Source organism: Callospermophilus lateralis, chromosome 3 (genome assembly GCF_048772815.1).
Source record: "Callospermophilus lateralis isolate mCalLat2 chromosome 3, mCalLat2.hap1, whole genome shotgun sequence".
Classification (NCBI taxonomy): Eukaryota; Metazoa; Chordata; class Mammalia; order Rodentia; family Sciuridae; genus Callospermophilus; species Callospermophilus lateralis.
The window spans coordinates 190801403-190942385 of record NC_135307.1 but is presented as its reverse complement, the minus strand read 5'-3'; the positions used below and the strand labels follow the sequence as shown (position 1 = coordinate 190942385).

Genomic DNA, 140983 nt, shown 5'->3' with positions numbered 1-140983 from the left:
GCCCGCGCTTCCCTCTGCCTTTGAGTCTGAGGGAGACTCGCTGGGTCCAGTGGCCTGGCACGTGGCACCGAGGCCCAGGAAGGGGCCCGTCCCCACTGCACAGTGGACATGCTCTCCTGGTCAGCAGCCCGCGTCCTCCTGCTGCCCCACGTCAAGGTCCAGTTTTCAGTGATGCGTCCACACGGCCCCTCAGTGTGCGAGCCTCCAGCCAGGACCGACCTCCCTGTCCACCCCGGCCTCCATCTATGAGATCTGTGAGATCTCCGGTCTCCGCCAGCGTTATCTCCTGGGCCTGAGGGCTTAGCTGTCAGCCTGTCAACTTGGAGGACAGCGTGTCTGGGGGGGAGAATGCAGACGCTACCGAATCCTAAGAACCCCCGGTGGCCAGCTGCTCCCGCGGGGCCCTGGCCTGCTGGTTGAGAGGTCGCAGAGCCCTGGGGAGGGGCCATGGAGGCCAGGAGCTGGATGAGGAGGACACGCTGTCTGGGGCCAGGAGAGGGGTGCTCCTGGCAGAGGGACCTGCAGGCACAGGGGCTCTGGGGCCACGGGGCTTGGCACTTGTGCAGTAGCAGGAAGTCCCCGCAGGCTGGCCGGGGGGCAGCGGGTCAGGGAGGTGGCAGGCGCCAGATCCCACAGGTCTAAGGCCACAGAGAGGAGTTCAGCACTGTCCGGAGGGGCCTGGGATGGTGTGTAGCAGGGTGACTCGGTCGGCTCAGCTTGCTGAGCCAAGGTGGCAGCGGACGTCACTGTCCTGTGAGCCTCGGATGTGGGAGCTGAATGGCGCCGGCCGAGCCATGGGGTGCTGTCCTGGGGAGTTTCCTCAGCCTGAAGGGTCCCCCCTGGGCCTTGAGCTCCGTGAGAGCCTCACCCCAGGGCGTCCGGGACCTCTTCCCGCCAGTGTCCCAGGCGCTGTCCCGAGGGAAGCTGCGGCCTGGCCCCACACACCAAGCCCCCATCTGGAGGTGGCTCCAGACCTGCGCAGAGGGGAGCACGGGCGACTCTGAACCTAAGGGAAACCTCAGCAGATGCCCTAGGCCTGCCCCAGCCAGGGGCCCAGCCCTCCCTTGCACACACGCCCAGAGGTGCAGGGCCACCTGGCTAATCTGCCGTGAAGTACCGTTGGTTTTCTGCGGGCCAAGTGTCCACGAGGCGTCATGGGATGGAGTTTTCCGATGGAGAGGAATGCGGTGCTTTCCAGGGAGGCTCTTGGGCTGATAGCGGAACCAAGTGAGGCCGCGTCCCTCCATCTTGCTGGGCAGAGCCAGGGCCAGGCTGCCTGGTGGATGGCATCCTGGCCTCCATGCCTGGCCCACCTGCTCACCCCGCCCCCAGCAGGGCCAGCAGGGGCCCCGGGAGGCCGGGGAGGCTCAGACCTGGCCAGGACAGGTGTTCAGAGGAGCTGGAGGGAGAAGGAGCTGGGCCCACAGGCAGGGCAGGGAGGAACCGCAGGAGATTTACCCACAGGTGCCCAGCAGGAGGGAGTACTGGGGCCGTGGCAGATTGCGCCCTTCATCTAAGGGGTACAAATTGCTTGGCACCAGCCTTGTGTAATTGGGGACCAAAGGTGGCCAGATTTTCCTATTTGGGGGAGAAAGCTGGGCATTTGGGGTTGATATGACTCTTCCAATGTCGTAAAGTCAGCCACCAATTTTTCTAAATGCTAAACATCATGGGGAAAATCTGTCGTAGACATGGTCTTACTCAGCACCCTCCCCAGCTTTGCATTTTAGCTGGGCAACCTCTCCCCCTCAGGCCCCACCCATTTGGAGGCCTCTGAGACCAGGGAGGCTTGGGAGGGCTCTGCGCCAGCTGCAGCGGGGCCCTGCGGCCTTTAGCAGGAGCCAAACTAAGAGCCACCTGGCAGCCAGCAGTTTCACTGAGCATCTGCTACACAAGGAGGGCTTCCGTGCCTGGTCTCAGTGTCCTATGATAACCCCAGAAGTGGACATCGTGTTCTAGTTCATAAGAAAGGGACCTGAGCATCAGAGAGTGTTGTCCACTTGCCCAGGGCCACACAGTGCAGGTTACAGAGCCTGGATCTGACCCAGCCTTGAGCTTGTTCTCTGTCTCTCCCAACCTGCCCTCTTCCCCTGGGCGGGCCGTAGCCCCGAGGCCTGGGGTTGCAAACTAGAGATTCTCAGGCCAAATCGGCTCCAGCCACACCTGCTCTTGGCCTGCTTGATATATGGATGTCTTTAATTTTAATTAACTGCCAGTACTTTTTCTTTGTTTATTGGGACTGGGGATTGAGCCCAGAGGTGCTTTACCGCTGAGCCACATCCCAGCCCTTTTTACATTCCTTGGAGACAGGGTCTTGCTAAGTTACTGAGGCTGGCCTAGAGCTTAGGATCCTCCTGCTCCGGCCTCCCTGGTAGCTGGGATGAGGCAGGTGCGCTGGGTCTGCTCATTCCCTCGCCAGCATTTAGCCCGGCAGGTGCTCGGTGAGGGCATTCAGTGGCTGTCCTCTGGCTTCAGACTTCTCCGGGGACGTCTCCAGGCAGTAGAGAGCCAGCAGCCTCATCATGGGCTGGGACGGAGGCCCAGGTGGTCTGGGCAGAGGTGCCTAGGAGTTGTTGGTGGGTACCAAGTCTGGTGTCCCTCCCCTCCCACCCCTGTGGCCCCCAGCTCCGTCCCCTCTCTGCCCCATCCAGCCTGGAGCAAGGGGGCTTTGCCTCCAGGGTCACCTCCCCTCTGCAGGATGCCCAGGAGGAGCCTGGCGGGTTGGCTGGTGGTGGGAGGGAGCATCCCTGGCCCCGCCCGGCCCCACCGCCACAGACCCAGGGTCTCCAGGCGCCTTCTCCCTGCGCACTGTGCAACTTGAGCAGGTGGCAGAAATTAACAGGACCGTGGGGGGCAGAGCGCCCCACCTGTCACCCCCTGCCAGGCGGCTCTGCAGCACAGCCCTGTGCGATGGCCTCGCCCCAACACAGATATCTGGGGTGTGTGCTGGGGTCGGGGAGCGTGTGCTGGGGGTCGGGGAGTGTGCTGGGGGTCGGGGTGCCTGGCTGGCTCTGTGGTTCCGAACCTCTCTGCCGTTTCTTCCCTGTCTTCCCGTGTCACACACACGCCACACACAGGCGCTCTTTGTCCCCACCCCCATCTCAGCTCCTCCCGGCCCTCGCCAAGACCCCTGGGAGGAAGGAGACAGGGTGGCCCAGTGGCCTCCATCATGGCAGCAGGAGCAGTGTGGGCTGAGGCGGTTCTGCCGCCGGCCCCTGGGCAGTGCTGGGTACCCGCTGCCCTCTGAGCCCCGTGTCCTCATCAGAACCAAGTGCACCACAGAGGGCCCCTGGGGACACACGGGTGTGTGGTGAGCTCCTGGACCTGGGAGTGTCGTAGTCATGCTCTGAGTTTGCACCTAAGAAGAGATGACGGGCCGGTCCCTGCCAGGCTCAAGGCCCACCCTGAAGACAAGACTTCTGGGCTTTACAGGACTGTCCCCTTCTGCTGTCACCCCACGGTGTAGTACCACACCAGGGCTCCTGCCCCCATCTCCAGGGCACTTAGTGCCCACGGACCGGCCCCTCCCTGAGGTGACTGCTGTTCTGCCTCCAGGAGTTGAGCCGGCTGACGCCCAGTGTGTCCACACTTCAGGACACCACGGGACCCCATTTTTATCTATGAGTTTAAAGAAAGGGGGCTGGGCTACAACTCCGTGGTAGCGCTCTTGCCTGCAGGAGACACTGGGCTCCACCCCCGGGACCCAAAATATACCAACAACAAACACAGGCAGGACTCGGGGACAGTGACGAAGTGGGCGGCCTCCTGTGCCTGACCGAGCAGTGAGGTGGGGAGGCCCAGGGATAGGTGAGGGAAAGACCCCCCTGGGAGTGAGTGGCCGGGATGTGGGGGGGGTCAGGCTGGGCAGCGGCTGGGCCGGGGCTGGGCCATGTGGACAGCAGCAGCAGGTCCTGGGTTCCGGGCTCAGAGGGGCAGATGCCCACGACGCTCAGCTGGAACAGCCCCTCTGGTGCCCAAGAAGCACTTGACCTTGGCCCTGCTCACAGTCCAGGCTCCGGGGAAAGGAACCACATCTCCTTAGCGGTGAACACTTCCAGGTGCCTGTTCTGGCAGATACTGTCACACCTTGTCACATTGCCAGGCCCACAGAGTCAAGGTCAAAGTTCCTGCTACTTGGGGAGCCCTAATGATTAACCTGAGAGCCTCAGGCAGAGGGGGAGCCGCTGGTTTTAAATGGAGTGAGATTGGGAGCAGGGAGTGCAGGCTCAGGCCTGGCATCACAGAGCCCCAGCTGCGAGAGCTCCTTGGCCCAGAGTGGGGGTCTCGGCCCCTGGCCTCCTTGCCCCTTCTGTCTGGGGTGGAGCTGGTCCCAGAGCCCCCAGGCAGTGCCCCTTGCAGTTCATGTGGAGGCAGGCAGGAGGGGTTCAGATGACAGTAGGTGAGTGTTTAGTACTTCAAGAGAGATGGAAGCCGGGCGCTGTGGCGCACACCTGTAATCCCAGCAGCTCGGGAGGCTGAGGCAGGAGGATTGCAAGTCAGAGGCCAGCCTCAGCAACTTAGCAAGGACCTGAGCAACTTAGCGAGACCCTGTCTCTAAATAAAAAAATAGAAAGGGCTGGGGATGTGGCTTAGTTGTTAAGCATCCTGGGTTCAATCCTCAGTACCAAAAAAAAAAAAAAAAATGAGGTGGGGGAGAGAAATGCAAGCCTGCAGCCGGGACCCTGCTTGTAGGGCTGGCGGTATCCATGTTTGTGCCTCCTGTGCCTCTGGAGCACCCACCCAGGCCTTCTGATTGACAGGTGAGCCACGCCTCTTAGTGGCTAAGTAATCCTGGAGCTTCTAATTGTTGAGGGTCCAAGTTAGAATTGCAGCGGTGCTTGAGCTGACTCCTGTGGTGACCGTGGAGTTCGGGTGACCCATGTGAGAGCTGAGTGCATTTTACACCCAAAGTACAGTTTTACACCAGTGCTCGGCCGCTCATGGGCTAATGACGACAGTCAAGGGAACGTGGACTCAGGAGCTGTGATAATGACACCAGCCAGTCTTCACTGAGCACTCTATCCGCCAAGCGCCTTGCAGCTCTGTGACATCACGCCGACCGGGCAGGAGCTCTCCCACCCTGAATTCCAGATGGGAAAACAGGCACAGAGAGGTTGGTAACCTGGCCAAAGTCACACAGCTAGAAAGGGAGACTTTGCCATCTGAGGGTCTGGGACACGGTTCCTTGCACTGGAGGAAGGGACTCTGCTTCATGTTGGCAGCTCTGCGTGGGGCTTTTGAGGGAATGTCCAAGTGCAAATCCTAGATCCCACTTCTGCTCCCACCCTCATCTGTCAGGGGATGGGCAGATGGGAGGGGAGTGTCCCCGAGGCTCGGCCCCCAAACCTCACTTCTGGCTCTAGGAGAGCATCTGGGCGCTCAGAGCAGGGTTCCTCCCTCTGCCCCTGGCCCACCCCTCCCCCACATGCTTCTCCAGGCCCCTGGGCTGCTCCCTGGGCTGCTCCCCTGGCCCTCCCCGGGGCCTCCCAGCCCTGGGGCAGCTGAACTCCTCCCTCCACGGCCTTTCATCTCTGCTCCACCTGCAGGAGCCAGGCTGCTTCAGGCCCCTGGGACAGGGACGCACTGCGGGAGAGGAGGAGGAGAGGGTTGTGGGCAGCCGGGAGATGGGGGGAGGAACCTCCCCGGGAGGCTGGTGGCCGAGGCCTGAAGTGGGCCACAGGGGCCTGGGCACCGGCTCTGGCAGCCAAAGGAGCGGAGTCCGGGTCAGTGTGAGGACTCGGCCCTGGAGGCTCTGGAGCCACAGTCTGCCCTCAGTCTCACCAGATGGCTCTGGCTGGGTCCGCGTGGTGGGGGTCGGGGTCGGGGCTGGAGCTGCCCAGACACCGGATGCTGGGATGCTGCCCGTGGGCCGGATGGGAGGAGGTGACGGAGGTGCTGGTCCGTGTGGCTGGGGTGGAGCATCTGCTCAGCAGCGCCAGGCCCTGGGCTCCACCCCAGCACGCAGAGAAAGGAGTCCTCAGAGCAGAGCCGTGTGGTGCGCTCGGCCTGTCCCCAGTGGTAATGGGCGTGAGCCCTGCAGGATGGCCAGCCAGGACACTGACCTCACCCCACCTGTCCGTCTTCCCTGGGCCTGCCCAGATTGATGTGGGGGGTCCCTCCCCTGCCTTCGCCCAGCTCCCTGTGCTTTGCCTCCTGCTCTTCCTCACGGGGTTCAGGTCTCTGCCACCCCAGTCACGTGGCTGGGCAGCCCCAGCTCTGTGGGCTTCCCCTGCTGCCCTTTCATAGCAGGGCTCCCCTGTCCCTTCCCCTCCCTGCGCAGCCCCTGGAAACCACAAACCTGCCCTCCGTTTCTCAAATTTTGCCATTTCAAAAATGTTCTATAAATAGAATCATAAGAGCCCGTAACCTTTTGGGATTGGATTTTTTCACTCCGTGTAACTCCCTGGAGATTGATCCAAGCTGCTGCGTGAACAGGAGTCTGGATGCTTCTGCAGGTGGAGCCAACAGGGCCTGGGGGAGGAGCAGGTAGTAGGTGGAGATCAGAGGGTGGAATGCAGGGCGGGAGGCATCCAGCCACCAGGCACCAGGGGTGGAGCGAGGGAAGGGGCGGGGCTAGAAGCCTGAGGACTGACCAGGCACTTGGTGATCAGGCCTGCACCTGCAGTGGGTGGCCCTCTAAGCAGGGCTTGCGGCAGTGGGGGCTATGCGGGCAGGGTCCCTGTGGTGGCCAGGGGCTGTGTGCTCATTCCCACCTCTCCTCACTGTGACCACCTCTCCACTTTTTCCTTCTGGACCCCTCCTCCTGCTTTGGGCTCTCCCTCCCTCTCCTCTCTCTCTGTCCCTCTCCCCCCCCCTCTCCCCCTCCCTCTTCCTCCCTCCTTTCCCCCTCCTTTTCTCTCCCTCCCACTCTCTCCTCCTCTTTCCTCCTGATTCTCTTCAGATCTCCGCCCCTTGCTCCCTCTTTTCATGTTAACCCCCCTCAAATGTTAACCCCCAACCTTGAAAACTGTCCCTTTGCAGTCTTGGTGGCCCAGACTGGGGCAGCCTAGGACCTCAAGATCTTGTGACAGGGCCCTAGAGGCCAGAGCCTGGTGTCTCTGGTGAAGGGTGAGGCCGCAGAGCCAAAGGCCCGGGGCCCAGGTGGGAGCAGGACAGGCCTGGGGCCAGAGGCTGACCAGCCCGCAGGGCACAGGCTTCTGGGGAAAGAGGGGGGTGGAGCAGAGGCCCCAGGGGCCTGGAGTGGGGAGAGGGGGTCCTGCTGCTGCGCTGGGCAGGCTGGGGGCGGGGGCGTCTCGGGACGGGGCAGGGCGGGGGCTGGTGGGCCCCTCTGGCTTTGCTGGAACAAAATGGCCAACAACTGCCCACCTAGGGCACTGGTGGCTCCTCTGAGTGGCCTTGGGGCACCTAATGGCCTCCTATTGCCCCTTGCTTCCGGAGCACTGCGTCCTGACGCTTCCCAGGCCACCAGCCAGGCCAGCAAGGACCCCGTGGATAACTCAGCATGGAAGTGCCAACCGAAGGGCTCTGAGGGGATAGTAGCCAGTTGCCAGGCCTCAGGCAACGGTGGCTGCGGACTCAGGACAGTGATGTGGGGGCTGGGCACTGGCTGCACCTGGGTGTAAGGCTGTCCTCTGGTGGCAGACCTCACTTTGCCAGTGAGGCCACTGAAAGAGTGAGGCCCCTGGGCGTGGCCACCCTGTCACCTGAGCTAGGAAGGACCTCCAGCCAGCTGTGGTGGTGCACGCCGAGATCCTGGCCACTCGGGAGGCTGAGGAAGGAGGATGGCAAGTCTGAGGTCAGCCTGGGCCACTTAGCGAGACTCTCTCAGAATAAAAAGGGCTGGGGACGTGGCTCAGTGGTAGAGCGCCCAGCCTCAATCCCCAGTGCCAGAGAGACACGAGGACTCTTCTCCACGTGTGGAGGGTGGTGGGTCACCCCGGCTCCGGCCAGATCCCCTACAATGTGCCCCCAAATCCCACCACCATTCTGGCCTCACCCTTTGGCCCAGGGACTTTTCTCAGCCAGAAGCGCTGGTCCCCTGATGGCGCTTGCTCCAGGCCACGTGTTGTCCACTGAGCCCTCCAGGGGAGGCCTCTGGAGTGATGGTGCAAGATGAAGACCCCAAGGACACAGATCCTGGTTTACAGTTCAGTTCTGTCACCAAGACTGGCTAAGGAATTTCTGGGGCCCAGTGCAAATGACAGTGCATGGTCCCTTGGTCACAGAATGTCAAGACAGTGCCGGCACTGCCCCAGACCAGGGACCAGGCCCCTGTGACTGTACAGCCCGAAGTCCTGGGGCCCGCCCTGCGACCCACCCTGGAGACTAGGAACCTGCTGAGGAACGCCCTGCACCCGCCTGAGTTCCCACACCGGCAAATGCGATCAGCCGCGGCAGCAGTGACTATGGGCACGGTGTGGCTGCTATCAATAGCGCATGTGACCACTGTTTCCTTGGCACGTTGCATAGGCCACCGGGGTGTGCACGTCATTTGTCTTAAAATGACGTTTTTACTTGCATAACTTCAGATTTACAGAGACTCGCAGAGACACCACGGAGAGTTCCATGTGTGGTCCCCCAGGTCCACTTTCCCTGTTGTCGTCATCTTAGATTCTGGGACAGCTGTCAAAGCCAAACCCTGGGTCAGGACTGCATTCTAGACTGTACTTGGATTGCACCAGATTTTCCCGTCTCAGATCCGGCCACGGCAGGGACCCCAGCTCTAACCACCCAGCAGCATGGGTCGGGCCCCGGCGGGTGTCCTCGTGTGGAGATGACGATCGCCCTGGTCACTGCTGGGCCTCTGAGCCCTGATGTGGCAGGGCCAGCCCCCAGCCCTCCACCCTGCCCCGGGGGCCCATCGGCTTCTGGGTCTGTTCATGCCACCCACTGCCCCGGGGTCCCCTGGGTGCAGAGTCTGGTGGGAGGTGGGGCAGGCACAACCGAGGGGAGGGAATGCCGTGGCACAGGAGGGCAGCCCCCTGAGGTCAGGAAGGTCCAGGCAACAGCGGGCACAGGGACCTGAGTCAGGACAGACCCCAGACCCTGGCGGGGCCCAGGGCAGAGGCAGCGCAGGGAAGGCAGCCTCGGGCCAGGGAACAGGAGACAGACCAGCTTGTGTGGTCTGGGGGCAGCAACCCCGGCTCTGAGGCACCAGGTGGATGGCAGAAGCGAGTGAGGTGGGCCGGGAGACCGCTGCAGAGGAAGGCACGCGTCCCCTGCAGAGCAGTGGTGGCACATCAGCACTGTTCACAGCACCAGATCTTTCCATTGTTTTTAGAGAAGTTTGGAATCCATTTTAAAAAGGGACATGGAGCACCGTGGCATGGTAGCACACACCTGAAAGCCCCATAGCTCGGGAGGCTGAGGCAGGAGGATCAAAAGTTCAAGGCAGCCTCAGCAACTTAGCAAGGCCCTAAGCAACTCAGTGAGACCCTGTCTCAAAAGATAAAAAGGGCAGGTGGAGTCAAATATATGGGGTGTGAAGGGTGAGGGGAGTTGAGGCTGGCCTCAGAGGCTGGTTGGGACCATCTGGGTACACAGAGGTTCTGCTCAGGAAGTAAAATGTGACAGTGGCCGGGTCTGCAGAGGCTTCGCTTCCTCATTTGTAAAAGCCTCTGTGACACCTGCAGATCTGGGTCTTTGGAACAGGATGCTCCACAAAAAATCTAGGCATCTAATGACACGGGATCACACAGTTACAGTCTGGGCCCGACGGTGAGAGGTGACATCCAGGCACCTTGAGGCCCCACGGTGACACAAACCATCAGCTGCGGGAGTGGTGAGAATCCAGGAGCGGGTGCAGGGTGGGGATCAAGCACAGACAGCACCGTCCCTCAACCTAGGTCAGGCTTTGGGTCAGAGCGGGTACCCCAGGGAGCCCTGGTCCTGGGTGCTGGGGGCCTGTGACCCCGCCTCCCTACAGGCTGTCTCTGTGGGAGCTGGATTGGCCGCCAGCGTCCTGGCAGAATTTCCTCCGATCCTCCTCTGCTGGTTTCCATGTTGACACTCCTTCCCTCCAGCTGAAAGCAGGGTCCGTGGGGATCCAGGAACCTTCCAGATCTGTTGCCAAGGGCTGGCATTGCCTTCGCAAGGCTGCCCAGCTCATCCTGGCTGCGGGGCCACCTGCCACCCGCTGCCACTCTGGGAGCCCCCAGCCCCGTGCTTCCGTCACTAGGGCCTCTGTGGCTCCACTTCCACTTGCTGCTGTGGTCACTGGGTCAGGCCAGGTTGGGCAAGAGGGCTCGGGCGGAAGGGGGCTGGCTCTGGGAAGCTGGCCAGCCCAGCCCGGGGGCAGGATTGGATGTGCTGGGGCCGCTTAGGGAGAAAGGGGAGGGCTCTGCTCACAGCTGTCGGCGAGCTGGAGGACGTGGGCCCTGGTGGGGACACTGCAGGCAGGTCAGGCGGGCACCGCCCGAGGTACAGAGAGCCCTGAGCCAAGATGGAGAAGTGAGGCCAGCCCTGGGGAAAGCCCTGTGCACTGGCCAGGGCAGTGGCTGCAGCCAAGCCTCAGAGGAGCTGGTTTGAGTCCCAGCCCAGCCATTACCAGCTGAGTGATCCTGGCCCCTCCATGCCTGCTCTCTATGAAGGGGCCGTTGACACAGCCCGGGGCTCCCGGGCTCCTTTGAGCACCAGAGGAGACAGTGGGGTAAAGGGCAGCAGTCACTTGGTGTGGTGGTTGGTGGTGGCCCCCAGCTGCACCGCCCACGCTCACAGGACCCAGGGTTCAGCCTTGGAAGCAAAGGCCTTGCATGTCCTGCATCCTCTAGGCCTGAGGGAGCATCATGGGCCTGCAGCCACCCCCAGCCCAGTGCTCAGGGTCAGCAGGGCCTGTGGGTGAGAGAGCCAGGCCAGGCGGGGACCGTGGCCCACTGGATGGTGCATGTTCTATCCAGGGGCCAACTCTCTCCACCCTGCAGGAATGTGGGCCTACCGTAGCTGAACAGCTCATTTTTTTTTTTTCTTTAAGAGAAATGGGCACTTTATATCTATCTGAAACACCCCAGTTCTTAGTGTTGGCAATGAACTCAGTTTTAAATGTGTGTGCAGTCAGCTGCTGACCAGGGACACCAGGCTGAAGGGACATCGGGCCCTGCAGAGGGTTCACCCAGTCCCGCGCAGCGCTAGGCTCGGTGCTGGGCCGCACAGATGCTGGAGCTGGGTGGGCCTGGGATTCAAATCCCAGCTCTGCCAATTCTAAGGGGGGCGGTTTGTGACCAAGTGACTCTCTGTCTTAGTTTCCTCTTTTGCAAGATGGGATTAAGGACTTCTGCCTCTCGGGGCTGGGAGGCTGTGGGTGGTCAGGGATGACCTGGGACCCTCAGGAGCAGGCCTTTGGGCTGCAGTGAAGTCTGCTTCCTTTGGGGCAGAGGGTGCTGGGGCCAGTGGCCTGCAGTGTCACCTCCTGTCTGCTCGGAGTGAGCCCTGACAGGCTGGGCTCACAATGGTGACCCAAGAGCCACCAGCCAAATGAAATTCAGGCCCAAGGACACTCAGCAAGGCAGACCTGGCCTCACCCCTGGCAGCCTAGGGCTGGTGGCCAGCTATGCAGTGTCCTCTGTATGGGAAATGTGGGCAAGAGTTTGTCACTTCTGTTTGGGAGGACAGATTTAGTTCAGAAGTTTGGGGTCAGATCTGGCTGCCGTTGTTTTTGTGGATAATTTTATCTGAATGGCACGTGTCCTCGGTCCATCTGTTGTTCAGGCTACTCTTGTGCCACCTAGCAGAGCGGGACAGTCACAGCAGTCCGTGGGGTCCACAGCCTAGAATATGGACAGTCTGGTTCTTTACAGAGAAGTTACTGACCCTGGCCTGCACCAATCCAGGGCTGGGATGCTCACGCGGGCTTCGCTGCAGGTAGATCCAGGGAAGGGACAGGACTTGTGAAGGGCCATGAAGGGCTTCGCTCTTGAAGCAGGTGTGGGCGTGGCACAGGGCAATCCAGGCCCCTTCAGGCCAGATGGTGGTCTAACAGGGGCTTCAGAAGAGGGGCTCTAGCCCAGCTGGGGCGTGAGGTTTCACCTTGTGACGTGCTGTGACAGCCATTAGGGGTCTTTGTCAGAAAGAAGCTGCTTGGTGGTGCAGACTGCCAGGGGAGAGGGAGGAGGGGCTCGGACATCTGCCAGAAGCAGCAGGTCACAGACATGGGGAAGGTCTCAGGGCAGCTGTTCCTCAGCGACCTTGGGCCACCAGGGACTATGGGTCCCAAGCTGCCAGATGATTTTCCAGGAGAAATCTGCAGTCTGGTTTTCATAGAAAATCTGATTTTTTTACAGTTGGCAACTGGTTTGACTAGATCACCAAGCAGAGTAAGCATGCGTGCCCCTGGCTTGCGGCTGCAGATTGGGAGCTGGGGTGTCCAGGGCAGAGGGGGAAGTGACATGGGAATGGCAGAGGGTCCAGCGAGCCTCTTGCAGAAGACTGCAGGCCGCTAACAGAGGACAGGAGGAGCTCTAGGCCTGGTGCAGGCTGGGGAGGAGGTCAGGGAGCAGGGCTCAGGCTTCCTGTCTTGATCTCCATCCCTGAGCAGTGGAGCTTCCCTGCCTGCAGGCTGGGAGGTGGGGGTGGGGAGCCAGATCGTGGGATACCTCTGCTTACCTGGCTGACCTCAGGGGGCCTAGTGACCCCTTGGAGGACTCTGAGGGTTCCTCTGAGGTTCTCAGGGTTGCAAAGTGCAGGCAAGACTGTGTGGGGCTGAGTGTGCTGCTCTGTCCTCAAGGAGCCTGTGGGTTGATGGGCAGAGGCTTGGCCTGGAGCTGGGCCCCAGCTGCCTAGTCCCCCTTGCTCCTGGGACCTCTGAGACACGGAGAGACCTTGTCTTGCAGGTTGCCATGGCATCCAAGAGCATATGGGCGTGGTTTCCGGTGGCATCTGGTGTGCGAGTGACTGGGGTCTTGCTCCCCACCCGGGGAAGCTGTGTGCACCTCCGCAGCTTCAGAGGGGTCTGCCTGACTTTCAACCGCACAGCCCTGCCCCACCTGCAGACTCGGGAGGCTGTCCCCATGCCCGGCTGGCCTCGTGAGGGATGGCTATTGTTGTGGCAGGACTGGAGGTTTCAGTGACGGCAACCTGGTCAACAGGGCCGAAGCGAGGAAGAAGATGCCCTGGCTCCTGAGCAGAAGCCCCGGGTTATTTCAGCCTCAGGCAGCACGGGTGCCCCATCGCCCCGGTGTTGGCTTCGCGCACAGCCGGGGCCCAGGGCGGGGGCAGGAACAGGCCTCGGGGCAGGTTCGCGGCCCTTCGCAGGAACCGGGCGGAGAGTGACTTCCACCGTCGCAAAAACTCCCAGGGGCGGTTCTCATTGGCTGCTTGGGTCACGTGCGTCGGCCTGGCCCAATCGTTGTGGGCGGGGGGCGGGCCTTGGCTGGGTGGGTCCTGCTGCTGGCCCGGTAGCGGGGCACCTGGCCTCCCTCAGGAAAATGGGGATGCCAACACCGGAAGCGGGAGTGGACAGGCCGAAATGGCCCCCACCCAGGCGGACCCCCGCGCTGGGCCGGCCATCCCTCCCGACACCGCGCGGCCGAGGCCGCCGCCTCTGTACGGCTGCCCCTCCCAGAGCCTCCCCTAGATGTCAGGGCTTGGTCCTGGGTTGAAGGGAGCGGTGCCGGCCTCCGGGGCCTTTCTTGAATGTTCCAGGCTGCCACCCATTCGAAAAAGGAGACCCAGCTTGTCTGGAGTGGCTTCTCTCCTGGAGGCCCTGTGGATGCCTCAGGGTCACACCAGAGAAGCGGCTCTGTCATGACCTGTCTGACTGGTGCTGGCACCGCGCTCACCTCCCCAGCGTCCCCCTTTCCTGGCTCCCCTCCTTCTCCAGCAGAGGTGCCCGGGGACTCTCCTGCACCAGGTCTCAGGGCCTAGGATTGCATCCTAAGCTACCAGGGCTTCCCCCTTCCCCTTGGCTCCTTCATAATCATATTGATTTTCCTCCTGTTTTGAAAGCCGTCTCCTTTAGTAGATCCATTTCCAAAGGAACAGGGGGTTCCTTGAGAGGCCACTTGGTAGGGCTGAGACATTGGCTCAGGCCTGGCCTGGACACTGACCCTTTATGGACTCTTTGCCATGCCTGGGTCCTAGAGGTCAGGAGGAGATAGGCCATGTCTTTTCAGGATTGCAGAATGCTGTTGGCTCAAGTTCTACACCTGGATGAAGACTGACATACCAGTCACATTTCCCAGAACCACCACGGCCAGGGCCAGGGCCAGGGCCAGGAGGAAGAGGTGCAGACACCCTCAAACTCGGGTCCCCACCACTGCCCCACTTGGGCTGCACATGGTCCTTGAGGACTCACTCCGGGGGGCTGCAGGGATACCTGTGTCCACTGATCCACCAGGGCAGGAAGTAGCCAGGGAAGTTTCTGGGAGAAGAGGGGCAGGTGGAGATGGGCCCTGCCCTCCTACCCACTAGCAGCCCACGAATGGCTGAGTGAGGATTGGCTGGACGGAGTGTTCTTTTTGCCTCCTGTGAGGCTGACCCTTGGCCAAGGTGGATGGCTTGTCCTGGTGTTTCAGAGGTGAAGGTGTTGACACGGGCGGATGTGAGGTCCCTAGACACCAGGGTATGTTCTCCCTTCTTTAGAATCCTTGGATGGGTCATGTGCGTGGGCCTGGCCCAATCATGTGGGCGGGGAGCGGGCCTTGACTGGGGTGGGTTAGAGGCAGAACTTGGTCACACTCACCTTTTGGGATACCTTTGACAGCCTCCTCTCTCCCCTGCTGCCTGTTCTCATTCTGCTCTTTGTAAAACATACCTAAGTGTACACACAGACACACACCCACACAGAGACAGACAGACAGACACACACACACACCATCTTGCTTGGTAGCTTCCACCGCTGAGTTATATCCCAGCCCTTGTGTAGTCCTTGCGAAGTCTCCCTGGGGCTTGTGGGTCAAGTTCTCTGCATGGCCACCAGGAGCCCGTGTGATCTGCCTTCACTCCCACGGCCCACTCTAGCCAGAGGGGCCGCCTCCCCAGCCCCCTCCATGCCCCCCTTGGTGCGCTGTTCCCCAGCCTGGAGTGGACCACCCACCACTCCTGCTCCCTTCCTCTAATTCCTGGTGCATTTCTGCTGCTGTCATCCTAGATGACTCAGCCTCCGGGACCCCCAGCCCCTCCAGGGAGAACTGGCTCCTTTCCTGGTCCCCAGGCCTTTGTGCCTTGTCACGTACTCGTGAGATGGGGGAGGGGATGGGCCTGGATGAGAGGAGACTTGGGTCATCCTGAGTCTGGGTTTGCCTGCTGTCCGTGTGGGGCACAGTGAGGGCACAGTCATTGGTCACTGTGGGCCGGCTGCGTCTTTGCCCTGGCATCTCTGGCTGCAGCTGCAGGCTGGAGGGTGCAGAGGTGACCCGGAGCTGGAATGGCCCTGGGAGCTTTGGGGAAGGGAGAGGGTGGCGAAGGGGTCTGCTACCTCTGTCCCCCTTGACCTTACATGCCTACCCATCTGCTGGGGCCCCAGGGAGCAGAGCCTGGTCCCACGAAGATGCTCCTTTCCTTCCTGGCAAGCCTCAGTCATCGGGGTCAGCCTCATTCTTCGTGAGAATCACAGGAGCCTTGGACACCCCAAGCCCAGGCCTCACCCAGATCAGTGATCCCGGCGCGGGTGTGGAGCCCAGGCCCCAGGACTTCATAAAACTCCAGGAGAGTCTAGTGTCTGGCCAAGTCTGACCCCTGTTGGGGGTGGTCCTGCCCGATCCTGGCTTTCCCTGGGTCCCTCCAGCAGGCTGGGGCAAGTTGCTCAATGGGACAGCCTTGGCTCCACGAGAGTGCCCCCCAGGAACCAGGCCATGAGATTGTGAGAGGTGCTGGCGTGTTGGCACAAGGTCCAGGTGGCGTGGATGGGCACGGGGCTGGCAAGCAGCCCGTCTCCACTGGGTCATGCTGTGTGGGCTCTGGGCAGGCCCCGTGGAGCTGTGGTCCTGTGGTCACCACGCAGCACTGGCCCACGGCCGCCAGCTTGCTCTCGAGGGTCTTCCCTGCAGGGTCTCCTGAGCCTGATCTCAGGACCACAGCGGCCTCTGCTGTGGAGACGGCGCTCCCCTGGCGGACTGGGTCCCCTTCAGGTGGTGGCTTTGGCTGTCACAGGCAGTGCTGCCAGAGGGCAGGGACACCTGGCCATGGGAGGCTCCCCTGGGGGGTGACTGGAGTTCCCGGGTCTCCAGGGATGGCTGCCTGGCGCGACAGAGCTCTGCGTTTTGTCATTGCAGGCACCACTGGCGCCAAGGCCCCCTGCGTCCCAGCTGCCTGTGCTCTACAGGACTGAGGACTATGTTCCCCTGGACACCTGGGAGGCGGAGCGCCAATCCCGCTGAGCCTGTCACAGTCCCCCCAGGGGGTGAGGCTGGGTCCCAGCACTTGGGTTTCTTCTGCTTTTGTTATTATTGATTTTTTGCATTTCTCCCTGAGGGGCCTGGGGCAGCCAAGTCTCAGGATCCGGTGGCAAGGGTGTCGCCTGCTGCCTGCTATTTTAAGGGATGAGGTGCTGGGTGGGGCAGGCTGTGCCGGGAACCTTGGGCTGCAGTGCGGGCAAGTGGCCTGCAGACCCCATGTCCCCGGCCCTGCCGGGCATCCCAGAAAGGTGTGGGCGCTCACTTGTGGTCAGCTGGGAGGACAGTGGGGGTGTCAGTTTCTTTTTCCCCCGTGTGAATTTTCTTGGAAGCTGCCCCTGCACCTCGCTCCTGTGCCTCCCCTCGCTCCTGGCTGAGGGGAGGCTACAGAACCAGAGGCCAGGGGACGGCCAGGCCCCTGAAGGTGCCTTTCTTTTCCTTTCTTCAAAAGACAGCTTCCTGCTGTTGTCTGAATTCTCCAGGTTCTGAAATCCTCAGGGCCCAGCAGACACCGCACCCTTCACACTGCAGTGCAGGGTCAGAATGTCAAGGAAGCGTGAATCTGACAAGATGGCCCTGGACAAGCAGGAACGAGTTGGGTGGTGCTAATGTTTGGGAAATCTCTGGAATTAAAAGATAGAGGTGGGTCCTGTGTTTCAGGAAGAGTCAACATTTTTCTCTTGGGGCCACCTTTATGGAAGTATAACACACATTATAGAAAGGGGCCCCTGTGCCAGGCACTGTGGTGCAGGCCTGTACTCTCAGCGACTTGGGAGGCTGAGGCAGGAGGATCACAAGTTCAAGGCCAGCCTCAGCAAATTATCAAGACCCAGTCTCTAAATAAAAAATAAAAAGGGCTGGGGATGTGGCTCAGTGGTTAAGCATCTCTGGGTTACACACACACACACGAGAAAAAAGAACAAGGCACCTGAGTGTGGAGCACTAGCTGCCCACATGTGGAACACCTTTGTGCAGCCCAACCAACGCTGCCAGCACCCAGAGCCCCTGGGGCCCCTTCCTGACAGTGCTCCCCGCAGGCTGGGTCCTCCTGTGCTGGCCTGGAGGCTGGAGGGCACATGCACCCAGCATATTGGCTTTGTCACTGGACCTGGATCTGCAGGACTGTCCCTGCTGCCCCGGGTGGCTGCAGTGGCCATGTTGTATGGATCGAGGTTGCTTTTAACGAAGAAAGTCTCGCACTCTCCGTACCGCCATCTGCCCAGGGACAGTGGAGTGGATGGGAAGCTAATGCTTCAGACAAGCAGTTGGGACACCACTCTCGAAGGCTAAGTACAGACACTAGCCTTCTTTCCCCTTCCAGGGCCTGACCCAGGGACCAGGGAGGGTTGGAAGGGATCCTGCGGCAGGAGGGGATCCTGTGGGAGGCGCCTTGCTCTGTGCACAGCTCAGCCGTTGGGCCGAGTCTCGCTGCTTCCTTTCTGGCCACAGCCTCCTCTTCAGGAAGACCTATGCTAATGGCTCCTGCCCGCTGGCTGTGGTGTGTGCTGTTGTGGTCAGTGGGCTCGACAGGGAGGACTGTGTGCTGTTTCTCAGGTGAGCAGTGGCACCCAAGGGTCTCAACAGCGAGTGGCTTAGGGACTGCCCTTAAAGGTCACAGAACAAGTCGTGGAAGGGTGAGGTGCTAAGATGCACCAGTTTTCCCGGAGTCTCCGAGGGCTTTCCACAGTCAGGGAGGAGGGTGAGGTCACATGAGAACGTCTGTGTGGAAGAGGCCACCAAGGACCTGCAGTTTCCTGGTGTTGAATGGCAAAAGGACACCTGGGGAGAGGGAAGCCAGGACATGGAGCCCGCCAGGAATCCCAGCCCAGTCCCTCCAGCTCCAGGGGCCCTGGCTTGGTGCAGGTCCCTGGTGTGTCCACTGTCAAGTGAGTGGAGTCCTTGACTGCCCACTTCCACAGGCCCCCTCCCAGAGCAAGGGCCACTGCAGCCCGGGACAGTGACTTTGTTTGTGGCTCCTCCTGTACAAGATCACCAGTAGAAAGGTCACTGCAGATTTTCACAAGAGCAAGGCTCCTGGGTCAGCCACCTTTCCACTTTCCTAGGGCGTGGACTTCATGTCCATCCAAGCAAGAGGTGTCCAGAAGGCCACTCACAGGGTCGGATCTGGTGGACAGAAATGTCTGGTTGGCTCTGAACTGTTTTAGGGTGTTTTTCTGTTGGGACAACTGGATAACCATCTGGAAAAAATCAAGGGAGCTCCACACCTTACTCAGCACGGCTGGCACAGTTCCCGAATCCCAAACGGATCCAGGAGCTGAATGTATAAAAGGCATCTAATTAGGAAGTAGGCAGATACACTGGAGAGGGGACAAAACACAGAAGCCATAAAGGAGAAAATTTTGATTATATATATAAAATCAAAACTTTTGCCTAGCAATACAAAAAGAAAACAACCAAATAAATCCACCCAGAAAACAACAAAAATACCCAGTAAATTTAAGACAAATGACAAATTGGGAAAAATGTTTGCAACTCAATTGTAAAGGAATGATCTCCCTAATATGTAAATAGCACTTAGAGATAAATAAGAAAAAATGGGCAAAGGGTATGAACAGGCATTTCATAGAAAAGAAAATGCAGGTGTTTAAACATGAAAAGACACTCAACCTCAATGTATTCCAATAAGTAGGAGAGAATATTGGAACTACTCTGAGGGGGTGTGGGTGCAGCTCAGTGGTACAGTGCTTGCCTAGCACGTGCAAGGCCCCCCATGGGTTCGTTTCCCAGTCCTGCCAAAAAGGAAAAAGAATAATTATTTCTGGAAATTTCTTCACATATCAGGTTGCATTAGAATCTTTAATGACACTGCTGGTAAACTTTTAGACAAACATGCTTTCTTAGGCCTCAATGCTGGGACACCATTCTCCTATCAAAATAAGATGTGTACTCGGACCCAGTACCTGCAGCTCTCAGAACCCAGCTTCTATACGAGAAAGACAAGATAAAGCACGACGATGGCCCCTGCATTGTAATAGCACATGACTGGGCAGAACTCGAGCATTCCTCCCTCAGGTGTTGGCTTTGCATGTCCCCACTGTGGAATAGACAGGAGCAGGTTGTAAAGATGGATCGATTGGGAGTTCTTGTGAGTTGGCATGGAGACGTCACCAAGATATGAAAGCCAAATGCAGAGAAATGTCCATAATATGCTACCATCTGTGCAAAAATGAGAGGCATGAAAATTCTCAGGATAAATAAAAACTGGAGAACAGGGCGTGTGGGTCGAGAGCGTCCTTTCCACTGTACTTCTTTTTCCTTTTTGGTGTTTTGGTGTTTACCTATTGAGAAAATCCCCTTAAGACCCATCGCCAGCCGCTGGAAATCAGGACAGCCATGGAAACAAGCGGCTCCTCCTCTTCTGACACCTGAGGCATCTGGCAGCCCTGGGCTCATGTGGCAGCAAGGAACTGGAGCCTCTGAGGGGCTGAGACCCTGAGAGCCAGAGACCCCGGGCTTGGGGACTTCCAAGGATATGGGTGGTGAGGAGATGCCTGCGGGTGGCATGTCCATGGCGGGGGATGGCAGCTGCACTGCAGCTCCGGCCATTGGCAGTCTAGGCCACCTCTGTGCCCAGCTCCCAAATCCCCAGGATAGGTGGGTCCCATCATAGAGGTGCCTGCTGTCAAGGCTCTTGCTCTGGGGGATGGGAACCAAACCAGACCTACAGGAGGGCTCCACAGCAACAGCCCTCAAGACACGGAGGCAAAGCACACAGCCGCAACCCAGAAAAGGACCACACACCTGACCAAGCAGATTTCTCCCAGGAATGCAAGGTTGGCTGGTTTAACATTTGAAAAGTTAGTATAACAGACAATATTAATAAAGGACAGAGCACTTGATCATCTCAGTGGATGTGCATAAAAGCTGAGAAAGCTCTCCTGCTTGGGGTGAAACGGGCTCAGGGAAAGGGGTTACGGTCTGGGCAGACACCTTTCCCCATTCTGTTACAGGGTTCCGCAGGCCCCTGGACATGTTTCGTGGGCCCACGCAGCTCCAGGCCTCTCCCTACCCATCTGCAGCAGCATCCCCTTGGCCTGGTCAGGCACGCAGGCAGCCTGGGCTGGGGGACCTCAGGGAGTTCTGATTGCAGGCAGCTGTCACAGAACCTCCCTGGGAAAGCACTGAGAGTCGGACGGGCAATTGCCAACTGATGGGTGGAGGCAGTGGGTCTGTGGGTCTCCTAGGTTTGCTGGGATTTCTGGTGCAGGGTGAGTCTGGTGGCTCCCTGTTGGGGAGGAGTTAGGGAAAACGTAGGGGCCATGTATTTGTCAGGATGAACACATGGTTCCTCTGAAGAACCGAACCAGCAAAGCCTGTCTCACCTTGCCCACCGGGAGGATCTTGCCAATTCTTCTAGAAGACTCTCTGCTATGGATTTTACAGGAAGTCATCTTCCTGGAGCCAGGTCAGGGGCCCAAGAGCAGAGGTGGAAGAGTGGCCCAGGAGCATGGTGGTGTCCCCAGGAGCCCACGGCTGCTGTAGCAGTGACCTCCAGGGGCAGGAGTTCTTGGGGTATGCCAGAGCATCGAGGACACGTTGGGATGCTACTTTGCACAGCCAACAATGTGTTCTACACAGAAGCACCAGGGCCAGTGCCGTCACGTGGCCCTGTGGTGTGGAATCAGCTGGGCAGCACCCCAGACCAATTATGTCAGACCTCTGGAGGGACCCTGAGCAGCTCTACAGCCCCCTAGGTGACTTCAAGCTGCAGCTGGGGCTGGGTCCATTTTCAGGGATACCAGTGGAGAGATTTCCCAGGACCAGCCCCCCTTCCCCTCTGGTTCACCTGGGACACAGGTTCCCTTTAAGAAGTGTCCTGTCCGCACCATCTCTCCCATGCCTTCTTGAGTGCAGCAGGAAGTTGGATTTGAACTGGTTTCTGGTTTGGGTTGAGGGGATCCATCTCAGTTGCTGAGTGTCAGAGCAGCCTTGTGCCTGGCCAAGGAGCTGGTGAAGTGAGCAGGTAACCTCTGCTAAAGAAAGCAGATGTCCCTGGAAAAGCACCTGGCGCTGAGCCCAGGCTGGGTTAGGAACTGTCTCTCAACCCTCAGGTCAGTGCCCCCAGCATGTGGGAGGTGACAAGAGTCACACCAAGACCAAGCTGCTGATTCAGCTGATGAGTCTCACGTGGCGCTGTGCCCAGGACCCCGCTCTGAGTTTCCCTCAACAAACAGCAAGTCTCAGCCTACAGCTGAGACGGTCCTTAGTTTTATCTTCATTAATGGCAAACTGTGCTGGCTCTCCTCTTCTGTAGTGTGTTTCCGTCATATAAAAAGCGGGGATGAAGCCCACCAGGAACCCAGAGCAGCTGCTGAACTGATGTGTCAGAAATGACAATGTGGCTGTGGCCTTGGGGATCCTGATCCCAGATGGCACCAGGTGGCACCTTCCCCAAGCCTTCAGGTCAGCACCTGAACCCTGAGGGGTTAATTCCTCTGCAGGGTCGTGTCTTCTGTGAGGGCGGGGCAAGGCAGGCTGTTCCAGTGCCCAGCGAGTCCCAGGCATGGCTGCTGCGAGGTTCTGAAGACGTGTTCAGTACACATGGATTCTGGTGGGTCCAGGAGCCACCTGCCCTGGCAGGAGGTGGTCCAGCCCTTGCTCAGAGGCCCTCCCCAGCAACAGGTGCTCTCCTCCTGGAGACGCCAACACAGCTTCGCCTGCTAACGGAGCGTCGCCAGGCAGGTCCGCAGCTGTCCTCTTCTTGCTCCCAGACGCTGCCTGGCGCACACAGCGGTCCCAGCCTGCACACTGGGAAAGTCGTTTGTTTCAGGTGCTGTATCAGTCTCTTTTAAAAGGGCTCCAGTCTGCCGTCAGGAGGTCCATTTCACTTATAGTAACAAGAGTAAAGGTACAGCAAGACTTTTATTGCAAAAAACATTTGAGGGGGCTGGGGATGTGGCTCAAGCGGTAGTGCGCTCGCCTGGCATGCGTGCGGCCCAGGTTCGATCCTCAGCACCACATACCAACAAAGATGTTGTGTCCGCCGAAAACTGAAAAATAAATATTAAAAAACAAACAAACAAACAAAAAAAACATTTGAGGTTTACATGGCCTTAGGCCTTAAGGCCAGATGGTGGCCTGGAGTGGGGAAGGACATTGTATTCTGAACACAACACAAACACACGAGGAAACTACAACAGTGGGGAATTCTGCGCGATCCATTCAGCGCCTCTGTTCTGGCACGGACCATGGACCTTCCTGCTGGGTCCTCGTCTTGGACAGGGCATTTGAAAGCAGGACTAGAGGATTTTCAGGTGGTAATTTTGACTACATGCAACTTTCACCTCAGACATTGACTTCTGAGCACAAGCCCACCTAAGTCGTGGGATTTCAAGCACATTCAAGTCCCACTGGGTGCTCAGTATTCAGGCTGGAGCACGCTGATGGTGCAGTAGCAGCATACAGACAATCACCACAGAGCGGCTGTCCTGTGCCACAGGTTTGGATGTGATTTTGAGCCAACCTCCCAGCAGACTGCTTGATGCGCCCAGGGTATCGGCTGCAGTGGTCTTTTCTCTGGACTCTCCTGGAACCAGTTGGTGATCGTCATATTGGAAATATCACCTCAGGATAATGAAAGCAGACTTTTCCTTCCTGTGGTCTTTTTTGAGATTTGTCTGGGTGAGATGTCCATGTCAACATTTAGGTGAGCCAATCTTGCAACCAACCCTTACCATCTTGGTGAGCCGCGGGGTGGTTAAGAAATGCGGGGCACAGCAGGTAGAAAACCCAGTGCCTCACTTTGCTTTATAAAGCTGACACAGTGCACTCTATTTAATTTCATTAGGTACAGATTCTCCATCATGCAGGCTAAGAGGCACAGTCACATGGAAATGACCTTGGGCCCTATCTTGGGGTCAGAGCTGGCAGTTTGAGATATAAGTATAGGAAGACTCCTCAGCACCGCAGCCATCACCTGGCCAGCAGCAGTTGGTGACAACTAGTCAAGTGTTTTAGATGAGGGATTTCAGTCTTTAACAAAGGGGTTTTGAAAAGCAGACCCTTATTTGGTCCATTTCTGAAATGGGCACCTTAGTAAATGGGCAGGCATTTGGTTCACATAGACACAACCACAGGCAGTAAGAGGGACAAGTCCATTTCTACTCAGATCTTAAGAGGGGACCCAAAGCTGTTGGATACACTCCTCCCCATACCGGCCCAATGACAAAGAACCAAAGATGGGATTTTAAATAAACTGGTTTGTGCTGAAGAGGGAGGGAAACCATAGTCCTGAGTCTGACTCTGGGACTCATTGCTACAAGAAAATTTGAAGTGCAAAAAAGCAAAGCTCTCTGGGATGAGTAATTAGGTTTCTTTATTAGAAATCTGCAGAATTGTTCTGCCTACAGTTCTAGGCATTCTAATTGCAAGGTGGTTTTAAAGTTAAATATCACCAGGTTATTCCAAAAGCAAACAGCCGCAACAAACATTCTTTTAAATGGCTTTTATTGAGACAACTTTTAGGGCTTCTGCAACAATTCCAGTTGGGAGTCTTTTTATTTTCAACTTTGTAAGTGGCTGAAACCATTCTCTCAATGGCAGAAGCCCCTTCCACCACACCAAAGTAAAGAGGCAGCCTCATCTGCTCAATGTCCAACCAGCAGAGACCCTGGGCCACTCACATCCATGCTATTGAGCAAGTGTCTAGTTCTGCATGCAGGACACCCACCCAGGCTCAGTTCTTCCCACGTTTAAATCAGGCAGAGTTAATTCCCACAAACATGAGATGGCTTCAATTCAGCTGCTATTTCTGACTTGGTAATCTAAAGCACCTTAAATTTGGGCCTATCCTGCCCTCAATGTTGGCTGCATATAATTTTGTATCATAGGCGGTAAAAAAGACCTAGGAATTCCGTGCTGGCCCCACAAACCCTACATGTTTTACTTCACTCTTAAACTTCTGCCCGCATTGTTTTTGAGAAGTGTTAATAATTATCTTTTAGGGAGCATCTCAGGCAACAAGAATACTTCTTGGGAGAGAGTGTTAGAAAGTTATGGAAGTCAGCCACTTTAGACCTCTTTAAGTCAATGTCCCCAGGGGTGACCGACTTGCCACAATATGGACTGGAGCATCCCACTGTTTTTGCAAGGATGGAAATGCTGAACTAGTCCTGCTCTTAGCAAGTTGCTCTGGGGAATCTGCACAGCAAACATACCAGCTCTCTGCACCTCAAGGCCCTGAATGTGGCTCTCCAAAGCCTATTAAGAGTCAAAGGCCTGTTTAGCACAACTATTCCCATGACGAGGTGAAAAGTAACACTTCATTCGTTTAGAAGAAAAAACTAATTGGGCATTAAGATTCTGCTTGCAGATTAACGCCAATTTTGCTTACATCCTTTTGTGACATTCATATATATATATATATGTGTGTATGTGTGTGTGTGTGTATATATATGTGAGCACAGGCTTTGTCCCTTAACAAAAGGGGAACTGAAGAACTAACGGGTGTTTATACTTTTACAGCTAAAAACACAAAACCAAAATAATCTGTAACAAGTGCCTTGAGAGAAAGCATTCTCTATGTAAATGGCAGATCTCAGTTTTCCACAAGTTTCCCTAGTGATGTGGCTTCTGTCTCTGATGAAAGAGTGCCATAGCATCAAATGGCACAATATATAATGGACACATAGGTCTGTCGTGGTAATAAAGCAAATATTTACATTAAGCACAATACAGCAATTTATTTAGATGCTTAAAATGAATACAAAGGGAAAAAAAGATCACAAAATTATACATACTACAACAGTGTGTCATATATTAGATGGTATAAATGAACGCACCAGGGTGGTGCTTAACTAAAGATAAACTAAATATCCAAAAGGCAGCACTCATTGGTCTGCTGCTGTAACACAACACACTTTTATACAGATCTAAAAGGTGTCAAAATTAGTAGCTGCAAAGTCAATTCTTGATGTGATTTTTAGCTTAAAAGGTTTCAGAAACAGATCTGAAATACCAGTTTTTGTTTTTGACAGCTGTAATGTCAAGGATATTCAGAACAAGAAAAATTCTATAATACAAGAGAGTCCAGATATATATCTTACGTGGCTGGCCTCTGTTGCAAGATTGTACAAGGTTATGTGCAAAAACTAAGTCTGTCCAAAGGTCCATACTAGCGCAGGTTCAAGCTTTTGCTAGGTAAACTAGATATAGCATTTATTACACAGCAAGGGCAACACTAAAAAAAAAGAAACAAATCTATGATGGGGCACACAATAACAATATCATAAGCATCACTTGAATAGGTCTAAAAGACTGTACAAATATACATTTCAACTATTCAGAATGAATACATGAAAAAAAAAAAAAAATCCAATTTCCCCAAGTCTACTGTACACATGAGACTGGTAGCTTGTATGTTGGCCCTACAAGACCATGTGAATCAGGTAACGCTTCTCAAGGACATCCAACCAAACATTGTACAGAGGGAAAGGAATATTGAAAGGCAGATAAAAGAAACCTCTGCTTTTCCTCGTGTGCGTTCGTGAGCCACCAGCTTAGGGTTTTTCACATTTAGTTACCGTGTCTGTCAGAGAAGGTTCTGAAGCCGAGATCAGCCAAACGTGCCATAGACTTAGAAATGACCAGCGGGACTGCAGTGGCCATGTGTCCCCACAGCCTGCTGACCAGTCCTCCCAAGGCAGTACCAGTTAAAGAGCTTTGCAGTCAGACTGAAAGAGAGTTCCTGCCGCTGCAGCGTGTCCCCAATGTGGCCTCCCAGGCGCTCATGCCTGCTGGCTGCTCAGTTTAACTCCGGTTAAGCTGCCGTGCATCGGCTCAGCTACTCCATCAGTCATATTGTCAAACTGCTCCCCGTCCTCACTGTCAATTGTGCTATTCTGCCACTCAATTTGGGGGTTAGGTAAGCGCTCACTGTTCTCTGGTGTGTTCTTCCACTGTGACTGGTCCTTGGACCAAAACCCTTCCACTTTTCCATAGGAACTATTCTTCCACTTCAACTGCTCTCTGTCACCTTGCACTGGAGCCTTTTTTTTGGCAGCTGGCTTACTGCTCCTGGCATCTTCACTCTGGGAAGATTCATCAGACCAGGTTCCTGGTTTTACCTCACAAGTGTTATCCTCGAAGTCCGACAACTGCTGGGAGCCAGGCCCACTCTCAGAGGGCGAGGCCCCGTCCTTCCACTCAACCACATCGTCTTGGTCGACCTCACTGTCAGAGGCGTCCCGCATGAGTTTGGCTGGCTCCTCAGTCAAATGAACAGTTTCATATTTTGAACCATCCTCCTCTTTTTGGTCTAGCTTCTCATCAGATTCTAAAGCATCCTCAGGAATTATCTTCGGTACATGCTCCTCTGGGTTATCATTAGGGATTTTAGGCTCAACTTCAAAAACAGGATCAAAAGGGCTACCACTTCTATTGGAGTCTTCTTCTAAATTTTCAAAACTATCTGAGGAACTGTCATCCTCCTTCCCAAGGTTAAGCTTTTTGTCAACAGTCTTACTAGCATTGACTCTGGAATCCTTCTCATCATGATTTTCAAACAGCCACTCCGCGTCAAAATCCATCTCATGTTTGACTTTATTTAATTCTTTCATGTTAAATCCAAGCAACACCCCAGGCTTGTACTTTTCACAATCACGAACACACTTCTTCCGTTTGTTACTAAAATGGGATGCAATGTCGCTCTTCCACAACCACAAGCTGGCTGCCAACTTCTCAATTTCTCTCCTGGTGGGATAGGGCTGTTTGTTGAAATACTTTGTTAGAAAGCTTTTTCTGGCTTCATAGGAATCATCTTCGTGACCCTTGGGGTCTAAAGCTAAAACGACAGGCTCTTCAGGCTTCTCTTCAAAGCAGCCGGGTGAATCACTGTCTTCATCCAACTTTCGTTTCTTCAGCAAGGGAAACTCCATTTGCTCATAGGTGCGCTTCACAGGTGCCAGGCCTGGAGACTGATTAAGCCGAGAGGGTGCGTTCGTCTTATCCTGGCCGTTCTGGGTCTTTCCGACACCCCTGCAGTGCACCAGATGTAGAGTGATAGTTGAGGCGGTCATGTTGCTGGTATACACACCCAGGCAGTGGATGCATTTGTAGGTGAGCTTTTTCTCCACTGGATGAACCGTCTGAATAACCTGGTGCCTCTCTCGTAAATGATGTGCAAGTGCATCAGATATGGGTCCTTTCAGGATTGAAAAGCAAAGAGGGCAAAGGGTTTTTCCAACATCTTTCTTATAGGGCACTGCAGCTTGAGGTGAACTTTTGACAGGGATATCTGCCTTTTCCTGAACTTTTGGTTGTGGCTTTGGAGGAACTGGAGGGTTATTCTGGGCATGGTAAGCAACAGACTCAGCGGGGGCATCCCTCAGGTTATAGGTGGTTACCAGGAGATGGATGTTAGTGTGACTTCCTTGCTGCAATGTCAAATCAAAACTCAAAGTAGAATCCGTTTTAGGTCCCATCTCTTCGTCTATGTGAACCATTCGCATGTGTGCAGCCATCTTTTCCACGTCATTGAAAGTTGACCGGCAGTATGGACAAGACAGACCATGAATTAACATATGGTTGAGCAAGGTGTCTGTGGGCAAATAGCGATTACAGTAGAGGCATTTGCTAGTAAAATTGTGTATCTTCATAATGTAGTTGGCCACTGCTGGGACTTTCTCAGCTTTATGTTCTTTTTCGAAGTGCACACTATAGACATTTTCAGGAAAAAGCTCATTACAGATTGTACAAATTTTCCACTTTTGAGTTGCAGAAGTATTGGCTGGAGGGGGACCTGTGGCAGCTGCAGGAGGTTTGGAACTGGACTGACCTAATACTCTGGAGGCCTGTGACTGGGAGAGGGAAGGAGACTTTAACTGGCCTGATGAGAGAGAAGAGGCATTAGCGGCCTGTAGGGAGTATCTTGCTGGTGCCTGGGACCTCTGCTCTGTCCCAAGGCCATAAGATCTTCCATTTCCACTTGGGAGTAACTGTTTCACAGACTGAGACTGCTGAGGGATGGAAACTGGTGCATTGCCACCTAGACCCAGTCTCATTGATTGACCAACGCCATAGCCCTGGCCTACAGACTTGACTCCATAGTTATTCTGCTGCAGGTGAACATTGGACATCATGTTGACTCCTGTGGAATTTAAGTTAGGCTTTGGTATTGACAGTCGATTCACCATCTGCTGTGATGGTAAAGACCGGACATTTCCAGAAGCAAGGGCACCAATTCTTGGTGGGAGTCCCATGCCCTTTTTCTCTTGAGGTTTGGGAGCAATTAGCATCAAGGGTTTGGATCGGGGAACCACCACATTTGTGTGTCCGATCATGGCAGTGACCTGATAGCCTATGCGTTCGTGGTCTTCGATGACATGTTGTACCAAAGCTTCATAGGACTTTGGCATAAAAAGGCATCGCTTGCAGTGAATACTACACTCTTCCCGGGCACTTGAGCCTAAGGGGACTGCACCATTGAGAGATTTTTCTCCTGCCTTTGCTATGTACGGTGCTGCCACATGCTGAAAATGTTCCCTGTAAATGTGCTTCCTAACTATTTCATAAAGAGGATCTCGGTAAGTGCACTTCTTACAGTAATAAACAGCTTGCTCTACACTGTCAGCCTGCTTAGGTTTAAGGCCATCGTTTTTGTTTTTATCTTTGAAAGTGCTGAGGCTGCTACTTGGTGCGCTGGCGTTTGGAGCATGAAAAATTTTAATGTGTGTTTCCAAAGTCTTTTTGTCTGCATTGAAGGTACAGTAGGGGCAATTAAGGAGAATTCTATTTTCAAAGTCTTCACTATGAACATTCCGGAAATGACTTTTGTAGGCAGAAAAGAATTTTGAGGAAAAGGGACAAGCACTGCAGCAAAAAGGTTTTGTCCGATAGTCCTAAAGAAAACAGAAACTGGAATCAGAATGCCAGTTCAGGTAGGCAAAAAACAAGACTTTTAGAATAACAACTCTTAATGCACCGATTTCAGCATGGTTGATTTCCTCTTGCAGAATAAATTTATGAAAGAGATACTCTTTAAAAAAGCTATTTTAAACCAGATATTTTAATTTGTGAACCTACGTGTAAATTAAAAAACTCAACACCAAGTTCTTCCTCACTGTTTAGAAAAGACCAGAGTCATATTTATTGGTTTCTGACAAAACAAAGACAAATGGCTTCAATATAAACATTTTACAGTTAGAAATAATCATGAGTTGAGTGCAGTGGTACATGTAATCCCAGAGGTTACAGACCCAGAGGCTCAGGAGGCTGAGGTTGGAGGACTTCCAAGTTCAAGGCCAGCCTCAGCAATTTAGTGAGGTCTTAACCAATTCAGTGAGATCCTACCTTAACATAATAAAAAATAAAAAGGACTAGGGATGTAGCTCAGTGATAAAGTACTCCAGGGTTCAATTCTTAATATCAAAATAAACAAACAAATAAACAAAACAAACCATGAAATCATCCTCAGTTTGTAAATCAGGAACTTTTAAGGACTTCAGATTTATGATATAGTAAAATTCAGGGCTCAGAATATTTAATGCAATTAAGACAATTTACAAAAAAACATTTTTAGTTGTAGGTGAACACAATATCTTTATTTATTTATTTTTTTAAAGGTGGTGCTGAGGATCATCGAACCCAGTGCCTCACACATGTAGGCAAGCTCCCTACCACTGAGCCACAACCCTGCCCTGCAATCAGACTTTTTTAAGAGATAAAGATATATCATTTTTAAAGTATACTATAGTATTCACACTTCACTGCTAATTAAAAAACCTACTGATTTGTAAAGTCAGCTTTTTTCTATAAGTTTTGCTATTCTTTTTCAAGTAGGAGTAGCTTTAAAAGGGTTAACGAAGTGACAGCTGCTTTAATCAAATTAATATGTCAAATAAAAATGTCCTAGAGACTCTGAAGGCTGCCTGATGTTATGCATTAATGCACATGGATCACACTGATATCAAATGATGATATGACTATATCATATAATTATATAATTCTGATATCATATGACTGTTTCAGAATTACGACAGTTAACACTTATGGAGACAGGGAAACATGCTCAAGGAGAGGTTGTTTCTCCCTAGAAATCTGCTTTTTTTCAGAGGCCACCTTGAACCAAAATGAGATTCTCTGGTTTTCCTCAAGACTCAACTCTTCTCTAGAATTAGGCTGTGAAACTCTGATTCATAAAGCTCTCCACGAGAAGACTACCGGTTAATACCTTTCCCTAGAATATGAGTAAGAAAGAACCACCTAAACACCTGTGTTAGAGTCTGAAAGGATGAACTCCCTGTTGAGTATGTTCCAACAGATGAACAATCACTAGTGCAGGGTTAGAACTTTTAATTTGAATTGACAATCATTTTTTCCTATGGATAAACAAACACCGTCTATAACTCCCTCTTTCTTATTTCTTTCATTTATCTGTGATTGTTGGCACCACAATTATTGTTTTTAATGCCAATTTACAAAAAGTTATATATCTGTCACTGCCATACTACAGTCACCTACCCCACTCTCTCAGAAACTGGGTGCCACCAACAAATAAGAAAACCTTAATAGAAGAGTATGACCTTCCTTCTCTAGAAAACATAAAGATGGCAACACAGACAAGATAAAGACTGATGGAGAAAACATTTCAGAAACAAAAGTATCAAGGCACTTGTAAAAGGGCAGTATGCTAGATCCCAGGCCTTCAAACTTTTTAAAAACAAAATCTTCTTTCGTTCTTTCACTTGGAAGTTCAGTCCAGTGACAAAAAGACAAACAGTTCTCACTTTTCCCTACCACTTAGGAAAATACAGTTTTGCTATCTTCCATGTTAGGTTATTATCCATCAACACTGCATGACCGTGAAAGGCCTAGAGCCGAAATTGGGGTGCACCAAGGATTACTGCCATTTGGGGAAGTCTTTTGTGCCACTTACCTGGTTTTTTGTAAGTGAAGGGTCCCACAGTCCTACATCTTCCCATGTAGTGTTTTTCAAATAAAAGTCATTAGGTTCAAACTGCTTAAAATCCTAGAAAACAGTGAAAGAAGTTTACAAAAACATAGTGGCATCAACTTTACATTTACATGTAAATCCTACCTCTTAGCCAGGGTTGGGGAGAAGCACAGGAAAACCAACCCCAAGACCTAAACTAGGAATGGTAAAGCTCTTATGATTTACAGAAAAGCGTATGGCATTAAACATTTTATAGCTACATTCCCCTAGTGGTCAGCCAGGCTTCCAGTGAAACTGATGGAAGTTCTATTTAAGTAAAAAATCCAGTCACATGTCAATACCAGTAGAGCACCATGGCTCATCAAGGGTAGTATGGAGGGGGTCTCTGATGGGTCAAAAGGGCCAACGAATGTTCACTAATAGCTCTGCAGGTGCGATATTCTGGTTCTGTGGTGGTGGTGGTGGGAAGATATTTTGGGGGATGGAGTGGGAGATCAATCAGGAAGAAAACTCAGGACTTTTAAACCCAAAAAGGAGGAAAGAAAGCTATTCAAAGATAGTAAGCAATGTGATGTTACGTTTGTAGTCTTCTGTAAAAAAACTAAATCCCCCCAACCCCCACCCCCACAAGATAAAAAAATCTTAGGATAAAAATCCCCTTGCTTCTAAATGGTTCACAGTTTGGGGTGGAAAAATCAAGTACATGCAAATTCCAGAGTATATAATGTAACAGGAGGAACAAATCAAACATAGGATAGAAAAGGTACCTTAATATTTGCATTATTTATTTCTGTGAAGATGACCCCACGGAGTGCAGAGTTGAATGGACTGTTTTATCTGGGCCGATCTACCTGAACTTGAGCGGTTGAAGAGGGGCTACTTCCACACTGGGGACCACACAACTAGAGAAGCCCACTTTTGAGAAGCTTCAGTCTCCACAATATGCCCCTGGAGTATTATTAGTGGGATTCAGGAAAAGAAAACTTGTTCTGTGAATGAATTGCTTTTATACTCCCAATTTTATTCAAACATGTTCCAAGCACCTCATGTATGCCAAGCACTGTGTAGGTGCTGGGGATAAACCGACAAACAAGGTGGTTATGGCCCCTGGCCAGGTGAAACTTACAGGTTAGTGGGGAAAACAGCTTGAAACATTTCTTTTCAATCAGAGCTTCTGACCAATTAACCATAAGATTTGGAGCAATGAGAACTGGAAAAGGAGGAGACATTGTACTGGTATCCCACTGGGCTGTATAAAGCTCACAGAATAAAAAGGCTAGAAAAACAGTTTGTAAAGGCCAAACTGTTAACAAGGGGAAGAAAATAGTCTCTGATGGGTCAAAAGGGCCAACAAATGCTCAAATCCTAAGGAAAGAGACGACAAGCACCCAAACAACCATGCCTCAACAATCAGAAGGTCACCAGAACATTCAGGCCTATCAGAATGAGAACAGGCTCGAGTCTACAGCCCCCTTCCTCAGCTGCTCCCCTCCTCCGACTGCAAACTGTAGATAAGAATTCCTATGCTCCCCCCAACCAAAGGTGGTGTTTGTTTTGAGGACTAAATTCATAGACAATCTTAAAGTACGTAGTGCAACTGTCTGACATGCTCCAGCCCTCCATGACAGCTGTGTCTGCTTCAGGATGCAAAGATCAAAGAGCCCATTTTAGGGACAAAGGAACAAGTTATGCTTAGAGTTTTGGCGAAGCTAATGCTATGGTTAGAGTTCAGAATCACACCTAACATTTAGCGATCCTGACCATTGACACAAAGTAATGGATCAGAAGTGGAGTCACGTTAAAATTAAAAAAACGGCATGCTACTTACTTCTATATGTTCTTTACAGTATTCCAACCCAATGTCACTAAGTATTTTTTTCACAGTTTTCCGGGCTTTTCTTAAACTGCCAAGATTGTTGACAGGAAGTTGGAACATAGTTTCTATTGGAAAAAAAAATTTAAGTCAAAGTCAAAACATGTACAACTTGTAATATTTACTAATCCACTGATGATAGACTCCCAAACCCTGGCTCCATCTCACAAAAAAGGTGAGTAGATATCCTTATCTGGTATTGTTTGAATACTTAAAGCAGGCAGGCAAAAATAAGAGCTCTTATTTTTCCTATTTTTAATTTGAGATGGGGCTTTGCAATGCTGCCCAGGCTGGCTCAGAACTCACGCTCCTCCTGCCTCAACCTCCCAAGTAGCTGGGATCATAGGTGTGCGCCACCACACCTGGCAGATGTTTTCTATTTTTTGACAGGATATTTTATGCTACAGACTTCTGAGTCTAATCTGGCACAATTCTGATTAGGCTTTAAAAAACCATTCCAGTGATGATCTTAAAGTTGAGAGTTAGAAAAATTATACCAACCAATTATTTTAAAATCAAGTATGAGTGCTTTTCTCCTTGTGATGTTGAACCTCTGAAAATAGAAAGTGCTCAGCATTTCAGCATGATTACCACACAATTGTGTCATAAAAAAAGGTTTTTGTGGTTTGGGAACTGTCCTATAGTTTCTGTGTATTCCCCAAACTAAAGACACCAACAGCTGTGTGACTCACTCCTGAGCTGGCAACACACCTGGACAAAGGCACTCACTATGGACACTGAATGAATGTTGAGATGGGGAAAGAAAAGGATGAGGGCTGTAGGCTAACTTAGGGCATCCTTTGGAGAAAACCAAAAGCCTGTAGGTAAGGGAATTGAAAAATTGTTTGTTCTAGTACATTTTATCAGAAATCTAGATCCATTTTCCCAAGTTTCTTAAAAACCAAGATTTGTGTTTAATAATAAAATTAGTAAAATTTAGGCACTTGAAAGTTTGTATATTTTCCAAAGTGACCATAAAACTTTCATAAAGTCTGGCAAGAATGTCATCAATTTAATAATCCAAATCCAAAGCAATTTTGCAGAATAAAGTAGCTCTAAAAGCAAAACCAGCAAAAACAAATGCCAAAACACCAGGAATTCAAATTTAATATATGCAAATCTGGCCTTCTAATTAATTAAGGCTGTTAGGCTATAATACCACCACCATTTGTAAACTGCAAGTCAACTAATCCAATTGTAATATCATGTTACTTCATTTATTAGTCTACTCCCAAAATCAACATTGAACTATGAAAAATGGAAGGGAGGGGTGGAACCTACCAAAACAAACAACTCCCAGAAATTCTGAATTTGGACATCTTACTAACACTCAGAAGTCTGAAAATATCCTATACACAGCACTAAAAGTTTAACTGAACCCCAAAGAGAAAAGCATTAATTGAAACCACTTCTCAGCCTTATCAAGCTAACTTTAAACAGTGGCTTTGGTGTCCCTGTTTTCTCTGCCATGTCAGTACAGGAATATAAGCAAAGTCGGTTCCCTTCTCATTATCCTCCAGCCAGGAGCTCCTCCTCCCACAAAGGGCTACATGCAAACATCTTAGTCTTTTCTATGCCTACCACAACACAAACAATTCCTTAAGTCTCACCTGACTCTACCAGTCAATGTTAGAATTATGAGGGGCCATGAGAAACAGAACAAGGGTCCTATATTTTTTCATCCTATTACTGTTAAGAAATCTAAGTTCGAATCAATTGTTGGTTTCAGGATTCATTAATGTTATGATTTTACTTTTGTTTAAATTACCACAAGCCTCAAACCCCTTTGAATTAGAAACTGAAGATACTTTAGTGACTGAGGGCTGGGATCAGAATAAGAAATTGTCTTTGAGATCAAGCGCCCTTTCTTCACTTTTGAAGGTAAAGAAAAACAAAATGTTTACAATCATTACTCTTAGGAAGGAAGATGGCTTACAATAATGTCAGTCTCTGTCCTGGAGATGAACTTTTGACAGCAGTTCAGAGGGATAGGTGTATTTTTTCCCTTGGTGGCTAATAGGCACTGTTTAGCCTTCTTGGTTATCACAATGGTCATTTTTACTATTATCCCAATCCTAATCTCAAGAAGAGCTTTCTTTCATCTTATGGCATTAAAAAAGGAAAAAAAAAAAAAAAAAAGGATCATTTAATGGAGCTACACTCACTCATCTTCAGAGCACCTACACTTTGCCAGTCACTTTGTTGGGATGAGAGGTAAATGCCACACAGCCTGCTCCTTTAAAGATGCACTGCTGCTGGAAACGGTCCCAGGGGCATGCAGAAAGCCCTGAAGCAGCAGAGTTCAGACACTTGTGCCAATGGAGTCTCCTCTTAGAATCACCCTGCACCACACAGATGTGCTGTCAGCTTAGGAGGTCCCCCTCCACTGGAGCAGAATGTATATAACCAACAAGTCTCCTTATTGGGTGACCAATAAGAGTATTTAATCTCTGTAGACACTGATAAAAACAGAGTTGAACATATGCTCCAAACATGACAGTGATGCTAAAGGAGAGTGGGGACCTGCCACCACCTGAAGAAGGCAGAGGGAGAAAAGATGCCTAAAGGACAGCACTCCTCAGTGGCCCTGCCCCCAGGCTTTTCAGATATATGAGCAAGCACATTATCATTTCTGCTTAAGCTTTGTTCCAACTAAGTCTTGGGAGAACCACTGGGCAGTGCCATAGGAGAGGGAGTAATCAAGAGGGAAAATGGGGCATTTTATACTGAATAGTCGTACTTGTGAATGGGTCTAGCAGGAGAAGTAGAGTTTGCAGGAGATGTAGTTATTCTCAAAAATGCCTTTGTTCTATTTCATTAATCCAAAACAAAGAGAGGTATGGAAGGGGTCAAAACACTTCCTAAATTCTAAAAGATGTGGGGGAAAATTTAATAACCTACTAACAGTCGCAAATGTTGTATTTATGACTGAAAGTAGCTTTCTGGTAAGCATCTGCCATCTGATGAACTAGATTAAAACCATTGTTTTTTGAGAATGATTTGAATACATTTTTTTTTTTTTTGGCTGGACTAACCATACTCTTTCCTATGGATCTTGGCAAATTATACCCAAACCTACAGATGAGGTCCCAGACATTAAAGTGTATTAATCCAGGCCACCTCCTACTCATGGTGCTTGCTTAGAAAGCAAGAGTCAATGGCTGGAGATTCACCTAGGCCCTAAGGTGATGGATAAATGAAAACCACATAAATAATACCCACATTCCAACCTCCCTCCACCCCTCCAAATATCAAAAGCAAAAAGCACTCTTTTAGTTTAAATACCAAGTAGGTAAATAAAGGTAAAGAGAGTTGGATCAAAGGAAATAATCTCTCTGTAGGCTGATATCAATAACCCACCAAAGAGGCCATTAACTGACAAACCTATTGCAAACTACTCTGCCAAAAGCTCTGGGTCTAGTCAGTCTGTACTCAGGGTTGAAGGAGGAAAATCCAACAGATGACAATGCCAATCTGGGAGCTTAGGTTAAGTTTGCAGGACACAATACAATATCACCTGTACACCCTTGGCCAGGCACAGAAAAATCAAACCAGGAAGAAAAACAAGCCTCCAAATTAAATGTGTCCATATTACATATCAAGCTATTTCAATTAAAACTCTAATACAGCGTTTTCTAGAATGTTTTCCTATTTTAATGTGCATTCTTACTTATGTTTCCAGAACTTTGAAAAAGTATTTTTTAGTTGTAAATGGATGTTTTAATTAATTAATTTATATGCGGTGCTGAGGATCAAACCCAGGGCTTCACACATGCCAGGCAAGTGCTCTACCACTGAGCCACAACTCCAGCCCCTCCAGAATTTCTAACAACAGTATATGGTGCTTATTTAATGTCAGTATACACACAACAGCGAATATGACAATGTGTCCAATTATACATTGTAGGTATAATCTGCTCTTACACTGAGAACTACAAGGATGGTTCGTTATTTCTGGTAACACCTAAACACAAGCTGCTTAGTCCAAACAAGTGGTTTTCTTTCTTTCTTTCTTTCTTTCTTTCTTTTTAAGAGTATATTCTTTTTGAAAAATAAGTATTTTCTTTCTTTTTTTTTTAAATGTGGTGCTGAGGATTGAACCCAGGGCCTCCAATGTGCAAGGTGAGTGTTCCACCACTGAGCCCCAGCCCCCAAACCAGTGGTTTTTCAATCCCCAACTTTTCTGCAGTGCTGGGAAGGGACCCAGGGTCTCATTCATGTTGGACAGTGCTCTACTAAGCTACACACCAGTGCACCTTTTTTTTCCTTAAAGTTGTGAAACCCTCATTTCCAAAGGAATCTTAAGTGAAATATTAGAGATAAAAAAATAAGAGAAATGGTTACATTTTAAAGGGAGAGGGGAAAATATCTTGCTTCTAAGCCTCAATCTCCTTGAAACCCTTAACAGTCAAATCAAGAAAGTGGTACAGATTTATGCCAAAGGGACAGTCTACTGAGATGCAGACTCTGGTGCCCAGTGGGCAATTCTACTAAAGCAGAAGTTTTCTGAAAAATCTCTATAAATAAAATTAGTCTGATTAGTTTATGAAGTTCCAGGAGTCCACACAGGAAGCTCAAAGGATCAGAACATACATTTGTACTGTGATGCTGTCTTTTTAATATTTCTACATTAAAGTTATAAAGAAAAATACAGTGGTAGAAGGGGTTTAAAGGCTGGAAACGATGCTACTTACTACTAGTGAAGAAAAATGGCAGCTGAACAGAAAATTAGGAAGACATTCAAGTTACTACTTTATATAAACTATGTTATTTTTCATAACATTAGCAACTCAAATTAATATGTAGGAAACTCAGACCCTTGATATTGAACTAAAAATGAAGTACTCCAATTAATGCTGATGCTAGCTAATATCTATCTAAAGATCTCATAACCCCCACTGAGGTTCCAGAGATTTTTGAAGTTTCTTTAAATCAATGGGCTAACTTAAAATGCTAAGTTATGCTGGCAATCTTCTAAGGGGAGGCATTTATAATAAGATTCTTATAAGGAGAATCAAAGCATCAGTTACTTTACTGCTGCTCATGATAACACTTTCTTCTTCTTCTTGAGAACAGATCTTCTTGTGGCACACACCTGAAATCCCAACACTCGGGAGGCTGAGGCAAGAAGATCCCAAGTCCAAGGCAGCTCTGGCAACTTAGCAAGACCCGTTTATCAAAAAAGGAGTGTGTGTGGATGTAAGCACAGTAATGAAGCACCTCTGGGTTCAATCCCCAGTACTGAAAAGGGGTAGGGATGACACAAACCATTTAGGCAGAATAAAATACAATTCCCATATTCATGCAGTTTCTTTCCTATGGCAACATAATCAATACCTGTCAACAAAATCACTGAGTCAAAGTGTGGTCATGGTAACCCGTAAGCCCTTATCATTCTTGACTCTACTGGGACTTGCATCTGAAGCAGCAAGCACAAACACCTATATCTGCTTTAAGAGTGTCACTAAGTGCTACATTTAAACTAAACTATCAGTAAAAAAGTGTATATAGTTATATTTTTATGAATGAACCCTATACAGCCTTGCTAGAACAGTCCTCCAGTGAGTGACCAGTTGAAAGCTTGCATCCAGCCTGAAAGCAATCCTCCATCCCATCTTTTTCTAAAACACAGCCCTGGGCAGCAGAAGCTCCTCTTTCACGATTCTGCATGCAGACAGAAGACCTGCAAGATGCCAGCAGTTCTTCACAGAACAATAGCTCAGGGGTCTCCTCCTTTCACCACCTTCCAATCCTAAAAAGCTAAGTAACAGATCACTTTTTGACTATCTACAGGCAGAATGATAAAACTTCAAAAAGTAAGAAAATAAAGTTTGGTCTCCTCTTTCCTTAAGCTAAGCAGATATACAGTAGAGCTGAGACTAAAATAGAGGGCTTTCTGGAAAGCCAGGAGGACTAAGAAAAACTACTTTGCAAATGATGACACGTTTCTACTGAAAGCTAAAATCTGAATAGTGAACATTAATTATATTGCTAGGATAATCATATCAGAATACTCAATAAAGACAAGAGCTGACAGAAAATGTTACTAATTTCCGTTTTCTTCTCTTTTAAATCACTAACGGTACTGGACTTGTACTTTCCTCCCAGTTTAGTAATAAAAGATACTCAATTAATAAAACACCACACAAAATTGCCTACAAACAAACACATACCACACACACACATCAAGACCATTTTCTTCACATTTTAAATCTCAATTATTTAATTCTTTACAATTAAGTTTTTATAACTCTTTCTGGAATAGGGAGACTAAGTTTATGCAAGGCAAAATGATAATATGTATCTAAACACAGCATCCTATACAAAAACATTTATAGGATTTTTGGTGATTTTCTGTAACAGTGAGTGAACCCCTTCCACCAACAACCCTGCTCCAAAGAGCCATCATCTCTTTGCTTGGTCACTGTAAGGGGAATACTCTTATACCCAACAGCTCATTTCAAAAGTTTACTTTTTACAATGTTTTATAAACTGTATATTGCTTTTAATTCAGCTGTTGAATAATTCTCTAGTCACACGATAGCCTTTCAAAGTATTAAGACACCCCCTACCCCTGCCCTTCCAATTCTTCCCCCTTCTACCAGCTAACCATGCTTTTTTTTTTTTCTTTTTCACTCCTGTGATTTTTATAGGCCATTCTCCCCTAATGGCTGGGCTCTCATTTATCGATTTTCCTTGTACCTTGCATAAACTATTACACTGGATGGGACAAATGAAAAAGCAAATTCTGGACATTATTATTTTTAAACTTTTTTTTTTATTGTGCATCATAATAATACAGAATAGTGGGATTCATTGACACATTTGTGCATGCACATGACATAATTCAATCAACCTATTATTCTTTAAAGTAGTGCTCCTGAAATATGCATTTGTGTTGCAAGTGGCTACTTCCCATATGACTACATTCAATTAAAACCTTTATTTATTTATTTTTTAATATTTATTTTTTAGTTCTTGGTTGACACAACAACTTTATTTTACTTTTATGTGGTGCTGAGGATTGAACTCGGCGCCCGGCGCATGCCAGGCGAGTGCAGTTACCACTTGAGCCACATCCCCAGGCCCCAAATACACCTTTAAACAACAACAACAACACTTGAACTGCCCTTTTCAGTTAGCTTGTTCAGCTAGTAAGGAAAAAAAAGATACTTTGTTGTTGTTGTTGTAGTTTGCAGAGCTGGGGATGGAACCCATGACTTCATCCATGCCAGGCAAACATTCTACCATGAGCCCCACTCCAGCTCAATACTTTTATTTCAAGAATCTCCAGTCTTTCAGTTTCTCAGCTGTAGGGACATGAGCACTCTGTTAAAATGAAAAAGGCAGCAAAAGGATTCATTTTCCTCATGATATTAATTGAAATCTGTTATCAAAAAGTAGCACTGAAAGAAACCTAAAGGTTGCCTAATGTGAATTTTCCTCATTTTAAAGATTAGCACACAAGCAGGTGAATCAACTACTTGTCTTTGAGAGAGCTGGGTCTTGAGGTCATACCCAGGTCCATGTGCAGTGGTGCTCCTCCCACTGCCCATGCTGATTAAGTTCTCATATCTAGCATTCATTACAAACAGCATGCTATATACTTACATCTGAAAGTACCACAACTTCAACACTCTAAGTTGAAATGGTCTTAAAGTATTGAACAGCTACAGAGCACAAGTGGTGATACAGAGATTAGATGAGATATACATCCAAGGTCAGTTGGATGATCCCATCACATCCAGAAAAGAATGGAAACAACTCAGCTCTGTGAACACTTGTTTTACAATGCTCTTATCACTTTGAATGTCAACAGCTACTAGATAGTCACATTTGCAGTACCTTTTTCTGTCCAAATCACAATGGTACTATTTTGAAAAAGGAAAACCACGACCCTGGCATCCTTGACACGACAGTTTTTCAAAAAGCAGATGTCTCTTGCTTGTTCCTCCTTTACCTTCCCATTGCTTATCCTCAGTATGCATGTTCTTCTGAAAGCTGCAGAGGCTCTGACGCCCCTTTCCTTTGTTTGGAAGGAGGTATTAGTAGGAGGTTATTCCACTCAACTACCCCAACCTCCTTCTCTCAAATAAAGGTTCTTTTTGTTCCAAATGGATAAGAAAACAAGAACATGCGTCCACACAAGAACTTGTACATGTGTATTCTCAGCAGCATTATTCATAATGCCTCCAAAGCAGAAACAACTTAAAAACTAACTGATGGAGAATATATTCATATAATGGGATATGATTCAGTGACAAAAGGAATAAAATATTAATATATGCTCCAGCAAAGCTGAACCCTGCAAATAAGTCAACGAACCCAGTGACAAAAAGTCATATATTGTATGGTTGTTTATACAAGATGTCCTGGATGGGCACATGTGCAGACACAGAAAGGAGATTATGGCCAAGGGAGTTGGAAAGGAGATTGCTTTCTAAATGGTACTACTAGGTTTCTTTCTGGGGTGATAAAAATGTTCTGAAATTGATTATGGTGCTAGCTGCACATCTCTGGATACTCTAAAAACCACTGAATTAAATGGGTACAATTATATCATATAAATTAATCTCATTTTGTATTTTTTTCCCTTTTATTACAATATTGGGATTGAACCCACCAGGGCCTCACACATGCTAGGGCAGGAGGTCTACCACTGAGTTAAATCCCTTGAACTGTATGAATCTCGATAAAGCCGTTACCAAAGCAAACAAATATGCAAAATACAGATGAAGCAAAAAACATAACCTCCACAAATTTACCTGAAGGCAAGCAACTATACAAGGTATTGTTAATATAATTTATCCTTCCAGATTTTTATGCGCGCACGCATATATTTTTTAGTACTGGACATTGAACACAGAGCCTCACACATGCTAGGCAACAGCTCTAACAGTGAGCACTACTCACAGCTGTTTTCCCTGTCCAAAATAAATAGAATATATGTATTTTAGTGTTTAAGAAAACCAAAGTAGCTTGAAAATTTTGTAAATTATTTTTTATTAAAAAAACGGTGCTTTTCAGTAAGACACTAGCCATAAGAGGATTAATGAAGCAACTGAAATGTGACTACTCTGAATTGACATATGCTGCTGCTTTTTTTTTTTTTTTTTTTAAAGTACTGGGGACTGAACCCAGGGCTACTTCACCTTTGAGCTAAAATCCATCCCTAGCCATTTTTATTTTGAGACAGGGTCTCGATAAGTTGCTGAGGTTGGCTTTAAACTTGTAATCCTGCCTCAACCTCCTGAGTCACTGGAATTAAACGCATGAACCATCATGCCCAGCTGAGATATGCTTTTAAAATATAAAATACCCTCCCAATTTCATGAAAATAAGAACCTGATAAGTCAAAACATTTTAGATTATGCTGAAATAATAATACTTTAGGGTCAAAATATTATTAAAATTAATTTCACTTTTTACTTTAAAAAAGTGGCTACCAGAAACACTGATGAACCTCGAAGACATCATACTAAGTCAAATAAACCAGTCATAAAAGTATGATTCCACTCATGAGGTATTTAAGAGTAGTCCAATCTAAGAGACAGAAAGTAGACTGTTAAAAAATTTAAGGAAATAGCAATGACTATGAAAGCAGATAAGGTATGCTTCAATTTTAATAGCAGCAGAGCAGCTTGTGTTCAAAACCAGAGGCATTTATCATTGATGGGGATGTGTCAAAGCTATGACTACTATGCATTTGTTAAGATTCCCTGGAACAAGACAGATTGTCTAGAGCAAGTCCCTGGATGTAGGATAGAACTGAGGCCTTTACAAATGTTCAGACCATTTTGGATATTGTTAAATGAGTGATTCTATGGAATCTGGGTGGCCCCAAAACTTTAAGTACTAAGACTGACTGACCAACCAACCAAAGCTCACTATCTTGGTAAACATGCTCCTTGTCCAGAAGCCCGAAGAGTGTAACACATCACTCTTGGCAACAAAAGTCCTGATTGGCTTTGCCTTGACTAACAGGTCTAATACAGCTCGAGGCACTTCAATGAGAAGCTCAATGCTTTTCAGCCGTGTGTGGCATCACAGAAAAGCACTTTTCAGAAAAGCTCCTTGTTCAATCAAAAATAAATAAAGAAATAAGCCAGGTGTGGTGGCACATGCCTGTGATTTCAGCAGCTTGGCAGACTGAAGGCCTGAGACTTTGTCTCAAAAACCAAAAAAAAAACCCAAAACACGGGGGGGAGGGGGAGGCGCGCTGGAGATGTAGCTCAGTCGTTAGGAGCCCCTGGGTTCAATCCGCTGTAGCAAAAAATAAACAAATAAATAAATAAAATAATTTAAAGTTTCTTTTAGTTACAAGAGTAGAATTAAAAAGGGTAAAGGTCCTGGGGGAGGGGGAAACAGGAATCCTTATGAAAGGTAGCAGAATGAAAAAAAAATTAATGGTTCTTTAAGCAAGGTTTGTTTTCTTCATGTTGGTGTAGTTTATTAATAGACCAACAATAAAATGGTAAATAATAGCATGGTTCATAACGTTATCAGTCATTAAACTTACAGGATCTAAAAGCTTTATTTTAAATGCTAATCACAGAGATTTAGAAAAAATGACTTAAAACTATAAATTATACAGTTAGTAAAGAGGTACTCATGCCTGTATAATATAATTACAATGTATGTTTTTTCAGCAGATTAATTTTCATGATCTTAATTGATGGACTAAACAGAACTCTTAAAATATGCAGGACAAGGTTGCCATCCCACTATTTAAGAAGGTCCATTAAAAATATACTGTTAATCAAGTGTGGAGGCATCTCTCTGTAATCCCAGCTACCTGGGAGGCTGAGGCAAGAGGATCTCAAATTCGAGGCCAACTTCCTCAATTTAGTGAGAAGTCCTAAGCTACTTAGCAAGACCCTGTCTCAAAAAATAAAAAGGGCTGGTAATGTAGCTCAATGGTAAAGCACTGCTGGGTTCAATCCTCATGACAGAATAAAACAAAGACACCATCTCCAGTATCCACATGAATGAGGAGTTCTTGCTTAGAAAAGGCATGCAGATGTAATGCTCCATAAATATAGTAATGCATCACCAACTAAGTACTAGGAAGCTTCAGAGAAGGGAAAGTTCTTCCTCAAAAGAGAGAGTGGAGGTGGTTACTGAGTTGAGGTTGCTAAGCTAGGTTGAGTATCTGTTCAATATTATTGCAAAAAACTAGCACAGTGCCACAGGGAGGAAATCAGAAAGTTCTAGGAATGGCTATGTTCAAGTTTCTGAGTGATCATGACAAGGTTGGAAAGACCAGTTCAAGTTAGAAGGACTTGAATAAGGAGCTGCAGTTCACTGCATGTCTGCAAGGCATCTGAGAGGCTGCAGGTACTGAAATAGAGAAGTGCTATGACAGGACATTTTCTGGTAGTGGTGCTGGGAACTGAACTCAGGAATGCTAGACAAGGGCTCTATGACCGAGCTACATTCCCAGCCCCAAGAAGTGATATGACTTTAATGGTACCTTCAGAGGATGACTCTGGTTGGGATCAGCAGGTTCCATTAAGAAAGGCTGGAGTGTTCACCACACTTAGCCAGAGTCAACTGAGGGAGCCTATACCCACTCTAAACTCACTGTCTTAGGTATGACACAGAGGTCACAGAGAAAGGAAAAAAGAACCTTTTCAAGGATATCTTTATAGCCTAAATTAAAGTTTGTGTTCTCCTAGAAGATTCCTGTTTTCATGGACAAAAATTTACTTGACCTATGAGCCCATGTAAAATTTCTTTTACCTTACAGTCTAACTTCTTTAAGATGACTTAGGGTAACATAGCACATAACATTGTTTTTTGCTAGAAATGATGCAAAGATATGACGATGAAAAATCTAGCCTAGAACTGGACAGATGTGCTTATGCTCTGAGACTTATTAGCTTTGTGATCCAAAAGCCTAGAGGTCTGTTTCCTTATGTAAAACCAGAAGGACACTACTCCACTGTTCCAATGTCAGAAAGATTAAATGAGATGATGCAAGTTAATGCTTAAAGCAATAATCATTATTACCTTAAACCAGATCAGATTCTGAAATAATCACTTTGAAAATTCTTAGTATTCTGAGTAAAATACGAGGGTATAAACTTGGACTATTATTTTTCCTGAGAAGCAGATGTGGTCACCATAACATTTGTTCCTGTATACATTAAAATGTACATTTGTATTTACACAAAGCAGTGCTTTTCTGCAGTGTTTTAAATGCACCCCTATGAGGCATTCAAGTTAGTTAGCATATTCTTAACTTTAACAAGCTCGGTGTATTTAATATGCTTATGCATTAGAACACCAACAACTGCTGTACATAAACCTAGTGACTTGCAGTTATGTAGTAACATCAAGGTGTGATCAAGATTTTGCAAATTATTATTTTTTTAAACACATGGGTTATTCCTTTATTAATTTTTATGTGGTGCTGAGAGTCAAACTCAGTGCCTCACATATGCTAAGCAAGTGCTCTACCGCTGAGTGCTAAGCCACAACCCCAGCCCTGGGTTACTCCCTTTTTAAGACATTCATACCAAAAGACCAGTGCCAATAACTGGAAACTGCTATTGTACCGCTGCTTCTCCTGCTACTTTGATTAGATTTCAGACAACAAGCCTAACCATGACCACCAGGAATTTCTAGAACACTGATGCACTGGGGAATGAACCCAGGGGCACTTAACAACTGAGTCACATCCGTTTTTGAGATAGAACGTCGCTAAGTTATTGAGTTTGGCCTCAAACTTGCCAATCTCCTGCCTCAGCCTCCTGAGTTACTGGGACTACAGGTGTGAGTCACATGCCCGGATAAGACTGAACACAATTTCTAATACTCCAATATGGATTTGGGGAGTGTATGAGATGGGGAACACTTCTCATTTCACTTTTAAACAGGCATTGCAGCAAGGCAGGGATACATCATCAAGAGTTACTTCAGCACTCTGCTACTTAAGAAAGAATTTCACACGCTTAAGAGAAATGTGAAAAAGGGAAGTAACTCACAAGTGGGCTTAAGAGGACAAGCAGATATGCCCATTTATAATCACTATAGAAACACGCCACATCTTTGCATCTAAATGGTATAAGACAAAAAGTTACTTTGATTCTCTAGTAATAAATTTTTCATGTTCTATCAAAACCACTGAGAAATAATCTCCCCAAATTAATGGGAAATGTATTTTTCATCATTCTTGAATCAGAGTAATTTTTATAAACCATGCTCTCATTTCTAAACTATATCCCAGAGTCTAGGCTTAACCAAAAGCAGTTTTTCAAAAGCATTTTTTAAAATTGGAAAAATAGTTGTACTCATATGGTGTTAAGTAACAAAGCAGGTTACCAAACATACAACTAACAAGTACATTTTAATAATAAGTGAATAAATAAGTGTTTATTCCTAGGGAATAAAAAAATTTTGTGATGGGATTTCAAGTTATTGTTAGTTTCCTATTTTGGCTAATCTGTAATTTTTAAATTGGTTCTTCTACTTATACATGACAGTAGAATCCATTTTGATATAATAGTTAAGCATGGAACATATCATCTAGTCCAGATCCCAGTACCTCTCTTTTTTCTTTCCCATCTCTACTCCCTTCCCTCTATTGATCAGCCATTTACCTATAGTTTTTTTAAAAATTCATTTCTGGGGCTGGGGTTGTGGCTCAAGTGGTAAAGCATTCACCTAGGACGCGTGAGGCACTGGGTTCGATTCTCAGCACCATGTAAAAATCAAATAATGATATTAAAAAAATTCATTTCTGGGGCTGGGGATGTGGCTCAAGTGGTAGCGCACTTGCCTGGAATGCCCGGGTTCGATCCTCAGCACCATGTACAAACAAAGATGTTGTGTCCGCCAAGTACTAAAAAAAAATGTTAAAAAAAAATTCTCTCTCTCACTCTTTAAAAAAACAAAACAAAACAAAAAAATGCATTTCTGTTGATGTAATCAATGGAAAGGTTCACTGTGGCATATTCATGTATATACACAGGAAAGTTATGTGAGATTCATTCTACCCTCTTTCTTTTTCTCATCCCACCTCCCTTCCTTTCAATCCCCATTGCCACTGAACTTCTACCCAACCCACTACTGGGGGTTAGCTTCCACATATCAGTGAAAACATTCAACATTTGATTTTTTTGGGGGGGACTGGCTTATTTCACTTAGCATGATAGTCTCCAGATCCATCCATTTACCGGCAAATATCATTATTTTTGTAGCAGGCTTTGCCACTTCGTGACTCAATCTTCATTCGTTCCCTGGATAAGTATTTTTCTTATTGTCATTTTTAAGTATAACTGACCTTGAACCAAAATGTTGAGTTCTCTTTGCACCGGGACAGTCTCAGGCTCAGTTCACCTCTTCATAAGAACAAGAATTTTGTCAACATAAATTTACAATTCCAATTTAATATTTTAATTCTGCCCTGTTTCCAGTAGACAGTTTCTTCATTAAGAAGATATAACAGGTTTTAAGAAACAGGCCACTTCCAAGGTTCTCAACTAAGTTACCAGCTCTCACCAAAAAGGGAGAGGTTTATAGATTTTAAAGGGAAGAACAGGTTTCTCAAATGGAGCACACAGAGTTGAGAGAGTGAGAGAGAGTGAGAGAGAGAGAGAGATTGATTCATATAAGCAAAAATAACTGTTCTGAGGAGAGATGGAATAAGAGTGTCCTAACCCAAAACACTGAGGAAGGCAAGAGGCCCTTCATTAGGTTTCTTTTTACACCTGCACACAGGTTAACGTCAAACCAGACATGCTATTTCAACTAAATGCCACTGCACACTCTACACCTATACTTCCCTTTGGGGGAAATAAACTTCTTTAACTGCAGAGCCTACTTGGAATCCTTAAGTGTAAGCTGATATATAAGCAAAAAACGGCATTACAAAAATATGAAGCATTTGTCTGGGTCCTCATTAGCCAAATAGCTCAGAGGAACACTATAAAGGCCTGTATTCCAAGAACAGGCCTGGGAACCAGCCCAGACATATTCTGTGGCTCAGTTCATTATGGGATGGTGCCTCGATTTCCCTACTTGTGAAACAAGGAGAGTACAGAGAGAATTGAGAATGGTTTAAAAAGTACTTAGAAAGTAAAACTGGCAAACCACCAATGTTGTTTTATAATACCATAAAAGCCAGTCAGCAATGGGCCTTTACACTTAATAGACTCATGCTTATTAGAGGCACATGAGAAATGACACATAAACAAACAACCCACAACTAAGTGACTCAATTACAAATCTATACCCTTCCTGGCGGAAAGTATTAGAATGTGCAGAGGTTTATTTTTCATTCTAAAGGCTGACCAAATAATGTATGATTCTTTTAAAAACTATGCATGTTTTCAAGCTGAATTTTAAACCTTAACAGTTGTATTTGTTCAGGAAAGTCTTCCCTTTTGAAAACTATCTTCCATGCTCTCTTATTTTCCAAACCTTATTTCTGAAATGCTGCTGAAATTCTTGATAGGTTCCAGGATTTCTCTAGCAGCTGTCCTGGAACTAAGGCAGAAATCAATAATCCCAAAGAAGCTAGGGGCTACCTCTCAAGAACTCAAGAGAGAACAGTGAATTCATACACTGAGATGAGGGAACTCAGAACTGAAATATTAGTAGGAGTTTTTCATTTTCCACTGAAAAGAATAAAACTGTGCATTCTCAAATTGTCACTCTGAATGTTTATATCCCTGTATAATCTGGTACATATATTCCCAGTTTGAGAAACAGGATAATATGTGAGAAGAGCCTTTTCCTTCCAGTGAAGCGGAATATGGATTCTTACTTGAGCTAGTCTTAAACTGGCTGACAGCAAAGGTCAACCACCACAAAAAGCAGGTGTAATGAGTACTAACACACTGAGAAACTGGGAATACAACCATCCTCCCCTCACTATCTAATTAACAGGACAGGCAAACAACAAAAACCACGAGGTCACAAAGGCAGCACAGGCTGGGCACAACAGGATGGCTTATACGAAGTGTCTCAAGGATCAGGGTGGAAAGGGTCAATTATGGGATAGAGATAGATATATATACATACACTCCTCCTACCAGGCCCTCTCATGCTATTTTGTTACTTATACCACAAAAAGTGTAACTGACAGCAATACGCCTCAGCAAAGCACGGCAACAGCTCCAGAGTGACACCACAGTTCTCACAAAACTAGGGGAAGAAAACTTTGTAAATTTATGTGACACTGATAACACGTTGAGTGTTCTGAATCTAGTTAAATCATATCCATAGGTGTGTGTGCCCTAACGTATGTGCCTCTCAGGTAAATATATGAAAGTCTAACTCTGAGGTATTTTACTCCTTCTGTAAGACATAACAGGCTTTATGACATTCTTTTAAAGTTCTCTGCAAGTTCAGGTTGAACTTGAGGCTTATTGCACAACAGTCATGGGCACTTTGTTGAAAACCACAAATTAGATTCTAATGTTAAAAAATAAAAATTTAACTCTTGTTCATGATCATATCATTTACAAATGCTTGTTCCACTAAGATTTCAATAGTTAATTTAAAAATCTAAGAAAAATCTATCAAGTTTAATTATAACATTTCACCCCTACATGTATTATCCCCAAATGACCTTCCCTAATGTTTTAGTTGTATATAATAAAATGACAATCACTTCTAACTCTAAAACCCAACTATATTTTTTAGATATGTCTGTATGCGCACACAATTCCCTCAATTAATGGACTCATCCTTCCAGGCTCTCTCATGCTATTTTGTTACTCATGATTCTCAGAAGAATAAATTCCCAAGAGTTTCATTTTATCATCCTCCCTTTTCTACCAAAATTAGTCCCTGCTTTCTCCTTTAAAACAGCCCTGTCTTCCCTATTAAACCACAATTTTGACAACTAAATATGTAATCAGTACATATCAGTCAATAATGAATCAACATATTTCTGAATGTTTTGATTTTCTAAATACAAATAATTATTTTTAATATATTTTCAAAATTTGTGAGCTCTAAAGGCAGCAACAATATCATATGTAGTATACCTTACATACCTAGGTTTTTAGTAATCGAATATAAATAATAAGTTCATTACAATAAAAATCAAACAGCTATTTTCACTTGATAAAAGCCCACTGGTTGATGAATTGGAAGTGGCACTGAAATAATCCATTCGACACTGTGAAGTTTGAGTTAATGTAAATAGTACCAGAAATTTTCTTGCATTCTGGCTTAAAAGAGGTAAAGAAATTTAAACAAAGCAATTCATAGTGGATATGTTTAAAAATCAACGACTTCCAGGACTGACAAGACCAGAAGTCATCAGAGATTCATAGCCCAACTCACTGTATGTCCTATTATAGGGGCCATAAAACCTAAAAGCCAAAGACTTGGTTAGTTTTAATATACAGCAGACTCTACAGTCAGGAGTCAGGAAATTTTTCAGTATGGGTCAAGATAAAGAAGAAATTTTGACTTAAAGTTCGATTACATACAACTTCCATTTTCTAGTTAACTGAGGCTATGCACTACATTTTAATGAATTTTCAGTTTACCTAATATAAATTCCAGCCTTCAAGCCCAGTTGTTTTTTTATTTATGAGCTTAAATACCAGAATACCTTTAAAATCGGTAGAATACATGCCAAACCTCACAACAAATTTTCCTGTAAGGGGAAAATAGCTATTACCACCAAGGATATCACTTACCAACTGTATCTTATTTATAATTTGCTAAATCAAACAAAAATATCTTCACAAACTTCACCTCTAACAAGGTGTCTCCAAATTACTTATTTCAAGAACTTATGTTAACCATATATCAAACATTAAATTCAGGCCAAAATTATGTCTGTTTAACAAATACTAACTACTCTTACACTACAAATAATACTATTTATATTAAGTATTTGATTCTGTAATTACTAAAAATTTTCAAAAGCAATGTAGTTTCTAGAGAAATACCTGAACCAAGCTATCTCCTGTTCACTCACCAAAAAGTTACTTGGTAGCAATAGTCCAAAGAAAAATTCACTTTAAAAGGCAACTGATGAACTATGTATCAAAAACATCCACTGGTTTCCCATAAATGTGTCTTGGCATATCTATTTTAGATACTTGTAACAAAGTCTTAAAGGATCCATAAGTATCAACAACCACCATCAATCTTTTGTAGAAAGGAGGAGTTCACAGAAAGGCATATTCTCAACTTTCTACACACCCCAGCCCATCTCATCAGCTTTTAGAAGCTTATTGACTCTTGAGATTGGTTATCAAAGTAGCAGTAATTGAGAACTCAAACATTATACATAAGAATGCATAATGCTATTATTACAATCTTAGCAACTTTAAAATTTTCTTAAACAAGCCATATGTCATTTCTTACATTAAGTGTTTAAAACCCAACTACTGCAACCAGCTCTAACAGATTCCTTGAGGAATCGTGGCTAGGCTGAAATTTTGGAAGTGTTGGCTTTGGTGGTGACCAAGGAGGAAGAAATCTCTGGCTCCCCTGTTGCTGCAGTCCCCACCCTTCAAAATGAATATACCCACCGGTGTGAATTGACAATGTAGTCCAAAGAGCAAGGCAGGAAACGAAGTCCAGATCCTCAAAATGGCAGTACAGGGCATAACCACTAGGCCACCTATCAGTTCAGTACAAAAAGTACAACCCTGTGCATCATGGTGTAAAAGCTGGGGCCTAGGTTTCGCAATGTGCATCTCACACCTATGGAAATAATAAGAGGAGTAAAATCTATAGAAATCAACACACCCTAAGAAAGTGGGTGCTCACAGAAGACTGGTGTCAACACTTGCAAAGGTGGTTGGCTACTGACATAACATATGGCAAGCACAAGTACAAAGTTGGAAGGAAGCAAAATTTTACAATCAGCTGTTGAGTCTGACAATGAAGAACTCAACATGGGCTTGATGTTTACCAACAAAGCTTTGCAAATTGTGACACCCATCTATCATGCTTATGAAAATTAACACCCCACAAAAACCTAACATCCCTCAAGGATGACTTTAACTCTCAAAGAGTTGGAAAGATTTGAACTACAAGGATTTGAACCAATCAGCAATGCCCCAAACCTGTTCCTCTCAGATTTAAAATTTTCCCTTTTACCACCTGACCCTGGAAAGATATTTTGACAGGGAGAATTCCAGAATCCCAGAGAAAGGGAATCTATGACCCAAGGATGTGCCAAGGTGATTCATCAAGAACAAGTATGGATTTTCTGAGGGTCAACAGTTTTGAAAAAGTAAAGAGAAAACTTTCAAAATGCAGAGTGGATTTCTTAAAAGAAGTAAAATCACTGCTCTTGACTCAATCCTTCGCCATGTTGCTGTCAGTTCACCAACTAAGAGTGCAAATTGTGTGTCTTGCTGGGCCCATTTTCCCATGGTCTGTAGAAGGCGCTGTGAAGCACATCCTGTTCTAGCTCTGGGGCCCTTCCCCCCTCTGCAGCCTTACCCAGTGCAGAGAATGCGCCCCCTACTGACTCCAACACTCATCGCCTTTAGCCGACTTGGCTGCGGTGCATTTTGGGTGGGGGCTGGTATTTTCTTCATGGCCATAAACCAGAAGCAACAATGCAGATTTATAAAGAAACTGTATCAAGCTATCCAAGAGATTTTCCCCCTCTTCCCTCCCAATTTGAAGGTACAAGACACAGGCACAAGAAGCATCAGGGATGGGTACTGGGTGTGAGGGGATGGACAGCATTAAAATGGCAAACACAGGAAACAGTTTGGTTCTTTTCCCTCCTAAGCCTTTGTCTGTGAAATGGGGTTATGGCAAGAACTGTCCAGAGGAACTGGTGAATGCAAGAACATTAAGAAGACTTAGTGTGGGTGTAAGTATGTGGCTAAAAAGGATATTAGACTTTAGACCCCGATCTTGGACAGAAGAGGAAGAGAAGCAATCGCGCCTTTTCCAGCAGACAAGACATCTAGGGTGGGGGGCGGAGGGGGGGCAGGGAGGTAGCCCAGAGAAAAATAGGAGAATAAGAGGGTGCTCAAAAAACTTCCCATTCATTTCATTAAAAAAAAAAATCTTTTCGTAGCTTTTTGAATTTCCATTTTCTGCCATCTTACTGCAAAAGTTGGGGCTCAGAAAGCTTCTAAGAGGCCATGCTGACCAGGCAGCTGAGATTGAGAAAGGGGGTGGCTGACTGTGGTCAGGACTGGAGGGAAGCTGGCATGTTGGGGAGGCAGGTTTGCTCTGGGGAGGCAAAGACTTTCACTCCATGCCGTGCATGCTCCCCGCCCCCCAACCTACTCCCCCCTCCCCCAGCTAAGGGTGGGCAGATCTGGCAGAAGGCTCGTTCCAGGCACTGGGGTGTGCGTGGGGGGCTCGTTTGGGGGAGGGGCGGAAGGGATTAGTTCCAGGGATGGGAGAAGCTCGGTCAGGCTGGGGGCGGGGTGCGGGGAGATGCCATTAGCTGCAAAAGCCCCGGGTGGCCAGGCTGGCCGCCGACCTCGACGGGCTCGCGGGGCGGAGAAGGGGGTCGGGCTGCAGGAGGAGGCGCCTGGACCCCCGACCTGGGCCGGGGTAGCGATTCGCGCCTGGACTGGCGGCCCGCGGGCAGCGGAGTATGCAAAGGAGCGTGTGTGTGCGTGGACGGTGGCAACGCGAGCACAATGCGCCCCGCGCCCGGGCCGGGCGGCAGGGCAGGGCAGGGCCGCGGGTCCGCGCGCAGGCTTACCTTGACTCGGCCTCGAGGCGCGCGCGGGGCCGGCGTGCTCGGGGGCCGGGCGGCGGCGGCGGCGGCGGGCGGATGGCGGCGGCACGGCGGTGGCGGCGGCGAGGGCGCGCCCCGGGCCTCGTCGCACTTTGGCTCGGCGGGCTCCGGCTCGCGCCGCGGCCGCGGCTGCTGCCGGGGGGCGCGGCGGGCGCAGCAGAGCGGCGGGCGGCGGCGGCGGCGCGAGCGGCTCCCTCCAGTCCCCGCGCGGGCGACGGCGGCGGCAGCGTCGTCGAGCGGTGCAGACAAAGGAGGGGCGGAGGGAGGAGACGGAGGGTGTGGGAGCGGCGGCTTCACCGGCGCGGGCGGGCGGGCGGCGGCCGCGCTCTTCTCGCTCCGCGGCTGCGGGGACCGAGAGAGGGAGCTGTGTCTGAGGAGACGCCAAAATCCCCCTTAACGCTGCCTGCGGGAGGGGGAGGGGGCACAAGATGGCGGCGGCTGGGGGGCGGGAGTTCAGCTCATGGATCCCGGCGGGCGGCGGAGGGGAGACCGGGGCGGCGGAGGCGGCGGCGGCAACGGGCGGGGGAGGGGGCCGATCCCGCGTCTCCCCTCGGCAGACAATACAAGCACCTCGGAGCGAGTCCCCGAACCTGCCCTAGCCAAAATGGCGGCCGAGAAAGAGCGGAAGTGACGTAAGTACCTCATTAGCATAAGAGGACTCATTGTCCAGCTAAGTGGGGGGGGGGAGTGGGGGGACAGTACCCTTTCCCCCTGTGCCCCCCAGGGACAACTCTCTTATTCCCATCTGTGCTTGCACCCAACTTCTTCTGAGGGAATGTGCCCCAGCACCCCACCCCCGCCTAGGGGAAATTATATAATCCCCACTGAGGGGGAGCTCTCGCGAGAACCAGGAGGATTTGCCACTGACCCACTAGGAGGCGCCGCGGATAATGGCCGCAGTGCGCTCTCGGGGCCCGTGTGCTCCGCGGGCGACTTCCTCTGGCCGCAGCGCCGGCGGCGGAGGCAGAAGCAGCGGGCCGCAGCACGCCCAGCACTCAGTCAGGTGGCCGTGCTGGGGATCCCTGCGCGGGCCCAGCTGGGCCTGGACTACATCTGGCGGGAGGGGTGTGCGGGGCAGCCAGGGCGGCTCCACGTGCTGGGAGGCGCGCGCGCTCATGGGCTGGGCCACAGCGGGAAGGGGCAGGGATACCTGCCAGTTGCGCCTGACGCCTCCTGCCTTTAAGGAGGTGTGAGGGCCTCGTGCTTCGCACACCCACTGGAGATGAGACAACCCCATGGACGTCTGTGGCTGGGTGGGTGGGGCACTCGTGGACTGGACTGAGTTTTACAGAAGGCCTGTCTTGACATTCTTCCAAGTCAAAGTGATGGACTCTTCTCTTTGGCCTGAAGAAAACAAGTGGGATCCCTAGTGTTTTGAAACCACCCAATGGTGAAGCCTAAGCATGCAAAGTGATGTTGCCTCGAATTTCCTCAAGAACCTTAAAAACACCTTGAAGTCCTAGGGCCAGTGACTTCTAGTGCTCGCACAACATGACAGCAGGACAACACGGATGCAGTTTGTAACTGTAGGTCAACCCCAACCAATACATTGTCTCAACATTTTAAAACCATCTTTTATGTGCATCTGAGAATATATAATAGGTTAAAAGTATTTAAAAGTAATAAATATCAATTGTAAAGATACCAACCCCATTGTTTTCCAATATGTGGTCTGTAAATACTGTAACGTTACAAGCTCAGAGAGTTTCCAGTCATACTTACCATGCCCAAAGAATCTGACTTAAAGAAGTATGATGCCTATGACTGGTAATCAAGTTTAACAAACCTTCATTTAACATGGTCTTCCATTAATTTCTGCAATTGTGATAAAATACATCTTTAAAAGTGAAATCAGTAGTTCAATGGAAAACAACAGCTGGAAAATTTTGTTAATAAAAGGTGTGGGAAGGAAGCACGTGACTGAGAGGACTAGAGATAAAGAATCTAATTACACATTGCATAAGACAGGCAAATACTAATATGGAATAAGCAAAATAAACTTATCTTTAGTTTTCCTTAGATATGCTTAGATTTCATACAGGGATAATACAAACACAAAGGAAGAACATCTGGATTTCATCCTTGGTTTCATTTATGAAGCAAAAAGGGATGCTAGATTCAGATGTAAATGTTTAAAATGATTTCAGTGTTTAAGTCGCCAGATTTACTACAAAAATCATCTAAATAGTTCAAATTCTTTTCTAGATGATATCCAAATGGTGAAAGAATGTTCACTGCTCAACCATTCTTGGTAAATTCCAATTGATAGTGCTATAATGATTGTGAGAACAAGAATTGAAGATTTTTAAAAATCTACTCTTGTGAGGCATGAGAAGGCAACACTATCTCTATAGTAGGTTCTCCGAGGTTGTTACTTAATTTCTGTTCCATGTACTTGATGCTGGAAACTCCATTTAAAGAGAATAGATTCTCAACTCTTCAAGAAAAACAACATAAGAAGAAGAAAAAAAAAAAAACTTTTGAGAATATCACAATTGTATTACAGCTTAAAACAATTTTTTTTTTTTTAAATCAAGAACTGTTGAAGTTCTCGTTCTTAATGATGAGAAAAGTTATTTCCTAAGGAAAGTTGGTCCCTGGTGGGCTAACCAAACAGCTTTGGGCAGAAGAATTAACAGCAGTAGTTCCCACTGGAGTGTGTAGTTTTAGGTTCAACTATGGGAGTTGGGGAAAGACTAATGTTCAAAACGACACCAAAGGTTTTAGTCTAGTATTCATTTTTGGTAGGATCTGAGAGTAAGGCAAATGAAAAATCAGACTTTCAGTTTCTTTAGCACAGTTAAATTAAGTCAGTCAATACTATTCACTAGATACAATTAAGTACACCTCCTCTTCCTTTTATGTGCAAAAGAAAGTCAACTAGATATTAAGCTTATTTGCTCAAAGTATGCCCTTACTCAAATGTTAAGATACTACATGACCCAAAAGCTATGATACAATTAAATCACCTATGATAGACAAGGTAGGTAAATGGAATATTTGCCCTGGCTTTACAATACAACTTATCCTTCATTTTAACTGACAGAACACTTTCCTGGTGTTCTGCCACAGAGCTACAGGGAAGAGATTTTTGCCACATTAATAAAAACACATGAGCTTTGTTGAGGGGTTTGAAATAAAATGTAAACAAAGATTTTGAGATAAAGCGAGGCAAAATGTTTTTCCATACTGACAGGGTTATTACTTAAAAGAGAAAAACAAAAAACAGCTATGCAATCAACTGCTGTCAATTGTTTTCCAATTCACAATATGTACTTCAAATACACTTGCTCCAAATAGACAAAATGCTTCTTCAATTCAACCCAAATGCTCTAAGTATATTATCTAGCTTAAGAAATTTGAGACTTTTTGAAGAAAGGGCAGAGACTTATACTTCTTCAACTGGTAATGGAAACAGCTTTACTTATCTCATAAATACAGTTAACTTTCCCCTTACTTCTGACATCTCCTAGGTATAAAGAGCTAGGAATCTAGTTTTCATGACAAATACTTGAGATTCTGTTTCATGTCAGAAACTCTGCATTCACATACTGTAATGAAAGCAGCAACATTTTGTGCAAAAAAAATATACATTTATTTATAGATCTTAATACAGCAAAATATAAATGAAACTTGAAACACTGCTGGTTGAACCAATAACTTTTATAATTATGAAATATAAAATGGGAGTTTCTCCAGAAAAAAAGATTTGCATGAAAATTTCCTTACCTCATGGTTTATGCTTTAAGAGTACGTTTTACAAAAATCAGTAACCAGGCTTCTTTTATGTTTACATTTAAATGACCATGGTAACCATAAATGAGTAACTTTCTTTTATGTAGTAGCAAAAAGAGTCAACAATCCTTTCAAGAAAGAGACTATTTCATTTCCTCCCAACTTGGATTCACCATAAACACGATCCACAAATGATATTGGAACCTGGTTGAGAAAATATACATTAAAATCAGTTTTCAAAAAATTAGGGACCAGCAGGTATTCAACTGTTATTAATGGAATGGAAAAATTCAGTCCCACAGTAAGTCCTTCAACTGAGTTCAGAAGTAAGGGACTCAGGAAGTAATTGCATGTACTGCCAAGCCTTTAAATTGAACACACATTTATCATCTAAAAATAAGTCATAAGAATCAAATCTACAACTGTTAGAAATGCTAAATTCCAAGGAAAAAGTACACTTTAAATGTATAATGGCCCTTCACTGAGCTGCTTCAGTATGTCCAGTTTAGCTGCCACTGTTTGGCATTACGTTGGAAACCTTACAAGTGGCATTCTAGTGTAGTGCAGAGCTTCCCTAAGAGCTCACTGCTACCCTGAAATATCACAGGACTCTTACTCTGGCCACTTCCACTTGTTCACAGGAAATGGGCACATGGGATTCATCATTCATGACAAAGTATGGTGGCTTCAGGCTCTAAGAGGAAAAGCAGTTAAGGCACTCAAAATGAGGCTGACTGGTCAAAATAAAGGCTTCAGATGGAGGAGGTACCAGTAACTTTAATTCTCAGTAGGTCACGTGTATTACATATGAAAGGGATTCACCCTTTAGTGCAGAGACATTCTAAACAATTGGAAACCCACAACATTAATTTAGTAGTTATCAAAGTTAAACTTTTTATTACAACATGTCCACACTGTACTGTCCCTTTATGAGGAATATGACATTACTACATCAGTTACATACCTCACCAATAGTATAATTCATCTGTCTTGCCCGAACAATCATCTCCATCTGGAAGACATAGCCCTTAGAAACACATTTTTCTATTAATTTCTGTAGAACTTCTTTTCGGTATAATCTGTAAAAAATCAAAATGTACATGAACATCTGGATAAATATAACTTGCCTACATGTATATCTTGAGTTTTCCAAGAGTTCACTGGTATTTATACAGCCTGACTTTCACTAGCCACTGCACAAAGAAAAATTCTCATACTTGATGACTCTTGATACTTCTGGTCCCAACCAAGAAAGGCCATGAAATATGTGCCACGTAGCCTGGAATAATCTGGAAAATGAATTCTTAGTACTTTTTAGAGAATCATCTTCCTATCAGACACTAACTACTGGGAATTGTTAAAATAGGGTAAAATGAGAATCATTTTCTAAGACACTTCTTTTCAGTACTACCTTCATCTTCCCCATTGCCCCCTCCCATGGTATCTTCAAACATATGGCTAATAAATTAAAAGGACACAAATGTAAGACTTTGTTCCCATACGTATGATCAGCATCCAGCTGGTCTTTACTATTAAATGGCTTTATGTCAGATTGCAGCTTTCTGAGGTTCCTTTTTCTAAAAATATTTGTATTCCTTTTTCTTCTAATTCTAGGGACCTAAAGACAATGAACCCCATTGAATGATAAACGTGCCCCATCACCGCTCTGGCTGTGTAGATCCAGAATTCCCAGGCCATTCTTTAACTTAAGCCCCATTTGCTCTGAGGCATGAGGAAGCCTCATGTCATTGCTGTTTTTCTTCACAACCTCTATCTCCATGACTCAGGAGCTACCCTGGGACTTCCCTCAAAACCATCACAATTGTGGCCTGTGAAATCCAGAGAGGGAAGTTCTGTACAGAGATTTTGTGAGTGCCACTATTCTTTGTATTACTGCTACATGGCAACCAGAGATCTTAATCAGATCACACATGATTCCTTTGCTTTAAATTTGGAATTGAAAGGATATATTTATAGAACTCCTTTTATATACCAAGTTTTTTTTTTTTTTAAATAATTTTGAGACAGGGTCTCCCTAAGTTGATGGCTTCACACTTGGGATTTTCCTACTTCAGCCTCCCAAATTGCTGGGGTTGATTATAGATATGCACTAACATGCCTGGCCCAACGTCGACTTTCTAATCAACTTACTTTTTAGCTATAGAGGTTTATTTTTTCTTTTTATTTCCCTTCAAGAGTCAGCACTAACAATGAATTCTGACAAACAACCTAGATTTTTCCATTAAAGTAGAACCTAACATTATTTAATAGAAAACAATAAACAAGTAATATAAATTAAGTAATCCATGGGGTTTGGGACCTTAAGATAAAAGAGCAGGCATTTTCTAGTTTCAGAAACCGGGGAAAAAAATCTGGCAATCTTTAATTGTAATTTGGCCCAGTCATACAAAGCAATTCACACGGCTGGGCACAGGGCTTGGTGGTAGAGTGCTTGCCTTGCACATTTGAGGCCCTGGGTTCAAAATTCCTAACGTGTGTACACACACACACAGCCAAACTAAAAAAAACACGTTATGTGTATAGATTACGTGTGCATGCACGCATGTGTGTGTATATGCCTGGAGAGTAGCTCAGTGTAGACCACTTGCCTAGCGTGCCTGAGGCCCTGGGTTCAATCACCAGCACTGACACCACATTCCCCCCCTAAAACTACATGGAGAACAAAGTAACTAAAAACTCTACCTAAATAGTAAAGATTCTAAGTTTTTTTTTTTTTTTTCTGTAGGTAATGCTGTAAGTACCCATAAAACTATAGAAAATTACTGAACTATGTATTGTTCTCAGGAGCATATTCCCAGTCACTTAACAGCAATGTTCCATGCGAGCAATTGAGCCTAATACTAAGGTAAGCACCACACTGATCTAACTCCTGCTCCCAACTTTTAAAGAAAAAGTATGATATTTCTCCTTCAGAGATATTTAAGCTACATAAGCAACTTCTGTCCTTCTAGCATCCCAGGACAGAAACAGGGTAGAATATAAAGCATTTCTTTAAAATAGCTATTGTAACACAAGAAATTTAGGCAGGAAGTTATAAATAGTAGAAATTTTCACTGTACCTGAAACTTCCTGTTAAATCAGATGCGCCTGGTCTCAGCAAAACCTGAGTTATAAAATTGGCCCCACGGCTGCCAAATAAAACAATCATTTTCTTAATTAAATATAATTGATATACAAGAGAAACAAATCCAAGAGCACAATGCTAAAAGTGCTAATTTCATAAATGCAGCATTAATTACACAAAAATGTTAATTCTCTACAACAAAGAGAAATTTTTAGTGAAATGAAACCTGATACCCATTTTTCAGAAAATAAGGACTCTTGTTCTTTGAAAGTGAACTTAAGATCCATAAAGCAATCATCCTTTCAAACTTTAGCTAAGAACAAAAACAGAAAATAGAACTGATATTTACCAATGGTTATCACTTAGAATTATAAATGTCAGTAAGAAAAAGAGATCAGGGATTGGATAAAGAATTTAACAGATGGAAAAAGACAGGGATCTGGTAAGGGATTTCCTTTTCAGATTCTAATCTGCACGGAGATTGAATTTTCGTTGGGAATGTATAAAAATGGTACTTTTATTTAAAGAATGGTATGCAGGTAGAAGAGGATGTTGGCTTTTAATGATCTCTGGAAATTGATTCACTTTCTTAGCCTTAAATCTGCTTTGCCACTTTAACAAATGCCTTATACTAGGTTGCTTAAACAATAGAAATTTATTTCTCAGTTTTAGAGGCTGGGAAATCCTAGATCAAGATGTTGGCTTTCTGTATTCTCACACAAAGGGAAGGAGAGTAAGCTCTTTAGCCTCTTCTTATGAAGGCACCAGTCCTACCATGGAGCTTACCCTCTAGATACCTCCCAAACTAATTACTTCCTAAAGGCTTTTTCTCCAAATACCATTGTATTGAGGATTCTGGATTCAACCAAGAACTTTGGTAAAACACACTCAAGTCAATAACAATGACTTCAAACACGAGAGTATCATCAATTATAAGATAGTAGTGATTAATAGCTATTATTAATCTTTCAAAAAGATGCCAAGTGTTGAAAGAAAGTGACTTTTGTATTGCACCTATTTTAGCATATGTAGATTCAAAAGTTTTCTGGGACAATCTGAAGTGAGTGGCTTTCTTCCTAAGCCCAAGCCTCCCTAGCTAAAACTGTATGCAAATCACCAAGATTAGGGTATATGGGATGATGGCTAACAAAAACATTTTCCCTTCAATTTGCTTCTAATACCTATAAAAATATTATATAGTTTATCCCTTTATCCCAAATGGGTATAAACAAAGGAATATGTGTATGTATGTGTATACTTTTGTACATCTACACAAGATAGTATATTTATTTTTGAGAGAGGGTCTTGTATGTTGCCCAGGCTGAGCTCAAACAATCCTCTTACCTTAGCTCCCAAGTAGCCATGAATACCAAGTGTGTCCCACCATGCTGGGAAATATGTATTTCAAAACTGGGGTCTTTTAATTAATTAAAATGTTGTAAGAGCCATTCAAGTCTTGAGGGGTTTTTTCCTCACATTTTTTATTGGTGCATTATAGTTATACATAATGTTCATAAATGCACACAATGTAACAATATAATCTGTCAGCTTTGGGTTTTAATTTTAGATTTGAATCATACTGATAAGAACTAAAGTTTATACTCTAGGACACTGCAGATGATATTAACAGCTACTAACAGGTACAACTAAAAGGTGTAATGTATCTGTGATTGGGAGTCCTTAATTTTAAATAATAGGTAAATGACCTGAGGGCCTTTAGAGATCAAGTTCACTTGTTTTCAACACTGGCTCACAACATTCATCTAAGGAAGTCTGTGAAAAACGCTGAAGCCTTTGGCCCACTTTTGGAGATTTTCAAATGGTCTGCAGTGTGTGTGAGGAAAGGATGATAAATAGGTGTAGTTGTATGAGATTTTTCTCTCTACATGATTCTAATATTTAGCAGGACTGAAAAGCACTGCTTTATCCAACTCCATGTTACAGAAGATTCTTAAATGTTCTACATGGCAGGTCCTAGGTTCTATTAGAGGCAAAACTGAGATGAACTTAAATGAATCTTTAATAGGAGTGAAATGGGTGGTAAAAGATATCAGTGACAAGAAATATATCTCTTCTTCCTGCTACCCTGAAAAAGTTAGATAGGTAAAATATGAAAAATATTTTTTTGTGGTCTTCCCATCAAAAAAGGGAATTCTCCGACCCCCATCTCTTGTTCATGAAATGGTTTGACAAAAAAAAACTGACCCTGTGTGAACCCCAGAGGAGCCTAGAATTCAAGTGGTCTTGCAGCTTCCACTGCTGTACTCTTGGGTGTTTCCTGAGGGCACCTGGCGAAGAAGCTGCTCCAGGTTTCTGGAGATGAGAGCCCTGCAGAAAACTGAGACCAGCAACAACTGCCAAATGTTGCAAAAACCCCAACAGAAGCCTGCCGAGATGCCAACAGCCAATCCACAGAGTTGTGAGAAATAATGGATATTTTGACATTGAACTTTGGGATGGTTTGTTAAGATAGTAATAGAAAATTGGAACAGTAGGTTTTGTTTCTATCTTAAGATGAGGGAGGTAAAGGTCAGAAAAAGTAAAATTGGAAGTAAATGACAAAGAGGATATCCCAGGCATATCTGACTCCAGGGCCCTATATTCCCCCAAAATGGAATATACTAGTTTATGTTGCTTAGTAAAAGTTGGCATATTTTTTTTTACTTAAAGTAATAAAAATATAAACATGGGGGGAGGGACCCTACCTATCCAGCCTCAAAATATAGATGAATAACTCAATCAAATCAAAACTGAGGTCCAGTAGAGTAACTTTTACTGAACCAGACCATTTCTACCAAAAGTTCATAAGTTTTTGATAATTGAAAAACATCCAAAATAAAACTCACTGAGCAAAGGAAAAAGTATAGGTAAGAAGCTACACCTGGGAATATTTATTGGCACAAATGAAGGCAGCATGTACTTTCATCAAAATAATATATTTCCAGTAGTTACATTGAGAGAAATTATAGTTCACGTATATACCTGATTATTTTTCTTTTCAAATCCCAGCCATATACACCACCATTTCCTTTGTAGCGAGTTCCAGAGACAATATCAAAATTACCCTCTTTTTGCTTCCTACAGGGGGAAAAAAATGTCAATGAGAGAAAGCTACTGAGCTCAGTAGGTATTTCCATAAGCTACACAAACAGAACTTTTAACAGAAAAAGAGAAAAAAAACAATGCTAAGGAAACGGATGAATTATTTACCGAAAGACCTTCCAGAATGGGGAATTCAACCCTGTTTTTCTTTTATTTATCTTAAATAAATGAAGGAAAAACTACAACATAGTACTATTTGCTGACCAAACCATGTAAAACTATCCTTAAAAGTGTTAGTAAAATTATAAACTAGTCCTTCCACCACCAAAAGTGAACACAATGCTACAACAATCTGGTCCCTCTAGATCTTTCTCTTTACATATAAGAAAATAATCAAAGGGGTGCCTCAAAGTTTTTGGTTACATTTACAAAGATGAAATCCAAAAAAGTCCACCTTCTGACTTGCTTTTTGTCAGCTAATAATATACATCGCAGAATCACAGATACCTCCACAGGTCAACAGAAAACTCCCCTCTTTTTAAAAGCCACAAAAATAGTTCCAATCATTCAAGTCAGACATCTGTGATTGTTTTCACGGTGGGTTCCCTACCCCCAGTAACCAAAAAACCCCATAATGAACAATGCCATCATTCTTAAAAACATTTACCATGATGCTTAAGATTCCCCCAAAATGGAATATACCAGAATTACCAAACAAAAGCTTATTCATATTTCTGATACTGCAGAAATCATTTTTCAAAAGTTACAACTCATACTTTATTCAGCAATATTTGAATGTGCCCATTTTTTAAAAACCTATTAGTACTAGATGTAACTGCTCTAAAAGTTTTAAATTTTGAGAAACTAATGGGTAATAGTTACTTTATTTTGCATTTCTTTGCATCCTATGGTGAATTTAAGTTTATTAGCTGCCAAGTGCAGTGGCACACACTTGTAATCCTAGCGGCTTGGAGGGTGAGATGGGAGGATGCCGAGGTCAAAGCCAGCCTCAGCAACAGCGAGGCACTATCAGTGAGATGCTGCCTCTAAATAAAATACAAAATAGGGCTGGGGATGTGGCTCAGTGGTCGAGTGCCCCTGAGTTCAATCCCCAGTATGCCCCGCCCCCCGCAAAAAAAAAGCCATCTGAATTTCTTCTACATGTGGCCAGTTGAGTCCAAAATACAATAGAAAATCTATTCCCAGGGTTCCACTTCCTTATTAGGTCAAAGGCGGCTTTGAGTGTTAGAGAGATAAGCAGAAAAGGTCTAAGCAATTTTATGTAGAGCTCAAAGGATGAGCAGTAGTTGGCCATTAAAGTGCAGTGAGACAGCTTTTCAGCTCTGTGTATATTGAGAAACAAGAGGACTATGCCCAAGGTCTGAGAGCATGGGGTAGTGGCACAAGATCAGGTCAGAAAGAGGCAGGAGCCACTTATATAGGAGTTGGAAGGATGAGGGAGTTTGGATTTTTTCCCTCAGGTGTTGAGGGTAACTCTGTGAAGTATTCTAAACAGGGAGCGATATGATCTGATTGTCATGTCAGAAGTTTATTCACAGAGGTTTTGTCATCTCTTGGGTTTTTTAAGATTATATCACCTACAAACAAATATAATTTTGTATCCTTTACCAATATGTAACTAAATTCTTATCACATGTTTAATGTGAACTGGCCTACCTATTTTAATAAACTTATTGGAAATGATTGATAATTTCACTATTGGGCATAACATTTATGTTAGGACTAGGTCATTTTAATCATGCTTAGGTAGTTTCCGTTTATTTCTATTTCAGTTCTTATTAGAAAATGTAACGAATAAAATACTTTTTAGTATCTATATACAATCATGCTACTTTCTCTGTTAACATGAGGAATGATTTATACTCCTAGAGTAAACCCTATTTGCTGATAGTGTCTTTCTCTAATGATTCAAGGTTTCCTTTAATCTTTCTCTGTGTTCTAAAAGAATTTAGATAACAAAGGAATCATCTGTTCATTCATTTCTCAGGGCTCCTAATTTATATCAGTCACACATGTACCTACATTTGTGAGTCTCAAATCTATATGTTGGTTATATTTTAAAAGAAAAGTTAAAATAACATGTACATTTTTAATTCATGAAAAAAAGTCCAAAATCAATGTAAGAAAAATGATTTCGATCGTAACTCTTTTCAAATATTAGAAACAGTACCTACCTAATGAATTCAGGAATAAATTTTGGCTGAAATTTAGAAAAAATAGACAGTAAGTCAGTAAAATAGGCTGAAAGTATCATAAACAGCTAATAAAGAAATATGCCCCTTACATGGTGTGAGAGATCAGCATCCATAATAACTATGTAGTTTCCTGTGGCATGTTCCATTCCATGAATATATGCAGTTCCTAAAAATGAAAGCATTTATATCCATTAAAGAATATCAGTAGACACACATTGGTATACTTTTGAATAGGGAGGAAATTGTTTAGCACTTGAAAAGCAGTATCAGTTTTCTAAAAGTATTACTAATAAGTTGGTCAGTTTCCATCTTAAGTATATAGCTGGGTATCTACTCCATATTCAGATGTCAATTTACTAGATCCCATCTATATTTTAGTTTAGCAAAGAAATAGTAAGACAGTCTCAGAATATATAAAAATTATCATATTCTCATGGTTTAAAAGTCATATTTATGTTGATACTTCCAAGACACTGACAAGGCCAGATACTTCTCAGAGCTCCATATTCATAGAGCAGCCTCCTATTTGCTGTCTCCACTTGCATATTAAGAAATCTTACATGTAACATTCCAAAATCACCCCTAAATACCCACCGCTTTAATGGCCACCTTTCAGGAAATTTCCAACTATTTGAGTGTTCCACCCACAGGTCTAGGGGTGATCTTTGATTCCCTACCTTACCCAAAACTTTAATTTCTAAACTATTGTTAAGTCCTGATGATTCTATAGCCAAACCCCCTCTCAATTCCTTCTTTCCATGCACTACCTTCTGATGCCTGGGTCACTAGCTAATGTGCTTCTCTGCTTCTGCTCTTCCCAGCAGTCCAAATCCATTTTCACAAAGTGGGAAGAAGCGACTATGGTCAGTAATTTCTTGGCAGCTTTCATGGAAGTTTCCAGATTATTTCAATCCCAAAATGTTGAGAGAGTATGTTTTGAAAAATATTTTTAATTGTAGATGGACACAATAACTTTATTTTTTTATGTGGTGCTGAGGATAGAAACCAGACTTTCACATGTGCTAGGCAAGTGCTGCACCACTGAGCCACAATCCCAGCCCAATACTGAGAATGTTTGATGATGCCAGGGAACAAAAGGTTTTCTGAACAGCAGCTTTAGTTCGTAAGAACTATGTTTTCTCCATAATTCCCTGATTTTTCATTATGTATACCAATTCTCAACATGAGCAACTGTGGGCAGTGGCAGAAATAAAGGCATTCAGGGTTTCATCTCAATTATCGAGCTCATTTGAGATATTCTATAATGCCCTATATTTAACTGGAAAATCTTTCTATTTTAGAAATAAAAAATAACTTTTAAACTTATGCCCAAAGGTGCAGCTAAAGCAATATGCTGGTCCATGATGTGTGTTCCCAGACTCATTTTCTGGCCCTTCTCTACGCTATATTATAGAAACCACTTTTTTCAGGTTCCCTTATCATCTGCTTACAGACAATTAGTGAGGTACAGGTGCAGACTGTGAGGACGGAGAAGGACAGTCTACATGTCCTCCGTTGACAGGTTATTTGGTAGGATCACCTCATCATTCTAGCTCCCTCTGGGCAGACCAGGTTTTGGGCTCTAACCTGCCCCCACGACCCTTCATTGCTCCATCTACAGGGGCAACGTAAGGAGCCTCCAGTTGTTATTGACTTCTTAGGAACCTCACTGTTCCCTTTGGCTTCTCAGCAATTCCTTCATCTGTGCAACCAGATGTGCAACCTTTGTATTAAATTCCCTATACTCAAAGGGCAGTTTGTTTTTCTGAGTGGGTCCTGACTGACAAAGGTAACCCAAGTTAAACTACTTAAATGTCATAAAGATCACATTAAAATCCACCATGTTGCTTTATCTGGTCCTGTTCCAAACTGGGAAATTACACACTGGATGATTTTACCAAAGCAAGTCGCAGGTATGAGGGGGTTAGAGGGTCTACTTACCTAATCCCAGTTTTTTCTCCCGTGGTCTTAGAAGCTGTAGGAAAAAGAAACAATACTTCAATAAAAAATCTGACTAAATTTTATCTTACCCCTTCCTGTAAGTGCATGTTCATTTTAACAGAAACAATGCATTTATTAGCCTTAAAGTAGCATATGCTTAACATTTTTTTGCCAAAGTAAAAAAAAAAAAAAAAGGTGGTAACAAACCAAATACGTTAACACAGCTTTTTACAAAAAGCAACATTCTTTATCCCCAACCCTATAGGCAAAGCATTTTTTTTCTGGCACTATCCACCATATTTTAAACAATATTAATTTTACATCTATTATTACATCTGTCATTTAAAAAATGATGCCTTTTGATGCCTTCCTACAAAATTGATGCTATAACTCATTGTTCCATACCTTTTCAGAATAGCTGATAGCCACGTTACTCTCCTGATTCCCTGTGATTTTCAATGCTGACATCACCCTTCCTCCATGAATTTAATCTTAACTTCACACTTGGATGACTTCATCTCATTCTCTACTGCTCCAATAACAAATTATGTTCCTAACAAAAGGTGAAGTTTTCCTCCTTCTTAACAGTTTTCCAATTACTTAGTCTTGTAAACTTTTTGCTTCATATCTGGCCCCTGATTTCGTTGTTTAGCATTTTCCTCTGGCTGGAAACTAGTGAGCATATCTTGTCCCCTTCTGAATTTGGCTGTGAATGAGCAGGTCACCGCAGACTGCCAAATCTCTAACAAAGCCTTCCCAGTTCAATTCAAGCAGGACAGATTTCTTTTCTTTTTGACAACATGCAAAGATCTTGGGGAAGAACAAAGATGGATACAATTATTCTTGTCCAATAAGAGCTTACAGGGAGGAGAAATAGACACCCACAAGTCATTGAACAGAATCAGACAAGACATGTCAGATCTCAAATTTTGATTCTGTGATTGATAGTTACTGACAAAATAGGAGTACCTGCTCTAAATAAGCAAAACTTTTAAAGCTCATGACATTTTCTATAACCTTGTTTCAGCTGGAAATTCTTTTTAAAAAGATCACTTTATTACGTATAATTTTTAGAATGCTCAAAGGTTTATATCCATTATTAAACAATATTATGAAATAGTTAAAGGTAATGTGGGAATATAGTAACCTCTTCAAGATATCATTAGAAGTACTAATGATTATTTTTGTGTTTATAAAAGAAAACTCACTACCTAGTTCTACAGGCATATGCACAAAAATACAAATTGTTGACCTGATTCTTTTCTGGGGGAAGAGACTGGAATGCATATTAAAAAATGCTTATCAAAGGCAACTTCAATTTTACAGGTAATATTTACATTTTATAATGTTTAAGCTCAAATTGTTTCCACCTAATATGCTTTACTTTCAACCCTTAACCAACCCTACCTCTCCACACTCTCCGGATCCTTTTCTGCCTCCTCATGTCAATCTGACAGCTCCTTTTTATGTAAGGCAGAATAGAGTGGCAGGTAGGACCTGGACTCTTGAGCCATGAGACTTTGATTTGAATCTCAGCTACACTGCTCACTAGCCACGATCCTGGGCACATATAGTGGCATGACGAAACTATCACGGGGCTGGAATGAGGAATAAGCAGTGAATTCCTGCAAAGTGCTTGTGAGAGTGCCAGGGACATATTCTGTGAAATATGCTTACTTATAAAATACTTCATGAGGGGCTGGGGTTGTGGCTCAGTGGTAGCGCACTCGTCTAGCACGTTGTGAGGCCTTGGGTTTGATCCTCAGCACCAAATAAAAATAAATGAATAAAGTACAGATATTGTGTCCAACTACTTCTAAATAAAATAAAATTTTTCATGAAATACTCTGCAACAAGAAACCTTTGCAAGATATTCTTATGAGGAAATCTTGGAAAAAAAAAAAACCCAAAAGATAATTAGTAAAAAATATTCCAAGTAAGCCATGTGACTGTATTTAAAAACGCATGCAGTTTTAAAACCCACTGTACACTTTAATACCATCAAAAGTAAAGTATGAATATTTTGAGGGTCATGACATTATTGCCAGCTGAGATTTCAGAAAACTATGTCAACCTATTCTAGGATCAATAGATTTGAATCCAACCATTTACCATACTTTCAAAAACACTGGTTTAAGGGCTGGGGCTCAGCGATAGTGTACTTGCCTGGCATGTGTGAAGCACTGGGTTCGATTCTCAGCACCACATATAAATAAATAAAATGTCTATCAACAACTAAAACAAAAAACAAAAAACACTAGTTTAAAAAAAAAAAAAAAGAAAATAAACCTTCCACTAAGAAGGCTAATTATACTCTTCTATTGTGCAATTCTTAGTGAGGCACATTTTTTACCCCACATTGACTGGTCATTTATAGCTCTTATTTTATGAATTATCTGGTTAGGTAATTATTTGGTTAGGGTACTAATCTTGTTAAATATTTTTGTATTTGAGGATAAAGTTTAATTATTTTAAAGTAACCAAATCTCTTGAATGTACAGTTATATTTGATGTTTTTAAATATTACCGATGTTTTAAATATATTACATTTTATTACCAGAACATTTTCTAAAAATACAAAATTACAAAATATGTTAAGATATCAAAATTAAAATGCTAAGTGTTCTGAAAAGTCACCTTTCTAACCTATAATCACCTACCTGCAAATAGCATTCTGTACTAAAGAATGAGTACCTAGAGAAAGGGCAAAGAAAGACTCACACAAATTGCAACTTGATTCTTTCATATTACTTGTCAATTCAACAACATGTTTTAATTTTGTCAAAGAAAACTCATTGCAGTAATCAGTCACAAAAACAGCATTCATTCAGGGGCTGGGGCTGTAGTCAGTGGCAGAGCACTTGCCTACCATATGTGAGGCACATAAAAAAATGAATGGATAAATAAATAAATAAATAAAATAAAGGCATTCAGTTCATCTACAACTATTAAAAAGATGAAAAAAAGTATTCACCCTAAAGCTCACTCTTTTGCTATAAAATTATCACTAACCCAACACAGCAATGATATGTAAAATTTTAAGCAGAATGAAAAAGCATTTCATTCTCAAGGGCATAAGTTGTTCTTTTTCTTTACAGTTCTAGGCAAATAGACTATATTTGAGCATTGTTCATTTGTCATCTTTTCCATATACAAACACAATTCTGTTTTTGTTTTTTTTTTTTAAGAGAGAGAGAGAGAGAGAGAGAGAGAGAATTTTTTTTAAATCTTTTTTTTCTTTTAAAGAGAGAGTGAGAGAGGAGAGAGAGATTTTTTTTTTTTTTTAATATTTCTTTTTAGTTATCGGCAGACACAACATCTTTGTATGTGGTGCTGAGGATCGAACCCGGGCCGCATGCATGCCAGGCGAGCGCGCTACCACTTGAGCCACATCCCCAGCCCACAAACACAATTCATATGACAGAAAAATGCTCATGTAACTTACAATTTTGTCGGGTCCATAGATCTTTTCCAACTGTTCAGCAACATCCTTTGTTCCATCTGGGCTTCCATCATCTATGATTATAATTTCATAGTTGATTCCACTAAAATTTAAAAATTTGAATTTGTATTAATGTTTGGAGACTTTTTCAAATTTAAAAATAATTTAATAATTGATTTCTCACTAGTATAAGTGAAGACTTACTGCCATATTAGTCACTAAAGAAAACTTCAAGTATCAAATTAAATAAATGCCAAACATTTAATACTTCACCTCTAAACCTAGTAAATTGCTGGAAAATGCTATTATGATGACCCAAGACACCAAAAAATTCTTACACAGAAAAAAATACACTTTAGTTAGAAAATCTTATATACATGTATCATACATACATATCACATATGATATCCTATGAAATTTTATTTACCTACTTTCCAAGTGAAAACTTGGAATCTTAATATCAAATCTTAGGTATGTAAAATATTTCAAAAGTACTTTAAGTGGCAACTCAAAACAAATTGAGTATTTTGAGATTATCCTTTTTAGTTTAATACAAGCAGATTTAAATATCAGGAATAAATCTGATTTAATTTCACTCTTAAAAAATGTTTAGAATAGTGTCCACAATCTTTTAAATGCCTGTTTCAAACAGTAGGACCCATTAACTCACACTACAAAATTAAAAAAAAAAAAAAGCACAGTAGATTTATAAGAGATTTTACTGTGCTTCAACATTAATATCTGTTACTTTCTATTAACTTCACATGATAGTTTCTTTTCTATTTAAAAACGAGTCAACACAAAGTATTTATTTGGTGAATAAATACTTTATGAATGCATACTTAATCACCACCCTGCTTCCCTCTATCTCCACCTTCCTCTTTAATAAAGACATTGCAAAGTTAAAGGGGAAAGGAAGAACACAACACTGCTACCTCTTGATTTTGCTGTAAGCAATATATGCAAAGAAATGAAACAGACAACACATCCCACTGCTGAAGGCCTAAAAAAGCCAGCCCCAGCAAACTTAAAATATAAAACAACCAATCTATTCCCCTATAGGTATGGCTACTTCGCTTTCCCACTGAGCTCTTAACTTTGGGAACAACTTTTAACACCCCAAACAGTAAGATGAGCATTCTAGCAGAACGCTAAAAGAAGTATATCTCTCAAACAAAATGGAGTTATTCATAAGCAAAATTCTCCGTGTTCAAATCAGCCAAGTCACCTTAAGGTGAGGCAGCTTAAATAAAGCTGAGGTGACAATGTAATCTGCACCTACAAAAGTATTAATGGTTTCCTTCACTAAACTACATTTTGATTTTTAAAAGCATGCTCAGAAACCATTAAAAAAATAATAAATAAATTGTGCAGGGGCGACAGTAATCTCAACTGCTCTGCTGGGGAGGCTGAGGCAGGAGGATCACCAGTTCCAAGCCAGCCTCAGCAAAAGCAAGGTGCTAAGCAACTCAATGAGCCCTATAAAATAAAATATAAGGCTGGCGATGTGGCTCAGTAGTGGAGTGTTCCTGAGTTCAATTCCCAGCACCCCCATTTTTTAAAAAATTAGAATAAATTGAATTTCATAATATACCCACTGACATGTATGCACATATACCTGTATGTGTGATGAAAATCAGACTATAAACCTAGAACAAGATTGGCTACATGATTAATTTTTAATTTGGAAAGAGCGTCAGAATAGAATTAAAAAGACATACATCTAAAGTGGAAAAGAGATACGAGTTATATTCCAAGAAATACGATCAAATCAGCAATGGTTTCCACCAAGTGTTTACAACAACGTAAATCTAGTAATGCTCAGGTTGGCTATTGTAAAGTAAAAGCCAAAACCAAACCAAACTTCTGGAAATAATTTGGTTACCGACATGACCGGGGTAAATAAATGATAACATAGCCATATGTGCTATCGCCTAACTTTTCAAAAATAATTTGCTACCATTGTACGTGTTGCTATGGAAAAACGTTTACAGATTTCCGCAGCATGATCCCATTTGTCCAACCGTCATACAAATTACTTTGAGGCGCCAAGATTCTGATTTTTTTTTTTTTTTAAATCGCACAACACTTCGAAATTCAAACTCCAAAATTCTCCTTTCTAGAAACCCCACCAAACACCCCACAGGGCTCGCCGAGGCCGCCCTGCTCGCTCCTCTGCGGAAAGGCGATCCCGCCCGCGGCGGTTCCCTACCCCACGGGCCCAACCTCACGCTTACATAAGCCCTCGGCGCCGGGGCGGGGAGGAGCGCGCCCGCTCGGGCCCCGGCTCCGGCGGCGGCCGTGACCACCGAGGGGGCGGCTCAGGCTTTCAGCTGCGCCCCAGGTAAAAGTGGGGGGTCAGCCTTTTAAGAAAAAAGCGGCGAGCAGGGGCAGAAGGCGTTCGTCACCAGGACCGCGAGCGTCTCACAACACCCGGGAGCTAGACCGAGAACCCAGGACACGAGAACACCCGGCAAGTGTCCGTCTTTCCTTCCTCGCGGGGTGGCCTTCTCCTCGAGGCTGCCTGCGTGAGCCCGGGGAAGGCTGGCAGGGCCGCCTCGCGCAGCCAACCGCCGCCACCCAGGCCGGCGGAGCCAACTCATCCCATTCCTCGGGGAGGAAGGTCGGGCGCGCTACCTCTCGGAGAAGCTCTTCACCAGCAGCCACACGATGAGCGGCAGGTTCTCGCGCTCGTTGTAGGTGGGTAAGAGCACCGAGTACTTGTCCTGGCGTCGGGAGCGCCCCTCCGGCTGCTGCCGAGAGCTGGCGGGACTCCGACGCGACTCCACGGAGGCCATGGCGGAACAGCGCAGGACGCCGGAGGCGGAATTACGTCACGCGGCGCGGAACGTACCAAATCCCGGAAGAGGGGGTGGCCTGTGTGACTGAATTGCACTTCTTCCAGGCCCTGTGCGTGGTTCATTTGGAAGTAGTCAGGACTTGTGAACCTTTTAAATTGAGTCGGAAGACTTCTTCAGGAAATGCCTACCCATTTGTTGTCTTTTCTCAAGTTTATGAAGTTGTTTTAGTTTATTCTAGTCGCTAGGAGACAGTAAGCCGGATACGGAAGTGCTTCTCAGGACCATATCCGGAGGAGGTCGCCATGGCTGCCCCTGAGCAGGTGCTCGCCTTACAGGCTGAAGTTGCCCGGCGTGAGGAGGAGCTGAGTTCTCTGAAGCAGCGGCTGGCGGCAGCTCTTTTGGCAGAACAAGAACCTGAGCCAGAACGGCTGGTTCCGGTGTCGCCGCTGCTGCCCAAGGCCGCCCTGTCCCGAGAAGAGATTCTGCGCTATAGCCGGCAGCTAGTACTGCCAGAGCTGGGCGTGCACGGACAGCTGCGCCTGGCTGCCGCGTCGGTGCTCATCGTGGGCTGTGGTGGACTCGGCTGCCCGCTGGCGCAGTACCTGGCCGCAGCCGGCGTGGGCCGCCTTGGCCTGGTGGACTACGACGTGGTAGAGATGAGCAACCTAGCCCGCCAAGTGCTGCATGGCGAGGCACTGGCCGGACAGGCCAAAGCCTTTTCTGCCGCCGCCTCGCTGCGCCGCCTCAATTCGGCGGTGGAGTGCGTGCCCTATGCTCAAGCGCTTACCCCAGCCACGGCGCTAGACCTGGTCCGCCAGTACGACGTGGTGGCCGACTGCTCCGACAACGTGCCCACTCGTTATCTGGTTAATGACGCCTGCGTGCTGGCCTGCCGTCCTCTTGTGTCGGCCAGCGCCCTGCGCTTCGAAGGTCAAATCACAGTTTACCACTATGACGGTGGGCCTTGCTATCGCTGCGTTTTCCCTCAGCCACCCCCAGCAGAGACGGTGACCAACTGTGCAGATGGTGGGGTGCTCGGTGTGGTAACTGGGGTCCTGGGCTGCCTGCAGGCGCTGGAGGTGCTGAAGATCGCTGCAGGCCTGGGTCCCTCTTACAGTGGCAGTCTGTTGCTCTTTGACGCTCTGGGAGGGCATTTCCGCTGTATTCGGCTGCGGAGGCGCAGGCCCGACTGTGCAGCTTGCGGGGAGCGCCCCACTGTTACCGACCTGCAGGACTATGAGGCCTTCTGTGGCTCTTCAGCTACCGATAAGTGCCGTTCCCTGCGGGTTTTGAGCCCAGAGGAGCGTGTTTCTGTCACTGACTATAAGCGACTTCTGGATTCTGGGGCACCCCATTTATTGCTGGATGTCAGGCCTAAAGTGGAGGTGGACATCTGTCGTTTGCCTCATGCCCTTCACATCCCTTTGAAACATTTAGAACGGAGGGATGCGGAAAGCCTGAAACTCCTGGGAGAAGCAATCCAGGAAGGGAAGCAGCGTATTCAAGAAGGGACTGCACTCTCCATTTATGTGATTTGCAAACTAGGAAATGACTCCCAGAAAGCCGTGAGGATCCTGCAGTCCTTAACAGCGGCCCAAGAGTTAGACTCTTTAATGGTTCAGGATGTTGTGGGGGGACTCATGGCCTGGGCTGCCAAAATTGATGGGTCATTTCCACAGTACTGAAGTGACTGTTGTCATACCTCAAAGATATATTTATTTACATCCTTCCCATAATATAGAGAAGAATCCAGTATTCCTTATCTGACTACACGACCTCCTTTTTATAAGGAGCTTTTTGGTTGTAATGTAATGTTAATGGATTATAATACCCTCTCTGAGAACCTTCTTGAGTTTTCAGCATTTAGAGGGTGCCTTGAACATCAGATATAATGTGATAGGATTTGTGTTTTACTTTTGCCTCACTTGCATTTTTCCACCTCTTTAAATCAAAACTCTAAATCATACATCTAGAATTAAGATGTATACTTAGTCTTACTGAGTTGATCACAGATGATATATTTAGTGTCAGTTTATTGTTAATAAGATATTATTTGGGTCTTATTTCTACTTCAAATAATAGAATATATCCTACAGAAATAAATGTTTAATAAAACTATATTATTGTTTGGTTTGCTTTGAAATCTTCTAATCCAGGCTTTCTTTTCACCCCTCCTCCTCTATCTGCATTTTCTGTTTTGATTTACTCTATTCTAGTATTTTGTAACAGTGTACAATGTAGGTGTTTTATATTTGTTTACTTATTAAAATTTTTTTAATGAAATTGCAGATCATATACCCAGCTTACAATGTATACAACAAAATTAAAAGTAAAAATTTGGTATACTCTTGTATATCAGTGGCCAGCTGAAGAACACATGGCCTGTCAAAGGGGGGCTTCGACCCTCCATCTGCTTGTTGAAGGCAGGCCATAATCAGATTTTTGTTTTGTTTTGTTTTAAGAGCAGAAATCACAGATGTAATGTGAACTCTCTGTATCTCTGGCAATAAATATACTTTTTTTTAAAAAAAGTTTAAAAACATTGTTGCAGGACAGAAGTCTTACACACTTAACACAGGCCAGGTTTATACACCAATTTGCAACCTCTGGTACAGAGTCTTGTTATTATGAAATGGTGATATTGTTTAAGAATCACATTCAGAATTAGAATAGTCATCACTTTAACTGTGGAACATCGTAACTCATTCTTTGAACAGGTGTAGTCTTTGTCAAGAGATTGAAACAGGTCACTTTTTTTTTTTTTTTTTTAAGAGAGAGAATTTTAATATTTGTATGTGGTGCTGAGGATAGAACCCGGGCTGCACGCATGCCAGGTGAGCGCGCTACCGCTTGTGCCACATCCCCAGCCCATGGAACAGGTCACTTTTGACTGCTCCTCTGGAGGCCTCACTGAAGTGAGTGCCTGAGACCTGGAGTAGAGCACAAAGGTGGCCAGCTTTTGCCTCTTACCTGTTGTTCAGGGGAAGCCGACTAATGCAGATCTGGAAACAGACTCCTGTCCTAACTTGGGCCGTTGTGGCTGTTCTGCAAACCTGGTTATCAGTGGGCCCAGGCAACAGAAGCTGACTGTTAAGCTAATTAAGTGGGGAAAGGGTTTTTAAGGTGTTGGGAGATGCTTTTGAGACTTTGGGGGACAGACTTGAGGCTGTACTTCCAGGAATGATGATCAAAACCATGTGTAGAACTGGGCCCAGAAGAACAAACAGCACTGCCCCATCGAGCACAAGGGGAAATTGCGTCCATGCCATCGTTAATCTTCCTTGAACCAGCCCCTCTTCTCTCAGAAGACTCAGCGTCTTTCTGCCACAGACCTTTTCGATGAGAGTTGCTCAGTGTTTTTCTTTTCTGAATCACCCGGTCAGCAGAGCCAAGTCACATTCCTAATCCCAGCTGGGTTGAGCCCCGATGTCTACAGTGGAGAGGCAGAGCTCCAGATCTGTGAAGACTATGATAAGCAGGGTTCAGTGGCGCACCTATAATCCCTGCCACTCGGGAGGCTGAGGCAGGAGGATCACAAGTTCAGGTTCAGCCTCAGCAACAGTGATGCCCTAAGCAACTTAGTGAGACCCTGTCTCAATATTTAAGAAATATGGCTCAGTGGTAAGACACCCCTGGGTTCAGCTTACCGTACAAAACAAAAACCCACTTGTATGATCATAATGTTCATATAATTTGGATAATTTGACAACATTTTGTTAAGTTACAAATAAATGATTAAAAAGATAAAATTATTTTTAAAGATAATCATGAATATATATATATATATATATATGTATATATATATATTTAGTTGTAGATGGACACAATACTTACGATACTTTCATTTTATTTCTTTATTTTTATGTGGTTCCAGGGATCGAACCCAGTGCCTCATGCATGCTAGGCAAGCGCTCTACCACTGAGCCACACAATTCCGGTCCATGAGTCATCTTTTAGTATTTTTTTTTAACTTAATCCACTCCCTCCTACCCCTGCTGTTGTTAAGGGTTAATTTATGGGTTTAATTCAGCCTGAAACACTACAGGTACAAATTTCCAAAAGTAACCATTTGTAAGCTTGTTTCTTTTACCCACTCCCATCTTCATTCTGATTATCATGAAGGTACACTCCAAGAAATTACATGTAATCACCAATTCATCAAAATACTACGAAAGGCAAAAAATTATAGATTAATTAAAAATGGAAAACACAAGATGCACGTGTTAAATTGTTGAAGCAGCTTTAGACCTCCCCCTGACCCTCCAGGGCCACCCAAATAAAAAAGACCTAAAATAGTTTGTGGTGGTTTCATTTTGCCTTGTGTTTGTTTTTCTATTTAAGCCTAAGTGTTTCTTCCAGCCTATGGCTGTGTTTCATTTGTTCTTGGCCTTTAAAAACTAGGAGATATGAGCCAGGTGCAATGGCACACATCTATAATTCCATTGACTTGGGGGGTTGAGGCAGGAGGATCACAAGTTCAAGGTCAGCCTCAACAGCAAGACCCTCAGCAACTTAGACTCTATGTCAAAAATAACTTATGATCCTTTTGCCTCAGCCTCCTGAGCTGCTGGGCTCACAGGGATCCTCCACTGCACCCATGCACATTTAGTTTTTAAAAAATGTTTAGGCTTTTAAAAGTAACTCATGCTCAGGAGAAATGATTAGATTTTCATGCTCAGGATAAAATTTAAGCAGTTGGAAAGTATGTTCACTAAGTGCTCTGAGACATCCAGGCTATATCCTGGGGCACAAGATCCATAGGAACAGCCCTCAACTGAGTCAAGTCTGTAGTTTCATTTATAATATTGCACCAGTGTTCATTTCTTGGTTCTTACAGACGTTATCAGGGATTTACAAGATGTTAAACTGGGTCGAGGGTATATGGGAACTTTATCTTGGAAACTCAAAATTATTTCAAAATAAGAAGTTTTAAAATGAAAAATAATATATACAAAATGTGGAAGTCCTCTCTCTCATAACCCTTAGTCTTTCAAGGTCCTTCTTCAGACAATCCCTGTAATCAGTCTTAATATGTTCTTATACAAGCATATTTGCACATATGTCTTTTTATGTTCTTGAGACAGGGTCATGCTACATTGCCTAGATGGCAGTGATTCCTGACTCAGGTGGTCCCCAGCTTCAAGCTCTGAGTAGTTGGGATGTACAGGTTTTTATGCCCAAGTCCAGTGACGTATACCATTTTTTAATGTTTATTTTTGCATTGCTGGAATGGATCCAGGGCCTACTGCTACATTCCCCATCTTTACATATATTATATATTTTAGTTGTAGTTGGACCAATACCTTTATTTTATTTATTTTTATGTGGTGCTGAGGATCGAACCCAGTGCCTCACACGTGCTAGACAAGCACTCTAACCACTGAGCAACTACCCTAGTGCCCCATCTTTATTTTATTTTATTTTATTTTTTTGAGAGAGAGAGAGAGAGAGAGAGAGAGAGAGAGAGAGAGAGAGAGAGAGAATTTTAATATTTATTTTTTAGTTTTCGGCGGACACAACATCCTTGTATGTGGTGCTGAGGATCGAACCCCGGCCGCACGCATGTCAGGTGAGCGTGCTACTGCTTGAGCCACATCCCTAGCCCCCCATCTTTATTTTTTGAGACAAGCTCTAACTAATTTGCTCAGGCTGGCCTAGAACTTGTGATTTTCCTGCCTCAGCTTTCCCAGATTGCTGCCTGACCTACATGTTCTATTTAAAATGCAAATAGTAACATTCTGTTCAAATTGTTCCCAATTGTTCTCAGTTCCTGTAGACCAACCTCCTTTTTAATGTGATGAATACATGCTCTACAATTTCTTTAATCAGATCCTCATTAATGGACACTTTAAATTCTTAGTATTTCTGCTATTAGCAGCAATGCTTCAAATAACATTTTAAAAATTTTTTTAAAAATTGGTTCATAAGTTATACATTAGGATTTATTTTGACATAATCATAAATGCATGCAGTATAGTTTGCTCCAATTAAGTTCCCAGTATTTACCCGTCCCCTCCTCCTTCCCTGTTTCCTTTCCTCTGCTGATCTATTTACTTACCTTTTTTTTTTTTTTTTAAGAATTGGTGTCTGTGGATTTAAAAAATGGTGGGATTCACTGTCGTATATTCATATATGTACATGGGAAAGTTAGATCAGACTCATTCCATGTTTCCCCTTATCCCATCCCTCTTCTTTCCCCATCAATCCCCTTTTTCTATTCCCCTGATCTTTCTCTTATGACCTTGCCCCCTTTTATTTTCTCTCTTCCCCCTAACTTTAGATTAGCTTCTGCATATCAGAGAAAACATTCAACCCTTGACTTTCTGAATCTGACTTATTACTTAGTAGTCTAGTCTCCAGTTCCTTCCATTTACCATTTGATGAAACGACATAATTTCATTCTTTTTCATAGAGTAATACTCCATTGTGTATATGTATCACATCAAGGCTAGTGTCGGCCTGTGCATTGCCCGTGGTCTCCTAATGAGGTCTCAACCACTCCAGTGCAGGGTTTTTGGTCTTTTTTGAGTACATGGAGGAGTCAGGTCCAGAATAACGGAGTCGTTAACTAGCTGTGGATGTTTCTGGCACACATTGTGAATTCCCAATGAGTGTTTTGAGGTTTTCTGTGTACTCATGATCATGTGCACACACACAGACAAGTATCTGAGGCGTTGTGTCACACTTGAGTTTCTAGATTTAAAAGCAAGCAAGTGATGGGGGCCAGATACACAGGGGTAATGGATGACCACAGCGATTCATACCTTCCCAGGTGTGAGACAATTTTGAAGTTTTGGTCACAGAACCTACGCCCCCATGCGTGATAAAACTACATAAAAGGAAAGTAAGAGGGGGTTGAGTAGAGCACCCAGAACACAGTTCCCTTGGAAGAGAGGAGGGACGGGACGGGGAAGAGGACCATGGGAGAGGAGTCCACGATTGCTAAAGTCCTGACTTTTGTTGAGTGGTGGACTGTAGCTGATATCACACTATCAAAAATGGTCAACAGCTCATGCACGACTAGCAATGAGAACGTGTTCTATACCCAATATTCAAAAAGGAATTATGGCTGGGGTGGTAGCCACAGGATCTCTCAGGAAGAGAGCCATGAGATGAGTTGGGAAAAGAGCTTCCTAGGCAGTGGGAACAGCAAGTGCGAAGTCCCTGAGGCTGGAGAGAACAACCCGAGTTGGAACATGCGAGGGGAGCCAAGTTGGGCTGGAGCAGAGAAAAGAGAGGAAGGCCAGGCCAGGTCAGGCAAAGCGTCATGAGCCTTGATGAGGAGTCTGGATCTTAGTCCAAGGCAACGGAAAACCATGAGAAGGTGTATTAGTCTGCATTAGTCTTTATTATAACAAAATACCTTAGGCTTAGTACTTTATTAAAAAAAAAAAAGGCTTCCTCAGCTGTTAGTTCAGGTGAGGATGTCACAGTGGGTGGCATTATAATGGCAGCATTGCTTTTGAGAAGGAGAGATCACATGGTGAGACTAGAAATGACCTCACCCACAAGGATCCTGTCACCACCTAACATCACCAGCCTGGGGACCAAGCTTCCCACGTAAGCCCTCAGGAGAGAGACCATATCTGAAGGGCTGGGGAGGGCTGCAGAAGGAAGGAGCGCTGACCCTGGTGGTTCTTCACGCGCCGCCTCTGGCTTCTCTGTGGAGGACTGTGGGGCAAGCCAGCCAGGCGGGCCTTCAGCCCACGGGGGAGAGGAAATGTCCTCTGGTGCTGTTTCTGATCGATCGTCGCTGTAACCAACGCAGCGCCGGCAACAACCATAAGCTCTTCCAGTCCCGGGAGTCAGAGGTCTCTAAGTCACGGTCATCAAGGCTGTGTTTTCTCTGGAGGCTCAGGGATGGTCCATCCCCGTCTTTCCCTGCGTCTGGAAGTGGCCGGCATTCCTTGCTCTTGGCTGCCCCTTCGTCACCAGCACCAACCGCCTAACAATCTCAGCGGCCGGGTGACCCAGGCTCCCTCCGAGCCAGCCCCTCTGGCTCTGCTTTCCCCTCCTGCCCCATTGTCTCTCTGACTCTCCTCCCTCCTCTCCTGGGGTCCCTGTGTTACGGTGACCTACCTGGGCCACCAAGACACCCTTCCCACCTCAAGATGCTTAACCACACCTGCAGGGTCCCCTTTGCCAGGTAGGGGACCGTGTCCACAGCTCCGGAGGTTTGGACAGGTCGTCTTTGGGGGCTGCTCGGGTGGGGTGGTAGGAGGACAGAAGCAGACTGAGGGGAGCTGAGTCTCGGAGGGGGCTCTGGTTGACCCGGGAAGGGCGGCAGCGCGGGCAGCTGGAGCTTTGGTTTGGGCACCTGGACGCTGTGCCATGCCCTTGCCCTTCCACGTGCTTCATGTTGCTGATAAAACCACGTCCCAGGGGAAGCACCGCCTGTGACGTGCCATGCCTGTCCTCTCTGGAGGATCATGGACCCTCCTCCTGGGGCCAACCAGCCCAGCAGTGGGGACACTGCTCCTCACACTGAAGCCCGAAGTAAGCTCAGGGCTGCTGACAGCGACCTGCGGGACGATTCATGGTTCCTGAAATTAGGAATTCTATAGATTCCACACAGAGACGCGCACCGCCTGGTGGGTTCCACAAAAGGGACCCACCCTGTCACCAGCTCCCGTCCAGACCAAGCGGCAGAATGTGAGGGAGCCCAGGAGCCGCCCTCCACTGGGGAGGGGTGCCACTGGCCGTGATGGGGGAAGAAATAAGCTCATCCTTATCAATTTGACTTTTATTTTCTAAGATGAAGCCCCAGTTCCCTGTCTCTCTGAAATTTGGGTCCCACTTCAAGTGCTTTGGTCCCAGTGACCTTTTCCGGGTGCTCACTGGCTTCCTGAGCCGCTGGCTGGTCAGACGCTGAGAGCCACAGCTGGCCCCCTGCCAGGGTCCCACGGGAGGGCAGCTGAACTGGCAGGAAGTAATGCCAGGGGAAGGTCTGGGTCCAGCCCCCGGGCTCAGAAATGCAGCAGTCCCTCACCCCGCCAGGCCAGCCTCATCTTAGGACATCTGGGCACTGCTGCCCGTCCAGCTGCCGCAGCATATGGAGGGCTGCAGGAGAGGCCCCGAGACCGCAAAGCCACCCTTGCCGTTCCACACGCATGAGGAGTTTGGAAGAATGTTCCCTCAGCCGTGGGGAGGGGGGCGGCTCGGCTGATGACCAGAGCCACTCACCCCCGACACGGGGTGGGGGTGGGGGCTGAGGACATTCCTCCCTCCAGCCCCTCAGCCGGGGGCAGGGAGGGTGGCCACAGGTCCAGATCCAGCTCCTCCCACGTGCTCTGCTTCCTCAAGTATTTTTGAACACTTTGTTTGCCAACACTGGGGACACAGGAGTGACAGAGGCAGGTGGTGTCCCGTAGTCCCCAGAGCCCCCATTGATGGAGGACTGAAGGCTTAAAAATGGAGGAACCCAATTAATTCCAGCAACATAATCTGCAGGGCCCATGTTCAAAGGCTACTCAGCCTTTCCATCACCAGCTAATGACTCGCTGCAGAATGGAAGGGGATACGCTGCGCTGCTCACCGTGAGGCTGCACCGACGGGGAGAAGAGCCTCACGACAGCTTCAGCAGAGCCTTCGACCCAGCACAGGCCCTTCTGCGCGGAGGCCCTGGGACTGCGGGGGTTGCACGCTTGTGGAGCTGGTCTGGACATTGGGCAATGTCTGCAAATGCTTTGTCACAACTGGGAGACGGGAAGGTCTGCTGGCATCTAGTGGACGGAGGCCAGGGATGCTGGCAAACAGCCCACGGTGCCCAGGATGGCTCAGCTACAAAGAAAGATCTGGCCCCTGCATGCCAGCTGTGTCATGGTTGAGAAATTCTGTTAATTTCAGTTTTTTGATATAAGTTAGAAAGGGGGACCTGTAATCCCAGCGGCTCCGGAGGCTGAGGCAGGAGGATCGTGAGCTCAAAGCCAGCCTCAGCAATTTAGCGAGCCCCTAGGCAGAGCCCCTTTAAATAAAAAAAAAAAAAAAAAAAAAAAAAGGGCTGGGGAAGTGGCTCAGTGGTTAAGTGCCCCTGTATTCAATACCTGGTCCCCCCCCCAAAAAAAATAAAAGGTGGGGAGTTGTTGAGAGGGTGTTATGAAGGCCCATAGCCAGGGGACTTGTCTTCCTCTGGAGAAGGCTCCTTGGAGAAAGGAGCAAAGCTTGTGCATCAGCCCAGCCAGGGAGGTGCAGACAAGGGGTCTTAGGGGACCGATCCTTAACATCCTTCTATTCTTTTCGAGGCTTCAAACCAAGTGAGAAAGAGACTCTTGAGTTAGGTCAGCCAGGATGAAAATTCCACCCAAGTGTTATTTGGGGTCATGCTCAGGTCTGGCCCATCTTGCTGACATGCCGTCCCCTGCTTCCCCATGCACTCACTGTCCTGGGCTGCAGGCCCACCAGAGGGACAAAGCTGCCCTGCTGCTCACCAGAACACCTCCCCTCCCGCAGGACCAGGGCAGAAAGAGGAAGGGGCAGAGCACCAGGCAGGCTGCCAAGGTCAGTCGTCAGCCGTGCTGCCTGGAGGGACACCAGACGGTGGCGGGGTTACCCAGGGCAGCCTTCTCCACCCTGGCTGCCAGGAAGAGAGCCTGGGGCTTAACAAAGCTGTGCCAGGCACTTCCAGCCCAGTGAGCCAGAGTCGCAGGTCAGGCAGGGTATATTTTTGAATCTCCCTCCTCTCGAGCTGTCTTCAACTAGTCCTGGCTTTTTTTGTTTTTTTTTGTACTGGGAGTTGAGCCCAGGGGTCCGTAACCACCGAGCTACCTCCCCAGCTCTTAAAAAACTTTGAAAATATTTTGAGACCCTGTCTCAAAGTTGCTGAGGGCCACCCCAAATTGCTGAGGCTGGCCTGAAACTTGGGGTGCTCCTGCTCGACCTCCCGAACCTCTGGGCCGTCCCTGCCTTCTCGAATCCCCGCATCTGCCAGGGAGGAGCACGCTCAGTGAGTCAAGATGAAGGCTGCTCAGTGCTCAGTGAAAAGGAACTCTCCAGTGCTTCTGTCACCTCACTTTCTGTCCAGCTTTGTTTTCCGGGGTGGCTCATCAGAGCTTTGCTTGTGAGATTAAATACACTCCTATAATAGAAGCCAGCGGAACATTCGCATTCGAATATGAATTCTTTATGACATTCCTTGGGATAAATTAATGTCCCAAGATTCCTTGCCACCAAAAGTGCAAGAAAATTCAAGTTCCAAGGAATTAGAGGCCGAACCCGAGTCCCCTTGGAAGAAAAAAGCAATCAGAGTCCAAGTTCACCCCCAATTTCTCACTCTGCTCAGGCTTCGCCAGGAGAGGTGCCATGGCACGGCTGGAGGGGGGACATCCTTCAGCCGCTGCGTCCTGGCTGCTCCTTGAACAGGGGCAGCTCCCTTGGGAGCTCAGAGGAGGAATGATCCCCCCGGGCCCTCCTCTTCTGAGTGGCCTCGTGTCAAGGAGGCAGCTGGGCCAGCCCCATGCCCTCGGCATTTTCTAAGGAAGCCAGCCAAGCAGCCCCCAAGCAAGGGATGCTCCTTGGACCCCTGCCTGCGGGCTCCAGGCCCACATCATCACGGTTAAAGACAACAGTGGAGAACAACCTGGCCCAGCTCCAGCAGGCTGCCTGGGCAGGGTCACCTGTGCCCAACTGGACATGTAGATCCAGGTGGAACAGAGGCAGCAAACTTCTTTAAAGGGCCAGAAAAGTAAATATTTTGGCTTTGTGAGCCACAGAGTCTCTGTCACAGCTACCCAACAGTCCCCTTGCTGATCCTTAGACAACCAGGCAGGACCAGGCACCAGTGAAACTTTCTTTTTAGGAATGGTGGGGGTGGGCTGTGAGTAGCTGACCCCGGCTGGAGAAACTCGCCACCAACAGGTTGCATTTAGCATGAGACATTTCCAGCGGCTCAGGAGAAAGGCCAGTGGTGCGCATGTCTCCTTCCCCGGGAGCAGCATCTCGGCTGTTCCTATCCTCTGTCCGTGTGGACCTGTGAGGGTTTATTTGAGGTCCTTTCCTTCCCACTCAGAATAAGAATCACCGCACGTTCAGGCCCCCCTCTGTGGACTGCATGCTGAACTGTCCTGAGTACTCGATACTCAGTCACTGTGACTTGCAGGAGAACTCAGTAGGCACATGCTCCCATTACTTCCCATAAGGAAACTGAGGCCCTGGGTTGTTACACAGCTTGTCTGAGTCTACACTGCTGGAAAGTGGTGGAGACAGGTTCTGAATCCATGCAGTCTGGGCGGGTCCACAGCCTCATGGTGTTTGTCTCCCCCTGGGCCCTGTGTGCTGGGCCCCTGCCTCTCTACGGGGGCTTCTCTGGCCTGCAGAGCCTGGCTTCTGGGGACACTTCTTCTCCTCCTGCAACTTCTGCTTCAGCAGAAGATCCCAGAACTGAGGTCATGGCAGCTGCTCTCCAGTGGCCACCTCCCAAGGCCAGCGAGGATGCTCCTGTCCCCAGGCTCCTGCAGGACCTCTCTTCCTCCAGGACGTCTCTTGCACATGGGGACAGCCCACCAGCCTTTTTTTTCTGCCTGCAGGAGGAAGCGATGCCCTGCTGCAGGGGTCCTTGCGTTTCTCTGGGTCATGGTCACTTTCTTAGTCTGGGGGATCCCATGGATCTATTCTCAGAATATCTAGTCAGCTTCCTTTGTCGCACAGATGCTGACAGAGAAAGCCAATGACGGTGAAAACCTGTGCACTTCTAATAAGCACGTGTTTGGGAGGCAGCGATATTTATTATTGGGTTATTGTGTTATTTTTAAAATATTTATTTTAGTTGTAAATGGACCTTTATTTTATTTATATGTGGTGCTGAGACTCAAACCCAGGGCCTCACACATGCTAGGCAAGTGCTCTACCACTGAGTCCCAGTTATTGTTATTGATACCTCGAGTAACGGGCCTGGAAGGCAGGTCGACCACCATGTACTCGAACACAAACAGAATTTTGAGATACTTGCAATGACTCTAATGAATTATAAAAATATTTGATTTTTATTGGTGGCCAAATCATAGGGACTACTTCTATGCTGATGCCAATAATACCCTGTGTGTATTATAATACACTGTGTGCTTATAATGCACTGTGTGTATTATAAGTGAAAATAAAGACGTATTTTTCCTCTCCATCCAAGTTCATGGACACCCTTTAATCCTATCTGTAGACACTTCTGGAAGTCTCTGGACCTATGTGAAGGACTAGGAATTCATTTCACGTTTCTCTTCTGGTCTCTTCTGGGGAAGGCCAGCTGGCATTTAATGATCTAGCACCGGGATCAACAAACCCCCTGTGAGGTTCCAGACAGCCAGCACCTCAGGCTTCGTAGGCCGAGCTGTCTTGGTCCCCTGGGCTCAGCTCTGCGGCCGTCAACAGAACTGAGTCTGTGTCTGCATCCTCACTTCAGCAGTGGATGCTGGGATTTGAATTTCCATCTTTTTCTTTTAAACCATTTTTACACAACATGAAATATTCTTCTCCTTTTTATTTTTTTTCCCACCCAGTTAAAAATGTAAAAATGATTCTCAGTTTGCAGGCCATACCAAAATCAGCTCTGGTGCGAATTTGGCCCTGGACTGCAGTGTGGCGGCCTCCCTCTGTGACGTTGTCCCTTGGGCTGGCTCGTTCCCTTCCTGTCATGCAGAAGGCCAGTGCTGCCTGCGGGTCTTGCTGGTGGCTTGCTTACTCTCCCTCTGCTTTCTGACCCTACCATATACCTGTCATTCACATTGTTTTAGCTCTTGTCTTTGTGAGGTCTCTCCTGTGAGGTGCATGAACTCAGCGCATCCTGGGTCTGCAGAGAGCACCCCTGAGAATGCGTGTTCCCCACTTTCCTTCTTGACTTGGATCCCCTGGGGGATTCTCGTCTGTTTGGCCAGCACTGAGCCAGGCTTGGCCTCGGCCTGGGGTTCCAGTGTCATCAGTCTTGTCTTTGCTGGATCTACCTGTAGAGCAGAGATCCCAAGATGTTGTCCCGCCTGCCCTGGGGAACCGCCTCTTTGAAAGTCACCCAATAATAATTTTGATTGTCTTACTGTAATAGTGTCTCTCTCCCGAGTGGCCTAGCTCTCTAAGCCTTGGGGGACACTTGCCTTCTCAACCACCAGTGGCCTTAGGGTGGGTGGATGGTGGGAGCCCCATAAAGGAGGGAGTTGGACTGTGGGCTCTGGGTGGTTGGTTGGCACATGAACGTGGGGCTCCAGGTGACTTGGTTTCAGTTCCCAGAAACTGGCTGACCCTGGGGCATGGGGAGTAGGCTCTCGAGGGTCAGCGAGGTCCCAAGGTGCCCGAGCATCAAAAATACGTAATAAAAAGACACAATGAACACAGTTTTACAAATGAAAATGAGACACGTGCTGAGAAGGCAGAAATCAAAGCTACCTTCCTACAGAAATGAAATCCCAGCAACTCCTGACCCAAATCAGGATCCCATTTACATCACCAGATTTTACCCCCTGCCCTGCTCACAGAAGGCCCATCTTCCTGAGACTGGGGGGCCTATCGCCAGCTGGCTGGGCTGGCAACGTGAGCTGGGTTCAAAGGAGCTGGCCGTATTAATAACTAAGAAAAAGGCGAAGAAACCACACGGCCCGTGAACGAAGTTTCTAAGGCGGAAGAGCTCAGCTCGGTGACCCCAAGGGTCAGCTCCAGGGCTGGAAGGAGCAAGAGAGGGTGAGCACACCCGAAACCTTCTATTTATTGGGGAAAAGACATAATAAGGCAAGGGATTGGGTTTGGAAGGGTGGAGTCTGGCTTGGTGGTGTCTTGTGGTCAGCAGATTGACTGACATCTTGGGAAGCCACACCCATCTCAGGTGCTGTGTGGGATCTCCGGCAGAGCAAGAGGAAAGGCACAGGGACCTCGCCCAGCCCAGTCAGGCCACCTCAGGCCAGTCCCCTCACGCGCTCAAATGCGCATAGCTCACTCTCACAGCCCATGGATGGCTTGTGACAGGGGCCCACCTGCCTTCTGCTGAGTCGCCCGCTGACAAAATATCTGGGTCTCCTCGGGGCTTCTCTGCTCGGGTCGCAGGGTCTGAGGGGCAGCGTCTGCCACCGCCATTCATTTCACATCACTGTCAGCAAGAGCTGGCTGTGGAGGGTGACTGGTTGTCACTTCCCCTGGCACCAGGCCCTCTCACCTTATTTAAAACTGTCCAGAAACGGGGCCTGCTGTTGCTGGGAGCAGGAGGTGATCTGAACAACATGAAAAGTTGTCTCCAGGCGTTAACAGGACGCTCGTCACCCTGGAGCGCCGCATTGGCAGTGAGAGACGCTCATTCAGGGCAGCTGCGGTGGACAATTTCTGCTCTAGAAGACTGTCGGGCTTTGAGCCACGCTGGCTGTCTCGGGGACTTGGCCCTTTTTGTTCCTCTATTCCTATTTCTGGAGCTCCTTCCCCGGGGAGCCGGGGGTGTAGCTCTGCAGATGTGGCTTTGAGGTGGGGGGTGTCGATGGGAGGGCCTGTCAGGGGGCCCGCGACTGGCTCCTGGTTCTGAGCGGACTTGTCGTGCTTTCCTGCAGTGGACGAGCAGGTCCCGGGCCCCAGCCTGTCTCCTCTAGCAGGGACAAGGCTGCTTCCCCCTCCCGTTGTAGCCCAGCTGGGCTCTGCCCCTGCCTCATGTTGTCCGCTGCTTGTAGCCTGCAGGCCCCCCGTGTTTCCCTGGCACCTGCCCCATGTTTGGATTTTTGTGAGTGATCATTTTGGGGTCACCTAGGTCTTTATGTACCCAAAGAAGTTTGGTGTGATGTGTGGGTCTTCCCCTGAGGTCCTTCCTAACTTTGCTCTTCCTACAGCTGTCCCCTCTCTTGACAGCACACAGCTGTCCTTCCAGGGGTGGAGGCCACCCTCCTGGAATCCTTCTGGAACTCTCTCTCTCTTTCTCTTATGTGCACACTCCACCTGCCATCAAACCCCACAGCTCCACCTTCAAAGTACAATGGAGTCTGCTGGATTCTGCTCCCTCCCTGGTTCCTCAGTGCAGTCTCCTCCTCCCGGGCTGCTGCCTGCTCCCATCCAGTCTGTTCTCCACAGCAGCCGGGGGGACCTCTTCACACGCCAGGGGAGTCTTGCCATGACTGCGCCCGTCTCACCCACCGTGAAAGCCTGGTGGCCAGGAGAACTCTGATGGGCCCCCAGCTCTGCCCAGCTCCACAGCCTCAGGGCTCTGCCTCGGTCGCCCCATGCCCTCCCGGGGCCTTTGCTGTTCCTTCTGCTCTGCCTGAATGTCACTTTCCCAACGAGGCTGCCCTTAGTACTTAATTTGAGAAATTTACAACCAACCCCACAATGACCAACCCCACTTTCTCTTGGGATTTGCTGTTTTGATCCTCAGGGTTTCTGTCCTCTGACCTACGAAGGTCATATCCTTGTTTATTTGTGGAGTGACTGATTGATTTTGTCACTATGGCAACCATTCGAGTAAGGATTCAGACTATTCGATGACTCTTCTAAAACATCTGCCCTAAGAGACTGGGTTTGGGCGTCTACGCCTAGCCGCACATCTAGAATAGGTCTCCCCTTTGTCCACAGGTCTCAAAGGCAGTGAAATTTCTCTGGCCAGTTTGGAGGCTGAAGGGATGAGTAACCCCTGGCTCTTCCCTGAGAGTGAAAAGCTCCATTGATACACTCTTTGGAAATGTCATTGGGAATGAGTCACGGGCCAAGGGATTGCCGCATGGGGCTGGCCCACATGAGCAGACCAGATGACTCAGTGTCCCCCCACAATGTCACCAGAGGCAGGGATGTGGAAGGATTCACCGGCCAGAGGCAACCCCCAACCCTAGAGGGAAAAGTGACTTCAATGTGGGATGCCTGACCCAGGGCAGTTGGCATAGCCCCGAGGTGTGACATTTAGGACACTTCTAACTGTGTGGACTTAGGCAAGTCCGGCACTCTCTGACCCTGATTGTGGGCAGCGCTGGGGACTAGGGACTCCATTGGGAAGAGGCTTAGGGAGGGCTTCACAGGGGCCAGAGGTGTGGAGCCGGCCACGTGAGGCACCTCTTCCCTTGTCGCTCACAGGTGGTGGGAACATAGGTGATAAACGGGGACAGAAAGGCCAGGACTGCGGTACCGAGGACGTCATGAAGGAGAAATACAGGACAGTGGCCCAGAGGAGAGACCTGCGGGAAGGCGTCCTTCCTCCCCGCCTCGGCAGGAGGCCCCAGCAGGGCCCGGGCGGGGCAGCAAGGCCTCCTCCGTGGGCGTGTCCCTGGAGCTTCCTCCTGCAGCGGACGTCCACAGGAGAAGGCCGGGGTGTCCCAGGGCAGGGCCACGCTGGGCACCACAGCGGGAGCCTGGAGGGCGCCCCAGGATCTGCAGCTCTTATCACTGATCGCCGGGGAGCCCCTTCAACCCCACGGCGCCGCAATCTCAGGACGCGCCATTCCGAGCACCTCGTCCTAACCGCGCGCTTCCCGCGGGAAGAACCGAGCCCCGCGCCCACGACGTCGGCCTGAGACTTGGGGTCGGCTTCGGAACCGAGCCTCGCCGGGCAGCTGCGCGCGCGGCCAGCAGGGGGCGCGAGGTCGCGTCCAAAGTTGTGCGGTGGGCGCACCGGGCCCTGCCAGACGGTGGTTCTTTTAAATCAGCTTAAAAAAAAAGTCCAAAATATACTTGAATCTCATTTTTAGCAACAATATCTATGAGTTCGCATAATTTCTGCATGAATTCCCCCTAATATATTAAAATAAACACATCACAACCATGGCAACGACAGCAGCGCTTTAGAAGCGCTTTGGACATCCTGGCTCCGCACACCGGCCCTGGGAGCGCAGGGCTAGGCCCCCGGGCATGGATGAAGGTACCCGGCGGAGGTGAGCAGCTCGGCCCGGGTCGCGCTGGGGCAGCCGTTGGAGGTGGAATTGGAGCCCGGTCTCTAGAACCAGGCTGCGCTCTGCTGCCTCCAGGAAGCTGGAGAAGCAGAGTGGGTTTTGTGACTCCCAGGTGTGCACGTGACTCCCAGGTGTGCACCTGACGTCTCTCAGGTGCTGTCACCAGGGCTGGGGGTGCGGAGAGGAGCGGGGATTCTTAGGTGCGCCCGGTGCCTCCCCCTGCAGCGCGCCGGCCGCGGGAGGGGCTCGGGAATCGGTCCTTACCGGGCTCTGAGTGGACCGCCGGCTTTCCCCCCACCACCTCGCCAGCCAGAGACCCGGGTGAGCAAGAGCCCAGACTGGAGTGTGGCCAGGGAGGGGAGGAAACCCCCGGAAAGGCTGCGGCGCCCAACCGCAGGGCCACCTGGGTCTCACTGCGCCTTGGGTCCCATGAAGAGCCACCCTGCTCCCGTGACAGGCAGATTCACCCTGAACCTGAGCTGTGGCGGTGAGCCCCGCTCTGTTCTCAGCTCCAGCTGCTCAGAGCCAAACGTCCCTCCTCGCTGGCCTCAGTTTCCGCGTCTGTAGAACCAAGGGCTTGGCTCTGAGGCCTTCAAGTTCTTCCCCAGCCTTGACGTTATTTTGGAATCATCCTCCCAAGAGACTCCCTTCTCTCAGGGGAGTCTGGATTATTGATGCCGTCTCCAGATTCATCTATGCTGGCTGCCTCGGGCTCTGAGATGTCGGATATCCTGATCTGTCAAAGGTAGACAGGAGCAACCCACGGAGATGGTCACTATAAAAAACCCAGATGATAAAGAGTCCGGAAGGGCACGAGAGCCCTGAGATTGCTGGGGAAAAGTACAATGGTCCAAGTGCTGTGGAAAACAGCACTTCCTCGAAAATTAAAAATAGAAAGTAATGTTTTATCCGTTTCAAAGCCTCCCCATGGTGATGAGATTAGAGGTTATTTTGCATTTCCTCTTAAAAATATTTTCATGGGCTTGGGTTGTGGCTCAGTGGTAGAGCACTTGCCTAGCGTGTGTAAGGCACTGGGTTCCATCACCGGCACCACATACAAATAAAAACAAAATAAAAGTATTGTGTTCATCTTCAACTAAAAAATATATAAAAAATTTTTCATGCTAGGTGTGGTGGTGCGTGCCTGTAATCCCAGCTACTGGAAGCTGAGGCAGGAGGATCACCAAGTTTGAGCCAGCCCCAGCAAGTTAGTGAGGCCCTGTTTCAAAATAAAACATAAGAAGGGCAGGGATGCAGTTCAGTGGTAAAGTGCCCCAGGTTCAATCCCCAGTACCAAATAACAACAACAACAACAACAACAACACAACAATAGTAATAATATAATGTAGTTCTCAATTTTCTGCTATGAGAAAAGGATATTTGTAAAGATAATACTAGTCCTGAAGAATGGCAGTGAGGATCAGATTAGACCAAAACAGAAGAGTGCTTACTTTCTGTTGGGGTCAATGGATGGTAAACAGGTAGAAACACGTAAGCAATAAACACTTTGGGTGTACAGGAAGTTCTTCCTGGAGACTGACAGGTGGGAAGCGGGTGAGTAGGGCTGTTGCCTTCTTGTACAGGTGGCCAACGTCCCAAGACAGAGGAGGTGGCATTCATAAAGCACTAAAGACGGAGGACTAGCCAGGCATGCGCAGACCTGGGAGAAGGTCCTGCTCTTCTCATACTTACATGATCCTAGGTTGGGGTTGACTTTTGCCTTGAGGTTGGAGCCATGAAGCAATTATGAAGAAGGTCCACCAAGTGCTCGAAGAAGACATTGAAAGGTTCTTGGGACAGAATGCCTATGTGGGAGGGCCCAAAATAACACAGGAAATTTAGGAGGGCCTTGCGGAGAACTTCTTCCAGGTCCCTAGGTCGGCCAATCTTCCTACTTCTTTTGCAAATGTACAAACCTGAGAATTTTTTTACCAGCAACATCAGAGGGAGAACTTTATCTTGGTCCCAGGTTGTAATTCTCAAAACTACCAGTAGGTGGGGGTGAAGGACAAGGAACAGGCAACATGATTAAGACCATTCATTGGGCTTCAGGCTGAGAATTCAAAGGAGTATTTCTCTATTTCAAGAAAGACTGCAGCCCTGAGAAGCTTCAGCAGACCCTGGCTGGATGGCAGGCAGTGACAGGCTCAGTGAGCTAATAATGCACCTGCACTAGTGGCCACTTGGAGCTGTCAAGAGATCAGAAATCCAGATTTTTATATAAAAACTCCAGGTTTTAAAATGTGGTGCTCACAATACAGTGTGTGGTGCTTTGAGGGACTGGATGCAAGTCTCCCTGATGCCAGTTTTCCATTGCTGGGAAGCGTTATCCATGTCCCCTGGACTGCACTCAAATCCCCAGAGTGTGTGGCGTGGCACCTGGGAGGAGACTGTACCTTATCTGCCCATTGCCCAGCATATGACCAGCCATTCTGGGGAGCCTGGGTTCTCAGGGTCACGGGGCTTCCCTGGAGTTGCTCAACTAATAAGAGCAAAGTAGGAGCTGAGGCTAGACCACATGCTTCCTTCAGAAGCCAATGACCAGGAGTTGGGAATCTGCCGCCCTCTTCACAGTGACCAAAGGATGAAAGCCACCCAACACCCCTCACCTGATGAGCGAATAAGCCGAACGTGTTGTGTCCACAGTGGACAGCGGTGACCGGCACAACACGGTGAACCAGGTTGAGAAACAGCAAGAGGAAGCAAATCAGGAAAGGCCGAGAGCAGATTGGTGGTTTCCAGGGGCAGGGGCGGGGGAAGTGGGGACACAGTGGTGATGGGTCAGGGCTCCTGCTTGGGGCGATGACAAGGTCCTAGAGCCTGGCACCAACGGTGGCACAGCGCCCGCTGAGCTCTGCAGTCGCTAATGGCGAACCTCGTGTGAGGCACCCTGGAGCTCAAAAAAAGGAAGCCCTTGGGCATGAGGGTGGATCAGACTCGGGAGCCGGCTCCCTCGGCTCTCCTGTGGGGACACAGCTCCGTGCCTGGCTGTGTTCTAGGGTCTCCACGGACGTGAGGTCTGCTCCCAGCAGATGCTGCGGCTGCAGCGCCTTGGGCCACACTTTGAACATGGAGGGGATCAAGGACGAGGAAACTGCGGCACAGAGATACTACGTACTCTGGACGGGGGCCCACGTTCTAGGCCTCCTAAATAGTCACGTGGACACGTGTAGCTCCTTGAGTCAACTGGACAGCTGGGGTGGGTGGCGGGAGACACAGGGCAGGCTCCTGGGCCAGGGGTGGTCACATCTCCTCCTGTCGACTGTGCTTCTGCCTTCAGAGATGTGAGCTCTGGTTTGTTCACTGAATTCTCGTGACAAACTGTATAATCTGGGCATTAAAAAGAGATGTGAGCTTTTTACACACCATGACCTCTGAGGCCCGGAGTGTTCTCTTGGGGCTCAGTTGAGACGGAAACCTGCCGGGCCGAGAGGAAAAGCTGCAGTTTTTGTAACAAATTCCTCAGTAACCAATCAGAAGGTGGCGACAGGAAGGAGCAGTTATGTGAACAGACTGGGGTGCAATTTGTCCAGCTTGGCTCCCAGGAATTGCTTAGAGTTATCAGTCAGAGTGTTTCTGGCTGCCAGCAGTGGGGAGCCCTCCATCAGTGGGTGGTCACTGTTACTTACAGCAAGCTGTGGGCAGAGGGTCCAGGGCTGCCCTGTAGTTCACGGCTATCACCCAGGACCCAGGTGCTTTCCATTTCTTGGTATGTTGGCTCTCACCCTTGGTTTGTGCCTCAGAGTCACAAGATGGCTGCTGCATCTCCCGGCATCATGTCCTCTCAGGGCAGCATCCAAAACAGGAAGGGAGGGAGGGAGGAGGCCAAAGCTCTCTCCTTATGCAGTTCTGTGTTTAATAGGGAGGACTCCCGAGATCCCCCTCCTGAAGTGTGCACACGCCCCCCTCCCATGATTTATTTCTCTCTTTGGCGCTTATCACTAACATCATAGGTACATGTTTGTTCTGTCTGTTGTCTGACTTCCCTGGATGAAAGGCAAAGCTCCACCAGGTCAGGACTTTTGCCTGTTTTAGTCCCTGATGTGCCCCTGGTGCTTGCCACAGGACACAGCATATGTAGAAGGAACGCCGGCCTCTGCCAGCCAGGAGGCCACCCTTCTCTAAATGATAGGAAGTGCCACTGTCCCTGGCCGGCCGAGGCAGACTGAGGGTGGCAGGAAGTTTCTCCTTAAAGGCCCCGCCACCCTCAGGGTTAGTGGGACACCTGTTGTTGGCCAGGTCCCCACCAGGTCAGCCCAGGCAGAAGCAGGCCCCGCCTCTTCCCAGCCACTGTGTCTGATTGGTGGATCCAGTGTCATGTGACAGGCTCCTGGGGGGGGCAGGGGGGGCCTGGGAAACAAGCCCAAGGGGAGGGAGGACCCTGCACTGCACAGTTGGGGACCCTTCAGAGCCACAGCAAGCAGGACACGGAGGGTCCCCTGCACACCCTAGACATCACGGGGGGCCCTGGGGGTGCCAAGTGCAGGCAGTGGGCAGATGGTAGTCACTAGAGCAGGGTCAGCGGAATCTTGCCACGGCCCCGGGACAGTCCAAGCCGTCTACAGGCCACGACTAACTCTATCCTGGCCGCAGCGCTGTGAGGTGGGTGTCATGACCAGCCCATCCTGCAGGGGTGGACCCTGAGGCTCAGCAAGGAGCTGCAGCAGCCGGTGCTTCCGACCCCCTGTGTGGTCACTGGGCCTTGGGGCCCAAGCCTCAGTGGCCTCCTTCATTTGACCCCACTGGGCCCTGTAGCTTTGTGGGTGAGTTCCTGTCCCTGTCCTGTCGCCGAAACCTTGGTTAGGGTTGGGGTCCCTCAGATTCCGAGGGCCCAGCTCCATGGTTCTTGGCCAGAATCTCTGGAGCGAGGCCCGGCAGCCATACATTTTAAAGGCCCCCAGAAGATCCCCGTGAGCGCAGCTGAGCACCACTGGGCAGCTTCGGGAGGAGCCGCACAGCTGGGCACTCACTGGCTTGGCCGTGCCCCTCTGGAGAGGCCCTGAGCAGGCTCAGGCAGGTGCTGGCATGGAACAGCTCAGCAGAGTGGCCGCAGTGGCAGGCGGGGAGGACAAGTTGGAAGAGCTTCCCAGACGGGGGAACGGCCAGTGTGGCCGCAGGAGGCCCGGGAGGTTGGACGTGCACCATGGAGACGTCAGCCGCGGCTAGCTGGCCTGGGTGACCTCCCTGCTCTGCACACACCCTTGCCTGGTGGCAGGACCCCTGCATGCCCAGGGCTTCTAAGGAGGACGGAGGAACCAGAAGGGGAGGCCGGGAGGGGCCAGGCCACGGGGGACGCCCAGGACACGGGGCGGGGCAGGAGCCTCTCTCTAGGACTTTAGCAGCCAGACCCAGAAGCTGGCAGAGGTGGCAGGAGCTGGGCTGACCGACAGTCCTTGTTTGCACTGGACTTTGAGGACTGAACCTAGGAGGGACCTTGGCAAACCAGGAGGGTCAGTCACCCTCCTAGAAAGTAAGCCCCTCACCCTGACCCCCTGCTCCTGCCTCTCCCAATGCTTCCCAGAGTCCCCTGTGCAGCTGACCCCTGTGCAGCTGACCCCTGTGCAGCTGACCTCTGGACTCTTACTGAAGTCCGACTCTGGCCCCCTGGGGCTGGGTTGGGCATGGAGGGTGGCATTTCCAACAAGCTTCCTGGTGGGCGGGGGTCACTGGTCCAGGGCCACACGTGGTGCCTGGGAGTTCCTCAGGCTCACTGCAAACCAGCGACTTCTGGCCCCATGGGGGAGAGGAGCCGTGGCCACCCGCAGCACACACTGCAAACAGGCCTTGGGTTTGCAGTGGGAGTCGGCCACTGACTGCATTTTTGCTGGGACCCTCACACCCGCCTGCAGACAGCCCTGTCCTGGGCACTGTGTATTCGGTTTGCTTTTGGATTATTTGGTCCCTCCTGCTGGGACGCAGCGGGGGGTGTGTGGGGGTGTGGGTGGGGTTTGTGCGTTTGCGTTTTTTTTTATCTCCCCTGCTTCCCGCCTCCCAGCAGCGGGTCAGTGTGTAAATGAGATCTTCTGGGAGGATGAGCGCTTGCTGGAGATCTGTGGGGAAAGACTGAAATGAAGATCCCCTCCCGCCCTCTCCCGGCAAGTGGAGGCAAGCCTGTGGAAGCTTCTGGAAGTGACAACATTAGCATCGGAGCTTCTAGGAATGACTTTTTGGGGAGCAGGCGTCTGTTCTAGAACCCCTCATCTCTGCTCCCTTTTGTTGCTGCTTTAGTAGGATCATGTGGGACTGGGCAGCGCGGCACCGTGGGCCTGGGCCACGTGAAGCGTCGGCAAATTACTTACTGCCTCTGGGAGTCCTCTGTAAGCTAGGGAGGATGACTCCACCTGCAGAGCTGGGTGCGTTAGTCTATTTCCGTTGCTATAACAAAGTACCCGAGGCTGGATATTTTATAAAGAAAACGAATTTATTTAGCTCACAATTTTGGAGGTTCAAGAGCATGGCAAAAAAAACCCCCCAAAACAAAAATGACCCCAAAACAAAAAAACCAAACATCTGCTGGGCTCTGGTGAGGGCCCTCTTGGCTACAGCACACCATGGCAGAGGGCATCTTGGTGGGAGCACACGTGAGAGGGAGAGGGGCTTCACACTGAGACGTGAAACCAGAGGCGGGAGGGGCTGGGCTCATTCTCCGGAACAAGTCCCTCTCAGGGTGACTGACTGGGACTCAGGAGGTCACCTTACCCCCTTCAGAGGGCAGACCCCTACCACCATCATCTGCCGCGGGGCAAGGTGCCACCAGCTCCCCACGGCCACACTGAGGACCAAGCCTCCAACATGTGAACCGTGGGAGACACACCACAGCAGCCACAGCACAGGTGTCCCCTGTGTGTCCCCCGGACCCATCCTCTTCCCTGAGAGATTGCCTTCTGGCTTCCGATTGGGTGTGCAAAGGGAGGTACCCGCCAAAGATGGATATCGGGGGATTTATCATCTGACCCTCTGCTCTGGGCCACGGGCGGGAGGGTCTCCCTGGACTTACCAACCTGCTGCCTCTCAGACTCACAGTCACCCTTCAGCATCTCCTCTGCAAAGACGGAGAGTGCCCTTAAGCTTCTTTCCTTTATGGTGAGCAGAGTGTGGTGCCTTCTCTGTGGGGGCGCTGGAGGGCCCTCTTCTTCTGTTTCCCTCCCTCACCCACTTTCAGACCATATCTGCAGGGTCTGACCATTCAGAGAGCAATGCCTCCTCATGGCCTCATGGTTGGCTCGGGGACAGGCACATGGTCTAAACTGCTCCTGTCAGAGCAGATCTCAGGACTAGGTAGAAGCTGTGCAAAAGTTATTATCATCTTTCCTGTGAATTTGAACTTTAAAAGATGAGAGCTGGAGCTGCTGCAGCCATGTTGTCACCCTGAGGAGAGAGTCTTGAGCTGCCAGGATTTGCCACAGGGAACACAAACCTGGAGACGACAGAATGGAACTTGTGAGAGCCAGAGACACTGACCCTCCCCAACACCTGCAGCTGAGGTTGGCATGACCTTGGCCTTTCAGTCTGAGAACCTCTAAATATCCTGTCTCCCAACCATCTCCCTCACCACAGCGTTCTTTCCCCACAAGTCAGTTTGAGTTGGGTTTTCTGATCTGGGAACACAGTGGTTCTACCTAATGCAATGGCTTAAGGAAGAACATACTTCTTTTCCAGCTTTGACTGCCTTGCCTCATTTGGTCCCCATTCCATCCCCAACAGCCCTTGGAGGCAAGTGCCCTCATCATCTCCATTTTCCAGCTGAGAAGAACAGTGCTCAGAGAAGTCAAGTAACCAGCCTGAGGCCACCCAGCTAGTGAGTGGTGGAGGGGGCCCCCTGGCCCCCTGACCTGTAGCAGAGTGGAAGCCTGTCGTCCACCTTCTCCAGTGGCCAGGGCTGTGCATCTCAGTGGGCAGTGCCCCAGGGCCTCAGGGTCTGGCTGCACAGTGGGGGAGGCTGAGCAGTCAGTGACGACGTCCCGTCCCGTGTTCGTTATCTAACTGCTAATGAACAGATCTCCAGCCGCGGTCCTGCCAAGTCTGTTGCGACCAAGTGCGAAAATGCATTTGTAATTAGCAGCAGCCAGGCAGGCGGCGAGGACTGTGTGAAGGTCCCTTGAAATGCAAGAAAAACAAGGCTGAAGCGGGGCCGTTCAGTATGTATGTATGCTGTTACTTGGTCCGACCCCTTCCGTGGTGGCTGCGGAGTCCTATGGAGTAATCAGCCAGGGTGACCACAGTGCCCTTTATTGAGCACCTACTAGAGACCCGAGTCTGCCTTTGTGTTCATCCTCTCTTTGCTTTTCACCTTCCCGGCACCTGGTGGGGCGGGCAATGGTGTTCCTTTCCTACAGAGGAAGAGCCCGAAGTTCAGGGAGGCTCAGGGCAGTGAGTTGTCGGGGAACCAAACCCCAGATTCTCTGGCTCCAAAGCCCAGGTGCCTCCTGTTTGTCCTGGAACGTGCAACACCCTCTGCGCGCTCTCCAGGTTGTCTTGCTCACGACAGCACGTGCCTGTTCAGTGTGGTCGAGAAGGGATTGAGGATCGATCCTTCTAAAGACAGGTGCCTTGGACCTGTGAGACGGATCCATCTGTAAGATATTTATCATTAAGGGCTTCTGATAGGCCAAACAGACAGACGCTGAAGTTCACAGGGCCCTTCCTGGACTTCTAGTTCAGGTTCAAGGGTGCATCAGTCAGCAAAAACTCAGCAGAACCTCAGCCCCCACTCATTTAAGTGAAAAGACAATTTTTTTTGGATCATATGAATGAGAAGTCCAGGGAAGGGGTGGATTTCAGGCAATGCTGGATCTAGGTGTTTATTGTCATTAGAACCTGGCTTTTTTCTCTCTGTCCCTTGAGTGATTCCTCTGTGTTAGCTCCATTCTCAGGCTCCCGTCTCCACACCACTTGGATTTATATCCTGAGAGAGAGGAAGGGTGATTTTGCTGATTGGTTCTGTGAAAATCCCAGCATCCATTCCAAGGAAGGAATCCAGGGCTGTGGCAGCTCTAAGACTTGGGCCTCTCTGTTCCTGTTCTACCACCCTTAGCCCTTGGCTTTTGTCCTCATGGTCACCTCATGGTTCAATAGGGATGTTAGAGATCCGCCAATCACATCTATGTTCCAGTAACAACAAGAAGAGATGGGTCATTTTCTCCCTTTTAGAGGAGCCTTCTCAAAATCCCCTACAAGGCTTTGCTTGCATCTTTCTGGCCAAAATGTACTCATCTTGTCGCATCTTGCTGCAAAGGAGGCTGAGAAATCAGTCTGTGTTCAGGGCCAGTGTGCCTGGACAAAGCTGGGGCATAGGTAAGGTGGGTGGTTGGTGGGCCCCTGGATTTCTGTCCCCGTGGGCCAGCACGGATCCTGGAGCTAGGAAGCCTAGGGCGTTGGTGTTGTGCCCGGGTGGCCAGGTGGCTCCTCCTCTGTGACATGGGTCTTGCAAACAGTGCTCGGATTGGAGGCCGAAAGCTGGGCTGCCCACCCCAGCTGCCTCTCGTGCCTCAGTTTCCCCACCCGTGACCTGGGGGTGGGACGCGCAGCCCCGGCAAGGTCTGGCTGTGAGCAGAGGAGGCCGGCTCGGGGCAGTGTGGCCACCTCTTCCTGGTCTTCCGGGCATGGCTTAGCCTTGCGCTAGATGCTACCTAGACCCCGGGGAGCCCTCCTGTGCTGGGCAGGCGGGTGGAGGCCACCCTCACAAGCGGTGACTAAACTCAGAGACCGCTGCCGTCTGCAGGGGGCAGCCCCCGGTGGGCTCAGCAGCACAGCAGGCCTTGCGTCTTTCAGAACTGCCACCCTTGGTCACTACGTGTCCCCCGGGCTCCAGGGCCCCTCTCAGCCTGGCCCCCGGGGCCGTGGCTGACGTGGGCTCAGGTGGGCTATTTGCTGAGGACGCGTGCTCAGCAGAAACCTGAGCGCCTCTCCCCACCAGCCAGCTGTGGGCCACCCTGTCACCATGTCACCTCAGGCACCTCCTCCCTGCCGGGCAGGGCCACCAGGCAGGACGCCCCAGCACCCTCTGCCTGCGTCCTCCCTCCGTGCTTACAGGGCCAGCAGGGGAAGGGCTCCTCCTCCAGGGGTCCCCAGCCCCCCAGGGAGCTCACCGGCCTGGACAGGGTCGCACGCCCTTCCCAGGACTCCCTGGCAAAGGGCGATGGGTCACTGCTGTCGGTGCCGACCCTGAGACTGGGCACGTTGAAACTGGGCCAGCAGGGACCCTGTGGTGGGGACGAAGGGGAGCTGCCTTCATCTGACAACCAGCCTGTCTGTCCCCAAGCACCAGGCGTGTGCAGCAGTGCTTGGAGCTCAGTGATGGGGACACTGGCCCTGCTCGGGAGCCCCCACTGCCGCCCCAGCCCTGCCTGCGGTTCTGGCCAACGCTGCCCAGGCCTCGGGAAGCAGGGGACTGAGGGGCACACCCCCTGTCGCTCCTGGCCACAGAACTTTGCTCATCTTCTTTCAGTGGGGGCTCCGGATCTGTCCCCTGAAGAGAGCAAAACACCCCCCAGCAGCCCCGTGGGACAGGATTGAGTGCAGCAGGGGTGGGGCAGGGCCTCCTCGTCCCTGAGACCGTCCCCAGTCCTCAGGTGCCTTGGGGGACTGTCCCTGCAGCTCAGTTGTCATGCCAACGGCAAAAGACCCTTGAACTTCTGATCCTCTTCGGGGACAGTGCACAGCTGTCCGTGCAGCAGCCATTCTGGTCCCAGTTAGAAGGATTCGTTATTAAGAATGAGTCTGAGAACTTCGTTTTTGGATCCCAGGGGCCTATCGTGACGGAGCCTAGGCCCAGAGCATAGTCCTGTCATTTTTTTTTCTTTTTAAAGCAAGGAGAGTCCGTGACTTTAAATCTTTTTCAACAAAGTGAGCTGGTGTTTACAGGTCATTTGGGTAAACAGTCTGTACTTTTCTGAAAAGAAAATGGAAAAAAAGACCCAAACCCAAAGCTTCGGGCTGTTTTATGGCTGCAAGCGCCGGCCCACAGCACCCTCCCAGCCCTTCAACTTGGAATGGCGGCTGTGGACGAGGCCAGCTGCTCACGATGGAGGTCGTTTCCAAGCAGAAATCATTGGGTGACTTGGGGTGGGGGCTGGCTGCGCAGCACGACTGTGGTGTCAATATGGTGTGTGTGTGTGAGTGTGTGTGTGTGAGTGTGAGTGTGTGTGTGAGTGTGTGAGTGTGTGTGTGAGTGTGTGAGTGTGTGTGTGTGAGTGTGAGTGTGAGTGTGTGAGTGTGAGTGTGAGTGTGTGTGAGTGTGAGTGTGTGAGTGTGTGTGAGTGTGTGTGTGAGTGTGTGAGTGTGTGAGTGTGTGAGTGTGAGTGTGTGTGAGTGTGTGAGTGTGTGAGTGTGTGAGTGTGTGTGTGTCAGTGTGTGAGTGTGTGAGTGTGAGTGTGTGAGAGTGTGTGAGTGTGTGTGTGAGTGTGTGTGAGAGTGTGTGAGTGTGTGTGTGAGTGTGTGAGTGTGTGAGTGTGTGAGTGTGTGTGTGAGTGTGTGAGTGTGTGAGTGTGTGTGTGAGTGTGAGTGTGTGAGTGTGTGTTGCAGGGCTTGGTACAGAAGTGAGGGACTCACTGACCCATTTGTCCAGCAGATATTCACTGAGCATCTACTGCGTGCATGGTGCCAGGCTGGCACCGTGGTGGGGCACCGCTGGGAGGGTCCCTGCCCACATGAAGCTGACCGTGAGTGGGGACAGAGACCATGTGTCACTGGGCAGTAGGGTTTAGAGAAGGGGGAAGACAGGTTGAGTCGCTCTTCAAGGATGGCGAGCCCAGCAGGTCAAGAGACAAGCGCCAGGGAGCAGGCAGCTTGCCACCGAGTTCCCAAGAGGGAGGGGACACTCAGGGAGACACCAGGGGCAGTTAGCAGGGCGGAGGGGCTGGGGGCCTGGCCAGGAGCCTTCACTGGGGGGAGGGCGTGGCGGGGGGGCCACCAGGCCGAGGACCCGCAGGCCTGGACAATCTCGGGGGCCTGGGCACAGGGATGGTCTCTAGCTTCTTGGTACCTGGCCCCGGGATGACCAGGGCAGCTGGACGGTGGCTTCAGGGTGATCCAGGAGGTGGTGGGGTGTGGCTCTGTGTGGGGGTGGCATGTGACAGGCACACTCCAGGCGAGTCCTTTCCTGTGCCCTGGGAGGAACAGTCAGGCTTCAGAATAGAGTGGACACAGACCGCTGCTGTGCTGGAGACAGGTCCCTCGGCGGCGGGGTGAACAGGCTGTGGGGGGCGCAGGGAGAGGACGCAGACCTGAGGGCCAGCCACAGTCACATCCCACCAACGAGGCCCGTCGGGGAGAGGGGAGGGAGGCCAGCGAGGCAAGGGTGACCGAGTCGGGAGGTGACCGTGACTCTTCTCAAGAGGAAAACAGACGTGAGGCCATTTCAGCAAACGGTAACATGAGTAAGAATGATCTCTGCGTCCCCTGTCACCTGCCCGTGTGGGAATATGTTTTTCCTTTTTTTCACAAATTGCCGGCAGCTGTAGGGCAGGGGCGAGGCCAGCTCTGCTTTGGGGTTGTTTGCTTTGCCCCCGCTGGACCACAGGGCCTGGCTCGGTCCCTGGTAGGGGTCCCAGCAGGGGACGATTCTCTGGCCCTGGCCCCCTCCAGTGCCGGTGGGACATCGCTCTTGGTACTGCTGTCCCGCTGCGCCCCTCCCCCTCCTCCAGGTCCCCATTAAATGTCACCTCTGGGCAAGCCTTTCCCTGAGCCCACCGGCTTAAGAGGCTCTCCTCCACCTCCTGTGGCCCCGTCACTCTCCGCCAGGTCACCCGAGTGCCCATCACAGATTGTTCTCTTCAACCACGTGCGCGCGCTCTCTCTCTCTCTCTCTCTCTCTCTCTCTCTCTCTCTCTCTCCCCCCATCACTGTTTGGTCCCCGCAAAGACAGGGGCCTGGCCTCAGATGCTCGCTGCAGAAGGAGGGTGCTGGGCCCATCCCAATGCCCTTGGTGGGGTGGCCACGGACCTGCAGTGGCCATGGGGTTAGGTGGTCAGTGGCCCCACGCTTCCTGGGAGACCTGTCCTCCGCGAGCAGAGCAGAGCAGGGCGCAGGAACCGGAGTGAGGCAGGTGAGGCCGAGGCAGGAAAGGACAGACAGACCCTGTTTTCATTTAGAATCTCGTACTTTATTCACTGTGATCCGGGACACTGTTTGAATCCTTGGGAATAGTGCATTAAAATGCCGCTCATCCTGATGGCTGAGTCTTCTGGCTGCCCCTTAAATTCTGTGCCAGAGGCAAGCGCCCGGCTGGCCCCACCCTGGTCCTGGTCCTGCTCAGAGGGAGCCTGGGAATCTGCACTGTCATCGGCCTTCCCGGTGGCCCACCACGGGTCTCGAGAAGGCCCAGCTAGGTCACGGATCAGGGATGACCACGTGACCCAGACAATGGCACCGGTGTGGAAGGCCTGGGGTGCCCCTCTGCCCGGAGCCGAGAGCGCTCCTTGTCTGAGCCCCGGTCACGGTCACCGTCACCGGGAGGCCCCAGGGAGAGGGGAGGGAACCTGCCCTCTGCTTCAGACTGACCTACAACAGGGCTGTCCCCAGCTTCTCCAGGAAACATGGTTCCCCTGCTAAAAACGGGCAGGAAAGCTTGAAGCTTTTAAAACTGAACCCGAAGCAGAGGGCTAGGCTTCCTGAGGTTCCCTTTTTCCTAATAGGGTCCAGGGCCCACTTCCCGGGAGGGTTGGGGCTGAGAGTCCGTCTGCCCGAGCTGAGGTCTTGGATGGAGGCTGCCACACCTTGGCCTTGGTCATGAGGACAGAGCAGAATCTACAAGATGAGGTCAGAAATCCTGACCAATGTGACCCCAGTCTCCTCTCCATACCCCCAGCTCTGGGCTTGTGGGGGACATGAGCCCTCCCTCCCAGCACGCTCCGTTTAGGGCTCCCTCCTGCACCCAGGCGCGTGTCCCCCTGGCTGCTGGCGCAGGGCTCCCTCTGATACCATCTGCTTGGCATTTCCAATCGCCTCTGTACCTCACTGGTACATTCAAGGGGGAAAAAGGTCATCCCATAACTCTGAGGTGCTATCCTGGGGATGGCAGCGGCTGATCATGGTGACACCCCCCGGGCCTGGGAAGGTAGAGCTAATTAGTTAAAAAACTTACTCTGCGACGTGAGTCACTGGAAGCAGGTGTCAGGAGAGCCATTAATGAGGCTCTCGTGACTCAGATGGTATTTCCACTCTGCCTCACCACGGGGGCACCGTGCTGAGATAGTGGGGCTCTGGGGGGTGGGAGAGAGGGAGGGAAGGAGAGAGAAAGGGAGGGAGGGGGAGAAGGAGCAGAGGAGAGAACGGGAAAGGCATGGAGAGAGGCGCTCCGAGGAGCCAACCCCCAACATTAAAAACAAGTACTGGAACCAAGTGCCTCTCGGGGCTTCGGGCCTCTCTTCTGTTCCCTTCACTGTTCCCAGGAATGTGCACGAGCCCGCTCAGCCCCCCCTGCAGAGGCGCCAGGACCAGGCCGAGCCATGTGGCCGAGTCCCTGCCCGTTGGCAGTGACCATGGCTAAGTAGCAGGACCAGGGGAGTGGGGGGCGCTGGCCTGGGTTCTGGGGACAGTCGGGTCAGGGAAGCCTCCCTGGGAGGTGGCAGGAAGGGCGCTCCTGTCAGCGGGACCTGCAGGCTGAGGGCCGAGGGGACGGCTGGGTGTGTCTGAAGAGCAGACGGGAGAGGCCGGTGGAAAGAGCCACGCAGGAGGAGGTCGGGGAGGATCCGAGAGGACAGGGCCAGGGGCCCAGGGCGCTGCTTTATCCCTGTGCAATGGACAGTCGCCAGGGCGTGGGCAGGGCGGCCTCACCCCCAGGCTCGTTTCCCGAGTGTGCTTCCTGCTGCCGGGCTGGGGTGGGGACGGTGGCAGGGCCTCTGGCGTGTAGGATGGAGAAGAAGGTGATGCTGCTGTACCCGCGAGGGGGCAGTTTGGGGGTGTGACGTGGGTGTGAAGCTCCTTCCAGATGCCGATGAGGCGCCACGGCTCGGGTCCTGGGAGCTGCGGGGAACCTTCTAGGCGGGCCTGGCGCCCTCTCTGTGTGCGTCATCTACACAACCTGAGCTCAGGGAGCCGTCTGGCTCAGGCGGGTGCTCTGGAGGGCTCTGGGGCCACAGGAGGGCCTTTGGGGGCTTCAGTGTGCTTCTCCGGCTGCCCAGAGCCGTGGGCCACCAGCCCAAAACACCCACCCACCTCATGTTTGTGAGGATCCAGGGAGGTGGCGTCGGGCATTTATTTTTCATGATACTAACACACACGTGGAGTGAAAAGACCACACTACGGGTTAGACAGAGCATGAAGCCACTTCCCCTCTGGGGTCAGCAGGGCCATCGGGCCCCTGTGTGTCCTGTCAACTGCTAGGAGTGCCTTGGGGACTGTGTTTGAGAAACAGGCCTCAAGGGGGAAAAAGAGGAGGGGGAAGGAGGGAAAAGGGCAAAAAGGACCAGCCTGGGTCAGGAGAAGCAGGGACAGTGCAGGGACCACCGTGTCCCCAGGGGCCCTTGTCTCCTCCAACCCCACAGCTGAGCCACCCCGGCCAACGGCCCTTTTACTTCGGGTGCCCCTGTGGGCTTTGCTCCCTCTTTCAAGGGGAGCCTGGGGGGAGGCGTTCCTTTCTGTCACCGGTTCCCTGTCCCTGGACACGCTCCGCACCGAGGACAGACGTGCTGCGGTTGCTTGTCCTCTCTTCCAGGCACCTTGGAAGCGGTTTTGCTGGGCGTTATTTACATGGTGGGCAGGAGGAGCCGCCTCCCGGCAGGGGAACAGACCGGGGCAGCCGTGGCTGGACGCTGGGGCGTGAGCAGCTTCCCTCTCACTGTGGAGCAGAGGGCAGGGACCCTCTGCCACGTGGGGGATGTCCTTCTTGGGGCAGGTCCGGGCCATACTGGACGCCATGTCTCTCTGGAGGCTTCTGCGGCGGATGGCTGGAGTGCAGAGGTGCGGTGGCAGGCGGGCAGGGTGTCCTCTGGGCTCAGTTGTTGTCTCTGGTGTCCGAGGAGGCACTTCCGAACAAGATGTCACTGTCCTGGGACATGCCGCTCAGCTGCGACTTGGTTTTGATGAGGAACTGGGCCCTGCGGAACATCACCCTCTCCTGCTCCTGCTTGAGCTCCAGGTAGGAGCGGGAGAAGGTGTGGAAGATGGACGTCACCGGGAAGGCCATGAGCAGGATGCCGCTGAGGATGCTGCTCAGCGCCACCACCTGGCCCGGGGTGCTCCTGGGCACCATGTCTCCGTAGCCCACAGTCGTCATGGTGATGACTGCCCACCAGTAGCAGGCGGGGATGCTGGTGAACTCGGGGCTGTCGGCCATCTCGTTCTCGATGACATAGAGGAGCGGGGCGAAGAGGGCGATGGCCACGCACAGGAAGAGCAGCAGCAGCCCGAACTCGCGGGTGCAGCGGCGGGCCGTGAGCCCCAGCGTCTGCAGCCCCAGCGAGTGGCGCGCCAGGCGCATCACGTACAGGATGCGCAGCGCCCGCAGCACGCGCAGCACCAGCCCCACCTTGTCCAGGTAGCTGTTGCCGGCGCCCGGCTTGCGGCGGCCCGAGGCGGCGCCGTCCACCAGCAGCGTGACGTAGTAGGGCAGGATGGCCACCAGGTCGATGAGTGTCAGCGGGCTGCGCAGGAAGGCGAACTTGCTGGGCGCCTGGATGAACCGCAGGAGGAACTCGAGGGAGAACCAGCCCACGCACACCGACTCCACGATGAAGACGTTGCGGCACATCTGGGAGCACTGGCCCTGGGGAGAGCCAGGGGTCAGCCCCCGCCAGGGAGGGCCGGAGCTCTGCCCTGCACACGGCGGGTGCCCACCTGCTTCTCCGTGTGCTCTGGCCTAGGCCCCTCTAGCTCTGTTCCCCCCAGGTCTCTCTCTCCTCCGCCCTGACCCCTGGCTCGCTGCCAGCGGTCTCTCTTGTCCCTTATGGCTTGGTGCCCCGACTCATTGTGTCTTTGGAAATCTCTCTGGCTCTTGAGATAAAGGAGTGTTGGAAATAGACTGCTGCTCTCTGTCCATAGCCCTCTGGCCGAGCCTCCGCCCTCCCTCACCAGGACAGCTGCAGTCACCTCCTCTCTGGGCTCTCCCATCCCTGCAGGTACCTAGGAGGCGCCTGAGAACATGAGTTGGGTCCCTGTCCCTCCTCTGCAGGGCACCTTCATGGCTCAGAGGAACAGTGAGAGTCCTCGCGGAGCCCACCGCTGCCTCTCCATCTCCTCCTGACTCCCCACTCTGCCCTCCCTCCCGACACCTGTGCACCTCCCAGGCCCCCTGCTGGCTCCCCTAACACCTGGGTCACCCTCCAGCCTGGCCTGTGACTTCTTTCCTCCTTCCCAGAACACCTGCTCTCTCCTCCAGGCTGTGTCCCAGCTGTCACCTCCTCTGGAGACCTTCTGTGATCCCCTCTAGGCAGCGCCCCTTTTCCTGCATCCAGTCCCCTCACTCTGTCCCTTTGGTTGACAGTGCTCAAAACCTTCTCAAAGGCTTTCTAAGTTGCTTATTTACATGTGTCTTCCCTGCCAGCATACCCCACCCCCACCCTACCTCCCCCTCACCCCCACCCCACTCCCCCCCACCCCACCAGGCAGGGCCATCTGTACACGCGGCTCACTGCCTGGACCCAGTGCCTGGACAGGTCAGCATACAGCAGGTGTTTAATACGTGGTGATTACAGGAATGAACAGAAGAAGACTGGGCTGCCGTTTAGACAGCGGTGGAAGCCCTCAGCCATCAGGGCCCAGGCAGGTGAAAGAAGTGGGCTGGGCCCACTGCAGAGCCCCTTTCTCTTCCCCGGGGGGGGGGGGGGTCAGGCTCAGGCTGCCTCCCTGAAGCTCTCAGGAGAAGCTGGGAATCTGCAGTTTTATGTGACATCTGGAGACGGCTGTTGCTGACTTCAGTGTGGTGACAACACAATACAGAAAACTACTTCATGGGCCATAGTAACACGAAGGCGTCAGCTTAGGCCCCGGCCTGCAATATAACTGGACAGCAGACCGTCCTCAGAGGACTGGGCTCCTCTGCAAAGGGGCCTTTGGCCGAGAGGAAAGGTGTGTCTCTGTCCAGTGACTCTGTGTGGGTCCTTGGCCAGGCCAGGGTCTCCAAGTCTGGCTGTTAGTTTTCTCTGGCTGGAGATGGGAGCCATATTTGGCAGGGCCTTCAGGTCTCAGTCCTCTGAGGCAGGAAGCCCCCTCCTCCAGGAGGCCTTCCGTGAGCACATCTCCTCGGAATAACCCCAGAGACCCGGGGGCCTCTCACACAGAGCCCCCAGCATGTGCCTCACACTTATGGGTCACAGGGGTGAGTGGGAGGCCTTGTCCTGGCCACCCTACCCTCCCTGCAGAGCCTGCGTACAGAGGGCCCCCGAAATGAAATTGGAGAACAGCACTTTCTCTGAATCATGAAAAAAAAAAGCCAGAAATTATTTTTAAAAATTCAATATCAGAAGTTGAATAAAGCAGTGGCTTTATTACTATTTTCCTGTTAAAACTGGGATCAAAGTTGTTGGAACTGGGTTCCAACAGGGATAGGTTTCACATGGTGAGACCCCTGCCTCTGGCAGGTGTGTGTAAATCCTTATAGTCACTACCTCTGGCTCACTTGTGCACCAGGCACCATTCCAATCACTCCACATAGGCTTGCTCACGGAGTCCTGGCAACACTACCAGGTAGGTAGGCCTATTCATACCCCCATGGGTAGGTGAAGAAACTGGGGCACAGAGAGGTTTAGTATCCTGCCTACTCTTGCACAGCCAGAGTGTAAAAATGGGACTCAAATTCAGGCCTTCTGGCTCTAGCACTGTCTTTTCTGTCCCTGTTCCCTAAGCTTATCAAACGTTAATTTTGAAAGAAAGAAAAAACTTAATTTTGGCTGGGCCTGGTGGCATGAGCCTGTAATCCTAGTTACTCATGAGGCTGAGGCAGAAGGATTGCAAGGCTCAGCAATGTAACAAGACTGTCTCAAAATAAAAAAAGGCTTGGAGGTGTAGCTCAGTATCGAAGCACCCTGAGTTCAATCTGTAGTACAGGAAAACAAACAAACAAACAAAAAAAAGGTAATTTTTTGGTATGGTGCTATTTTCTTAATACCCTTTAAAAATTCAATATATTGAAAAATACATATATTTTCAAATATATTTGAAAAACTTCAAAGTGCAACAACCTTCCATGTGTTGTAAATGCAATAGCTATTGCTACTTTCTCCACAGTATCCGTATGTGGGAAAATCTTCTCAGGGAGAGAACTTCTGATGTTGTTAGACACTGCATGTAAGACACTTAGCACATGCAGGGTATGCAGTCAGCGCTTAGTAAATGCCAGCTGGCATATTTATGTTCAGTTCACACCACCAGACCTATTTCTCAAATACCTATACATTTTGTGCCTGTCTGAGACCTTCTGGTCTCAGAACCTCCATGTGTAGGGAAGGGATCACAAGTCAAAGGCCCACGGGACCCAGGCACAGGGGGCCTGACTGGGGAGGACGTCCCCTGGGAACTCCACCAAGAGCTGCCCTAATGAACCCCAGGCCAGGGCGCCTGACCTTCCCATTTCCATGTTATTTTGCGGTGCTAAGGATCAGACCCAGGGCCTTGCACAGGCTAGGCAAATGCTGTACCACTGAGCCAGGTTTCCAACCCCTGACCTTATAATTTTTAGAAGTTAAGAGTGCCCATCGTTATTTGGAAAACATGTTACTTTTGAATGTGGGCAGCCGAGTGAAATTGTTCGGAAATCTCGCAGGCCGATCACAGCTTCTCTGGGGTTCTCCCGGGTCCCAGGCTGCTGTGTGGGTGCACATGTAAGAACACAGACTGTGGCTCAGTCAACCTGGGCTTGGCAGCTGCTGGGCCTGCCTCCGTGTCCTCCCCTGCCAAGTGGGAGTGGGGACACTTCCCCCACGGGGTTACTGGAGGATCCGCAGAGAAGATCAGATGGAGGCTGAGCCACCGTCCCACTGCGGGCCCCTGAGACTGCTCTGTCTCTGGGAGCCTTAGAATGGCACGCACAGTGGTGTGATGTCATGTAAATACACGCATTCTCCTATTTAACACAAGACACCCTCACCATCTGGGGACATGCATAGACACATATGCCTAACAATAAAAATTATTTTAAAGACTCAGAAAATCCGTCTGGGCTACCGCTATGCCAAGGAATTAGGAGGGCTGAGAAAGGACTCGAGTAGGTGAGGTGAGTTTTGATGAAACACATGATGGGCTTAGCTCGGGGCAGGGACGTCACCACGTCACCTGTGGATTTGCTCACTCACGCATTCAACCACAGTGGCCGGGTTCCTCATCTGTGCTGCACACGGTTCTAGACACTGTGGGATGGGGGGGGGGGACACAGCAGGGACCAGGGTAGCCATGGCTGCTGGCCCTGGCTGGTATTACAGGGAGGGCAAGCAGCTCCACGCACACACGGTACAAGTGGCAGGATGTCAGGAGGGACTGGGGATGCTGGCAGGAGGGACAGTGGACTGCAGGGGGCAGAGTGGCGCAGGACACAGCTCTGCCTCCAGTCCTCCACCCCCTCCCTCGCCGTGGCCAGTCTTACCTGCTCCTCCTCCTCCCTCAGGCTGGGCAAGGTGCTGACGGAGAGGTTGACCGCGGTGACGGTGACAAAGAGCACCGACAGGCAGGCGAACACCTTGCCGGGCAGCCCCGAGTGGGGCCTCTCCACCATGTCGCGCAGCCTCCGCATGCAGCGGCCCAGGCGGCCCTCGGCCCTGGCGGGGCCCTCGCTGTCGCGGCCCTCGCTGTCCAGCGGGTCCTCCTCGTCCTCCTGCTCCACCATCTCGGCGAACTCCTCGATCTTCTGCAGGTAGCGGCGGCGGCAGCAGCCGTCGAGGTGGTCCTCGGCGATGCCCCAGTACAGCAGCTCCTCCTGGAAGGAGAGCGCGCACATCTCCCGCAGCAGCCGCAGCTTGCCCGCCCGCAGGAAGGTGAGGATGGTGCCGAAGGCCCCCGGGTTGCGGTCGAAGAAGAACTCGTTGCAGGTCACGTCGTAGTCGTCGCACACGTTGAGGATGTCGTCGAAGTTGGTGCAGGCCTTGAGCTGGCCCAGCCGCGTCAGCGGGAACTGGTCCAGCGTCGTCCAGGGCAGCGAGTACTTGATGCCGCCCACGTTGATGATGATCCGGCGGCGGCGGTCCCCCGCGGGGCTGCCCGGGCAGGGGCCATCCTGTGGCCGCAGCCGCTGGGCGCGCCGGTAGAACACGCCCTTGAGGGACTGGCTCTGCGGGAAGAAGGCCGGGTGGAAGGAGGCGTCCGAGGTGCAGCTCAGGGCGCTGTAGTCGTAATCAGAATTGTCTCCCGGTAGCAGGGTCATTTTGGGCCTTCACATCCCTCTAGGGCCTGGGGGGAGAAGGGAGGAGAGACCCTTGGTGACCCCCAGTGCGTCTGAGCCCCGCCTCATGGAGGGGGCGGGACTCAAAGTCCAGCGCTGAGCACAGGCGGAAGCACTAAGGGCAGTGGGGTGGGCGGAGGACGGCGACTCTGGGAGGTACCAGGTACCAGGGCTGATGAGGACCTGGAAGTGGGGTCCTAGGATGTCCTTCCCAGGGGACACCAGAGTGCTGTCTCACCTCTTAAGGACACAGTAAGAAGTCACTCTGCAACTCGGAAGAGGGTCCTCACCAGAATCCCCTTTGCTGGCACCTCCTTCTTGGACTTCCAGCCTCCAGAACTGTGACAAATAAATGCTTGTAGCTCCAGCGCCTAGCTGAGGACACTTTGTTATAAGATGTTCACTTAATAGTGAAAATAGCAACATTATCACTCAGCATCTCCCGACTAGTTTCTCCATATCCATCTCATGAATGCCTTAGAAAGGTACAGAGTGCACGCCCGGAATCCCAGCGGCTCGGGAGGCTGAGGCAGGAAGATCGCCAGTTCAAAGCCAGCCTCAGCAAAAGTGAGGTGCTAAGTAACTCAGTGAGACCCTGCCTCTAAATAAAATGCAAAATAAGGCTGGGGATGTGGCTCAGTGTTCCAGTGCTCCTGAGTTCAACTGTATGGAGCGACACTGTGCACCTCAGGGCTTAGGCCCCTGACACCCAGCAGCAGTGCACAGGATCAGAGGTGGTCCCCAACCCGAGGAGCTGACCTCCTGGTAGATGGTTGGGCCAAACCTGTGCTGTTATTTACTTAACACTTTATCTTAAACTAACCCAGGTTGTTTTTTTTGGGGGGGGGGATTATTTAGCTTGGAAAGGCAGTTTAGTACAGGCCTGAGGTTCTCAACTAGGGCTCGCTCTGTCCCCAGGGGACAAGTGCCAATGCCTGGAGGCATTTTTGACTGTCAAAACTGGGGAATGCTAATGATGTCCTATAGGTAGAGGCCAGGGATGCTGTTAAATGTGGGACCATGAGAGCCCCTACAACAGGGAATTACCTAGTCCCAAGTAGCCAAAATGCGGAGGAGGAAAAGCTCAGGTGAATGGGTCAAAAACACAGGTTTCTGGAGCCACTCAGCTGGGAAAGGGACTCAAACTTGATCATCTGTGAAAAGGGCACAACCACGTGAGCCACCCCAGTCGGGCGTGCAGAGGATTAAGTGAGCCACGTACACGCGGGCCCTTGGTGCACACAGAGCGGGCGCCTGAGAACAGCTGTCACCCTTGCTGTTAGTGTTCATGTTACAGTAACACCTGTCTTGTTTCCATAGATGGGAAACAGTATCACCTGCCGTAAGTCAGAGGCGAGAGACAAGACACACTAGTAACCAAGACAGGGCCCTGTTTGTTTATGTGACAGCAAATGCCACTTTGAGGATGGCCGGGTGGCCTGCCAGCCGTGCCTGCTCCTCCAGTGAAATCTCCTGTGCCGCCCTTTGCCGTGGTGAATTGGTCTCCATGGCACCACCCAGTTCCGGAATCACCCATGTTCCAGCCTGGCTCCGTCCCTGGGGGAAGGAGAAGGCCTAGCTCATCTTGAATCCCCGCGCCCAGCAGGGTAGGAGCCCAGAGACGGGGTGGCTGCCTAAGTTCATTTCCAGCCAATGAGGCCAACAACTTGAGGGTCCTTCGGGGAAACTGAGGTCAACATATCAGCTGGCCTGGACTCCTTCCTTCTTGGCCCTCAAAGCCAAGGGCGGCACTACTACATTGAAGTTGCTTATTCATTACCAGCTCTGGGGCTGAGTTTGGTTCATGAATATTTTGCTTGGCTTGGAGAAGTTTCTGAAAATTGAGAAATTTCATATATAAAAAAAAAAATCCTTGTTCTTGGCATCTCTCGATGTCAAGAATATCTGGCAAGGCTTGGCCCAGATCCCCACTGAGGAGTGGCAGGGCAAGCAGGCTCCCATCTACCTCAGTCCCCACTCCTCCTCATCGTCTTCCTGACACCCACTCTACCTCACCTGTGTGTCTTCCTTCCTGGCCCTGTGCACATCTGAGTTTGAGACCCTGAGGTCACCCAATAGGCTTCTCCAGAATTAAACGGATGCATAGAAAAGTAGGAAGGACCTAAAGCTTGGTGTTAGAACCCCATTCCCCACCCAGCCCAATTCCCAGGGGAAGCAAGTGCAGCGAAGTGCACACGCTCGCAGGGTGTGCAGGACCAGGGTTTTCATAGGAGCCCAGGGTGGGGGTGGGTGCCCCCGGGGAGGGCCCCTTCCCAGCAGCCACTGCTTCATAAGGCACATCCCGGCTCTCATCTTGGGGGAGAGCTGGTTTCACAGCCTGGGTTTGGTTTGCAATACTGCCTGGGTTTAGAGGGGAGCATGGGAACCCAGCTCCTCTGCCAGAGCCTGCCGGGCTCCCCGGGGGCGTGGGAAGAATCCCTCTCAGGCACTTCACTCAGCGATATTGCTTTTTAGCTTTATCGCTGCCACCGAAGACAAGAGAGAAAATGACATTCTGTTTGGCAGAATGGTGATGGAAGCAAAGGACCTTCTTGTTCCCCAGCCCGAGGGCTCCTGCTGTGGAGCCCAGCTTGCGGCCGCCCTTCTCTGCCCGCTGGAGGCTGGCGCAGGCTCCCCCAAGGCTCCCCGAGAGCCGCTCCTCACCTCTCCCCCTCAGGCCCCTCCTTCCCGTTAGTGCTGAGCTGGGTTTCCAGTGCAGACCTGCCCCAGCCAGCGTGGGAGCAGAGGAGGGCTACTCTGCAGAGGGCAGTAGTGCTGCGTCGCATCCCCCCAAGCCAGAGTCCCGGGAGGGCCAGAGGCTGGGATTTGCTGAATGGGGGATGGGCACATTTCTCTCTGGCTGTGGGTCTTGCCTGTACCCCACCCATTGAGAGTGGGAGAGAATCTCTAGCCTCTAGAGTCAAGTTCATCAGTCAAACAGGCCCCGCAGCCTGAGCTGGGCAATAATGCTGCTTTCACCCAGCCCGATGCCCTCCCAAGACCCGACATCTGTCCTTTCTCCTTTGCTGGCTCTAGATCCTGGTGGGGGAGCTCTGGGGAGGGGCTGCGGAGGTGGGGATGAGAAGTCCCATGGGAGAGGTCATCCGCTCATTCCTGAGCATCCCAAGTGTTGGACGCTGGGCTGGGTCTGCAGACACTGCAGAGAGCAAGACAGACCCTAGCCCTGTCCTCATGGACTTCTTGTTCCGGGGGAACACAGTCTCCAAGGACATACTCCAAGGACTTCCAGCTGCAGTGAGGGCCGTGAGGGAACAGAGCCAGGTGACAGGTGGAGAGCCACTCGGGGTGTAGGCAATGTTAGCTGGAGGGTCAGCAAGGGCTTCTGGAGGAGGGGACGTGGGGCAAAGCCTCATGCAGGGGGAGGAGTAGCTCCATTCCCCACCTGAGGGTGGCCTTGGAGGATCAGAGACCAAAGAGAAGGCTGAGGGGCTGGGCACAGGGCGGGACGGGAAGGAGGGCGGCAAAGCGTGGAGGTGGGCAGGTGCCAGGTAGAGAAGAGCTGAGGCCACTGTGCGGGGCTGGGAGACCGGGCTGAGGAGGCGGAGGCCATTCTGGGAAGAGGCTGCCGAGGCTGGAGCAGTGGAGGGGACTGAAGAGCTGGATGGGTAAGGGAAGGATGTGGAGGAAGAGCTGGCAGGACTCCCTGAGGCAGAGGAAAAACAACGCAGGTGATCCAGGCAGTGCCATGTTCCGAGGTGACAGGTAGGTGGCGCTGTGACAAGCATGCTCCAGAGGCAGCATCTCGCAGCATCCTGGCTGAGGGATGATGGACGGGGAGGGCTTCAGGGAAGGAGAGGTTAGGGAAGCGGCCTCCTGCGTGACAGTCCAGACTCCAAAAGCTGATCTGACCAGAGTGTGTGTCAGCTGACAGGGACCAGGTCACACAGCTGTGGTGAAGGCCAGAGGCAGGAGCCTGGCCTGGGCCCAGCACCCAGAGCCAGCTGAAGCTGCACCCGCATCAGGCCCATGTGGTCAGTACAGCCAGACACCACATGGGGGTGTGGCAGGTCCACAATGTCCCCCAGATGTTCACATCCTGCTCCTGATTCCTGAAGTCCCTAGTTCACTAATTTCGGGGTCAGTGAACATATACAGAGGATTTGTCCCACTGTCTAGTAGGGAGGGATGAAGAGCACAGAGGGAACAGGGGCTGGGGAGAAGAGGACGCTGAGGTCAGGAGATCATCGTGGGTTATCTGAGTGGGCTCATGTGACAACAGGGTCCTTCTGTATGGAAGAGGCAGGCAGGAGAGAGTGTCAGAAGGACATGGTATGAGATGGCTGGACAGCCAGATGGAGGGGCCAGGAGCCAAGGAATGCCGGTGGCCTCTACAGGCTGGGACAGGCAAGGCCAGGGTCCCCCAGAGCCTCCAGGGAGGGCACAACCTAGTCAACTCCCGAGCTGAGCTCAGCCAGACCCTCTGTGATCCTCTGGCCTCCGACCTGTAAGGTCATCAATTTTGTCTGTCTTCAGTTTGTGGCAATAGAAGCAGAGTACAGGGAGGGCTGAGATAAAGCCCTCCTCCCCTGGGGACAAGCTGCTGACTACTGTACGTGAGGATGCAAAAGAGCCCAGTGGCTTTGAAATCAGGAGACCTGGGTTCAAGGGCAGGGGTGATGACTTTGGCAAGGTAAGCTTCACCTGAGATTTGGTCTCCTCATCTGTAATATGGGGATATGAATAGCTCCTTGAATCATGGTGAGGACAAAAGCAGGTGAAATGTTTGGTCCAATGGCTGACACACAGTGAGTCCTCAAAGGATGCCTGCTGTATAATTATTAGCTGTGGGGAGAGACTGTCATCCACCCTCACCCACCAGCCAAGCGTGTCTCCTGTGGACTGATGCTCTGGGATATGAAGCCAGAATCATCCGCCCCAGAACCCATGGCCGGGGGGAGTGCAGCCTGGTGCAGTCCTTTGGGAAAGCACTGAGTGGTACTGAGGGGAATGAAGGAGGCTGTTACCCTGTGACCCAGGATCCCATTCCCAGTTCTGTTCCCAGACCGAGACCTGCGCTGTGGCCGATGATGTTGGTGATGAATTATTTGCACTCTAATCTTTGACTCAGCAGTTTGCTTCTGTGAAATCAGATCTAAGAGAGCAACAAAGTACAAGAATGTGGTTCTGTGTTGCCTGTGGCACTAGGAGGTTCCCAATGTCCGTCCCTGGGAAGTGGATGAGTGGGTCACAGCAGACCCAGACTGCAGAATCCTGCAGGGTGCTCAGGAGGCAGAGGCAATGAATGAGATGGAGGTTTCGCAACATATTTAGGTCTTAAAAACATGGAAGCCAGTGGAGAGAGAAACAGAAGTTCACAGCACTATGCTATTTATGCAAATGAATGCACACACATTACATATTTTGCGAAGATTCAAGCACATTTGAGGATCCCTGTCAACCACATGGAGGGTGCCTGGAAGAGCAGGGGAAGGGGATGAACTTGGGGTTTGGAACAAGGAGAAAAATGAGTGAAACAGGACAGGGTGGCACAGGCCAAGGAGGAAGAGATGGGAAGAGACAGGCAGTCCCCACAACTCGGGGTGAACTGGGTTCAAACACAAAAATGAGAAGCAGGAAATTTACCAAGCCCCCAGCCTCTGGAATGCCCTGGGGTCTTTCTTAGACCCCCTCAGTCAGCATGCCTGAAGGGGAGGCCCAGGAAGTGGCATTTTTGTTAGCGATTTCAATTGCACTCAAGTTCCCTCAGAAGACAGGTGCAGCGATGCCTGGAGGCCCGGGGCTGCAGGGGCAGAGGCTGCTCTGGACTGGGAGGAGCACCTGCCCCCTGCACCCCTGCCCAGCTGCTCAATCCCCTGGGAGTTCTGGAAGGCTCTTTGGGTTTGCTAGAAACTTCAGCACTGGGGTCACCTTGACCAAATTCTCCTCCCAGAGGCAGAGATCCACCGGCAGGCACTCCCTATGCCATCTCCTGGCCTTTGGAAGAATGATGGGCTCACAAGCTGCGGTGGAGGCGGGGCACACACTGCCGAAGACAAATGATCATTGAAAGCATAAGGCGTTCTGAGAGGCAGCCCCCCACGAGCTCCGCACATGACTGAGGGCCCAGGGCCTGGGGGGTGGGTTTGGGTGGGGGGTACAGCATGGAACAGAGGTAGCCATGGCTGCTGCTCCTTGAGCCAGCCACCCACTCCCAGGGGCACTGGTCCCTTGGAGCCTTTTCCCTCCCTACGGAGTGAGGCTGGGTGCCCCCTTGCAGGGCTGTGAGGAGGGTCTGGTGAATGCAGCTTTGCTCAGGGATGAGCGGCAGCACCTGACCTCCCATGTCATGGCCACCTTCCATCGAGGACAGGTGCTGAGCCCACCTGCTGCAGCCCTCTTGGGTCTCTCTCTCCATGGCTTCCAGACCCGCCGGCCTCTCTGGCCTCTGCTCTTTTGTCATGCTCATCCTTTCCAGGGACCTCTTGGCCCCTCTTCTGAGTGCCAGCGCCACGCGGAGAGTGCCACACGCACATCCCATCCACAGCAGCACGGGCCTCCCTTGGCTGCACACGCAGGGCCAGGCACTGTGTTGGGAGACTTAACTGCACGAATCCCTGACTCTTCCTAAAGGGGAGATTTTATCACGAATGCTCCCATTTTTCAGATGAGGAAATGGAGGTGAAAAGTGACGAACCGAGAGCTGAATTCCAAGCCAATCTTTGTTTTGGTGTTACTGAGGCTGGAATCCAGGGCCTCGTGCACACTAGGCAAGCACTCTATCACGGAGCTTTGGCCCCAGCCCTTCTTAAAATTTTTACTGTGAGGGTCTCTCTGCTTTGCCCAGACTGGTCTGGAACATGTGATCCTCCTGCCTCTGCCTCCCAAGTAGCTGGAATCACAATCCTGCACCACTGTGCCCGGCCTGGCCTGGCCTGCAGTCTTCTGCCTTCTCAGACCACTGGCTTCTCTTGGGAATGGAGGGGTGGTGTCTCCACCACCTTCAGCAAGCCCGGGACAGGGTGCCTCTATTTCTATGGATGAGCTTTTGGAAAGTCTGTAGAGATGGGAAAACGCAGGCAATTGCTTGTGACTGGGCAAACGTCTTCATCCCTATTTTGTGTTTGCATTAGGGCAGAGCAGGCGACCGGCAGAATCTCTGCATGTGTCCACTCTGGACTGCCGTTTTGGCTTCTGGAAAGAAGAGAGCGGGGCAGAGATGGCGTGCTGCAGGCCACGGGCCAATGAACGCAGGCGGCCTCTCCACGCTGGGCAAGGCCAGCTTGGCTGCTCCTCTGAGGACTCTCTGTTTTCCGCCCACCGAGAACCATTTTGGACTTCTGACCTCCCCAAACTACAAGATGCTGAATCTGTGATGCTTGAAGCCACTAGGTTTGTGCCAACCCATAACCAGGGAACACACCCCTGAGGTGGCTTTCCTAAAGAAGATTCCCGCCCTCAGCTCCTGGGGTCTCGCTCTCTCCCTCTCACTCCAGCTTCTGAACCTGCACCTTTCCCTAATTCTGGGAGGGTCGTAGGGACCCCTTCAGTCTCTCCCCCCGCTGCTCTTCCCCACTCCCCCTGTGTGCTGCTGCCAGCGCAGCTCCATCTGTTAGGATTAGGGCTCCTGGCTGGGCTGACTCAGAGGTGGGTCATGCTACATTCATCCTCAATTAAACCATTAATCAAAACAGATCCAGCCCGAGCTTGGCCCCGTCCTGGCATGTTGGACCTCCGAGAGACGCCATGCTGCATGGGGATTATTTCTTAGCCACCTGCTGTTCATCCTTGTCACAATCCAAGCATCTCAGGCCTTGCTTCCTCTGAGCTGGGGTCCCCATCCCTGGGGAGATTATGTGCTGGGAACCGGGCTCTTCTCTCAATCCCTCACTTGCCTCCAGAGGCAAAAAAGGGCCAGAGTCTCCCCTGTTAAAAACCCAGGCTGCCTCTGGAGCAGCCAGGCTCTGCTGCTGGCAGAATAACACCACACACACGTCTGTTTTCCACCGGGATGTGTTGGGGGCTGGTGCAGGAACACCTTTTCTATTTGTGTCTTTGCAGCGGGAAATTTGGGTAGAGAGGCCTGAGCAAAGGAGCAGACCTGGGGACCTTGGGACATCAGGCAGGGAGACACCTGCTTGCGTGATTTCTCAGGGGAGTTGCAGGTGTGAGACAAAAGTCACCACAGGGCAGGGGACAATCGTAGGCATAAGTCACATCCTATCTGTAGCAAATGCACTTCATGTGCTGATTTTGTTCATCAAGTACAATCTGCTAGATAATAAAAATGGCCAACAGTGATTGAGTGCTTGCTGACAGATCTTGCCTCTGGCTTCTTATTAATTCTGTTTAGAGGGGCTTATCAGCCGCCATTTTCCACCCGAGGGCTCCATTTCTGGGTTTAATGAATCAACCAAGACTGGATTCCCAAATTCCTTACACCTCTGGCAACCAGAATAATAACTCTATCAAATATGAGGAAAGGGATGGAAAGAAGGGACACCCTGGTCAAGACACTGAACAGGGGGTCCTGGGGGTGAAGTCCCAGATCTGGTGTGAGTCACTGACCTCCTGTATGCAGGACACATCTCTGCTCTTTTGTTCCCTGGGACAGCTCTTACCTCTGGCCAGAGCCCAGCTGTGTGTGAGATTCAAAGTGGCTCCTGGACCTGCCACCACCAGGCTCCAGGGTGCCCACAGCCTGGCTTCCCAAGCCTTAGGAGAAGAATCAAGGTTTTCTGTTTCCAGTGCTCGCACAGCTCCCTGTGGGTTTGGAGTGTGTCCCTGGGTAGGCATCTTTCCACTGGAACGGGCTGGCTCTCAGAGCATGACGGATAAGACCAATCCCCAGAGATGATAGCTCACCTGACTTTCACACACACCTTCCCTCCCTTTCCACTCTGCAGGTACCTTTGTAAAGCACCAAAAAAATCTGAAGTCAGAAGACACAGGCAGAGGCTCTGGTCCTACAGAGCTGGAAACAGGGCATGTCCTGGCCATGAGCCCCAGTCTCCAGCAGTGCCAATCTTAAATTGGAGGCGATGGTGGTGAGGCGCCCCATGGTGACTGTGTGGGGGTATCACATACACCTGGGGGGACCTTGCTCAGACTCATAAGGCAGGAGCTCCTCCCCCCTATCACCCCCATTCCAGAGCTCAGGGTGTCAGCAAAGTGGACGTCTAGGTGTCTGTCTCCCTCTTCCCATCCACCTGGGTGACTCTGGACCCTTTAAGTGCTTAAGAATAGCAAGTACTTAAGAAGATGCCTGCTGAATACACAGCTTGACCAACAAACCCCACTGGTGGCCGCCTGCATTTACCATGAGCTACATGAGCCCAGCATTTCTCACCCCTGAACCCCATCATCACCCCCCCTTAAGGAGCTTTTCAAAGACTTTTTCTTCTTTTCCAAGAACCCATTGGACGCCACCCCCCGCATTCCCCCACCCCCATTGAGAATGAATGCATTTGATGAACCCCATTTCTACCTGTAAACATGGGCTGCTGCAGCTGGCCACCCAGCAGGTGACTTCCCCACTTCTCTTAGCTGCAGGAAGGCTGCTCCCACCTATCCTGTCCCCACGCAGTCCCTCTCTGTTCCCTTCTCAGCACAGGGTCTCAATACATGTTTACTGACTGGCTGAACGAATGCTGTGCTCTTGGCACGGTGGCTGCCCGCAGTAATGGTTCAGCCAATCTTTGTTCACTCCCCGATGGAATGAATGAACTCCACCTTCCCCGTCCGAAGACTCCAATCCTGCAGGCTGAGCCCCTCTCCAGGATGGAGCTCCGGAGGCTGAGGAGACCTTCCCTATCACATTCTCGGGCTTCCTGTGAACTATCTCGCTATCCTCAGCGACCAGCATACAGTAGGCGCTCAATAGTCGCTCATGGAGATCATTAATGAATGAGTCAGTAAGGCCCACCGGTGAGGGTGCTCCATTCGGTGTTTATAGACGGAGTGAATGAAGCAGCGACAGACACCCCGCTCCATCCCAACTCTCCCACTTCCCGGGATCGGGCAAGGCTGCTAGAAACCTCTGTCTCAGGCTGAGTGCCCCCACCCCACGCCGGGTCACGCTGGCGAAGAACGTCCCGCACTTCGCATCCGGGGGACCCCTGGGCTGCAGCCGGAGCTGGACCAGCGCCGCAGCCGTGGCGAAGCGCGCTCCACGCCGCCGCCCGTGGCAGCTCGCTGGCCCTCGGTCGCCCCAGCCTCCCTCCCGGCCGGTTTCGAGGCCCCCGCAGGAGAGTCTGGGGCCACCACCACGTGCAGCGCCCCCAAGCCGCAGCGTGGCGGAGCGGGGTCCTGCCCGCAGCGCCGCAGCGTCCGGCGAGGCTGCAGCGCGCAAAGTTCCCACCTCAAGTTCCCGTCGCGGCGTCCCCGCCTCGGAGTTGGCCGGGTCACGGCTGCCGTCCCCGGTGCCGGCGGGCTCGGGACGAGGATGCGAAAGGGGGCTGGAGGCCGCCGGGGGCGCCCGCTCTGCCTCCCGGAGCCGCGGCCAAACTTCGGCCCCGGGGCCCGGCTCGACTCCTGCTCTCGGACCCAGGGCCACCCCGCCTCCGCCTCCTGGTCCCCGCCGGGCTCCGAGTGCGCCGGGAGCGCGGCGCTGCGGCCGCCGAGGGAGGGAGCGGGGCAGGAGGCGGGACGAGGGAGGGGACTGCGCGCGGGGCGGGGAGAGTGGGCGGGCGGCAGGAGCTCGGCGCCCGGCCTCGCCCCGCTGCTGGGACGGAGGCAGCGCGACGGTCGCACCGCGCGGCCGGGCGCCCAGGTCGCCGCCGCTGCCTCCGATTGGGGGCCTGACGCTCTTGCGGGGGTCGCGCGCTGTGTGGCACGTTCCCGCCTGGCCCGGGACGGCGCGTGCTGTGTCCCCCGCCACCGCTGTCCCCTTTCCCTTGCTGCTCCACGCATCCCCTCCCTGCCGGCCTTCAGCCTTTAAGGCCCCGAATTCCGCTTCTTGGAGGCTGCACGCGCCAGGCTGCTCGGCAACCTCCTGGGGTCGCGCGCCACGTCACGTGCTTTCCCGGGCGGTTCAAGGGCACCAGCGGCACAGGGTCTCTTGCACCGCTGCCCTGGGGTCTGCGCGTGCCACGTACTTGAAGCCTTGGCCTCAGGCTGCCCTGGGGCCCGCATTCCGGACGCGCTTCCACATCCTGGCGCCCCAGGCTCCAAGTCTGCCTTTCTCTGGAGGTCCTGGGGCACCACTGTCCTTGGGCTCCCTGCTCCCCTGTCCCGGTGTCCATCAGTACCACGGTTCTGGAGCCGCACACTCTGGGATCTACGCAAGCTTCTACTTGGAAGCCACGGGTTCCATATCCTGTGCCATTTCCTCGGTTGCCCCTGGATCTCTCCTGTCTTTGCGTCCCTGGGGCATGCGCTTCGCTGCATCCTCTTAGTGATGGCATGTGTCATGCCAGGTTCCTTTTCCTTTAGGTCTTACGTGCCCCTGAGAGACCCATATGATGCAGCCGGCACTCCCAGGCCTGCACGGGCGCCTGGACAGGGACCTGGAGTTTGGGGGTCCTGCAAAGGCACAGGAGTTTGTAGGAGTGTGCACAGCCGCTGGGGTTGGGTTGAAGGGCTCTGTCCAAGGAGAATGTGCCACTCTTAGAACCAGCTTTTAGGGTCCCTTATGTAGCACTTTCCTCATTTTCTTTCTGTCTTTACCACCAGAGGACCCAGAAAGGAGTGCACAACGCACCTTGGAGCGTTGGGGGTGACTGCTCTTTCTGGGGCTTCCCTTAGAGGAGGAGGGTTGGCATTAGCCCTTCACAGTAAGCTTTGGCTGGACGCTCATTCAGCCAACCTTGGCTTCCGCCCTGTCAGCAATGGTTGGGGGGAACTCAGGACAGTCTATGGGATGGAGGTGATCTGTGGCCTAGAGACAGCCAGTCAGGACAGGGGAGGAGTTGGCCCGAGAACCCCACTTCCACTGGGGAAGAGGCAAGAGTTGGGAATGTTGAAGCTGCTCAGTTTCCATCTGTGGGGGCCGCGGACGGCGGAGACTGCTTTAGATCAAATAAGGAGGGAGGGCTCTCTGAGGAGTGACTGTGCCCTAAGTCCTGAGCAAGGAGAAGGAGCCCATCTCTGGAAGATCTCGGAGGAGACCTTGCTAAGTGCACAGAACTAGAAAAGAAATGGCCTGTGGACAGAAGAGGGAGGTGTGTGAAGAACAGGGAGGCCACTGGGAGAGCTGGAGGGGTCCCAGCCCTGCCCACGGACAGCACCCTGAGCTCTCAGGTGCATCAGGCCCTGCCTTCTGTGCCCACCTGAGAACTGTCAGGTGCTTCTCTCTTTCTGACTTGCTCACTGTCTGTCTCCCTGCTGAGGGACGGACTGCATCAGGGCAAAGACCGTACTCTCTCCTTTCAGCTCCTTCCTCACTGCTAGGCACATGCAGAGCAGCCTCCGAGGTCCTTGTTGGAGGAACCCAGGGCAATCCTCTGATAGATTTGACCAACCCTGAGGGTTGGACCACTGTCCTCTTAGAAGCTCACAGGAACAAGCCATGAGCAGAGGATCTCAAAACCTTATTATGCATCTGAATTCTCTGGAGGGTTTGTTCCAAACCAAATGGTTGGCCCTTCCCCGAGAGTTTCTGATTCCGTGGGTTTGGGGTCCTTCCTGCAAACTCCTGGTGACTGTCTGGGCATCATACTTTGAGAACCACTAATATCGAACACTTGGGCCCCAACCCCACTGAGGCTGACTTCAGAGTCCACATGAGCTTTTGGAGTCATCCCAGGGCTCCAGGATCTGCCCTTTGTGTAGGATTAGTGGGACCTGGTGGCCACCTCTAGAGAGGGGCTGTCCCTAGGGATTGGGCCTATCAGAAGTCATGCACATGCGTCAAACGTTGGGGTGACATGCAGACAGAAGGCTGGCCACCCTGTGGAGACCATCAGTAGGGATGGCGCCTCCCTCCCGCCCTGCCCACCTCCCACACCCCACGTACACACAGACTCACATGCTCCGCCGTTCGGTTACTGCCTGATCTTATCCCTGACTGTGCTAAACAGTGTCCAATAAAATCCTCCTAAATCCTTTTAAGGAATTCCCTCTTTGCCATTCCTCCCTCCCTTGAAGCCTTCCAGATTTTCAGCTCTTCATATCTTCATTTCCCTCCTGAGAAGCGTCCGTTGCCAAGCTGTCGCCTGGGAGTGGACGTCGACGATGCCTGGGACAACGGCTTTCTGAAAAGACGGGAACATCGGTGCCGAGCCCCTCCTCAGGGCCGGGTGGCCATTGGGCGATTGGTGGATGTCGGAGTCACACACGGAGTCACACACTGTGGGCTCTGGCACACAGACCTGTTCTAGTTGTCTCTATTGGGTAAATAAAAAAAATAAAAAAAATTTTAAGAATTAAAAGTTTTTTGGTAGCCTTTAAAAATCAGATTTCACATAACATTCTTTACTTTTGAAACCCTGGGAGGTCTGGCTGACCGTCTTTACCTGAGCAGCGTGCTGATGGTGGGCGGCGAGCCCCCGTTGCCTGTCCGGTGGTTTGCCAGTCAGCCACATCATGTCATTTAAGTCACCACCAGGCCTCTCGAAGCCAGAGTTGATGACCTGTCATCACATGGTAGGTGGCCAGCATCGTCCCAGTGAAGGCCTGTCTGGCCCGAGTGCCCAGCTTACACTGACAGCCAGCTGCTGGGAATACTGGGGCAGGAGGCGACGTGGTGTCCGGCTGGAGGACACGCCTTAAAAGGCAGTTGCTGTCTGCAGTGAGGATAGTTCCCCTTCTCATCCGTGAGAGCTGTCAGCAAGTCAGGAGGGCCTGGGTTATTTTTCCACAGCAGCCTATTTTTTTTTTTAATTCCACCCCCCCCCCTTGAGATGAAAAGGCTTAGATTTGATTGGAGTTGGGGGGAGTCCGTGGACGGGGTGGAGGGGGCTGTGGTCCTCCTTCAGAGTTAGCGTCCTGGCAGGGAGCTTCCGGGGTGTGGGGGGTGCCGCTTTTTGGAAAGAAAGTGCTGGTCTCTGAGTCAAGTGGAGTGAGAAGGGGGTGGAGGACCTTGTCCTGCTCTTCCTTCTATAGCCACTCTTCCTTCTGTAGTCTGCTCTGGGCTCTCTGTCCCCTTTCTGATCCTTGAAACCCTGTCCCTCTGCCGAGAGTCATCTTCCCATGGATTTCCACTGATCCAGGACCCGGTCTGTGGTCACCCTGGGACTCTTGGTCCCAGCTGGGATCAGGATGGAGAGGTGAGGTTGGGGTACACGAGAGTGTGACCTCATTTAATCTTTCATTTAAAATTTGAGACTTTGCTCATCATGGGCATTTTTGCATTAATGTTTACTTATTTATTTTTTAAAAAACATGGCATCCGATGTCATTGACCTTCCTGGGTGAGTCTTTTGGCCTTCTCTTAACTCTTGTACTCCACGCACCTGACCTTTTGGAAAAGAGCTCTGGACTGGGAGTCAAGGGACCTGGGTTCTGGTCTAGCTTGTGCCACCAGCCCAGCTATGTGACTGGACACAGGTCCCCTTGGTACCTTGAGGCGCTCAGCTCAGGGAAAAAGCTCATCCATCCGGGGGAGGGTGGTCCCTGACTCTCATTTTGATCTGAGAGGCCTGCAGACCTCTGACAGGTGGTGCATCATGTCCCTCTCCTGGGAGTTTTGGGGTCATTTTAGGTCTTGCTGACCCTGCCATTGTGTGGTGTCCCTCACTGTCCTTTTCTTGGCACTCCATGATAAAGGCTCTTCTGTGTACACAAAACCTCCAGGTTGCTTTTTGCAGTGAGCATTGATACCCGCGCTCATTTGCCCTGTGCTGGGGGAAAGCCAGTTTGGGAAGTGTGGCGAGGCACCTTATTCTCTGATGACTTGCTCCTTGTACTTTGATTTCCTTCACTGGATCATTTGATAGGTATTTGTTAAGGACCTTAGACATGCCAAGCACCGATTAAGCATTCAGTATCCCAAAGACACCTCTGCAACCCTGGAGGAGCCGGCTTGCTTCTGGGAGACTGCAGAAGCAGATCCATGTGCTGGGGGCAGGCTGTGCTGGTGGGGGCTTCCAGGTAGAAGCATCCATGTCTATACTACCCTGTGTGTCTTTCCTCTCCGCTGCCATCAGCCCCGGCAGTGTGCAGTCACCGCCCAACAGATTCTCCTGCAGAGAGTGCTGCGGGGTTGCATTTGGGATTCACACTGGGGGCGGAGCTGAGTGAAAGCTCTCCCTTCCTTCTGACTTCCCACCCATCCGTCCCTCCGGGGGATGGGGTTTGCTCCTGAGGTTTTCCTACTCCTGAGAACCCCTAAAGCCCATTCCTGCAATCAACTCACCCCCCTGCTCTGGCCCCAGGGGTCCCATCCCCAGCCTTTAATAGCTAACAGGTGCTCTCCTGGTGCTGCTTGATTAAGAGTTCCTGGGTGCTTCAGCCCAGCCAGGAGTTTCCAGCTCTTGCAGGGAGAAGGTGCGGGCCTGGGAGTGCTCTGACCCTTCAACATACAGTGTGAACAGACTGCTGTTTTGAATACGTGGTGTATCCCCTCCAGAAACCCAGGTGAAAATCTCATCTCCACTGAGGGGGATTAAGGAACTCAACCTATGATATTGAGAGGCGAAGCCTTTGGGAGGGAATAAGGATCAGGTAAGGTCATTAGGTGGAGCCTCCGTTGAACACCAGTGGCTTTATAAGAAGAGAGAGAGAGACCGGCACCCACACCCACACTCCCCGCCTCTCCCCACGGGATTCCCTGCCCCGCCTCAGGGCTCTGTCTGCGAGACCTAGGACACCTACACCAGACACAGCTGCTGGAGGCTGGGCCAGAACTCTGAACCCAAAACCTCTTTTCTTTAACACACACCCAGCCTGTGTATTGTGCTATTAGCCACAGAAAGCAGCCCAAGACCCAGAAACGTCTTGCTAGGACTTTCATGTTTTAAAAATATTGATTTAGGTGCCAATATTAAAAAATCCAGGAGATTTTCATATAAAGCCTGGGCAACACAGCCAGGCTCTGTCTCTTAAAAAAAAAAATCTGGCTTAGTGAGAGTGCTTACCGTGGGGCAGTCGCTGTTTAAGGTTTTTACATTGGTTGTATACTGGTTTCCCTAAAATGTACCAACTTGGAACCTGCCTTCCTGCCTGGTCAAACCTGGCGAGAGCTGCTGGCAGCTTTTCCCTCTAGGCACGGTGTGGGTTCTTCCACTGGCCACAATCCTCACTCTCCCTAATGTATGGTCCCACCTTTATTTATTTATTTATTTATTTATGGAACTGGGGATTGAACCCAGGGACACTCTACCACTGATCTACATCCCAGCCCTTTTTATTTTGACAGAAAATAAAAAGTTGCCCAGGCTAGTCTGAGTTCCAGGGGTGGGACACTAGGCCTTGCCCCTCGGCTCCCTTGAAGCAGCCACATTGCCTATGTGGTTCCTGAAGGTACTGAGAGCTTTCCTTCCACTTTCGAGTTTCGTAAGGGGAGAGAGTCCAGCAGCGCAGTGCATGCTGGCCAAGGCTTGGCATGGCTCCGGGAGGGAGGCCAAGGAAAAGGGCAGCTGAGTGCCAGGGGGGACTCTTGGGGGGATGGGTGAGATGGATGGGGACTAGGACAGGTGCTTGAACTCCTCTGGCATATGTGGCCTTGCCTATCTTTAACCGTTAATGTGAATGTGAAATGATACATTTATTATTATTATTTTAATATCTTTATTTTATTTATTTATTTTTATGCGGTGCTGAGGATCGAACCCAGTGCCTCATGCATGCGAGGCAACTGCTCTACCGCTGAGCCACAAGCCCAGCCCCTGAAATAAGACATGTATAAAAGTGATCCAAGCTGGACACAGTGGTGAAGGCCTGTAGCCCTGGCTGCTTAGGAGCCCGGGACAGGAGGATGGCTGAGTTTGAGGTCAGCCTGGGCATCACAGCCAGGCTCTGTCTCTTTAAAAAAAAAAAGTCTAACTTAGTGAGAGCGCTTACCATGTGGCAGTCGCTGTTTAAGGTTTTTTATATTGAATTCTACAATAACCCCATGTGGTGGGCGCTATTATTTTCCCTGTTTTCAGGTGGAGGAAAATGAGGCATAGGTAGGTGACGTGCTCAGGATAAAAAGCCAGGAAACAAGAGGCTGTGATTGCATCGGGGGTGGAATGACCCCGGGCCTGGCTGAGCAGGACCGTTCTGTTCCTGGCTTCCTCCCTCCTCCAGGCTGAGGCAGGGTGGCTCCCGCTTCCCGGCCAGGCAGGCTGCCCACCCCTCCCAGGAGGACAGTCCGATGGGCTCTTCCTGGGTAGGGCTGGGTGTGCGGGCTGCTGGGTCTGCAGGAGGCCTGGTGGGGAGCACAAGCCGCAGCAGCCCTTCCTGCCACCAGGGACCCCAGGGGCTCAGGTCCACCGTGGGCCCAGCACTCGCTCACTCTGTGTCCCTGTCCCGGGGTCAGCGCCTCGCTGCGCCGCCCGAGCCGCCGGTGCTGCAGTGGAAGATTTCAGCCCCCTCGTCGGTACTCTGCGTTGCTTCTGGGCTCCGTTCCCTCTTATTTCATTTCCATCTGAAATCCTGAGCTCACCCTCCCCAGCGCTGACGGGACCATTTATTTCCCAGGCTGCAGCCAGCGGAGGAGGACTCGGAGTTTTTGCCACCTTGTTTTGCTCCTGCAGACAGGGAGGAGACGGGGACATCTGCATTTGGCAGCAGCAGAGTCAACCGGGCCCTGGAGCCTGAGACCCATTTTGTTTTGCCCTAGAGGGCGCTGCTGGGTGGCCTCTGTCCCTTGGGTCTCAAAACCTTGAGGGAGCATGGCCTGTGCTTTGCAATCGCCCCGCCAAAGACCCCAGATCCTCAGACTTGGAGCAGCTCCTAGACTCCAGATCCTCTGTGCTGCCAGAGCTCAGAGGATCTGGAGCGGCCCAGCAGGTGCCTGGCGGTCCCCTGAAAGCTCCTGCCTCCTAGGCTGTCCCTTGTATCTGCTTCAGCCTTCCTCATGAGAGTCTCAGGAGGCCAAGTAACAAGGACCCCTCCCTCCACACCCCCTCCTGGGAAGTCCCTCTTGTCATCCTGCACGGGTGCCTCCTCCTCCCCTCCAGGTCTCAGGTCAATTGTTCTCTCCTCAAAGAGGCCATTCCAGACCCAGATGCCTCTGCCCAAAGCACCCCAGGCCCCGACTGACAGATGTTGTCACTCTCTGTCATGTTCTCCATTTTCTTGTCCTCAGAGCTCTGACACAGTCCTGAAATGATCTATTGAGATTAACTTGCACTTTTTTTTTTTTTTTAATCTTTCCCTCCAGAATGCAAACCCCACCAGGACAGGGACCTTGTCTGTCTTCCAAACACACTTGCTTGGTACACAGGGATGCTTAATAGCTCTGTATGGAACGAGGGGATGGACCCAGCCAGATGTCGCTCAGGGACTTCTGATGATCCTTAAATAAGGAAGTGGTTTTAGTAAGCAATGAAAATTAAATATCTGTGGACTCACTTCTATCTGCCTAAGGTACGATTTTATTTGTGGGGAAATAAGCCCGCCCCAGCAAGTGCTCCAAGGTCACGTGCCTCGTCCCCCTGGGCGGTGCATTTATAACCATTTGCCGAGCTCTGGTTCCTTGTATGCTGTGCTGATTGTGCAGAGAGAAGAAACCTGTGTCGACCTGGCTCTTCCCAACTGGCTTCTTCAAGGAGAATCTACTGCCCCCTGAAAATAGAAAATCTAGGGGACAGTCTCCCTGACTCCAGGCCCAAGCTCCTTGTTGTGGCTTGCATATGAGGTGTCTCCTGAAAAGCCCTTGTTCAGGAATGTGCAGAGGTGAAATGATTAGATTACGAGAGCTGAACCTCATCCGTTGATTAATCCACTTGATGGATTGATCATTTGAATGGACTCCTAGTGGTAACTTTAGGCGGTGGGGCATGGCTGGAGGAAGAGGTCATTGGGAGAGTGCCCTTGGGGGTGATACTTTGTCCCTGGCTCCTCACTCTGTCTCTGCTTCCCAGCTACCATGAGCAGAGCTGTTTCCCTCCCCCACACCCTTCCGCCATGATGTTCTCACCTGGGGCTCAGCGCAATGGAGTTAGCCAGCCATGGACCGAGGCAGCGGAAACCATGAGCCCAAATTAACTTGTCCTCCTCTAAGTTGTTCTTGTCAGGTATTTTGGTCACAGAGTTGAAAAGCTGGCTAACACAATCTTTAAAATCACTTTAAAAATGGTATAATTTACATACAGTGAAGCGCACAGTTCTTAGGTTCCATCAGTTTTGACAGATGTGTGCACGGCGTGACTCATGCCCCTGTCAAGATGCAGAACTTCTCCGTCACCCCAGAAAGCTCCTGCACACCCCTTCCCACCAAGCACCCTGCTCCCCAGCCCAGGGACTAGGGGCAGCCGCTGGTTCCATTTCTTTCTCCGTGGATCGTCTTTGCCTCTTTCTGGACTTTCCTGTGATGGAATCACATAAAACGTGCTCTTTGGTATCTGGTGTCTCTTGCTCGGCATGAAGTTGAACACTCACCGTTTGTGTGACCGGTGTCATGGCTTGTTGATGGCGTTGCTAAGGATCCTTCATTGGATGGATTTACCATACTTTGTTTCTCCAGTCACCTTTGATGGACACTTGGGTTGTTTATAGTTATGGGCTACGATGGATAGAGATGCTATGAACGTCTTCTTTCTCTCTCGTGTGGTACTGGGGGCCAAACCCAGAGCCTATGCAAGCGAGGTGAGCACTTGAGCATGCTGTGAACATTCTTGTCCAAGTCTTTTTATGAACACATGAGCTCATGTTGCTTGGTAAACTCCTAGCAGTGGACTTTCTGGGCAAAAGATCACATGACCTCAACCACAGACCTGTCCTGGCTCCCTGTCCTGGAGTCTTCTGCCTGTAGCCATGATGGCAGATACTCCCTCACTAAACTGCATGAGGGCAAAGTCCCTTATCATTTGTAGCACTGTGCTTAGTAGGTGCTGCACCTAGCAGAGATGAATGTGGGCTGAACCAATAAATGGGTCAGAGGAATGGGGAGACAGTTCTCCATGGGTGTGTGTGTGTCTGCATATCTTGCGAGCAAAGATACTAACGGCTTTGCTCTAGATTATATTTTGGAGCATGCCTGTGTAGTGAATAGCTTCAGAGGGTAGAGATATGTGTCTCTCCAGAGCAAAGAAGAGTCATGTTTGCTACACATTATAGAAGATTAGAGTTTGAATATTATTCATCCTTAAAAGGAAGGAAATTCTAACATATGCTACAATATGGATGAACCTTGGAGGCTTTCTGCTGAATGAAACAAGCCAGACACAAAAAGGAGAAGACGGGGAGCCTGGCACAGTAGCACACCCCTGTAGGCCTCACTACTCAGGAGGCTGAGGCAGGGGGATCTCAAGTTCGAAGCCAGCCTGGGCAACTTTGTGAAATCCTGTCTCGTGAAAAGAAATAAAGAAATATAAGGGCTGGGGATGTAGCTCAGTGATAGAGAATCCCTGAATTCAATATCCAGTACCCTCTGCCCGCTGTGAAAGACCAAGATTGAATGCTTCCCTGTTTCTTGAGAACAGAACTTATAGAGACATAAAGAAGGATGGTGGTCTGCAGGGTCTGGGGGAGGGGGATGGTGGTCTGCAGGGTCTGGGGGAGGGGGATGGTGATCTGCAGGTTCTAGGGAGGGGTTGTTCAAGGATAAGATTTGGGTTATGCAAGATGAAAAAGTTTTGGAGATCTTTTGCATAACAATGTGAATGTCCTTAACATAAGTGAACTGTACACTTGAAAACAGTTAAGATGGTGTTATTCATTTATTTATTTTTGTCACAGACACAAACAATATTTGGGTTTCACAAGTTCAAGGTCCCTCTCTTAGAGCAGCTGACTCACTGTAGTCCCCACTCTCCTGTGGGAATTGGGGCTTGGAAAACTGAACAAGGGAATGTTGACGCTTGGGCTATTGCTGCTGCTGTCCTTTTCTTCAACCCAGGAGTTTCCTGTCTCCCACCAGCACCCACAGAACTGGCAGGCTCACTTGCTGGCCGGCAGGCAGGGCAGACCTCATCCTCACATCTCCTGACCACTGTGGCCTCTAGTGGAGTACGTCTCTGGTTTTCAGTGCTTGTCTGCCTGGCTCAGTCCTAAGCTTTTGTTTACAGCTGTGTTCTCGGGGTCTAGCACCAAGTCTGGAACATAGAAAATACTCCCTAGATAATGTGGAGCATGCAGGAATGGTGGGTGAATGAGTGACAGCCTGCTGCCTGGTTCTTGAGAACAGAACTTATGGGGAAAACTGTAGGGCTCCCCATCACACTGCTTGGAGGCCAGCTGCTGGGGAGCTGTCTGTTTTGCGCTGGGCTGGCTTGGTGGTCCCCCCCCACCCGAGCCCTGAGATTGTCCTACATGCTTGCTGCTGAGGACACTTCGGGGTGGGGGGCAGGCTCCCACTCCTCTTGATCCGCTGGCTATTTGCTTGTGGTGTCAAGTATCGCCCTGTCCCTCTTATAGAAGAGGAAACAGAAAGTAAAAGAGGTAAGGGCTTCGAGTCACAGTGGCCTGGCCACTGGCCGTACAACCTGGCAGGTCCAGGTGCTGTGGCTTCTGCCTCTGGGATCAGGGGGTGGAGGTGGGCTGCACCTTGGGCTGTTGGCAAGAGGAGGGGCTGCAGTGGCTCATTTAGGGCCCCTCCCAGTGCTGGTTTAGGTGGGTCATCCCGCTGGGTGGTTCTGGGGGATCCTGAGAGCTCAGGCTGCAGGTGGGGGCAGGAGCCGGTGGGCCTGGCTCTGGCTCTCTTGATGTTGTCTCAGATCCCATCCACTCATCCCTCCGGGTTCGCCTGGTTCTGTTCTCCAGTTTAGCTGAGTCTCCTCTGGTGCCCTGAGGATGGGGATTTCTGGCAATTTCTATGTTCTCTTTTCATAACGTTATTATGGCTTAAACTTTATATCTTGCTGCTTTGGGGACCGCTTCTGTTTATTTTTAAGAGCTTCCTTTTGAAGCGAGGAAAACATTAAAAATGGAATCTTATCAACATTTCCTTTCATTTCTGCAGAAATAATTTCAATTCCTTTCCACACAATGTGGATCTCTCTGACTTGGGGGGGGGGTCAGACAGGAAAGATGGAGAGAGCGGGGGGACAGCAGAGGTGTTGTGTCCCAGGACACTAGGAGTGACATTCAGAGACCCTGGAGGAGACGAGGGCAGCATGTGGACTTCTAGGCTGATGATTTTCTTAGCACTTCATTTTCATCCTTGGCCAACTCAATGAATGTTTGTTAAGCACCTACTGTGCGCCAAACACTCTGTTGGCTTGACTCTGTCTGCTTAACAGGCGTGCTTGCTTCTCAGCGGTAGAGCCGGCTGTGCTCACATTCCTCTCGTCTGTACTGGACTTCTTCTCCTCTGGGGGAGAGAAAAACGTCCCCTATCAGCAGTAGCAGCAGCTTGAGTGTCCACTGACCTGCTCAGCCACTCATCCTTAAACAAACATTTATTGAGCACTTACTCTGTGCCAAGCCTTCTACTGGATCTTGGAGCCACAATGGGAATGTCTGTGCTTTCGTGCTAGCGTGTGGGAGAGGCAGCGTGTGAGTGAACAGACGTGGCTGATGACGGATAGTGACAGACACAGGGAGGAGAGTCAGGTGGGGAGGGAGCGGGCAGAGCCAGCTCTGCGGTGCTTGGGTGCGGCATGGTACAGGGCTGAAGGAACACATGCCACTCGGCATTGCTTCCTGAGGGCTGGAGGGGTCCCGGGTCCTTCCTCTGTGCATCAGGACCTGGTGTTCTTGTCCTGAAGCTAGGACATTTGCTGTGCGGAGACGTCTTCAACCTCACCCATTGCACCCCTGCAGTCCCCCCAAATCTTGTGCATCCCTGGCCTTCCCAGAACCTGTGCTCTGGGCCACCAGGCTCCCTCTTGTGTCAGGACATTGAACTCCCTGTTCCCTCTCTCTGGTAAGTTCTACCCCAAGACGTTTTCATGGCTGGAGGGTTGAGTTGCTTGTAGGCCTTTGCTCCAATGTCACCTTCATGGTAGTCTTTCCCAGGCACTTGACTTCAAATGGCAACAACTCCATCCCCGGTCCTAGATCCTCCACCCTCCACTTCTGTTTCCATTTCCTTGTTTTTTTATTGTCACTTGCTATACAGTGTGTTTTGACTCGTGGTTACTACCCCTGGGTCAGACGGGATGAGGGGAGAGAGCAATTCCTGCAACCCAGAGGGAGAACTGTCTGAGACCACTGATGACCTTCAGTTGAGGGACCTGGGCCACCCCATGTAGCCCCACTCTCCTCCCTCCATCTTGCTGAGGCTCCCCACTGCCATGTCCAATCAGGAAGTGGGGGCAGGTAGGAGTCCACCTCCAGGGACACAGAGAAGGGCAGAGAAATTGACCCCAAAGGGAGGGGCCTCCACACGTGTTCTTTGGGACCCTTGAGTGTTATAAAATGTTCCGGGACCTGGAGGCTGGATGGACATGGGTCGCACCATCGGCACTTCCACTAGTGGGAGAAGGTGGAGAGAATTACCAGGCCTGAGTTTGTATTTCAGCTCTGCCACTTACCAGCTGTGTGGCTTTGGCCAGACCACTGTGCCCTCCGTGCTCCGTCTGTTAAGTGATGCCCTGTGGCCCTGCTCGGTACCCCTCTCTGGTGATGGGGGAGATTTGCTGGATCTAGGAAGCAGAAGTCCTGTGTCGATGGCCGTGTGGAAGGGAGCTCATGTCTCCATGGTTGATTTAGAAATTCCACGTCTAGATGCAAGCCGGGGTTCTGCTCATGGCAGGGACCTGGGAACCACAAATGTTTTCAGCCCATTCCATTTGCTTATATTGGTTTCATGGAAAACAATGGAATCCTTGAGACCCCAGAAGTAGGGGGCAGTTCTCTTCCGTCCCAGGCTGTAGGAGGCTCGGTGTTTGCTGGGGGCTGTGGGAGGACCTGGGCTCCAGCTGACTCTGCTGCAAGTGGTGGTCCCCCTCCCTCCTCCCTGCTCTGCAGCCACAGGGAGCAGCTCTCCTGGAGGGAGGGAGGGGCACAGCAGGCTGCGGGGGTCCGTGTGCTCCCCAGAAGCTGTAGGAAGTGGGTGGGACAAGCGCAGACCCCCCTTTACTTTTCAGGGCTCACGTTCCATTCTACAGCAGGAATGAGATCCCCTGGCAGGGGCCCTGTGGCCCTGATCCAAGGACCGCAGAGAACGTTGCCCGGGCTGCCAGGGCAGTTGGCTGCAGAAAGCGCATCTCTTCAGCCACCTGGGCCACTAGCCCGGTGTGCAGCTGGCTGGTGGGCTCGGCGCTGCTGGTGGCTGTGATCTGGCATCAGAGGGTGAGTGTGGAGCATCGTGACAGGCGCGGGGTTAGAGCCGTCTCAGCCAGCCGCCTTCGCCTGCTGTGGTCTCTGCTTTGGTGACAAGCCAGGAGTCCTCAGGGGTGGGCCCTCTTTCTCTGCTGGGCAGCGTGCAGGCCACCTGTGGTGGTTTCCTGTGGTGACAGCCTGTGGTCAGCAGCCACGCTCTGGCCTGGGCTGAGACCTGAGTATTTGTCTGCTACTCCCTTGGGTCCTATCTCTGGACCTGTTGTTCCCTCTTTGGTGCCTCAGTTTGCCCTTTAGGGACACAGAAGCTGTACTTCCATGCGGGCCATTTCTCCCAGTCCCGCCTGTGTCTGGCGTGAGTCTCTCGCCCCCCCCCCCCATGCTCTGGGTTCCGAGGCAGGAGGATCCTCTGCTGCATTCAGGAGGGTTGGCAGCAGCCCTGACGCCAGCTACCAGATGCCAGGACACCACCTCACACAGGGTGACAAACAGAAGTGCCTCCAGTAAGAACAAGGGCAAACTTCCTGGGACACACAAGTGACAGTCCTGGTTGACGGTCCCCGTGCTGGGGTCCCAGCGGAGGGTCTCGGGCGCCATGGGAACTGTTTCCCCTGAACACTGCTCTGCAGGGTAGATGATGCCCGTGTGTGCCCGACCCTGGGGAAGACGCTGAACAGGACTCCCGGTCCCGGCCACAGGAAGGTCACACTCTGGTGGGGGAGGGGAGATGAACTTCAGGTAACCGCCTCTGAACAGGCCAAGTGACATAGCGCTTCCCGGTCACTAATTTTCTTATTTAATGATTTTGAAAGTTAAAGCTCCAGGATGAAGCGATACACCCAGACCACAGTAAGCATTAAGCAACATATTTAGAGAGATGACTTTTTTTTTTTTTTTTGGTTTGGCTGTAGAATAGATGATATTCAGGAAAAATCCTCTAATTTCTTTCTTTGCTGATTTATTATGTGCAGTAAAAGGCAACATTTATTATTAGGAGGATTTGTTTCTGATGGCTGTGGTGAAAAATTGCCACCAACGGGTGGCGTGAAACTACAAAAGTGATTTCTCTCTTAGTTCTGGGGTTGGAGTTTGGAGTCAAGGTGTGCACAGGGACATCCTGCCCCCAGACGCCCCGGGGAAGAGGCCTTCTTGCCTTCCTAACTCCCGGTGGCTTCCCGTGTTCTGTGGCTGGTGGCAGCCTGGCTGCAGTCCGGCCTCATCTTCCCCTGGCCTTCCTTCTGTGCCCATGTCCCTGTGTCCACATCCCTCTCTTTTCTCACAAAGGCACCAGAGCCAGGTGTGGGAGGCCAACCTTACGGGTGACTGAGTTACACTCCCCAGCTGGGTGCTGAGGCGCTCAGTCACAGAAATGGGTGTGTCTTGCTACAGCCCCATGGTGAAGCTATGCTCACCAGTTCCTTTGTAATATAACCCTTGCCCTGTTTAGGATAGAATCTTCCATGGAAGTGCCTTGGTGTGTCCCCTCCTCTTACTGTGCCCTTGGGTGTGGCCTACCCAGGTGTCAGTCAACCTGCTGACAGTGGACATCATGAAGATAGACTCAGCCCCCTGAAACCTGACCCCTTGCCTCATTTGAATAGCTTCTCCTCAATAAAAGGGGTCAGCGCATGCTCTCTCTCTCTTTCTGGGGACCCTTAAGGTCAGAGGAGCCGTCACAGCGACCCCAAAGAAAAAGGTATTTGTGTCTCTTGTGTGGTTATTTCGTGCAGCCCAGTTAGCCCAGTTTAACTAGAGTGACCCCTGAGCCTTTTAGTCGCAAGAACAGAAACCCAGCAGCCAGGAGCCACCTCGTGACCTTATCTTAACTTGGTTGCCTCTGTAAAGACCCGATTTCCAAATTCTGGAAATTTGCGGTGGTGGCAGAACAGCAACCTCAACCCCACGGAAGCAGGTTAGGATTGACTTGCCACCCGCCAGTCCTCAGAGTGACGTCAGTCAAGATGCGTGACATTCCTTGGAGTTGGTCCTCTTTCTGAGGCTCTGCTCGCAGCCAGACACCCCGGGTCCCCTCTTCACTTGTTGTCCACTTTTCTAGCCTTGCCCTCGGAAGCAGTTGACTTTGCTTATAATTATGTCAACGGTTTGCAGGTTCCTGTGGTAGACTGAATAATGTCCCCAAGGTGTCACACTGGATGGAGGTGCTGCTGGCATGCAGTGGGCAGACTCCAGGGAGATTGCTGAGCACCCCAGAGTTCACAGTGTTGGGAGTTGCCCCAGCTCCAAAGACTAACTTCCCCATCTCCCACCCCCCCCCCCCACCGCCCAAGAACCGTCTAATGGTGAGCCCTGTTGGCTCACATGATCCTTACCTGCCAATCAGACTAGCCCTGCTGACTCACATGATCCTTACACCAATCAGACTAGCCCTGCTGGCTCACATGATCCTTACCCACCAATCAGACTAGCCCTGCTGGCTCACATGATCCTTACCCACCAATCAGAAAGCACCTCATGCCAACTGTCAAACCGGTCAACCATTAAACTGTCATAACTGTCAGACCACCCCCGGCTCTATAAATATGCAGAGCCGTTCCTCAATAAGAGGGCATTTTCTCCGACGAGGAGCCTTGATTGTTCTTTCACACAGGACCATCCCAACAGAGCACAGAATGACCCCGCTCTGTTATGAGTTTGGATGAGAGATGTCCCCCAAAAGCTCACGTGTGACACAATGCGAGAAGGTTTTGTGTGTGTGGTGCTGGGGATTAAACCCAGGGCTTGTGCCTGCGAGGCGAGCACTCTGCCAACTGAGCCGTGTCCCCAGCCTGCAGAAGGTTTGGAGGAGGAATGGTGGGGCTAGAGCCTTAACCTAATCAGTGACCGAATCCCTGATGGGATTAACTGGGTGATGGCTGGAGCCAGGTGGGGTGTGGCTGGAGGAGGTGGGTCATTTTGGGGTGTATATTCTGTATCTGGAGAGTGGAGTGTCTCTCTGCTTTTCTGATCATCATGTGGGCTGCTTCCGCCATGATGTCCTGCCTCACCTCGAGCCCTGAGGAATGGAGCTGGCCTTCTATGGACTGAGACCTCGGAAACCCTGAGCCTTCAAATAGACTTCTCCTCCTGTACAATTGTTCTGGAGGGTCCTTTAGTCACAGTAGCCACAAACCTGACTAAAACATGGTCTATTACGGAGAGTGTCCAGATGAGAAGCTCACCTTGGAGACTCACAAGCCTCTACTGACTCAGCCTCCTGACCTTGGCCACCTCGAAGTCCGGGGAACTCCTTTTCTTCCTCTTCCTCTTCTGCAGGTAACTTCCTCTCTCCGTTCTTGTTGTCTTCTGAAAAACCTCACCATTCAAAGAACTCAGTCTTTCACCAGCCTTGGGGACAAACAGATGTGCCTGTACCCTCTTGCTGGTTACCGTCTCCCCCAGCTTTTCTTACGGCTAGGGGCTGCCATGTGATGCAGCCTGGCCAGTGAGGTGTAAGGGGAAATGTGTTGGGGGCTCTCGGGAAAGAGATTGCTGCCTGGGAGTGGAAATTGGCTGGCGTCAACTCTGGTAGCTCCCTACTGGAGGCTCCCATGTGATGTGTGTAGGGTTATGGCAGCCATCTTGTAACCAAGAGGTAGATCAGGAGAATTGCAGAGATGCCT

The 140983-nt window shown here is 49.8% G+C and overlaps 5 protein-coding genes and 1 long non-coding RNA gene across 11 annotated transcripts in view; 3 read left to right on the top strand and 3 right to left on the bottom strand.

The window, feature by feature from the left end:
- The window catches only part of Bcas4 (breast carcinoma amplified sequence 4), a 45755-nt gene extending 29484 nt beyond the window's left edge, over positions 1–16271 (top strand). Inside the window, 1 exon segment of the mRNA XM_077109092.1 lies at positions 16184–16271. Coding sequence (XP_076965207.1) covers positions 16184–16271 — 88 coding nt within the window.
- Positions 16272–23736: 7465 nt separating this feature from the next.
- Adnp (activity dependent neuroprotector homeobox) lies at positions 23737–53813 on the bottom strand. Of its 6 annotated transcripts, none has more exons than XM_076851936.2 (4): positions 53733–53813; positions 33026–33138; positions 31180–31272; positions 23737–29143 (listed from the first exon to the last, which is right to left on the bottom strand). In XM_076851936.2, exons 2-4 carry the CDS (start codon positions 33131–33133, stop codon positions 26033–26035), a joined length of 3312 nt encoding a protein of 1103 aa, XP_076708051.1. In that variant the 5' UTR covers positions 33134–33138; positions 53733–53813; the 3' UTR covers positions 23737–26032. The 6 variants fall into 6 exon arrangements, with proteins under 6 accessions (XP_076708051.1, XP_076708050.1, XP_076708049.1 ...); XM_076851935.2 differs by lacking the exon at positions 53733–53813 and adding an exon at positions 51577–51655; XM_076851934.2 differs by lacking the exon at positions 53733–53813 and adding an exon at positions 33572–33621.
- Positions 53814–54305: 492 nt separating this feature from the next.
- On the top strand, positions 54306–55412 carry LOC143394501 (uncharacterized). The gene is made up of 2 exons (XR_013090706.2): positions 54306–54400; positions 55086–55412. It is a non-coding gene; the product is annotated as an uncharacterized LOC143394501 (long non-coding RNA).
- Positions 55413–57339: 1927 nt separating this feature from the next.
- Positions 57340–74038, bottom strand: Dpm1 (dolichyl-phosphate mannosyltransferase subunit 1, catalytic). The gene is made up of 9 exons (XM_076851933.1): positions 73867–74038; positions 71233–71332; positions 67788–67821; positions 65936–66012; positions 65826–65851; positions 63571–63666; positions 60584–60652; positions 58468–58582; positions 57340–57707 (listed from the first exon to the last, which is right to left on the bottom strand). The coding sequence occupies exons 1-9, from the start codon at positions 74025–74027 to the stop codon at positions 57603–57605; spliced, it is 783 nt and encodes a 260-aa protein (XP_076708048.1). The 5' UTR covers positions 74028–74038; the 3' UTR covers positions 57340–57602.
- Positions 74039–74246: 208 nt separating this feature from the next.
- Mocs3 (molybdenum cofactor synthesis 3) lies at positions 74247–76114 on the top strand. The gene has a single exon (XM_076849179.2). The coding sequence runs from the start codon at positions 74333–74335 to the stop codon at positions 75713–75715; it is 1383 nt and encodes a 460-aa protein (XP_076705294.2). The 5' UTR covers positions 74247–74332; the 3' UTR covers positions 75716–76114.
- Positions 76115–107780: 31666 nt separating this feature from the next.
- On the bottom strand, positions 107781–113135 carry Kcng1 (potassium voltage-gated channel modifier subfamily G member 1). Its single transcript, XM_076849178.2, has 2 exons — positions 112362–113135; positions 107781–108551 (listed from the first exon to the last, which is right to left on the bottom strand). Exons 1-2 carry the CDS (start codon positions 113133–113135, stop codon positions 107781–107783), a joined length of 1545 nt encoding a protein of 514 aa, XP_076705293.1.
- Between the last annotated feature and the right edge of the window lie 27848 nt (positions 113136–140983).

Excerpts from the sequence above, each read along its gene's own strand:
- Adnp (XM_076851936.2), bottom strand. The coding sequence starts at position 33,133 with ATGTTCCAACTTCCTGTCAACAATCTTGGCAGTTTAAGAAAAGCCCGG. Across the intron at positions 31,273-33,025 it reads ACTGTAAAGAACATATAGAA|GATTTTAAGCAGTTTGAACC; the intron begins GTAAGTAGCATG and ends ACTGTTTTCTAG. Across the intron at positions 29,144-31,179 it reads CTTCACTTACAAAAAACCAG|GACTATCGGACAAAACCTTT; the intron begins GTAAGTGGCACA and ends TGTTTTCTTTAG.
- Dpm1 (XM_076851933.1), bottom strand. The coding sequence starts at position 74,027 with ATGGCCTCCGTGGAGTCGCGTCGGAGTCCCGCCAGCTCTCGGCAGCAG. Across the intron at positions 66,013-67,787 it reads GGAGAAAAAACTGGGATTAG|GAACTGCATATATTCATGGA; the intron begins GTAAGTAGACCC and ends TTTCATTTTTAG. Across the intron at positions 58,583-60,583 it reads GATTTAACAGGAAGTTTCAG|ATTATACCGAAAAGAAGTTC; the intron begins GTACAGTGAAAA and ends GATTTTTTACAG.
- Mocs3 (XM_076849179.2), top strand. The coding sequence starts at position 74,333 with ATGGCTGCCCCTGAGCAGGTGCTCGCCTTACAGGCTGAAGTTGCCCGG.
- Kcng1 (XM_076849178.2), bottom strand. The coding sequence starts at position 113,135 with ATGACCCTGCTACCGGGAGACAATTCTGATTACGACTACAGCGCCCTG. Across the intron at positions 108,552-112,361 it reads TGAGGGAGGAGGAGGAGCAG|GGCCAGTGCTCCCAGATGTG; the intron begins GTAAGACTGGCC and ends GGCTCTCCCCAG.